Genomic DNA, 144,179 nt, shown 5'->3' on the forward strand with positions numbered 1-144,179 from the left:
AAATGTCCCTTCTTTGGGACTCAGAGATCCCACACTCTCCTGTGTTTCTCTCTCTCTGTCTAGCCATTCGGGTTACATCTGGGTGCCCTTGCCTAGCTCTGTCCTGGACTATTTTCCATTTTCATCCCATATTATCTATTTCCATGGCATCAGCTCTCCCTATAAGCTGATAAATCTCTAATCTGTACAAATAGGCCAGATCTCAGTAAACTGGTGGTGTTCAGATTGCTTTAACTTTAACCTACAATAAGAATTTTGAATATTTTCATCAGACAGTTTGCAATGTAACACTGAAATCACATTTTCACAATGTAACCTTTACATTGTGACTCAGAACACTTATAGTTAAAGATAGAAATGATAGAGATAGTAATAAAGAAAGAGAAATTATATTAGTTAGGATACAAGTTTTACTGCTCGAACAAAGATATCTCAAAATGCAAAGGCTTTTAAATAAGAGAAAGTGTCTTTCTCTTACATGAAAGTCCAAGCTAAAATGGCCTTTGGATGATTCAGGGATTCAGTCTATTCCTCCTTTTTTCTTTTTTTTTTTCAAACATCTTTGTTGGAGTATAGTTGATTTACAATGGTGTGTTAGTTGCTGCTGTATAACAAAGTGAATCAGCTCTACGGATACATACATCCCCATATCTCCTCCCTCTTCAGTCTATGTCTTGCTTGTTGTTCTGCCTCCCTTGACACATGGCTTCCATCTTATTACCTACAATGGAAGATCGGACAACCGCCCACATGTCCACATTCCAGCCAGTGGTAGGAAGCAAAGGGAGGCACAGAACCTAGCCTTTCCTGTTTAAATCATGAACTGAAAGTTGCATACATCACTTGCACTCACATGTCAATCACCAGAATTTAGCCGTATACCACGCCCAGCCTTAAAGGAGAAGGCTAGGAAATGAAAGTTTTCAGTGAGGCAGTTTGCGCCCAGAGAAAACTCAGGTGTTCTAGTAGTAAAGACAGAGTTGGAGAAGGGTAATAGGACACAACCAAAGTTTCTGCTGCATAACACTGAAACGAATATTTCCAAAATCAATAGTTTCACTTATTCTGTTTGGTACACTGTGTTTTCTATTTTATTGTGTTCTATTACATTTTTAAAACTCTTGGTCATGACTCACCGATCATGACATTACAACTCACTATAGATGGTGACCCAGAATTTGAAAAACATTGCTTTAAACCTGCTATGTCCAATCTGATAACCAGTAGCCACATGGGCTATTGAGCTTTTGAAATGTGGCTAGTCTAAATTAATATGTGTTGTAAGTGTAGAATTCACACCAGATTTCAAAGACTTAGTATGAAAAAAGAATTTAAAGTATCTTATTAACAATTTTTATATTGATTAAATGTTGAAATGATAATGTTTTGGCAATATTGAGGTAAGTAAATTATATTATTAAAGTTAATTTAATCTGTTTCTTTTTGTTTTTCAATGTGGCTACTGGAAAAATGTAAAATTACATAGGAGGCTCACCTTATATTTTTATTAGATCACACTGCCTTAAGCTCTAGATGCAAATGTTAAACTCCCTACAAATATTATTACTGGACTATCCCACAAGCGCTTTCTAAAACTAGACTATTTCTCTTCCCAACCCTCAGCCCTCTGTTCTCCTTCCCACCGTTTCCTGTGTTTCACTCGACCAGTTAAAGGCAATGTAAGTCACTCAGTGACCAACCAGGAAAACTGAAAAGCACGTTCTCCTTCACCCATTACATTCATGTATTCACTGTGTACTATAATTTTACCTCTTAAATATGATATAAATCTGTCAACCTCTATCCAATCTCATTATGAACACCCTAGCTCAAAATATCATCATTTCTCACCAATATAATTGTGCAACTCCTACCCTGCCTCCTGGATTACCTCCTTCCAATCAGTCTTCCAAATTTCAGTAAATGTGATCTTTCCAAGAAACAAATCTGGGGAAGTCACTTCACTGATTACTCCCCAAATACCCTAGTAGTACCAACAGGTTCCTTTTTTATTTGAAGCAAGCTTGCTTCACCACTTTTCTAAGTGTACAGGCATTTTCTTCATACCAAACACTTTTCATTTTACCAAACATTTCATGATGGTTTTTACCTCCTGTGCCTTTGTTTATGTCATTCCTTATGTGCTTAGAATGCACTTTTCATCTCCTACTTCCCTCTGGCTAACCACCACCTACACTCTAGAACTTGATTTACATTTTGCTTTACCTTAGACTTCCTTTCCAAGGCCAAGGTTTGCATTGTGTGTCCCTGTTCAGTGCTCCCAGAGCATCCTGAACTTCTCCAATAATCATGTCTGGCTACTGTATTTTTATTGCTTATTTGTCTGCTTTTACACCTGCAAGAATGTGCAATCTGTTTCTTCATATTAGATCATCCATCTCCATGATTTTGTATGATTCCTAGACCAACTAGGCTCAATAAACACGTACAAAACAAACAGTTGGATGAATGAATGGATGAATGGATGGGTGGATGGATGGACAGACGGATGGATGAATAAAATAGTTAACATGATTAAAGACTGAAGGGGAGTTGCACATGTAGAAGGCAGTAACAAAATGTGTTTGCACAGTAGATGGTAAAGGCAACTGGTATCTTTGTTAGGCACAGAAAGTCAAAGCTTTTCTGAGGTCCTGCTATTTCTCCTTTCATCTTTTCACTTCCTTAATACAGGAAAATATTTCTATCATCATTCTTCCACAACCTAGCTCTTTATCTGCAATCCAGGAAAAACCCCAAGCTCAAAAAGCTATTCTTTTAACCCAATGTCTTTTGCATAGAGGACTGCTGAATTCTGAAACTGCTTCAACATTTGAGGTACACATATCTGATGGAGGACTTGCAGGCAGACTGACTTGTAGTGAAATACCTATTTTGAGCCTGTCCTGTGTTGCTTAAATTATAGCTTCCCCTGCCAGCTATTCATGCAAGAGATGTGAGGAAAGCCATACAAGGCACTATGGGGAAGTGGGAAGGAGGGAGTAAGAGAGAGAAGGGGTTGAAAAGCCGATTAGCTGCTTTACGGTAAAACTCAGGGAAAGTGAACACTAATGGGAATGTGGATTTTATCCCTCCAGGAATCCTATTTAGCCCACCAGGAATTAACCTTGACTGTAATTAAGTCCCTGAGAGCAATGACCCTTTCAGAGAATGTTCAAAGACCTCTACTTTGTTTAGACACCTTGTGTGGGTGGAACTTCCTGTTTACACAGAGAACAGCATAAAGCCTAGTTGCTCTGAGGAATGTTTGGCACCAGACCAATTGCAGGGAGAAAGGCACAATACAGTCTGGTCTCCTCTGGTCCCTTCTCCCTGCAGCATGGGGGAGAAGAAGAACAAACTCCTCCATCCAAGTCTTACTCTCCTTCTTCTGGTCTTCCTGCCTACAGATGCCTCAGTCTCTGGAATACCGTGAGTTTCACATAGAGCATAAACTTGAAGAGTCCTTTCCTTTCCTCCTTATCATTCATTTGTCTTCCCTATGGAACTGTCACCTTCTTATCTTTAAGGTGTCTTCCAATTATGAGATTTTACAAATCTGGTTTATTCAGTCTTCACTTATTCTTAACCATTTTTCTCCAACTCTCTGGATCTCTGAATCTCTAAATTCTCTGGAGATATACAAAGACTTTCTAAAGGGCATTGGAAAGTGATTCTTTTAAAGGAATCAACTTTCAGATCCTCACATTCATATTGATCTGCTTGAGACCATGCTATTTATCCTTTCTTACCTCCCCTGTCTTAATTTCCTATCTTTCACTTTAAAAGAGAAAGACAAACCTCCCTCAATCAGATGTTACTGTGGAACCCTGTCCTGGAGTATAAAACTCTCTAGGGTGCCAAATAAAGGAGCAATTTGAAATACCGATGTTGATGTTGAGAAAGCAAAGGACTCTAACGACAGGAGAAAAAATCCTTTTGCAGATCTTGTGGCGACGAATTCTTTGTTTCAACAAAATTGAAGGAAGATCTAAGGGAAATACCAGCTGATAAACAATTAGAAGCAATTCTTGATAATAGGGCACTGGGTGATCTTTGGCATGTAATGCAGAAGGAGTTACAAGAACTGGTAAAAATGATATAATTGTTTCATCTGTCATTTATTTACTTTTAAGTGAACAATTTTTCATGGTACTTATATCTACACAAACGAAAAACAGCAACAGAGTTAATGTTAGACCTTATTTAATTCTTGCAATAAGGAATATCCATCCATGGATACATAAGAACAACTCATTATTTTCATTAAAGATGTACTTCAAAAGTATTTTGATTTTATATATAATAAATATGAATCATAATTTGTAATATATTTATTTTGTTTTGATCAGTTGTATACTAGTAAGACTTTTGAAAACAATTCAATCCAGAAGAAAATGTTTAACATTTACAGCTTTAAGGTCACATTAAATTTAAAAGAAGAGTTAAAGTTAAATTTATATACCCACATATAATATTTCATATATATGTGTATATATATATATATATATATGCACGTGTGTGTATATACATATGTATATACACACACATATATATATAAACAAAGAAGGAAGAGTGATCCATAAAATATTTTGAAGAATAGAAATGTTAGGACAAACTTCTGTGTGGTAAATGGCATGAAAGTTCAGAGGAAAAGGGGGAAAGATGCTAAATTTCTGATCATTACAAAAAGAACATTTTGGTGTATTTTTTAAATAGATCATACTGGATATCTTATCACTATGATATTTAAGATTCGATGGGAGATGTACAAAAAAGTAATGTAAGTTTTAATTTAAAATTTCATCAAAAATAATATATTTTACTATTGTTTAAACTCGTGATAAAAAAATAGATGTTTACTTGAATAATTGTAAGGAGGGCATAGTGTCTAAAAATAGGAATTCTGTGAGCAAAAATGTTTGAAAACTCAAGTGTCAATAAAATTATATATGAGAGTATTGAGAAAGTTTCTGTTCTGGTCATGAGGACCCCAAATTCAATCTCTAGAAGACCATTCTTGAGTAGGCCATTTTTGTCTACCCTGAGTTGAAAAGCAAATATTCAATATGCAAACATCCAGGGTTAGGTAACACTCTAAGATTTCATTAGTTGCTTAACACACTGAGATTTTAAACTAAGGACTCTCTTCAAGCCTCAGAGTGGAAAGCAAGAACTCGCCATTCCATTTTTACAGGCTTGTTATATATATATATATATATATATATATATATATATATATATATATATAAGTTCTGTAAGTGGATTGGTTTCTGTAGTGTTCCACATGAGAACTTGCTTGCTTTTTACAGCAACCCTAATGTAAAATAGATTTACAGCATAAATATATACAATTAGCATATTTGAATTCAGATGCTCACAGATTGATATTTGGGTTCCTTAAAGTGAGGTATACCTGCAAATGTCAACCTCTTAAAGGCTCACTTCAAGTAAAATGTTCACTGACATGGCACTGGCGATGGAAAGGGGAGTAATTCCCATGCATGCCCTCCAACGGCAGAGATCAATTTCATGCTTATCAACATGTCTTCTCTTGGCATAGAACTAACGATAGGAACAAGAATAACGGCGGACGATAGTGCTGCTGGTAATAATGCCTCGCCTCCTACATTCTCCTCTAACTGGATTCCCCCATCCCCAGGCACTACATGGTGCTGGTCCCCTCCCTGCTCCACACTGGGACCCCTGAGAAGGGTTGCCTCCTTCTGAGGCACCTGAATGAGACGGTGACCGTAAGCGCCTCCTTGGAGTCCCTCCGAGAGAACAGAAGCCTCTTTACTGATGTGGTGGCAAAGAAAGACTTATTCCACTGTGTCTCCTTCACTGTGAGTATGGCTGTTTGACTTAAAATACTTGTTTCTATCGGTTGGGAACATAGGCAACCAGAATTCAGTCAAGATAAGACTTTGAGAGGCTGGCATGGACTTCAGGAAGGAATCTAAATGTAGCGACTAAGTGTAGAAATTAAGCAGCAATGCATGAATTTCCGATATAAATAATGGTAGACCAATATTTATAGAGATATTAAAATCAACTTAATGATTAGAGAAAATTCCTATTAACCAGAAAAAAAAGAAAAGCAGTATGCACTAGACAAAGGGAAAATATGAGTTCTCTTGAAAATTAAAATGGAAAAAATACTAACAAAGAAAACTAGGCCAGTGTTTAACATAAGCCCCAGTACTGGGCTGACAGGAACACACCACCCCATACTCTTTCTAAGAGTGAACTTGTAGAAATTACCATGAGCGACTCTCCAATAGCTCTTCAGAGTTGCCCATATATAGAATCCTTACAGCGTACAGCCAATAATATGTTGCAGTTTCCTTTCTCATAGCCTTAAGAGATGCTTCTACCATGCTCTTTTACCACATAACATCAGTTTGGTAAAGTTCAGTGTATAAGTGAATCAAAACTGTATTAGCGAGCTCGGGCGGCGGGAGGACCGGCAGTGGCCAGGCAGCCCTGCTTCACCAAGGCTCTCGGCGAGCGCGGCTCTCGGCGAGCGCGGCTCGCAGGCCCCCCGCACGCGCCAGCCCCGCCGCCACCATGGCCAAGAGGAAGGTCAGCTCCGCCGACGGGGCGGCGAAGGAGGAGCCCAAGAGGAGGCTGGCAAGGCTGTCAGCGAAACCGGCTCCCGAAAAAGTGGAAACGAAGCCAAAAAAGCGGTAGGAAAGGATAAATCTTCAGACAAAAACGTGCAAACAAAAAGGAAAAGGGGAGCAAGGGAAAACAGGCCGAAGTGGCTAACCAAGAGACTAAAGAAGACTCACCTGCAGAAAACGGAGAAACTGAAAACGAGGAGAGCCCAGCCTCTGATGAAGCAGGAGAGAAAGAAGCCAAGTCTAATGAATATCACACACTTGGTCCTATCAGTGGTTCCTGTCTCCCTTCTTGTACAATACAGAGGAATATTTTTATCAACTATTTTGTAAATGCAAGTTTTTTAGTAGCTTTAGAAACATTTTTAAAAAGGAGGGAATCCTACCTAATCCCATTTTTTAAGTGTAAATGCTTTGTTTTAAGAGGTGAAATCATTTGCTGGTTGTTTATTTTTTGGTACAACCAGAAAATAGTGGGATGTTGAATGTGGCAGGCATTGTCTTGGGTGCCAGCTTAACATTCCATAGATGGGGCGATATTTTATATCCTATAATACAAAGCATACTAAATGGCAGTTTGGAGTCCGTTGTGCATTTAATGCCTTGAACACTTTAAATTACTTCTCTTCCCATGTTGTTTTTGGTAGAATTATTTCCTAAAGCAAACCACTCACCCCTTGATCTTGGCTCTCCTGGTCAGAATTTTGTGCACTCTGTAACATCTTTGGTTGCGGTAGTCCAGTTCTTCTAGTAACTTTGTTAATGTGCTGTGAACGATTGACAGTTTGGGTATGTAGTGTACATGATATTAAATTGTGAATTCGTGGGACTTACGATGTAACAGCATATCAATATTTGAAGGTATTGGTACTTGATAGCCTGTCAAGGAAAATTTGCCTCCAAATATTAAGCTGGAAGGTCACTGGAATAACCGTTCAGAAAAGAATCACAACTACATGATTTTTTAGATTTTTGGTATGTATGTTAAGAATTGTGTACAAATTGAAATGTCTGTGTACTGATTCTCAAAACAACCAATAAAACATCTCAATTATGAAAGAAAAAATAACTGTATTAGCTAATTTGCAGCAACCTGGATGGACCTGGGGATTATCATACTAAGTGAAGTAAGTCAGACAGAGAAAAACAAATATCATATGATATTGCTTATATCCAGAATCTAAAAACAAATGGATACAAATGAACTTATTTACAAAACAGAAACAGACTCACAGACTTGGAGACAAACATGGTTATCAGGGGAAGGGTGGGGAGGAGGATAGATTGAGTTTGGGATCAACACGTACACACGGCTGTCTTTAAAATAGATAACCAACAAGGACCTACTGTAGAGCACAGGGAACTCTGCTCAATATCCTGTAATAACCTCAATGGGAAAAGGATTTGAAAAAGAATAGATACATGTATGTGTATAACTGAATCACCTCGCTATACACCCGAAACTAACACAACATTGTTAATCAACTCTACTCCAACATAAAATAAAAAATTTTAAATGAATAAATAAATAAAGCAAAAACATTTTTTAAAAACCTGTATTGGCTGATCTATAAGGAGATGTGAGTATCATTTATGACCTCTCTCACTGATGTAATTTCCTCCATCCTGTGTTCTGTCTTCCCATTTGTAAATGACAGAAGTCATTCTGTCTGTGAATTCCTGTCCATGCCGAATTTCCCTGATGAGAATGAGAGAGTGAAATTAAGTAAAAGGGACAAGATTCCCAGGGAGAAGTGGGACAGGGACTGGAGGAAGAAACTTGGCAGATGAACGGGTTCTCAGGATCTCTCCTATATTTCAGATCCCAAGATCTCCATCCAATGAGGAGGTAATGTTCCTCACTATCCAAGTGAAAGGACCAACGCAAGAATTCAAGAAGCGGACCACAGTGTTGGTTAAAAATGAAGAGAGTCTGGTCTTTGTCCAGACAGACAAACCCATCTACAAACCAGAGCAGACAGGTACAAAAAGGCCTATGGTCAGGACAACTTCAAAAACGAAAGATCTTCCTCCCCTGTGTATTCCCCAGTCAAAGGAATCCTGGTTCCCTTATAGTCTGTCTTACTAGCCTATAGGCCTGGCTTCAGGTTTCTGGGACTCATGAAAAATATTTCTGTTTCAGTGAAATTCCGTGTTGTCTTGTTGGATGAAAACTTTCACCCCCTGAATGAGTTGGTAAGTGTCCTAGTATCGATCTAGAATTATTATTATCTATATAAACAGGCTGAGAGTTTGTTTTTGGTGTTGGGGGAGAACCAGGGAGAGGAAGAATCTGGTACTGAAAGCAGTACTTTCTGGCAGTGCCATAGTGCAAGATCCTCATTTAAAACAGAATTCTGGGTCAAGAGAGTAGCTGGTTCTTTCTTGGTACTGATACTTGGTCAGTTGTCACACAAACTTACTCTTTAGAAAATTCTCAATTAGCCAAACTAGAAAGATACACTATATAATAAATAAACCATCAAAAAACTTAGGTTTAAATGACTTCTCAAAGATTCAAACTTTTTCTAAACACAAAACCTCTCCTATAAAGGAAGGAGAGTGTAATCAATGTTTGTTCCTCAAGACTAACACTCTCAATTTTAATGTAGACAAGAAACCAAAGTCTTAATTTTTCTCTCCTAGATCTAGTCCTCAATCACATTTTCTTATCTCAGAAAGAGGCAATTTTCAATGAAAAGCCAAGGACTCTGTTGACTCTAGCCCCTCCGCCCCCAACTTCCTTTTCCCCTCTTAAAAGTGTTCTCTTTCCCTTGCCATAGAGTTTGCAATTCCCTGCTGATTCTGGTCAAACCCATCTTTGCTAGGGGGTGAAGAAGGGAAAGGGATGGGAGGGAAAGAAGCAACTTTTCTCTTCTAGCTCCTCAGGCAAAGGATTAAGGCATATTCCTCCGTCTCACCCACATCCATTTCATCAGAAAATCATGTTAGTTTAAAATATATCCAGACTATGTTTTACCACATGAATTGCTACGACCTTGTCTTGACCAGTATCACCTCTAAACAAGACTATTACAATAGCCTTGAAATTGGTCTCCTGGTTTCCACTTACACTCCTCTATCTAAAATCAAACACCTAGCCCTTCACTCTATCAGCTTAACTCTGCTTTGTTTTTATTTCTTGACATTTACCACTACCTCAAATCTATCTATCTATATCTCAAATATATATATAAAATATATGTATCTCAAATATATATGTCAAACATATATATCTCAAATATATATCTACATATATCAAAAATATATATTTCATATATGACTGTGTTTCTTATGTATCCATCCCTATTAGAATGTAAGCTCCATGAAAGCAGATCTGCTGTTCTTTTGTGCACTGCTCTGTTCATAGCACCTAGAATGATACACAGCACATGTTAGGCACTTAATAAATATTAGTTTTAAAAATGAATAAGCGTTGATAGTAGAGGAGCTATTCCCAGTGGTCCTTATTCTTAGAACTACCTAAGAATTTTGTGACCCACCTTAATATTTGGATCTGAACGTGGTTACTTATAATTCCATTAGTGTTGATTTCTCAATCTGTAAAATAGCACAGCAAAGGAATGTTCTTCACTGGGATACTATAAGCATTTAAGTCATATCAGTAAATACCATTCCTAATGAATGGCACGTATGCATTTGTTGCTCACACCCAGTAAGTACTTAACACTACTTATTAATTGCTTGTAATGGATTAATCAAAAGTTCTGTAAAACTTAATCTGGAACTTTTCTGTGTTTTACTACAGATAAAGTTATTCTGCATAAGGCTGTCTTGCTTATAAATCAGAACTGCAAATATCTAAGAACAATTCTAAACTCCTTTCTCTCTCTTTTGTCTTTCAGATTCCACTAGTATATATTGAGGTAAGCAACGTGAAACATTCCATAATTAGACACAAATAATAAACTTAGGGAAAATGTTCTTATTTGAGAGATTCTTACAATATTTCAGAAACTTGTCATTAAGGGAGAAGCCTTCAAACTCATGTAACACTAGATGGTTCCAAGTCATCTCCCTTCCCCACCCCTCCCCACCTCTTTGTGGATAACATAGGAGTCCCCATAGATTTCCTTTATTGTCTCTCACGCTCTGGGCTCTTTTGTAAATTACAATTACTGTGTCCACAGGACCCCAAAGGAAATCGCATCATGCAATGGCAGAACCTCAAGGTAGAGAGTGGCCTCAAGCAGTTGACCTTTCCCCTCTCATCAGAGCCCTTTCAGGGCTCCTATAAGGTGGTGGTACAGAAGGAATCAGGTGAAATGGCAGAGCACCCCTTCACCGTGGAGGAATTTGGTATGGATTATGCAAAACCATGGAACAGTTTTTTCATATTTAAACTTCTAGGGCCTAGAATTTGAGTTTCTTTGGAATTACTTTCTATTTCCCACGGGTGAGATTAGGCTTGGAGTGGAACCAATTACTTCTAATCCAATGAGGACCATCAATGATTCGTGAATAGGATGTCATATAGCATTTTTTGTAGCAATTTTTAATCTTCAAAAGAAATGTAAAACATTCTCAGTCCAGTGGAGCCTCCCATAATTCATTAAGGTTACATTGATCCATCATAGTCCTTCAACCAGGGTCTCCATTTGAGAGAAAGGTGGATATATTGGAGAAGAGGGCTACCTTTTCAGGGCCCTAAAATATGATTAGAGAATTGTTATGAGAACCTGGAAATACCAATTCCCCAGAAGTTGAAAAACAATCACCAACTTCCTTTATCTCCAATCAACAGTGCTTCCTAAGTTTGAAGTGCAAGTAAGAGTGCCAAGGATAATCACCATCTTGGAAGAAGAGATGAATGTGTCAGTGTGTGGCCTGTGAGTTTATACTTTTAAAAAATCTTTGGCGAGAGGAATTATTTAAAGGAGACTCACCCTTTGGGATATTTTGACTAGCTTGTCTAGAAGCAGTGAAGCACAAATACCTTAAATACATGGGAGCGTCCCCATCTCTAGAACTTTCCTCTCCTGTTGCTTTTCTATTTCCCTTCTTATTTTCCTTCATGTCCTTTCCAACATTATTATAACTATCATGGGGCAGACAACTGTCCCTAGAGCTAAGCTATGCTAATAGGATTGATTCTGAAAGTAATAAAGCTACTCGCGCATGCACGTACACGTGTACACACACAAATGAGATAGTGTTGAAGGGTAGTGACTTTCCCTTTACCAGGTTGTAAAGTAAATTCAATCATTTACTTGACCTTGGATACATAGTGGAAAAACAGCTCAGATTCAGAATTTGTAGAGATAGGTGTATTACAGAAATGTCGTCTAACTCATCTGTCTACCTAAGGCATGTCACATACTTCTCTGAACTGCCATTTTCACTGATGAGAGTAGACATGATCTCACAGTCAGTCTTTTCCAACCTTGAAAATTCATGTTTCTAGGATCTTATTGCTCCCATCTCCAGCAGCCCAGCAGTAGCAGTACAGAAAGAACAGGCAGAGTGAAGAAACCAGTCCTAAAGACCTTCAGCTGGGTCCCTGCCCCAGCACTATCTCAGAGTAAGGTCACCAAGCTCCTGATCCCACAGAGCTGGTGAACCAGTACTCCTGCACATATAGATATAGAGGGTATTTTGAAAAGGGAAGGAAACAAATACCCTCAAAACCACAGCAATTATCAATGATACATTTATGGCACAATCCCATTTTTGTAAAAAGTAAACAAGTAAAAGTCTACATGAACAGAGATGGCTACATATAGGAAGAGGATGATGGAAGGAGAGATACCATCATATTAACAGTTTATATTCCTAGGTAGAATTGAAAGCGTTTATTTCTTGTCTTTGTTTTGTTTTGTTGTTATTGTTTTTTCTCTTAAGATCTGGTGTAGCTTTGACAAAAGAAAAATATTTTTTAAAAGATGAAACTGAAAGTTAGAGATTAAGAAAAAAAAAAAAAGACATGGTAAAAGAAGACTGAAGTAAATTCCAGCATGTTGCACTGGAAATTTCTAAAAGAGAAGGTTCGTTACTTAGTTTACTTGCCCTCAACACTGTATAAGCCCTGCAGAAATTAGAGGGAAGTACAGAGTCTAAAAATATACTATAGCTAAAGGGAAAATATAAACAGGTAGAAAATGGGGGTGTTCAATGTCTGATTTGATCCATTTGGCAATGTTGTTATGACAGATACACATATGGGAAGCCTGTCCCAGGACGTGTGACTATAAACATGTGCAGAAAGTACAGTAACCCTTCTAACTGCTTTGGTGGAGAATCACATGCTGTCTGTGAGAAGTTCAGTCAGCAGGTATGTGGGAAACTACTCCTAGGGATTAACAGCCCAGGCATTGTTGATGAGCAGTGAGTTACAACATGGTGGTAACTCAGGAAGAGACCAATCTGTAAGAGAATTCTATGCTAGCCATAGTCGTTTTTTAAAAATCAGTGACTTAGCAAAATAGGAATTATTTCTTGTAATTGTCCATTGTGGGTATTCTTGGTGCACCAAGCACCCAGAATGATTGAAGTTGAACCATCTCCAGTACCTGGTACCTAAAGCCGCCTTGAGTATCCATCCAATTATGTAAAGGAAGGAGAAAAAAGCATACAAATCTTAACCACCTTGGCTGGGAAAGGTGTCAGTTTTTCTCTCTTTCTATGAGCAAGAGCTTGTCACATGGCCCCACCTAGACGCCAGGGAGCTGGGAAACACAGTGCCCAGATGGGCAGCCACTTCCCAGCCACAGCTGTAAACTATGGAAGGGAAGCCAGGCTTCGGTGAAGAGTTAGCTGCCTGCTACAGTAAGATTACCCCCCAAGTTTTAAGGCATTTCTTCACCTCATTCACTCTGGGGAATATCAGATACTAAGGAATACACCTGTCAGTTATAAGCCAGAAACTGTTGTGAGATGTCATTATAATTAATCCCTAGAGAATATTTATTGTGTTCTCATCATACAAAATTCCTAGGTTATGTTGCCTCAAAAAAAAAAAAAAAAGTCACCAGATTAACTGACCACTGATTTGTCCAGTCTTATGTTTTTGTATTTTATTTCGTCCCCTCCTAGCTAAACAGCCAGGGCTGCTTCTCTCAGCAAGTAAAGACCAAGATCTTCCAAATGAAGAGACAAGAGTTTGAAATGAAAATTGAAGTGGAGGCCAAGATTCAAGAAGAAGGAACAGGTGTGTATACCGCATGGGTATGGGAAGAAGAACAATGGACATGGATTTAGTTCCTTTGCCAAACAGTGAACTGAAAGGGAGGAAGGAGTATAAGTTCAGTGAGAGCATCTTCCAAAAGTGAACTTATTTTTTCCTTCTTTTTCAGAGGTGGAATTAACTGGAAAAGGGACCACTGAAATAACAAGAACCATAACCAAACTCTCATTTGTGAAAGTAGACTCAGACGCTAGACGAGGGATTCCCTTCTTTGGGCAGGTGAGGTATTTTTCAGTTCACAAATCAAACTGTACTCTCACCTAATACGTACAACATATTCTGCTAAAACTATACCTGGTTAATATTATCTGTTGATTAATATAATCCAAGGTATAAAACCACATAAAATAGATTTGTTCCTCTGTAAATTTGTACATCAAATCTATAAAACCATCTAAAGCACTATCAAAATTAGAAGGTTTTGGGAACAGCACTGAGTGATGTCACTCAATCTCTTTCCCATGGTTTACCAGGCAGTCTCAGATTTTTATAATATTTTTTCACAAAGCGTCTTGAAATTCCTGATAGCCAATCACATTATCCTTCTAACATTAACTTTGTATGGAAATGGGTGGGTAGGTGGCTTTCATTTTTATTTTGAAATATAAAAGATTCTACTGTACCTAGTGTTTCTTTCATGGATATTATATATATATTACTTTTTCAAGTATATTTTATTTTATTCAAGTATACTTATTCAAATATATTTGTTTTATTTTAGCAAGTATATTTTAAAAACAGTACACAGAGGGGTAAAATACTGCTATTTAAAGTATACCCAAGGTTTCCCTGGTGGCACAGTGGTTGGGAGTTCACCTGCCGATGCAGGGGACATGGGTTCGTGCCCCGGTCCGGGAAGATCCCACATACCACGGAGCGGCTGGGCCCGTGAGCCATGGCCGCTGAGCCTGCGCGTCCGGAGCCCGTGCTCCGCAACGGGGGAGGCCACAACAGTGAGAGGCCCGCGTACCACAAAAAAAAATAAATAATAAAGTATACCCAGATTTTAAAGATATAAATTTTTTCTCTCAGATCTACAAAAGATTCTGCTACTGTTATTTTTCTGCTTACTGTTATAAGCAGATGTGCTAATGGAGCTTTCAGACTCCAGAAGTCTGAGATGAGAGTTGTATGTACCTCCATGCGTAATTACTGTGCATCCTGTTTTTAATGGAAATATTATAAGATGTCAGCTGTGGAGAGTGCAAAAGACAGAGGGACCAGGCTCCACAAAAGAGTAGTGGAATAAATTTTAGAATGTCTTGATTATGTTATGACAGCAAACATGTTCAGAAACTTTGGTCACTTCCTAAAATGAAAGTTCACTTCTTTAAATTTCTCAGAAGTATATTGTACTTTTTTGAGATTTTATTCCTGCTAAATAACTATTCTATTACCATAAGACTCTCACCAAAAGTGAAAGAATCAGAATTTTGTACCTATCCTGGTATACAGCTGACATTTCATTAGCAAACTCAGATCTCGTTAATCAATTACAAACACTAATCCAAGTCTGCTGGTTGTGCTTCCTTCTACCAAAAGTAGTTTATACTGAGAAAAAAAATCACCATCTTTAAAATCTGAACTGAGCTACTAATCTTCTGGGTCCAGTATTAGCAGTAATTTGACTTTAGGCCCTTATTTAATATTCTATGCTTCTTTTCAATTTTACATTTTTCAGATGGGAAGTACCTCATAAAATCTACCTACCTTCCAAAAGTTTGCAAATCTAGGTCAAGAAGCAGATATCATATATAAAACTAGAGGAGTACACAGGATAATATATTAGCAATTGCTAATATTAAACCTCAGAACACTAATCTGTAGAAAGGGAATGGTCTGCCATAAAATAAGTATTTGAGGCTCAATTAAATTTGACTAATGGGTTAAAAATTTTCATTATGGCTCTTGTGGTCTGTGACTTTCCAAAAGTTATATATAATACATAAAGTTTTCAAAATATCCACAGAATACATTTCTCAGGTCACCTCTATTATCTCCATCATTCTCTACCCTTTTACACTATTTTTCGTCTTAGGACTGATTACCACTAAATAAGTATATATTACGCATTTATTTAGCAGCTATCTCTTTTACTGGACCGTATGCTCTATGATAGAAGGAACTTTGTTTTGTTCACTGCTGTGGCCTCAATGCCTCGAACCATGCCTGACGTATTTGGACACAATAAATATTTGTAATAAAATGAATGTTTGGTGTCTATTGGATATTAGCCACGTAACTGATCTGCAGCTTTTAATCTTCAGGTGCGCCTAGCGGATGGAAAAGGTGTCCCTATACCAAATAAACTCATCTTCATCACAGCAGAGGAAGCCCACTATGACTCCAACGCCACCACTGATGAGCACGGCCTGGTGCAGTTCTCCATCAACACCACCAGCATCACGGGCACCTCCCTCACTGTCAGGGTAAGTTTGGAGGGAAGTTACCAATGATGTGAAGAAGTCTCGGAAGAAAGGTTGCAACCGAAAAGTGATGGCATTTCCAAGTTGTGTTTAGTCTTAGGGGAAAAAAATGCGAAACTAAAAACCAATTCAAGGTCAATTTTGAAAAAGTGTGTTAAAAGGAGGCAGTATAGTGTTGTGGCTAAAGTGGGGGCTCCACGTGTGCACTCGCGTGTAGCGACATGAATCGTGCAAACGCTGTGGGAAGCAGCGTGGCAGTCCCCCCAAATGAGAACTACCATATGATCCAGTATTCTAACTGCTGAGTAAACCTTCAAAAGAACTGAAAACAGAATCTCAAAGGGATACTTGCACAGCCCTGTTCATAGCGGCACTATTCACAGTAGCCAAGAGGTGGAAGCAACCCAAATATCCATCAACAGATGAACAGATAAACAGAATGTGGTATGTATGTACAATGGAATAGGATTCAGCCTTAAAAAGGAAAGCTGTCACAGGCTACAGTGTGGACGAACCTTGAAGACATTATGCTAAGTGAAATATCCAGTCACAAAAAACAAGTCATGTATGACTCCACTTGCATGAGGTATCTAAAGCACTCAAAGTCATAGAAATAGAAAGTAGAATGGTGGTTGCCAGGGGTTGGGAAGAAGGAGAAATGAGGAGTTGCTATTTAATGGGGACAGTGTTTTAGTTTTGCAAGATGAAAGAATTCTGGAGATGGGCTGCATATTACTTAACACTACCAAACTGTACATTGTAAAATGGTTAAGATGGTAATTTATGTTGTGTTTTTTACCACAGTTTTTTTAAGTGTAGGTTCCAGAATCAGATAAATTAGATTAAAATCCTGGCTCAACTCTACATTAAGAGCAAATAACTAAGAGTTGAGTATAGACTTCAACTACTTCACTAACTCAACTCTTGAACCAATGCTATTTACAGAAAGTGTTCTCAGACCCCTAAGGTTGCAATATTACATTTATTCATAATACCCATTTGAAACCCATCATAAATGAGGCACCTACTCTCTGATATGCAATTCTTCCATTTCTGAGGATTAGTCTCCTCAGTGAGGTTTCATAGCTCCAATGTCTCTGTCTGAATAGGTAAAGTAGCCAAAGAAATGTAAGCCAAGCTAATCAGAGCAAAGGATGCCTCCTTTTATGCTCTTCACAATGTAAAAATCAATACCAACTCAAGGAGCCTCAGCCCTGTAAAGGCCTGCAATACCGATAAACAAAATAAGGGACCCTCCTCTCTCACTTTTGAGTGTGGAGCACAAGATTTCTAGGTACTAGTTAAGGTAGGATACTAAACGAATGCAATTCTGGAGCACACTGATTCTCTATGACATATAATCTATAAGATAATATTGTTTTTCTAATTCATTAGGTCAGACACAAGGATCATAGTACCTGCTATGGCTACCAGTGGCTGTCAGAAGAGTATGAAGAAGCTTATCACACTGCTAATCTCGTATTCTCCCAAAGCAAGAGCTTTGTCCACCTTGAGCCCTTGCCTCGTGAACTGCCCTGCGGCCAAGCTCAGACAGTCCAAGCACATTATATACTGAATGGACAGGTCCTGCAGGAGCTGAAGGAGCTCGTGTTCTATTACCTGGTGAGAAGGAAGGCCACTACTCTGAATCATCTGTAAGCTCCTGTGTGGGCAATTTAGGCATCACTACTTTGACCTCTTATCCATGTTCCTTTTGAAAGTCTGACTTCTCTCAGGGCTAATTATTGCCAGCAGGGGCTCAATAAAACAAGCATATCACATAGAGAGCAAGACTTGGGGTCAGATCTCTGTCCGGCAAATTAAATCCCTTTTCATTTCTTTTGCAGGTAATGGCAAAGGGAGACATTGTCCGATCTGGGACTCACGTACTGCCCGTGCACCAGGGAGACAGTGAGTATTTCCGTAATTCCCCATTTCTGCCATACTCGGTCACCTGCAACCTTACGCTGCAGAAATACCAGGAATAGCTTCAAATAAAGAGAGAGAATTTTCATCTGACCCCAATAAAGAAGTTGAAAGGGGAAAGCAATAATGTTTCTTTCTTTTTTTAAACCCTTTATCAAATATTTATTTTCTTTTCTTTCAGGTTATTCTGTTCAGATTATTTAAAGTGTTTAGTTGTTTCATAATTTATGCTTATTCCAAATTTTCAAACCATAAATAGTCATGGACCTTCTCAAAATGACATTTCAAAATTGTTTCAGACAATGGAGAGAAGGTAAAACTTTGGAGTGTCTTCTATATGTTAGGTCTTGTGCTGAGTCATTTATATCTTTACATCATATTTCCCTTTTGAAGATAGCTATGATTTTATGAAGAGGTAAATTGGACTCTCCCCAGGAACAAATGTGGAACAATATAATCCTCTGAAGGTTTCACCTATCCTAAGGGAGTCTAAAAGTTCCCTTAAGAAAATTATCAGTGAACTACTCTTTTGTTGCTACTCTATAACAACATAGAAGCACTATAGTAGAGAAGTTCGATGCAACTTCTAACAGTTCTATGTAGGCACCAAAAAATAAGTTGCAAAGGAGCTCAGTACTCCTCTTAAGAAGGAAGAATAGAATATCTGGTTCATAGAAAGTTAAAGAGGATATAGGGGTAAATACAATGTGTTAAACTCTTACTATTACATCTCTCAACTTCAAGTACTATTTCCCTTCTCTAGTGTAAAATCTAGATCAAATGGTAGCCAAATGGATGTCTCCACATCCTTAGATAGCATCAGAACTTTGTATAGATGAACTCAAGCTTAAAGCTGGGAAGAAATCATTATGCGATTTTGAGAGAAGAGGGGGGCTATGATAAGGTTGTTTTTTTTTTTTTTAAGCCAGGATTCTTAGAGATAGTCATCCATTTATTACATCTACTATTTCTTATATCTGTTACATCTACTAATAGAGTCATCAACCAGACCAGGCTCCTAAAATGACATTGTACAGCAGAAAAGTGTTATTTCAGCCCTGAGCTGTCTAACCCATGACCACATCCTTTCATTCTCTCTGTGCTCCAGTGGAAGGCCATTTTCCCCTGTCAGTCCCTGTGGAGTCAGACATTGCTCCCGTCGCTAGGTTGCTCATCTATGCCATTTTACCTGATGGGGAAGTGGTTGGCGACTCTGCAAAATATGAGGTCGAAAACTGTCTGGCCAACAAGGTGGGTGTTTTATATCATAAATTTTTCAACATTTAAAACTAGAAGTTACTATCACTATCAATTGTTTTCTACATGCAAGCACTGGGGCCAAAAGGGTTAAATGAATTCACCAGAGGTTTTCAGCAAGGTAATGGCAGATCACACTAAGAAGCCATGTCAAGAGAAAAATAAATATCATATATTAACACATATATGTGAAATCTAGAAAAATGGTACAGATAAACCTATTTGGGAATAGAGGGCAGGAACAGGGACACAGACATAGAGAACAAACATGTGGACAAGGAGCGGGGAAGGGAGGGTGGGATGAACTGGGAGATTGGGATTGACATATAAACACTACCGTGTGTAAAACAGATAGCTGGTGAGAACCTGCTGTATAGCACAGGGAGCTCAGCTCGGTGCTCTGTGGTGACCTAGATGGGTGGGATGGGTGGGGGGGGGAGTGGGAGGGAAGTTCAAGAGGGAGGAGATATATGTATACATATGGCTAATTCACTTCGTTGTACAGCAGAAACTAACACAACATTATAAAGCAACTATACCCCAATTTAAGAAAAAACAAAGAAGCTATCCATGTCACTTGACTCCTAGTGCAAAATTCTCATGCATTGTCTCTTACCATATGATACAGTTCAGAGCACCTTGTTCCCTTCTCTTACGATGAAATGTTGGGAAACATGTAACCAAGCTTATAAGACTACAAAAGGGCCAAAAGAAAAATACAAGAGCATCTAGAACTATGTATCAAAGGTAAAAAATGGCATCTCCAATTTAATAACTTATAAAAGCAGATATCATTATAATAGCTCAACTGATGAGAATCAGAGTGACAAAATAGGGAACCAAAGGCCTCAAGGCTTACATGGTGCCAAACATCAATGAAGTCAAACAAAGCGATTATGCATTGAATTTGCGGAGCACCCAGGAAATGCTGGTGAATGCATGGGTAAATCAGGGAATTTGCTTTTCTGTCTTTCTCCCCAATTCCACAGGTGGGTTTGAACTTCAGCCCAGCACAGAGTCTCCCAGCCTCCCACGCCCGCCTGAAAGTCACCGCTTCCCCTCGGTCCCTCTGCGCCCTCCGCGCCGTGGACCAAAGTGTGCTGCTCATGAGTCCCGAGGCCGAGCTCTCTGTGGCCACGGTGAGTTCCGTCAGCCCCAGGGGTCAGGAAGGGCCACATCAGGGACTCAGAGCAAGAAAAAACCCTGAGTGGGATAGCATCTATTAAAGTTATATTTATCTAGGAGTTAATAGTTTTGAGCTCTTTCATGTGCACTTTTTTTTGGTGAGGAAGATATTACATATGAATATCAATGTATAAATCATGCACCATCCAAAATCCCTGAAATCCTAGAGCTTTATGAAACCAATAGTAGGAGTTTTCAAACTAGTTTTAATATTTCAAAAAGTCTAACAAATGGTACATATACCTGCACTTAGACTGCACAGGCTAAGTGAAATATCAAACTTCTTTTAATAAGAATTGTATCAGTTGAAACATTGCATGCCCAAGATGAACACAATTTCTGAAGGAAGATCTGTATTGTCTCTGATTAATAAAAATTAGGAAAAATTAATTACCATGTGATAAATGACATTAATTAATGAAACCTTTTGAAATACTGGGTTAATAGGAAAAATAGCAAAAGGGTATGCTTAGTATAACAACGGGAAACTACTTAATGTGTCCTAATAGTAGTTTGCCCATTACTTCAAATTTTCTATGAGGGCAATTGGAATAACCTCTTACTGAAGTTTTTTTTCACTACCAAAATTTTATAAAGGGAAAGTTACGTTTTTACTTCCCTACAAGAGAAACTTATAAGAAAAGATCTCTTACTTTCTGGTTCTTCCAATAGTATGTAATTTAAAATATTAGAATACTTCTAAGGGAGATATTAAGTGCATAATGGAAACAAGGGAATATGTGGAATGCTAACATTAATGTTTTATGTTTGTATAACATAATTTTATAGTTCTCAAAGTTGTTTTCAATTATAACAATCCTAGTGGATAGATAAGGCAGAAAATTCTATTAGTTTGTTAATAATAAAGCAGAAGCTTTCATGTATCTAGTAGTAGACCTGGGTTAGAACAAGGGTTCCTCTCAATCTTTGATAATGTTTCACTAATGAAACGCTTGCACCTAGTAGCATAAGTCACTCATTCAACACATATTTATTTAGTGCCTACTGTGTTCTGGGTGTGTCCTAAATTCTGGGGATCTCATAGTGAACTACTAGAAAGAAAAAAATCCATGCACTCATGGAACTTAATAGGTGAGACAGACAATAATTATGTGATACGCTTTGGAGAAAAATAAAGCAGAGGGAGGAGAAGGAGAATGTTAAGAAGGAGCTGCCTTTGAGAAAGTGCTTCATTTCATTGTGCTACTCACTTTGCTAATCTATTCTTATCAAACAGTTTTGAACTCCTATAAATATAAAACACCTACAGAATTTTTATGTTTGTCTTATTCTTCCCGTTGAGGTGAATTTGAAAGTATCATTTTCAGTATTCTACAGTTAAAGTTTTATGTATTTTATAAAGATATGGAGCATTTAGTTCCCATGAGTAATACTAAGAAAATACTGTCCTGACCTATACAGAGGATACATGCTTATCCATGCGCCTGTTTAAAACATGTTGTCCATTTACTTTGTTAAACACTGAGTCAGTTGCTAACCACCAGATAGAGACGAAACTATTACCTAATTCTGCCATCCTGAAGCGTTGCACAACGTCTCAAATATAGCAAACCTCAATTTCTCTTAATTTTTATTTCATTCCAGCAGAGTCTAGGGTTTGCCTCTGAATCGCGTAACAAAAGATTAGGATCCTGAGTACTTAGATAGGAATGTTTTAATTGTTTTTTTCCCTAAAATTGTTAAACGTTTTCAAAATCGTCTTCTCTGTAAATTATCTAGGCAATGGAGCCACTCAAAGAAAGTCTGGTAGTGATTATTCTTTTCTTTTCTCCCTGCACTTAAGAAAAATAAGCCACAAGTAAGTTTGTCCTTTTGTCCTTTGCATTTGTACAGGTTTATAATCTGCTACCAGTAAAGGACCTCAACGGTTTCCCTGACCGTTTAAATCAACAGAAGGAAGACAATGAAGACTGCATCAGTCACCGTAATGTCTATATCAATGGGATCATGTATTCCCCAGTATCAAATACAAATGAAAAAGATATGTATAGCTTCCTAAAGGTAAGTCCATTATATTGCTGATGGTCAGTTCTTAAGGTTCACAAAATATTATATATGGAAAAAAATATTTATTTTAATGCTTCCATATTATAGTTGAGGGTAATGGGACATAGAGAGGTCAAGTGACTTCTCCAAGGTCACTAATAGTAGCAGATCTACTAATAACAACAGAGCCAGGACTGGAACTTTTGGGATTATTAAGCAAGTTTTTTTTTCTTCATTCATTTCATTCATTTATAAATATTACACATGTAAAATAATTACTGTTGAAAAAGGTTTAAAAACAGAATGAAATTATCTCTATAAGTATATCAATTTCCTTTCTACTCATGTGAACATTAAAAGTTTACTATTAGGGAGGGCATATCTGTATGTGTATGGCTGATTCATTTTGTTGTGCAGTGGAGGCTAACACAACATTGTAAAGCAACCATACTCCAATTAAAGTTTTTTAAAAATGGTCAAATATCAGTAATTTCATATGCTTCTACCTGATTAGAATCATTAGACAGCTGAAAAACTGTAATATTTACACGTCAAGTGAAACAATGCAAGCCTTTGTATTCCAAAGAAAAAAGTCTTTGCAGGAGAGAATGACCTCAGCTACTCTGAAATGTGCTTAAACCACACATACTCAGCACCAGGGCTTATGGCGCTAGCTTCCCATGTTTAAGGATGCCAGTGGTGAGGCTCAAAAGTTGGATTCTGACTGAGCTTCCTCAGTGCACAGTAAAGACGGGTGTTAGAGCGGGTGTTAGAGTAACAGTTATAGGTAACGCTGGGGTGACAAGAGACAGGGACGCTGTTTGAAAGAAACAACTTCCAAATCCAAAAACACAAAAAGATTAATATTAAGCTAGTTGGACTGTTTGTTAAATTCAATGAACAGAAGTATGTGTATATACATATTTTATGATATTTGTGTACTGATTAGGTGATGATTTCCTTTACAGGATATGGGCTTAAAGGTATTCACCAACTCAAAAATTCATAAACCCAAAATATGTCCACAGCCTCAACAATATAAAATACAGTCATCTCAAAGACTGTTATCTTCTCCAGGTAAGAAATTAAGAAAAATTAATTGCCTAATATATTGAACCAAATAAAATAATTCTTTAAAAAAGATAAACTGTGATGAAATTAATTAAAAAGGACTTGTGATTTCAGACATGGAGAACAGACCTGTGGTTGCCAAGGGGGAGGGAAGAGTGGGGGAGGGATGGACTGAGAGTTTGGGGTTGGTAGATGCACACTATTACATTTAAAATGCATAAACAACAAGGTCCTACTGTAGAGCACAGGAAACTATATCCAATCTCCTGAGATAAACCATAATGGAAAAGAATATAAAAAAGAATGTATATATGTGTATAACTGAGTCACTTTGCTGTACAGCAGAAATTAACACAACATTGTAAATCAACTGTACTTCAATTAAAAAAAAAAGAACTTGTGATTTAGATATATTAAGGTTCTTGCTCAAGGTCACATAGTGATACAAATCAAAAAATTCTGTTTGTGTCCAGCTCCCACGTACGCAGCTGGAAAGAACACAAGGCAGGCTGTAAAAAGCCTTATAAGACAGGTGCAGATATGAAGAATAAAAGAAAGGATTGATTCTGATTGAGGAATCAAGAAGTCATTCATACAGAATTTGCTTCTAGTAAATGGAGCTGTGTGAGTTTTAAAAGGGAAGGGAAAGTTTCTAGGCATAGGATAATGTAAACAGAAACAGAAATTCACAAATTGGGACTATATTCTCACCAGTCAAGAAAAGAAGCTCTTTAACTTCCCCAAAACATCAGCTAATATCCATATTGAAATCACACTCATTTGTCAATGATATGGGCTACTTCTTTGATGAATCATATAGTAATCAATCATTTATTTATTTATGGTCTGATACTGTCAAATCATGGTTGAATATAGGTTGAGTACAAACAAAAGAGTTTGTCAAAAATCAAGGTAAACATTCAGTGAGAATCAAATGGCTATACGGAATTTAAATAAAGATCATTGTATATTTTTATTAGTATTTATAAATTATATCCTTTAATCCTTTATCAATAAGATTTGTAGTAAATTTATGTATGAACAAGTGTATAGATGGACAAGATTTGTCCCAGTGACAAATCTTGTCTCTTGTGTCTTATCTTCTGACACGTTTGGGAATAAAGGGTCACATTAGGGAATAAAGAGCTTTTTAAATTCTTGATTCTCTCACTCCTACAAACGGTTTCTCAAAGCCACTGTCAAAATGTCTGGGTACGATTTTTCTTTGCTCTCGCAGAGGTGCAGAAGCTGCAGGGCCTCCTTTCTGCCTCTAGGTTTCTTTCACAGGCAATCCAAGACTCATTCTGCCTCTAGGTCTCACTGTTCTCTGATTGTGATTCTCTTCCCCCAGCTCACTCCTAGCTTACTGTAATGCTTCAGAATTCATCTAAAAATACCACCTCCTCCAAGAAGATTTCCCTTAATACCCAAGTGTCCTCTCCTGGTTCCTATCTATTTCATCACCCTATTTCTTTTGTAGCACTTACTACAATCTCTCATAAGCCTTATCTTTATATTTATTGTTTCTGTCTCCTCCGCAGTCGTAGCTGAAATGGGAAGAAGTCATGAACTTATGCATATAATACATATTTCAGAGCCTCCCACAGAGACTGTGCGAAAGTACTTCCCTGAGACATGGATCTGGGATTTGGTGGCAGTAGAGTAAGTAACTTCTTTCGTATATAAGATGCAACAATATAGATTCCTCACAATTTTCAATTTTTAGCTAGTTTTTCAATATCCAAGTATATCTTTTGGACACATTGCTGTGTTCAGGTGAGGTTTAGTATAATACTTCTGTTATGAAGTCTCACTAATATAATTTAGTATCAGAAATTTTGCACAAATGTCATTCTAAGATTTCCAGGAAATGAGCACAAGGACTAAATATAACCAAGCACTGCACAGATTAACACCTATAAGAGATCCTTCATTGCTCGGCAGTCCTGAGTTAAGCACAGGCTCAGTCAAGCCAGCTCTACACAGTAGTAGTAGAATTTAAAATTATAAACCTTCCCTCAGTGGAACAGTGTTTTAGAGAAAAAAATTTAATAACAATCTAAAACTACATATTTATCACTATATTGTCTATAACAGATTATACTACAACTACATGTCTAAGGAGAGACTGATATAGACTAGAATTGAAAACAGATTTGGAAAAAGGGACTTATACATTCCCATTTCAAGCCTTGATTATACTCTCCATTATTGGTATTTCTACTAAGTGCATTCAAGTCATGACAATAGAATCATTTATATAGGGGTACTCTTCCTAGAAAGGATTTACAGGTATACCTCAGAAATATGACAGGTTCCGTTCCAGACACTCCAATAAAGCGAATATCACAATAAAGTGAGTCACATGAATTTTTTGGTTTCCCAGGGCATATAAAAGTTATGTTTACACTATACCGTAGTCTATTAAGTGTATAATAGCATTATGTCTTTAAAAATGTATATACTTTAATCAAAAATACTTTATTGCTATGAAATGCTAACCTTCATCTAAGCCTTCAGCAAGTCGTAATTTTGTGCTGGTGGGAGGTCTTGACTTGATGTTCATGGCTGCTCACTGATCAGGATGGCGGCTGCTGAAGGTTGGGATGGGGCTGTTCCTTAAAACAAGACGGCAATGAAGTGCGCCACGTCAATTGACTCTTCCTTTCACAAACAATTTCTCTGTAACATGCAATGGTGTTTGATAGCATTTTACCCACAGTAGAACTTCTTTCAGAATTGGAGGCAATCCTCTCAAACTCTGCCACTGCTTTGGCAACTAAGTTTTGTAATATTCCAAATCCTTTGTTGTCATTTCAACAACCTTCACAGCATCTTCCACAGGAGTAGCTTCCATCTCAAGAAACCACTTTCTTTGCTCATCCATAAGAAGCAACTCCTTATCCATTCAAGTTTTAACAGGAGATTGCAGCAATTCAGTCACATCTTCAGGCTCTATTTCTAATTCTGGTTCTCTTGCTGTTTCCACCACATCTGCGGTTACTTCCTCCACTGAAGTCTTAACCCCTCAAAGTCATCCATGAGGGCTGGAATCTACTTCTTTCAAACTCCTGTTAATGTTAATATTCTGACCTCTTCCTATGAATCAAGAATGTTCTTAATGGCATCTAGAATGGTGAATCCTTTCCAGAAGGTTTTCAATTGACTTTGCCCAGATCCATCAGAGGAATGACCATATATGGCACCTATAGCCTTACAAAATGTATTTCTTAAAGAATAAGACTTGAAAGTCAAGATTACTTCTTGATCCATGGGCTTCAGAATGGCTCTTGTGTTAGCAGGCATGAAGACAACATCAATCTCATTGTGCATCTCCATCAGAGCTCTTGGGAGACCAGGTGCATTGTCAATGAGCAGCAGTATTTTGAAAGGAATCTTTTTTCCTAAGCAGTAGTTCTCGACAATGGGCTTACAATATTCAGTAAACCATGTTGTAAACAGATGTGCTGTCATACAGCCTTTGTTGTTCCATTTATAGAGCACAGGCAGAGTAGATTTAGCATAATTCCGAAGGGCCCCAAGATTTTCGGAATGATAAATGAGCACTGGCTTCAACTTCAAGTTACCAGCTGCATTAGCCCCTAACTAGATAGTCTGCCTGTCCTTTGAAGCTTTAAAGGCAGACATTAACTCCTCCTCTCCAGCTATGAAAGTCCTAGATGGCATCTTCTTCCAATATAAGGCTGTTTCATCTACATTTAGCATCTGTTATTTAGTGTAGTCACCTTCACTAATTATCTTCTGGATAATTTGCTGCAGCTTCTACATCAGCACTTACTGCTTCACCTTGAGCTTTTACGTCACAGAGATGGCTTCTTTCCTTAAGCCTTATGAATCATTCTCTGCTAGCTTCAAACTCTTCTTCTGCAGCTTCCTCACCTCTCTCACCCTGCACAGAACTGAAGAGAGTTATGGCCTTGCTCTGGATTAGGCTTTGGCTTCAGGGGATATTGTGGCTGGTTTGATCTTCTATCCAGACCATTCACATTTTCTCCATATCGGCAATGAGGCTGTTATGCTATCTTATCATTCAAGTGTTTACTCAAGTATCACTTTTAATTTCCTTCAAGAACTTTCCTTTGCATTCATAACTTGGCTAACTGGTGCAAGAGGCCTAGCTTCCAGCCTATCTCAGCTTTCAACATGCCTTTACCACAAAGCTTAATAATTTATAGCTTTTGATTTAAAGTGAGAAGTGTGCAATTCTTCCTCTCACTTGAATGCTTAGAGGCCATCATAGGGTTGTTAACTGGCCTAATTTCAATATTGTTGTGTCTCAGGGACTAGGGAAGCTCAAGAAGAGGAAGAGGAACAGGGGAATGGCTGGTCGGTGGAGCAGTCAGAACACACACAACATTTATCTATTAAGTTTGCCATCTTATATGGGTGCAGTTCATGGCACCCCAAAACAATTACAATAGTAACATCAAAGATTGCTGATCACAGATCATCGTAACAAATATAATAATAATTTAAAAGTCTGAAGTATTGAGAGAATTACCAAAATGTGACACAGAGAGATAAGGCGAGCAAATGTTGTTCGAAAAATGACACCAATAGGCTTGCTTGACGCAGTGTTGCCACAAACCTTTAATTTGTTTAAAAAAGAAAACACAGTATCTGTAAAGCACGATAAAGCAAAGTGCAAGAAAATGAGGCGTGCCTGTATTTAACTGCTTACTTTTTGTTCTGCACATTGCCACCTCCCCAGCTCCTCAGGTGTGGCTGAAGTAGGAGTAATAGTCCCTGATACCATCACTGAGTGGAAGGCAGGGGCCTTCTGCTTGTCCAGTGACACTGGACTTGGTCTCTCTCCGACTGCCTCTCTCCGAGCCTTCCAGCCCTTCTTTGTGGATCTCACGATGCCCTACTCTGTGATCCGCGGAGAAGCCTTCACACTCAAGGCCACTGTGTTAAACTACCTTCCCAAATGCATCCGGGTAAGGACTTCTCTTTATTAACTTGAACACAAGGTAACAGTCGAGTAAATTAAAAACTGCATTCCTGGGAATACTGACAAACTCCTGTGTATAAGATGGGCTCACCAGGAGATAATACTGTCAGAGGTACTCCTATGTCATATGACTATGGTTGCTGATATCTCCAAATACCAAATGACAACTTAAAACAAGGTTCTGACCCTTATCATAACCCTTTAAAGTTAGGAAGTTTGTGTAACATGAAGATTTATGACATGAACAACAAAAACCAGTATGCTGATTCTCATGTCTTATACTCTCCAAGGTTTCAACCTCTACATTCCCATAGATTTAACTTTTCTTATATGATTAACTGTATTAAACTTAACTTTTAAAGTTATTTATGTGCATCTTACCATAATTGTTTATAAATCTTGTCTACTCTGCTGGGAGAGCTGAGGGTATGGTCAAGATCCTAAGCCAAAGGAGTAGAGCTTCCACAGGCAACAAACATACACCATCATGACTTTTCCTCTCCTCTGCTCCTACCACGGGAAAGAGCAGATTATCCCCAAATACTAATGTTTAGATGTCAGATCCACTTCTAAGATGCTCAGTCTTCATTTATATTATCTTCAATATTAGGCAACCTGAAATCTACCCAATCCCTCAATGTGCTTTGTTTCAAGCCATTCTTCCTTTGGCCCCCTTTCCCTCTGGTCTATTTGTCTTTTTGTCTCATGCGTGGTTTCAGGTCAGCGTGCACCTAGAAGCCTCTCCTGCATTCCTAGCTGTCCCAGGAGAGAAGGAACAAGAGACTCAATGCATCTGTGGGAATGGCCGGCAAACCGTGTCCTGGGCAGTAACCCCAAAGTCATTAGGTGAGAGACAGCCTCCTAGAGGCAGTTCTCTACTCAACGACTGTGTGTGTCTGTCTATGGGATCCTCATATCCAGGCAAAGACGCCCCCACCCCCCACCAAATGGTAGAAGTTTTTTCTTTGTCTTTCATTGTAGGATGTCTAGAAGGATATACCCGCTTCCCTCACCTCCGGCTCCACCTTGGATTCCCAGTATCATTAGCCTCTAGTCTATGCTGCTTCCATTCCTGCTCCTATATTTTTATAAAACAAAAAAATAAGGTCACAAAGCATTAAACATTTATAAATCTTGGGGTTTGGAGGCATGGAGGAAGAGAGAGATGGTGCTCATCTCTACTGGCCCCTTTTTCCAGGGAATGTGAATTTCACAGTGAGTGCAAAGGCACTGGAGTCTCAAGAGCTGTGTGGGACCGAGGTGGCTGTGGTCCCTGAACATGGAAGGAAAGACACAGTCATCAAGCCCCTGTTGGTGGAAGTAAGTAAGCCTGCCCATTTGATAAGTCACAGTGAGTCAAGAGAAACAATGGTGAATCCAGCTGGGGTTCCAACTTTTAGGTAAGAAGGGCTAAAAAATAGATATATGAAAAAAGAAATATATATATATAGTCATGGGATATTTCACAATATGATTCTCTCTGTGTGTGCTTCTCTGTCTCTCTCTCTTGATTTTACTTTGTAACTTTCTCCTCCCTTTCTCATCTATCAACCTGTCTCCTTCATATTACTTATACTTATAGAATTTGCTTCTATAATACGTTTGAAAATCAGTTCCAATCCTTCTCTTCATCAAGAAACCTGTAGTTCCCCTATTAATACACATGTCCTGAAAGTCAGTCCATTCTCACTTCTAATTTTTCTTTCTTTCCACCTAAAGCCTGAAGGACTAGAGAAGGAAGCAACGTTCAACTCCCTGCTTTGTCCATCAGGTAAGACTCAGTCATCATAATTAAAACAACATTGACTAGAATATAATATTTGAAGTTCAAAGTATTTTATATATACCATTCCTACACTTTCCCTATGAGGTAAGCAAGACCCGAAGAACCATCAACCCATTTTGTAACTGAGGAAACTGGTTTTTAAGAGGCCAAGTAATTTGATCAGCTGAATATCCATATCCCAGGAATTCTGAGTCTTTATTTCTTAAGCACCTGTGCAAACATCAAATTGTCCTTCTGACCAGTGTATGATGTGGTTATAGGTAGAAAGTGGGTAGATTCAAAATGAATACTGCCAAAGGGGATATTTCCTTGGATATTTAGTAATACCACACATGGGTAGCTGAATTCAAGCCCCTTCAACACTGAGTTTTGCATAGCTAACCGCACTGGATAATGAGACTATGCTATTTCCAGAAGAAAAGGTTGCCATAGCCTTTACCATTTGTCATGTCAATATTTGTTTGGTGCCAATCCTATACCTAGTATCCTATCAGTCATTGGGAAGGGACTAAAGAAGCTTACACTAAAAGATACAGCGTTATCTTTGTGGAGAATTTCCTAAACAGAAACATTTATAGAAATTTAGTACACTAAGAAATTTATCAACACAATGTGTTCTCATCTCAAACCAATGTCTAATCAACATCATGTGTTCCTTACCTTTCTGTACCTACTAATTTCTGTTTATTACCTTTGTTGTCATATCAATACTTAAAATATATAACATGTATTCTAAAAACATAATTGTCTTATTATTTAGCCTTATTTCTACATTTAAGTGAATTTAGTCCTTACTACCAAATCCATATATGTCATGTTTTCTTACAAAGCTTTTTTTGAAGAGAAGTTTTTGACATACAAATAATACATACATAATTAATATAACTATGTATGTATTTAACACATAATTATATTATGTATTTACATGATTAAACTTAATTACATAACTATCGGTAATTAGTATAATTGATAATACATACATAATTAATGTATACAACTTAATGAGTTTGGAGATAAGTATACACCTGTGAAACTGTCACCATGATCTATACCATAAGCCTATGCATCACTTCCAAAAGTTTCCTCCCACTCTGTTATTATTATATTTTTATAATATAAGATCTATCCTATTAGCAAATGTTTAGGTTTACAATACAGTATTGTTAACTGTAGGCACTACGCTTTACAATAGACCTCTTGAATTTATTCATCTTGCATAACTGATAGTTTGTACCCTTTGACAAAAGTTTTATTATTAATCTTATGAAGATAGGATGCAGTATAATGATAAATACATTTTTCTTTTCTCATCTTCATGTAATTCACTAATATTAAAGTGCCAGCAAATGTATGCTTATCAGCAGCAATTAATTTATTTTCACTGAGTCAAATACTGCTCATCTTCACCCCTAGCCCCATGTCTAGAGGTTCCATTAAAAATACTGTCTTCATATCTGGTGAAATTTGATGGAAGTAAAGACCGAGCATTATGGTAGAATTCAGGAACTTTCTGAAGATTTTTCCTTTGCTTATATATACATAGTGGGTTTTTTGCATACAACTGTTGTGTAAGGAGACTGGGGATGGACATGAAATATATCACCTTGTGATAACGATCTTGTGTGAGCCATAGGATTACAACAGAATCACAGCATCACAGGTACTTGTCAGTTTGTAGCCTTCTTGTGGAATGCAACTCCACATACAAGGAGGTTGGGGAAGGAAAGTTCTAGAAATCTCAGAATCCCATTCATATATGTTGAAGGTATTTTTTAAAACTGGAATATTAAAAGAGGGACAACTTTTCAGAAGAAGTTTAGGTACAAGGCATAGTTCTGGCTTCTGGGTCTTGGAACTCTTCAGGAAGATATACAGCAGAAATCATCTTCATTGTGGCTGATTTGTTTCTTTCTCTAGGTGCCGAGGTGTCTGAAAAATTATCTCTGAAGCTGCCACCAAATGTGGTAGAAGAGTCTGCCCGAGCCTCCTTCTCAGTTTTGGGTGAGTCTCCAGCCCTAGGGGACTACTGTACTATATTAGACAATGTCCACTATATTTTTTCCATAAATACTTTCTCAGAATAACAGCTATACTTTTAACTTCTTTCTTCTTTGGACTTATTTATTGCTTCCAATCATACTTCTGTTCCTTGAAGACACCCTTCCTAAAATTCCTCATTTCTTTACCTTAGTTAATTATTCATTTCTTCTTAATGATTCTGATAGATTATAATCTATAAGCTTTATGACTTCCCATCTCTCCCATTTCCTAGGAGACATATTAGGCTCTGCCATGCAAAATACACAAAATCTCCTCCAAATGCCCTATGGCTGTGGAGAACAAAATATGGTCCTCTTTGCTCCTAACATCTACGTTCTGGATTATCTAAATAAAATACAGCAGCTGACTGCAGAGATCAAGTCCAAGGCCATTCGCTACCTCAACACTGGTGAGTCACTGAATAAGGGAGTGAAAATTTCACAGTGCAATTTTAACAATAGGTTGGAATCCCCAATAGGCTTGAGTTACTTATCAATTCTATGATATGTAAATTTATCATACTACGATGGTTACAATAATAAGAATACTATGACAGTTGACTTTATGGTACCTAGCCAGTGTCCAACCTCCAATAAAATGTTTAGGACTCAAACCATCTAACATATTGCAGCAAAATCTAGGAACTATCACAAGATGCCAAGGCATTTTGTTTATTTCTCTGGCTACAGAATGTACAACCCGTCATGTTGCTTCATTAACCTTCCATTCCAGGTTACCAGAGACAGCTGCTCTACAGGCACTATGACGGCTCTTACAGCACCTTTGGGGAGCAACATGGCAACAATGAGGGTAACACCTGGTAAGGGAAAGACAGTTTTTTGAGCTCCTATTTTTGTGTCAGGTCTTTTACACATATTATCAAAATTATATTCCCAGGAACCCTATCAGATATGTATTATTAAGCCTATAGTTGGCTATACTAGATAAATATACCAAAACTAGCAAGGTAACAAGCAAAAAAGCTGAGATTCAAACACACGTATGTTAGATTTGTCCCCAGAATTCATCCTGTTCATAATACACCAAGGTATTCTTTCTGAAATAGCTATTTTTTTTTCTAAAATAGCCCCCATAACCATGATTTTTTAAATGAGATAGCCAGCAAACATATCATATAACTTCTAGATAAACCATGTTCACTTCAGTTTATGTTTTTAGATCATATTCATCTTAATCACTAATAAATTCAATAATAGGAGGAAAGAAATGAGATGGAGCCAGTGATATGAAACACCGTTTTAAAATCCTTAAGGCAAAGCAATGTCAGAAGTTACTGCATGTAAGAGCTGTGTATGAGAAGATTCTGCCATCTACAGAAGAAAATCGCTAAAGAAAAGATTTAAAGCCTTACTCAAATAAAATAAAAAAATAAGTACCATTAGTATAGTTGACCCTTGAAACACATGGGGGTTAGGGGCACTGACCTTCAGCAGTAGAAAATTCACATATCATTTTACAGTCGGCCCTCGGTATCCCCAGTTGTGCATCCACGGATTCAACCAACTGGGGATCATGTAGTATTGTAGTACATATTTAGTAAAAAAAGAAATCCATGTGTAAGTGAACCCATGCAGTTCAGACCATGTCGTTCAAGGGTCAGCTGTACGAGAGCTAGCAGAGTCATCAGGTAAAGGCAATGGGAGCTCTAAGTAAAGAATTCCTGTTAGATGACTCACGTCAGTGTGAGAAGTGTCCTATGAAGCCTGTTGCTGTGATGTGGTTATAAAACCACCGTAACAACGTAAATGTGATCATCACTTCCTTCCCTTCAGGCTCACAGCCTTTGTACTGAAGAGTTTTGCCCAGGCTCGAACCTATATCTTCATTGATGAAGCACATATTACCGAAGCTCTCACCTGGCTTGCTCAAAAGCAGAGGGACAGTGGCTGTTTCAGGAGTTCTGGGTCACTGCTCAACAATGCCATTAAGGTGAAGTGTTCTCGGAGCTAGTGTTGATTTGTCCATTACACTGTCCTCAAGGATGAGGAGAGGAAGTGATAACATAAGAATTCCTTAAGGAAGGTATCAGAAGAAAATAAAACCTGGATAGCACCAGGAAAGAGGGGCTGGAACTCAGAGTGATTGTGATACTTTGCTTCATGGGGATGTATATGGGTAAGGACAAATTCCATGACAGCAGAATACAAGGAGCTGATTAAGAGCATTCTCAAAAGTTGAGCTGATTAAGAGCATTCTCAAAAGTTATTGGGAGTTTCTAAATTACTGATTCATTTTCAGTACTGGTAATTGATCTGTTCATATTTTCTATTTCTTCCTGGTTCAGTCTCGGGAGATTATACCTTTCTAAGAATTTGTCCATTTCTAGATTGTCCATTTTATTGGCCTATAGTTGCTGGTAGTAGTCTCTTATGACCCTTTGTATTTCTGTGGTGTCAGTTGTAACTTCTTTTTTCATTTCTGATTTTATTGATTTGAGCCCTCTCCCTTTTTTTTCTTGATGAGTCTGGCTAAAGGTTTATCAATTTTGTTTATCTTTTCAAAGAACCAGCTTTTAGTTTCACTGATCTTTTCTACTTTTTTAAGTTTCTATTTTATTTATTTCTTCTCTGATCTTTATGATTTCTTTCCTTCCTAAACCTTATGCTTTAGGCATAAGGTTAGGTTGTTTATTTTAGATTTTTCTGGTTTCCCGAGGTAAGCTTGTATCGCTATAAATGTCCCTCAAATTATTCAAATCTGTCTCTCTCTCATATTTACAGGGTGGAGTGGATGATGAAGTGACCCTCTCTGCCTATATCACCATTGCCCTTCTGGAGATTCCTCTCCCTGTCACTGTAGGTGCCCTTGCTGAAGCCTCGTTCTAGATGCAATGAAACTGCTGACCTGATGTCTGAAACAACACCCCATTAAAAACCAGTTGTCAGCATTCCTTCTATGCAATGTCAATGCTTCCCAGATCAATAGAGAATTTAGTCAGTCCATTAAGAAAGATTTACACTTCCCCAGTGACGACCCTAGTCTATTTTTCCCCTAGCAACCCCACTACCACCATCACCACACATGCAGAATGAATTCTAAAGATATGGCCTATATTCCTGCCTTATGAATGTGAGACTAACAGCTTAAAAAAAAATACTATTCTCTCTATCCGTAAGAATGAGGCTAGAAAGACAAATGCTTTCCAACAACTTCCTGACCTCTGTGCTGTGGTCTGTGTTTACCCGGGAGCACTAGCCCCCCTATTCACACAGCTCGCTCCCTTCTCGCTCTGCCTTCCTAGCACTCTGTCGTGCGCAATGCCCTGTTCTGCCTGGAGTCAGCCTGGAAGTCAGCCAAGGAAGGATCCCGAGGCAGCCACGTCTACACCAAGGCACTGTTGGCCTATGCCTTTGCCCTGGCAGGTAACCAGGAAAAGAGGAGAGAAGTCCTCAAGTCACTTGATGAGGAAGCCGTAAAGGAAGGTGAGAGCACACCTGGGATCTTTCTCCCATCCCACAGTCTCTGGATCAAGGATTCCATATCAAAAATACTCCATGACTACCTCTCAGGACCCCCTTCCCCTCTCTTCTTTTGTCTATGTCATTATGGACTCAGGGCTTTCTTACTCAAGTCACACATCCAAAGATAAGAGGCAATGTACTGTATATATACAAAAAGGCATAAAGAATAATAAGCAAACACCTTTAATACTTCCCTTCCAGCTTAAGAAACAAAATATTACCAATGCTGGAAAAATCCCTTGTGTACCATTCCTACCTGCAAAAGTAATTGTTATCCTGAATTTGTCATTACAAACTCCATGGATTTATCTTTTTACTGCAGATGTATCCCTAAATAATATTCAGAATGTTTACATTTTTCCTCTTTAGATAAGAAGTATCATCCTTCTGAGTATTTCTGCTTGATCCTTGTCTGTCAGTCTGCCTTTTGCTTTTTAAGTTCAACATTAGGCAGGCTGATAGGAGTCTCCTGTATGGGTATGTTCATTTTCACTGCTGCATGATACATTACAATATATTAAAAAGGCCATAACTTATTTAGAGAGTCTCTCCTCATGGATCTTTTCTTGTTTCTTATTTACTTCTATTGCAAACCATGCTGCAATGAATACTCATATACCCATCTCCTTGAGGGGGTGTGTGAGTTTCTCTAACTTGTACTTAGAAAGCGTAACTGCTGATTAGCGGGCTAAACACATCTTCCCCTTTGCTGGATATCATCAGATTACTCTCCAAAGAGCTGTTTCCTTCCCACAGCAGTGTAAATCCGTTCCCGTTATTTCACACCCTGTCAGCCTTTGCTTTTTTAAGGATTACTCTACTTTTTTTTAATCTAATGAGTGTACACTCCATTTTCTCATGTGATCTGTGATCCTCATAAGAAACCTCTGAGGACAGGCTTTACAGAAAGTTGAACAAGCCCTAGATAGGGTCTGGATAACATCAGATGTTGGAAATTACCACAACCAGAGAACTTGCTCTGCCATTTCTCTCTTCCACCAAAGCAACCACCGCAACCATTTGAAAATCTAGATGGCACAGCTTCTGACTCCTTAGCCCAGATGAAACAAGCCTCGTTCAGCTGTCTGTAGGCAGGAAGTCGCCAGATAAGATTTAAGAGATTATCACTGGAAGGCAACCCGCACTTCAGCACTGGCCCTTGTCCTTTTACCTGAAGTTAAATATGAACATGTGGTCACTTGCAAATCTTTTTCTCACCTCCAGATAATTCTGTCCACTGGACACGACCTCAGAAACCCAAGGCACGAGTGGAGCATTTGTACCAACCCCGGGCTCCCTCTGCTGAAGTGGAGATGACAGCCTATGTGCTCCTCGCTTACCTCACTGCCCAGCCTGCCCTGACCTCGGAGGACCTAACCCCTGCCACGCTCATCGTGAAGTGGATCTCAAAGCAGCAGAACTCCCAGGGGGGCTTCTCCTCCACCCAGGTCTGTGGTTAGCGAGAGCCTTTTACTTTACCTTCAGGTAGAAAAATGTTTGAACAAGATGCAAACACATACAAGAAGAAAAGAAATGAAGATAAGAATAACTTGAAATGGGAAGAATGTTATTAGTATTCAAGGACGGTGAGAAATAAGAAAAAATGAGAGTCAAAGAGGGCTGAGGGGGCTTCCCTGGTGGCGCAGTGGTTGAGTCCACCTGCCGATGCAGGGGACATGGGTTCGTGCCCCGGTCTGGGAAGGTCCCACACGCCGTGGAGAGGCTGGGCCCGTGAGCCATGGCCACTGAGCCTGCGCATCTGGAGCCTGTGCTCCACAACGGGAGAGGCCACAACAGTGAGAGGCCCGCGTACCGCAAAAAAAAAAAAAAAAAAAAAAGAGGGCTGAAAAGAAAATGCCAATTCTGCCCCACCCCCATCCCATATTTTTATTACAGGCTCCTATTTCCAGTAACAACTCTACATCCCTAAAGCAATAGTGGGGCACCAGGACCCTACACACAATGGCCACAGCAGAATGAATTTAAAAATCCACCATTCTTCTGGAAGTTCTAAGAGTCCTTTCAAGTTGTTCCCAGAAACACTATTCAGAAACCAATCACCTCTCCTTGCAAAGCTCTCCATTTCTAGGTCCACTTTGACTGGTTTCTTTTAAGGCTGACACATTTCATGCTTCCACTATCCACCTCTTAATATACAAACATTTGTTCATTGGGAGCATAAAGAACTATCTTTATTCATCCAACCTCCTGAGCCTAACTATATAATCTTATATCTAAAAAGTTCATCAATATAGACAAGAGCAGGGAGTTTCATCTCCAGAGAATTCAGAGGTTAGTGTATGCACCCTAAAAGAGAAGCAGAATGTGACAGAAAGACATTCCATCCTTTTCCCACTGTATTTAATCTCTTATTTTTCCATATAAATGGAGAAAATAATTTTGTTAAAAGTTATCATTCATTTCTTAGAAAATTATTATTTGAAGGATGCCAGGTTCAATGTGGATGAGAATTGAGAATATGACCTGCCCGCTGGAGGGGGATCCAAACTTCTGATGAAAAAGAGAGAACCAAATAAAAATGTCAACAAATCCAGAATATAATTATTCATGTTTTATTTCCTCTGGAGAAACTGAAGCATGACCCTGATCATGGCTGCAAAGGACCCTGGGTTTTCTCAGGGCACTGACCTCAGCAGCAGAGCAGAGTGTAGCTTGGGGTGGGAGCCAAACTAAACTTTGGTTGGGTGGTGACAGATATGACCACAGTTATCAAGAAAGACATCTTAGGCAAATAGCTAATGCTAATAAATAATTCCCATTCATATATATTCTCCACACTGCATACCTCACATATATTTATAGAGAGAAAAGAATTGATTTTCTGAGAAATAAATTTCTAAAGCATATAGTACAAGGCAGATATGTGAAGGTTATGGTTCTGTCATCTATCTAAGGATTACAATCAATCTTGAAATGAGAACCTCAATATTTAAGCAGTGAGGGAAACAGGAAATAGGAAATCAAAGCCCCTTTTGTGGCAGCTAACATGGGCCTTTGGGTCTTCAAAGGGTTAGCATGCCTAAGTGGGTTCCCTCACCTGTCTCTTCCAGGACACTGTGGTGGCTCTCCATGCTTTGTCCAAATATGGAGCAGCCACTTTCACCAGGACTGGGAAGGCTACACAGGTGACCATCCAATCTTCAGGGACATTTTCCACAAAATTCCGAGTGGACAACAGCAACCTCCTGTTACTACAGCAGGTTTCATTGCCAGAGGTGCCCGGAGAGTACAGTATGACAACGACAGGAGAAGGATGTGTTTACCTCCAGGTGAGATTCCAGGGGCAGGTGGGGACAAAAGGTCCAGAGTAACATTGTCACTGAGAAGGCCTAACACAGAAAATGATGGGGCAAATCAAAGAAAGAGTTGAGGAAGTTGGGAGGAATCCTGGGCAAGGGAAAAATCACAGATTTTTGTCTGTTCCACAGACATCTTTGAAATACAATATTCTCCCGAGAAAGGAAGAGTTCCCATTTGCTTTGGAGGTACAGACTCTGCCCCAAACTTGTGATGGACCCAGAGCTCATACCAGCTTCCAAATCTCACTGAGAGTCAGGTAAGATCTCTGACTGCATCACGCAGTTCTGGGTATAACAACCAATCTTCTTACTGGAACTCCGCATTAAGCAGAGCAGGGTGACAGTGAATGTTTGTTCTACCTTTATTGAAAAAGCAACGTGTTCTCGTGTTGACACAGAATTTCTCAGTGATGGGGCTTACATTGTACATCCCCCAACTCCAGGATCTATTAGTGTCTAGTCTCATTATTTACAGCTTATTAATTCCCCTCAATAATAAATAAAGAACCTCTAACCTGAATTCCTGACTTTATTCTAATGTAATTATTCATCCTGATTTCATTCTATTGTAATGAAATCCTATATTATTCTTGCTTTATCTGGGACAGAGGTGGTGACTTCCTGAAAAGCGCGAATAGAAGGAAGTAGTGACTCTCTAGTTAGAATTCTTACTGGTAATAATTAAATCTCAGATTATACATAAAATAATCAATTTTGGGGAAAATACATACATAAGCAGCCATATTCAAATACCTACAGGGCTATTTGTATCTGTCCTCAAGAATATTATAACCTGGTTGGGGATACTATTCAGGAAAAAAGGCAAAGTATATGTAACAAATAACTGGGACAGATTAGCAGTCTCATGCCCAGCTAAGCATCACTTACAGAGCTTTCTTCAAATGCAGATCCTCAGAGTTCACACCCATGAAATTCTGATTCATCAGGTCTAGAGTATAGGCCTGGTCTCTGTGGCTTTAACAGGCTGCCCTGAAGATTCTAATGCACAGCCTGTTTTTTAGGCTACTTGGTAGGAAATTTAGGAAGACTTCTGGTACTTTTCAGGGCTGTTGAGTGCTTACTGTGGACATAGAAAAAAAATTTAATAACACAGAAAATCCTAATTCTTTTCTTCCCTGGATCTTTAGTTACACTGGAAGACGTCCAGCCTCCAACATGGTGATTGCTGACGTGAAAATGGTATCTGGCTTCATTCCCTTGAAACCAACAGTGAAAATGGTAGGTTTACTATAAGCCCAGGAGACCCTATTTTATTTAATATTTTATGTATCTCTAGACTAAGACAACATTAATATAAAAATACTATTAAATTAACTTCTATCAAAGACATTACTGTCTCCAAAAGGAGAAATATAATTTAGCACGTTTATATGGGGGTTTGTTTGTTTGTTTGTTTTCTCATTTAACTTTGTTTAAATGGGTCTCAAAATTTTATGATGGATTTTTGGTCAAGTTTCCATTAAGGTATTAATAAAAATACTAATTTTAAAAACTAATAACTCAAAACTGCCGCCCACAGAAAAACAAATGATCCATAAAACATTCTCCTTTTCTTCTAGTTTTACGATACATTGTTATCATTAACCAGTCTTTCACTACTAAGTTCAATGGTCAACCCAGACGGTTTTGAGACTGGGCTTCCACCATTGATTAAACTGGGGTAGCAGGTATTAGGGATCATATTCATTTAGCCTTCTGAACTATCTGGGCAGACCTGGTGACCTTGCCAGCTCCAGCAGGCTTCCTGTCCACCGCTTTAGGGACACCCGCAGCAACAGTCTATCTCTTGTCATCAACAGCACTTTGCTAGGAGCCACATCTACTAGGAAAAAATTGTCAGCAGGCTACTGCTTTAATGGAGCTTAGAATCTTCAGAAGATAAAGCATACACACATGAACTAGTGAAAAAAATATGAGAAAGATTGATTGACATAAACCAGAACTATTACAGAAGTACAGAGGAAACTGAGATTGCTACAAGTTATAATAAGCAAAAAAAGTAAAAACACAAAAACCTCCTTCATGAAGGAATGGAATGTGAATAGAACCTTGAAATATGGGTAATTTCCAAGTTTAGGACATTTAGTCCCCTTTTCTTCAAATAAATCAATTTACACATAGGTCCTGTGTCGTATTAAAGTTAAACCCTGCATCCCAATTATCTTTCATTTTTAATTCTACCACAGTATTGCCTTTGCTTACAAAAAGCATTTGAAGAAATTTTACCCTCAGGCTTAATTTGGTAATAAACATTCTTCTTTTCTCTGGTTCCCCAGGGTTTTCTTCTGTTTATTAACATTTGTGATGTCTTAATTTTCTTCAGCTTGAAACATCTGACCACGTGAGTCGAACAGAAGTCAGCAACAACCATGTTTTGATTTACCTGGATAAGGTGAGAGCCCTGCCATCCTATCCCAAAAAAATATGGAAAATGAGCTACCTGGGAAGTGAATGAAGGCATTTTGGAGACATCACCTCCATGCTAAAAATTTGAGAATTCTAACATTAGGTCCAGTGAATATTCTCCTCTCCTTCTCTATTTATATTTCATCTGGGACTATGGGAAGAAATGACTTGTTATAATATTGGGATATGAATATTTCTAGGACCCCATAAGCAAGAAATTCTCCACAAAAGGTGCTCATTGTGTGCACAAGTTATTCTGAAGACACATATAAGGAAGTAACCATTATTAGTCAATTATTGTATCAACAGCACATCCAAAAGACAAAAGGGGGATATGCTATCAATCTCAGCAAGGACTTAGACCATAAAACAACAAGACCAGTGCACCAATAAACTAATCTGATTTTATAGTTGTATGTTGTTACATAGTTTATTCATTCCTACATTGACGGATATTATAGTTTACAAATTTTATGAAACATAGGCTGCAGTGATCCACCTTTTATATTCCTTTTTGAGTCGACACAAGTATTTCTACAAGATAGAGTAGTGAAGCTGTACTGAATCTCTGATACTTAAACATAAACACAGCTATTCAAACAATAAAAAGCCTGCATCATTCACCCCCTATGAACAGAGCTATGCACTCACATTGATGGGAGTATAAGAATAGTTTTAGTTATTTAAGAAACAATTTGGGGAAGTTTTCACCTACTCTGAGAGCTTTTGGCCCAAGTTAAGTACCCTGTTAGTTGACAAAAAGTTTTTCCCCAAAATAGATGAATACTTAAATTCACTCAAAGAAGACAGAGGAAAGCTCCCTGGAGAGTCATTTAATTCCCTTTTGCTTTATAGGTGACAAATCAGACCCTGAGCTTGTCCTTCACGGTTCTTCAAGACATCCCAGTAAGGGATCTGAAACCAGCCATAGTGAACGTCTATGATTATTATGAGACAGGTGAGTGAAAGCAAAGTTCACACAGAAATTAAATACCTGATCACAGAAATTTAGATTTGAGAGATGTGTTGGGGCAATTCATTACACTAATCACTCTCATCACTTCATTTTGTCTCTATCAAGTCTGATATAAATATATTATTACTAACACAAAGCACCTGTAAGATATTTAGTTCCCTTTTGTTCAGATAAAATCAACTGTAGGACGATATGGAATTTAAATCAGTGTAACATCTGTACTCTTACCCTTCAGGAGTTTAGGGTAAAGGAAAGCATAACGTAAAGTATCTGAAAATATAAGACAGAAAGCAGCACATGAGATGAATGCTGCTGGGGTTTCTGATGCAATTCTTCCCGCGGTGAAGATGCTTTCGCTGGCCTGTGCACGGGTGCTCGCTCTCCCTCTCACTCCTCCTGCCTGTTTTTGTTTTCATTCAGATGAGTCTGCCGCTGCTGAGTACAGTGCTCCTTGCAGCAAAGGTGAGCAATTCATACTCTTTCCAGATGGAGCCAGAACCCCTTCGGCTTGTCCCTCAAATCTCCTCCACAAAATTCTAGCTAAATGTTTCTCATAGACATCATACTGTTCACGGTGCAACTTATTGTAGAAGAATACATTTATTGGGAAAGGGCCCCTGATAGTCATACCTCAGACAGTTCACAGAATTGCATATTAGATAATTTTAAGTAACGGATCTCATTTCCCACTATACTAATTGGATTTCCTCAGGAACCATGCTACCCAGATCTAAAGGAAGGAATATTCACTGTTCTGGAAACCCATGTCCATCTTAATTTTCTATTCTTTCCACTATCACAGACACTGGAAATGCTTAAAGACCACATCAATGAAAACTGCTTTGCTAGAGTCCCTGTTCCGCAGACTCAGGTCTCCATGGAAGAAAAGAGTTTTTATATCTCTGAAGGCTTGTTGAATAAACCTTTTTCTCTGGCCAGCCCATATTACTGTTTACTCATTTATTCAATAAACACTTATTACACTTCCATGTGATTCCCAATAGACTCCTGAGATAAAAATTCACAGCAATCAAGGGCTAAAGGATTTCAAAAAATGAAAAACATTACAGAGGTGGTGGTCACAGTAGGCTTCATTTAGAGGTTGCAGGGAAAAGAAGAAAGTATTGGATTATGTACTAGGAGCATGTAAAGTGAGTTTGGTTATAGGATTACCCTAATAAAAAGCTGAAGAGTGGATTTATGAGAGAATAAAAGGCTGACTTGACAAGGAAAGACTTTCTACATTAAAGGGAAATATGAAATAGAAAGTTGGATATGCCCAACATTGGGAGGCAGCATAATTAATTGGGACTTGATTTGAATTGGAAGTTACGTGACCTCAGAACCAAATCTGCCATTGACCAATACAAGTGATCAGTCAGTTAACCTTGGGTTTCAGATTCAAGAAAGGATGACAGATTGAAAATGCTGAAGAGGTGATTCAAGTAGAAGTGAGTTTTCCTAGAAGAAAGAATATATAGGATTCAGAGCCCAAATAGGACTGTTACATCTTTTTTCTGCAACTTTGAGCCAGAACCAAAGGATGGATACAAACTCAAGAAGGTATTCAGAGGCATTAAGTATTAAAATCATCCATTATATGGATGGAGGGGCAGAGAAGGTCCCTGAAAAGTCCTAGAGTCCTAGTCTTCATCTGGTTGAGTCTGACAGAAGCCTGGATGCTATAAACTAAGAGCTCTAAAGGACTTGAAGTTCAAGCACCCTTAGCTCTGTCTCCAGGCTAGGCAAAAGTGAAAGATAAATGTTATCACCTTTGTGCTAGATTCTACTCTAAGTACCTCATAGGTATTAATATATCAACTCTATGAAATAGGTATTCTTATAACAAATGAGGAGAGTGAGGCACAGAGAGGTGTAACGTGTCCTAAGCTACTCAGCTAGTAAAGGGCTGAACCAGAATTCAATACCAAGAAGTCTGGTTTCCAAGTCCACACTCATAACCTCAAACCATGCTGTCTCTCCAGCCCACTTCAGACAAGAAAGCCAAGAAAAAAACATATTTCAGAGCTGAATAAAGGTTATAATTAGTATCAATTAAGCATCCATCCGGGGCATGAAATATTTAAAAAATTAGGAGTATGACAAAAGGAAATAAATTAACAGGATTAAAATAAATTCTATCAGTTAGTTCTAGTCCTTTTTTCTTTGTTCATTGCAAATCATGACTGCAAATGTACTTGAAGAGTACACTTGTTGCAAATCAATCATTGTGTCTCCTTGGACCAAGAAGATTCATTCCAGAAACACTTACTGATTACTTCCTGTGTGTCAGGCACTATATTCCATGCTATGATACAGAATTCAATAAAATGGGATTCCTTCCTTAGAGAAATTATACTGCAGAGTAAACGAAAAAGATACATATTTGGCTTATTATAATACTACATGATAAGAACTGCAAACTATTTATTACCAAGATGGACTCCAGGCACAGTGACCTTCTCAAGTTTTGACGTACCACATCCAAGTTCTGATATTCTTGTAATTATCAAGCACTCTCTACGAATTCATTTATAATTTGCTTCATTTTTCTTTCATTTCTATTGTAAGATTTTGGACACTATTTTTGTGACCAGGAAGACCTGGACCCGTGCATCCTCTTGAGCCATGAATTTTCACATTGTGTTCTTTACCCTGGGGAAAGGTCTAATTATAATTGAAAATGGATTTGCAACCAGCCTACTGGTATAGGTAGAATTTTAAAGAGTGACATATCTTGACTACATCGAATTTTGTGAATTGAGATTTACTCTTTCTGTAAAAGGATGTGGAGACATGACAGTAAGTGAGATAGAGATGTTCAGGGGTCAGTTTATATAGAGTTTTATATTTTATTTTTAAAAATAATAAGGTCCGGGCTTCCCTGGTGGCACAGTGGTTGAGAGTCCGCCTGCCGATGCAGGGGACATGGGTTCGTGCCCCGTCCGGGAAGATCCCACATGCTGCGGAGCGGCTGGGCCTGTGAGCCATGGCCGCTGAGCCTGCGCGTCCGGAGCCTGTGCTCGGCAACGGGAGAGGCCACAAGAGTGAGAGGCCAGCGTACCGCAAAAAAAAAAAAAAAAAAAAAAATAGATCTTCCCGGACCGGGGCACGAACCCGTGTCCCCTGAATCGGCAGGCGGACTCTCAACCACTGTGCCACCAGGGAAGCCTTATATGCTCGCATTTTCTCACATTTGCCTCATCACCAAACTCATCCTTCCCCACCTTGAGTGACTTGGTCAGAGGCAACCCTGTGCCTCAGGGAAACTGGGTGGTTATGGCAGAAATTCAAAGAGAAAGAAATAGAATACTTGATCCACCTTGCAAGAATAAATGACTTTTATGTTTATTTAAACCCCACTGATAAATCAAAAGTTAATCCTGGAAGATTAGAGTATGACAGTTTACTGTATGAAAGAGGTCACAAGAATTCAGAATATGTTAGGAAACATCTAAATGATGGCAAAATATGTGGCTGGAAACAGAATGAGGAAGCACTCTATGTATCATTAAAGAAATATCCCCAGGGCTATACTGTTAAGAGAAAACAGTAGAGCTAAGAACAGGGTACATATTATGGACTCATATTATAATAAAAGGGTGGGAGAGGAAATAGCATGTCGTTTTTTTTTTTTTTTGCACTTAAATAAACTAAGACTAGAATGATACCCACCAGAAAAAAAAAAAAAAAGCTACTAAAAAGGTATTTACCTTCCTACAGAAACAGTATAAAGTAAGTGGAAGTTTTCAAGGATGGGAAGGAGACCACTTAGAGAATACCATTTAAAATTATTTGACTACTGAACTGTTTGAACATATTTACTATTCTGAAAAGTAAACTAAAATCCAGTGAATAAGAAGCTTAAGTCTAAGAAGAAATATTGAATTCAGTACCTGCCAATCTATACAAGGAGAAAGAATACTTACTCTATAAAGTACAATTAAATATATCTTACCTCATAATCTTCACTGGGTCTTAAATCCCAAATACTCTTCGTATCTTGTTTTGTGAAAAGTATTTTCTTGCTCTTGCTTCCCTTTTTCCTCCTTGTATTTGATTTCTCCTCATCCTTTCCCCAAATGTTTATCCATTTCTCCTCAGCCTTTGTCTACTTAAGAAGACAAGAAACAAGTTCTTTAAAATTGAATAGCACACGTTCACCCTGATCCATCAAATAGTCTTACAGTAAAACCTAACACCTTTACTCCAGTCAGTTCCAATTATCTTATTAGGTTATTTGTGGTAGTAGTTCATTAGTTTCTAGTCATTTGGTTTTCAAAGTTTAGTGTGCATCAGAATTACCTAGAAGACTTGTTAAAACATGTCAAAGCACTTGAATAGATATTTCTCCAAAGAAGTTATACAAATGGCATATAAGTACATGAAAGATGCTCAATGCTATTAGTCATTAGGGAAACACAAATCAAACCCATAATGAGATACCACTTCATACCTAAAAAATGGCCATAATTGTTTTAAAAATTAACGAGTGTTGCCTAGGATGTAGAAAATTGTAACCCTTGTTCCCACAGCTGGTGGGAATGTAAAATGGTGCAGCCACTGTGAAAAAGTTTGGTGGTACCTCAAAAAGTTAAACATAAAATTATCATATGATTCAACAATTCTGGTCCTAAGGACACACCTCCAAATAATTGGAAAAGGGAACTCAACCAGTTGCTGGTACACCATTGTTCATTGCAGCATTAGTCACAATAAGGTGGTAATCAAATGTCCATCAACAGGTGAATGGATAAATAAAATGTGGTATATACCTACAGTGCAAAATTATTTGGTTACGAAAAAAGATAAAGTTCTGACATTTCTACAACATGGATGAAATTTGAAAACATTATGCTAAGTGAAATAAGCCAGAAACAAAAGGACAAATATTGTATGATTCCACTTACATGAAATATCTAGAATAGAAAAATTCATAGAAACAGAAAGTAGATTAGAGGAGACCAGAGACTGGGGGCAGGTGGAAGATTGGGGAGCTATTGTTTAGCAGGTACAGAGCTGCTCTTAAGAGTGACAGAAAAGTTTTGGAGATAAATAGTGGTGATGGTTATACAACATTGCATATATGATTAAAGCCACTGAACTGTGCATTTAAATGATGGTTGAAATGGCAACTTTTCTATTCTATATATTTTACCATAATAAAAACGCAAAAATAAAAAATCCAGTGCTAGGCACATCAGAGTGAAAATTTCGAAAACAAAGACAGAGAACATATATTAGAATGAACAGACCACTCAAAAGCAATAATTGAAGCCAGAAAATAGTGAAATAATATACTCAAAATATTGAGAGAAAATAACTTCAAATCTAAAAATATATACCCAGATAAATCATCACTTACAAACAAGGGTCAAAAAAATTTTTTTTAGATGAACAAAAGACAGACTGGGAGAAGATATTTTTAATTCAAATAAACAATAAAGTATTAGTGTCTAACAGAGAACAGACTTGTTTAGGGGGAGGGGGTCGGGGAAGGGATGGAGTGGGAGTTTGGGGTTAGCAGATGTAAGCTATTATATATAGAATGAATAACCAACAAGGTCCTACTGTATAGCACATGGAACTATATTCAATATCCTATGATAAACCATAATGGAAAAAAATACTAAAAAAGAATGTACATATATATAACTGAATCACTTTGCTTTTTACAACATTGTAAATCAACTATACCTCAACAAAAGAAGTATTACTGTCTACACTATATCTTTTAAAGGCTATAAATCATCATGAGTAAGACAAATCAATAGAAAAATGGACAAAGGACATGAAACAGCAGTTCACAACTAAAGGAAATATAAGTGGTTGGTAAACACAGGAGTTACCTAGCCTCATCAGTAATCAGAAACATGCAAATTAAAACATTATACACATCACATCAGGAAAAATTTTAAAGCTTGGTAATATTAAATTTGGCAAGGTTGGGACTTCCCTGGTGACCCGGTGGGTAAGACTCCACGCTCCCAATGCAGGGGGCCCAGGTTCGATCCCTGGTTGGGGAAATAGATCCCACATGCTGCAAATAAGAGTCCGCATGCCCCAACTAAGAAGTCCGAATACTGCAGCTAAGAAGGCTGCATGCCACAACTAAGAGTCCATATGCCGCAACGAAGATCCCGTGTGTCGCAAATAAGACTCAGCACAGCCAAAATAAAGAATAAATAAATAAATACTTGTTTTGTAATTTGGCAAGGTTGCAGAAAGGGATTATATACATCGAAGGGCAATTTGTTAGTATTCTAAAATATGCATACACTGGTAACAATTCCACTTCTGAGCATCTGCCATAAAGAAATATTCCATGTGTAAATAAGGAGACTACACAAGAATGTTCATTACAGTACTGTTACTAAGAAAAACTAGAAACCACAGTTTGAGTATTAAAATGGCTAAATAAAATGTAGTATTGTGCCCTGTAATACTACAGAGCAGATAAAATGAATTAACTGGCTCTGAATTAGAACATTCAGAAACTCTTCTTCCATTAGATAAAATTCTTAATCCTTTACACATAAATGGCAATTTTTACCCAGCTGGATCAAGGAAGGAGAGAATCACAGCAAAATCAATGGAAAGTTTATATAATCCCTTAGGCAAAAAAAAAAAAAAAAAATTGATTTTCACTTGAAATGTTCAATGAGTAAATTTGCTTAATTTACCTTAAAACTCAGAAGAAACAATTTAAAAAAAATAGTAAAGCCTGGATTTGAATTCCAGTTTTTTTGTTTTTCTGTTTTCTTTAATCCCTCTACAATGGCTCTATGCTTGTGGACTGTCTTAAAAGATGTCCTTCATGTATCCTTAAAAAAAATGCAGGGTGGCAGAGAAAGAACTTTAGCAGGGTAATAAATGAGCCATTATTTTCACTGGACAATGAGCTTCAGTCCTTTTTGGTATAACATTAAAGATACAAGATTTTAATTTCCAGAAGTTGACACTCTTACCGATGTACTTTATTTTTCAGGTCATTTTTAGAAATGAATGAAATTACCTTAATTATCAAGTTCAGCTAAAAAAATTAATGAATTATAATTTTACGGATAACAATAGTTTAAAAAGTGTTTATTATGTTTTTCACTTTGTGTATTCTGATTAGTTTCTAATTTAAAACTAGTAAGGGCTTCCCTTGTGGCGCAGTGGTTGAGAGTCCGCCTGCCGATGCAGGGGACACGGGTTCATGTCCCGGTCTGGGAAGATCCCACATGCCGTGGAGCGGCTGGGCCCATGAGCCATGGCCGCTGAGCCTGCGCGTCCGGAGCCTGTGCTCGGCAACGGGAGAGGCCACAACAGTGAGAGGCCCGCGTACCGCAAAAAAAAAAAAGAAAAGAAAAGAAAACGCAGTGTTTATGGGAGCGATTAAAAATGAGGCTTGACAGATCAGTTGAGACTGATTTATCAAAGGTGTTCAAAGAAGTCTATGTTTTATCCTATAAGTAATAGGAAGCCAATGGAATCTTTTAAAAACAGGATAGTGGCATGATCATATTTGATTTAAGATGGTAACAAGAAGCAGAAAGGGGCTAGAGTGGTAGGGACAGGTGGTAAGGAGACAATTACAGTAGCCCTTATTTCTCAGGAAAAATGTGTGTGGAAAATGGGCTGTGAATATATTCTACTTCTTAAAACTGATTCTTTCATTTTTAACACTTAGAGAAAGCCAGAATGCTTCGCATTAATATAACAAGTTCTAGACCAAAATGAAAGTCTACAAAGAAATTTTAATACGTGGGCCTACTGTAAATAGGTTCAGCTTCCTATGCAGTTTTTTTCCGAGTCCATTAAAAGCCATAATTGACACTAATGGCAAGTTAGGATCAACAATTAATGTGATTAATTATGCATCTTAGTTTGAACTAAGAGGAGGAATGGGGGACTACTAAGATAAGGTTAGACATAAACTAAAAGGATTTTAAAGGACAAATACTGATACATAAGAGACACATATAGCATATACTAGATTCACGCCTCAGATTCTGAGTATTATAGTGAAAGACCATCTCGGATGTTCTGCCAATTTTTTTTTTTTTTTTTAATGTGCTTCCCTTATGCTTGTCCCTAATCTGATACCTTAGCAGAAGTTCTTAGATGCCCTCTTTTCATGTACAGTAATGAAAGATAGCCACAGGGTGGCAGCAAAGGTTAAAAAATATGAGTACTGCTGCTTTATTAACTGTAAAAAAAACTTTGTAAAAAAAAGTTAGGCAAAGAGAAAAAAGGAGAGGAATAAAATAATCATGGAAACATAGTGAGAAGACAACAAAATAAGGTAACTAGCACACAAATTGTCCTTACTGGTCCACAGAATTGCATTCTGGGAATAGTGATTTTGTGTGTGTATGGCGGCGGGGAGGGGAGGGAGGTTGGTTGGTTTTCTTAGAATCAGTATATTCTACATGAAATATTACATTTCTTTGTCTTCTGTGAATGAAATGTGACTCTAAACCCCAGCCCCATTAGACTACAGGAAATTTATCTCAAATATTCTGGGATTCTTCCTACGTGGTGATCTAATACAAGGTCAAGGTATTGCATCCCACCCCACGGCAGTCATCTGTCTTTAGTTTACATGACTGTGGCCTCCCTGTTGTTCAAAGGGATAGGAATATTTGACAAAGAACAAGTGGCTGGGCCTGGGATCCAGCCTTCCAGGTGCTCCATGCAAACCTTCTCTGTTAATTCCCCCAAGGAAATTACTGACCTCTCTGCCCAGCCTGGAAGAATTGTTTTGGTCTGGGGAAATGTTTTAAGCATTTAGTCATTCTAGTTAGAAACCTTAGTCTCTTAATTGGCTTTCTTCCTTCTTAAATTGTTATTCCCGTTTATTCTTTTAAAATCAAAAGACAGGAAACCCTGCCCCAAACCTCCCTTGAGGTTCAATTCTTTCAAATTTTCTACAATCACATAATCTGTGAACAAAGACACTTTTATTTCTTCCTTACTAATCTGTACAGCTTTTATTTCCTTCTCTTGTCTTGTTGCATTAGCTAGAACTTTTGGGACAATGTTGAAGAGAAGTGGTTAGAGGGGACATCTCTCTCTTGTTCCAAATTTTAGGGGAAAGCATCTAGTCTCTCAGCATTAATATAATTAGATGTGGGGTTTGGGTGATTTTATTTTATCAAATTGGGGAAGTTCCCCTGAATTTGTAGTTTGGTGAGAATTTTTATCATAAATGGGTGTTGAGTTTTGTCAAACACTTTTTCTGTATGTATTGTTATGAGCATATGATTGTTCTTCTTTAGCCTGTTAATGAGGTGGATTACATTCAGCGATTTTCAAATGTTGACCTAGCCTTGCATACCTAGAATAAATTTCACTTTTCATGATGTAGAGAATTATCTTTACACATTGTTGGATACAATTTTCTAATATTTTGTTGAGAACTTTTGCATTTTTGTTCATGAGAGAGTCTGTAGTTTTCCTTCCCTGTAATGTCTTTCCCTGGTTATGGTGTTAGGAAGTCTTCCCTCTACCTCTATTTTCTGGAAGAGATTGTAGAGAATTGGTATTATTTCTTCTTTAAATGTTTGGTAGAATTCACCAGTGAAACCATTTGGGCCTGGTGTTTCTGTTTCAAAAGATTGTTAATTATTGATTCAAGTTATTTAATAGATATAGACCTATTCAAATTATCAATCTTCTGGGAGAACTGGCCCCTTTGGCATTATGGAATGCCCCTCTTTATCCTTGACTGTTTTCCTTGCTCTGAAATGTACTTTATCTGAAATTAATATAGCTGCTTCAGGCTTTTAAAAAATTAATGTTAGCATGGCATATCTTTACTTTTAATCTATCTGTGTCTTCATACTTAAAGTGGGTTTGTTGTAGACAACATATAGTTGGGTCTTGTTTTTTTTTTTATCCTCTGTAGTAGCATCTGTCTTTTAGTTTATGTATTTAGACCATTCACATTTAAGTTGATTTTTCATATAGTTAATCTCTAAAATATTTAAACTGTTTTCTATTTATTGCCCTTGTTATTTACCTTTAATCATCCACTCTTTTTTTGCCTTCTCCGATTTCAAGTGAGCATTTTTTATGATTACATTTTCCCTCATCTCTTAGCAGATCAATTATTCCTTTCTCTTTTTCTTCTCCTTCTGGTATTCCCATTACCTGTATGTTACACCTTTTGTAACTGTCCCACAGTTCTTAGATATTCTGTTCTATTTTCTTTTTTTTGAAGTACCGTTGATTTACTATTCTATTTTTTTTAATCTTTTTTTCTTTGACCTTCAGTTTGGGAAATTTTCAATTCTGTTGACAAATGTTTTGAATATCCTGATACATGCCAGTTTATTGACCTTTTTGATAATTTCTCTCAAATATACAGCTAGGATTGAAATTGTTGGGTGAAATAATATATACAAACTTAATTTCAGAATTCAGCAAGAAAGTATTCTAAGGTATGGGAGGGAGGCACAGAACAGAAAAGGTAGCTGCAACCAATCTATACTCCCTCCAATAGTACATAAAGGATTCCCATTTCCATTATATTCTTGCCAACATTTAACCAACTTTCTAACTTTTGCACTATTTTTAAATAAAAAGTCTTATTTCTTGATTGCTTTAATTTTTACTTCTCTGATTACTAGAGAGGTGGAGCATCTCTTCATATGAGCCGTTAACATTTCTTCTTCTCCAAAGTACTTATTTGTGTAATTTGCATATGTTTCTATTTTTGTATTTCATCAATTCTGAACTGCATATTCTTCACACCTTAACATCCCTGAAACTGGGATACATCCGACAGTGGATAACATCTATTTTATTTATCTGTTGCTGCATAACAAACCACCCCAAAATTCAATAAGTTAAAAAACAACAGGGCTTCCCTAGTGGCGCAGTGGTTGAGAGTCCGCCTGCCGATGCACGGGACACGGGTTCGTGCCCCGGTCCAGGAAGATCCCACTTGCCACGGAGCGGCTGGGCCCATGAGCCACGGCCGCTGGGCCTGCGCGTCCGGAGCCTGTGCTCCACAAGGGGAGGGGCCACAACAGTCAGAGGCCCGCGTATAGCAAAAAAAAAAAAAAATTTTATTACATTTCACAGTTTCATGGATTGACTGCCTTATCCAGGTGATTCTTCTGATGGTCTTGCCAGGGGTCTCTCATGAAATTGCAGGCTGATAGCAGTTGGGACTGCAATCATCTGAAGGCTCCACTGGGATTCTTAGACAGCTTGGCCTCTCCCCCTCTCCATGTAGCCTCAGGGCTTCTCCTTGAGCTTCTCCAACAGGGTACCTGGACTTATTACATGGCATTTCAGTGCTCCCAAGAGTAAGAGTTCCAAGAAACAAAGGCAGAAGCTGAAATATTACTTATGAACTAGCCCAGAAGTCATGTAGAATCACTTCTATCACATTTGATTGATCAAAAGCATCACAAGGCCAGCTTATGTTCAAGAGAAAGTGAAACAGACTCCGTGTCTTGAGGGAGAAGATGCAAGATCACATTACAAAAGAGCACGTAGTTGGAGGTATCGTTGTAGCCACTTTTGGAAACACAATTTGTTAAATCTGCCATTTGACTACAAAATCACATCTCTCCCCCACATACAAAATACACTTAGCCTCTCCCCAGAAAATCTCATCCTATTATGGATGCTCTAGGATCTCACCATCTAAATCAGGTGTGAATGGGGTTTGGGGGTGAAGTTCCTTAGGTCGTACTCCTCAAGTATAGTTCCTGAAGAAATCTGTTTTTTTGTGTTGTTCTGGCCTCACCACACGACTTGTGGGATCTTAGTTCCCCAACTAGGGATCAAACCTGGGCCCTGGCAGTGAAAGCACCGGAGTCCTAACCACTGGACGGCCAGGGAATTCCCTAGTTCCTGAAGAAATCTGAACTTACAAGATATCTGCCCTACATGAAAACTCAGTAAATGATAGTGAGACAAAGAAAGGATAAGTGCAACAAATATTCAATCTAGAATGAAGAGTAGGGAAAATGTGCTCTACTTCTTGATGTGGCAAGGACACAGTGCAAAAGAGCTTGTGGCTCACTATTTTGTACACTTCAAATATGTGTAGTCTATGGTACATCATTTATACCCCAATAAAGGCATTTGTTTCTTTGTTTTTAAAGAGCATGTTTGATGGAAGACATGCAGCCACCTTTGGAAACACAGTCTGCCATGGTATTTTACACAGTAGCTGTCAGGCGGTCGTCATTCCTTGTTCATGTATGAACTTGGTTGTTTTCCCATTGACCTTCCCATTAAATGACTTTAATCTCTCAATGGTTTAGTTAATGAGTCATTTGAAAAAGGAACTGGAATTCTGATTGTTGTTTGAAACGCTCCCTTGACATCTTCTAGTAAGGTCAAAACAGTGTTAGCATGAAGACCTACTGAATGGTTGTCAGCTTGGCAAACAATCTCAGAGACAATAGTGAGGCCCTCTTTGAGGAAATGCTGCATTACCAGCAGCGCATGATGACACAGAACACAATATTGTATATAAGAACATGGAGTATAAAAGTGATTCAGAAGAAATGCACTCTAAATGAAAATAAGTTTTAGGAACACTGAATGCCAGATGTAGGTATGGGAGGGAGGCACAGAACAGAAAAGGTAGCTGACATTGCAAATATGTCATTGCTATGCATCAGCCAAATAGTGAAAGAGCTCCTGATTTCCAGCCAAGTGTTTTCTACAGAACACTAAGGAAAGATTTTCTGATTTGGATAACCCAACACAAAAGGCACTTAAACAGAAAAGTGGATAGCATGGCTTTTGTCTTTCAAAATGGGGTAGGGGGTTAAATTACATTTTATTCCTTAAGGACAGAAAAGGCCTGGGGACCTAGCACTGTATCTGTGGCTCTGATGATTCTGTGCCATATACTGGAATTATGTATATGTGACTATGAACTATTCCAAAATGATAACAAGATTAGCACTTAATTCTACCCTACTTCTCCTTTCTCTCCTACTTTTCAGAAAGCTTCGTTTTCTATAATCAAATGTCATCTTTTTATTAAAAATATGATGTGTTTTGTTTTATCCTCTTCTGTTCTTTTCTTCACTACTGATACTTTTTACTGATACTTCCACTTTCCTTGCTACTTAATGTAATCATGTTTTTTTGTTCTTATTCACTCATTGTCATTCTAGGACTAGTGTCTCTAACTGGCAGTGACCTGAACACAGTGTACAAGCAATCTTGTTAATCAAATGATCCTAGACTTCTATTTTGAAAATGTACAGTGACAAAGGGAATGATTTGCCACAAATGAACTCTTCGTATCTGAGTAAAGTCAACGCAAGAATTTTTCTAGAATCAAGGTAATAAGAAAATGTTCCTTCCTCTAGGGATTGGATATAACAGATTCTACCCATGATTGGCCATTTAAAAACAAAACAAACAAACAAACAAAAACCTGGAATAATGGTCTTTAACTCAGTACCCTCTGAAATGGCCTTGAACTGAATGCTTTAGCAACTCTTAGATCACTGCAATCATCAACTTTGACCACAAGAGGGCAATTAAAATCACAAGAGATTATCAGACATGTTTTTAAAGTGGATGACTTGGGGAAAGAGAAGGAACGAAGGACAAGGTACTGTGATAGGAGAAAATGAATTTTGAATTTTTAAAAAAAACCCTAAATTTACACATGTGCAAAAACCAAATAAGACCATTCTGTCAATCCTCAACTTCTGTATATACAAATTGATACCTGAAAACTTTAATACAGTCTAAAACAAAATGTCGATCTTATAACCAATTCAAAATTTCTGCCTACGTTCCTCTCAGTTCTTAATATTTATTTATTTATTAATTCTGGCTGCACCGGGTCTTAGTTGTGAGACCCGGTTGTGCAGGATCTTCGTTGCGGCATGTTTAGTTGTGGCATGCAGGATTCTTAGTTGCAGCATGCATGTGGGATCTTGTTGCCCTACCAGGGATGGAACCCAGGCCCCCTGCATTGGGAGTGTGGAGTCTTACCCACTGGACCATGAGGGAAGTCCCCCGTCTCAGGTCTGATTCTTGTTTCCACAGACCAACAGTGGGGAAGTGAGGCATCCCTCTATCCTCAGGAGATGGGGATTGGAAGAAAGAGGCAAAGTCTCTCTTTCTGGTACTCTGTTATCTGGCCTCGCTTTGTGTGAAGGATACCTGTGATGGTCGTTTGATGTGTCATCTCAGCCAGGCAACAGTCTCTAGTCATTCAAACACTAGTCTAGATGTTGCTGTGAAGCTATTTTTTAGATGTAAGTAAAGTCTATAACAAGTTGACTGTAAACAAGGGAGATTATCATAATCTGGGTGGGATGGGTTCAATCCGTTGAAAGGCCTTAAGAGCAGAGGTGAAGCTTGCCTGAAAAGAAGAAATTCCACCTGTGGACAGCAGTGCCAGCCCCTGCTGGAGAGCTCTAGTCTGCCCTTCCTGACAGCCTGCCCTTTGAGCTTTGGACTTGCCTAGTTGGCTCCACAGTGGCATGAACCAATTCCATGCAATAAATTTTTAAAAATATATCCCCTACTGGTTCTGCTTCTCTTGTTGAACCCAGACGGATACGATACCCAGATACTAGTTATCTCTTGTGGGACACTTCTGTGGGTTTCAGGAGATCCCACCCAGATAAATACGCCCTTGAGGAATTTCTGCACTGCATCATTTCCTGATACAGGTGATATGCTCTCTGGAAGGCCTCTTAACTTTACCTTAACTCTCAACTTATGGTGAAACATTCCACAGGACCTCTTTCTTCTGGGGTCCCCTTGAGAATAAAGCCCTTTGTAGACAACTCAAACCCCATTACCTTCTTCTGCTTCCTCCTATACCCACTGAACAAATGGTGAAATTGCGATGTGCATCCACTGCATCTACACCTCCCTACCCTGGCATTAGGGGCAATTTCAGCTAGCTTCCCACCACCAGACCTCTCCAAGCAACATTCGGACAGAAGTTTCTCTGCCGTCCACAACAGGGTACTTAGGTCAAATTCTTCCAAGCACTCTTGTTCTCCAGTCAGCCCCGGATCTACAAGTTTCCATAGCTGAGCAACACAGAATGGGGAGTAAGACTGTGTCCACCTGCAGCAAACAGGGGCCCTCCAGTTCCTCCCCCACTTGGCCTGGGCAGAAGGAGGGGAAACAGGCCAGCAATCTCATCATCTACAAATACCTTCAAAGAATTCGCCTCTGTAATTAGTCTTGAACTTTTCATTATATGGGCTGTTGGTAACTGTCCCCAGATGAGTTTGGAAAGTCCTATGGGGTGTGTCTGAAGACTCTCTTTGGAACATAGGTTTAGATTTCAACCAAAATTTTGAGACCACAGAAAAGAAGTCTCTCTCATCACGGAGGAAGTTTTTGCACTCTCACAAAAATTGATTATTCATAGGTGAGCTCCTATCCGGAATTTTATATCTTTAAAGAATATTCCCAGGCTGCTCTAGTCTCTCAACAACATTTTCCACTAGTAGCTCTGTTCTGAGTCTAGGGATATTTGATGGGTCCCCGAGTCTGTCAGTGAATGCTATACACTACAGACTCTTAAAGTCTCCTGGATGAGCCTTCATAAATGTAATCACTGTGCTCATTTCAGTGTTTCACTAGCAAACGCACCAATTTTCTATCCTTTTTGACACAAAAATGCTAATTCCAGTTAGTTCCTGGTGCTTCTATAATTATGCTCTTCACTAGAGGTCAGTTGTCTTATACTTTCCCTTAACTAATTTAATCTTAGAACAGAGAATGAAGGATTTCAAATGATATAAAGAGAAAAATTACAAACTAGGACAAAATATTTTCAGCCTGTATCACACACAGATGGCTCATTTATTTAGTATATAAAAAACTTTTTCCTCACTAATTATTTAAGAAAAGATCTATCACCCAATTTCTTTTTAAAAAAGGATAAAGGCTATAAACTGTCAGTTCACAGAAAAGGAAATACAAATGGCTCATAAGCATGTGAAAAGATGCTCACTATAATTCTTAATAAGAGGAATACAAATTAAAACCGCACTAAGTGGGACTTCCCTGGTGGCACAGTGGTTAAGAATCTGCCTGCCAGCGCAGGGGACATGGGTTTGATCCCTGGTCCAGGAAGATTCCACATGCCGTGGAGCAACTAAGCCCGTGTGCCACAACTACTGAGCCTGCACTCTTAGCCCACAAGCCACAACAACTGAAGCCTGCACAGCTAGAGCCTTGCTCCGCAACAAGAGGAGCCACCGCAATGAAAAATGAGAAGCCCTCACGCAGCAACAAAGACCCTACGCAGCCAAAAATAAATTAATTTTTAAAAACACAATGAGAAACCGTTTTTCATCTCTTTAATTATTTGCAAATATCAAAACATTTCATGAAAGACTGCATTGGTGAAGATGTAGAGGAAAATGAAACTATCATTGCTGGTTGGGAGTGTAAATCTGCAGATTTATGTAGAGCAATTTGGCCTGTCTACAAACACTCAAAAAGCACAAAATTACATCTGTAGAAATATAGTCATTGTAGCATTGTTTGTAAAGGCAAAAGAGAGGAAATGATCTAAACTTCCATTAATAGGAGACTAGCTAAATAAATTGCTAAATCCATAGAATAGAATTCAGAATAAGGCAGTACTAATGAGTATTAACATAGAAAGAGTCAAGATATACTGTTAATTGGGGATGGGGAGTTAAGTTCAGAACAGTGTGTATACTATGCTACAACTTGTGTGTATTTGTGTGTGTGTATGCACACTCGTGTACATAAATGCTTATGAATAGGTTATATCTGGTAAAGAACATAAGAAGTCGACAGTATTTTTCTCCAGGGAAAGGAACTGGTGAGCTGGTAATCAGAGGTGGAACAGAGATCCTTTTTTCATGGCTATATATCCCTTGTAACTTTTGAATTTTATACTGTGAGCATGTACATCTTCAAAACATGGTAAATAATAATTTGAAAGAAGTAACACATAAAGAAGAGAATCACAAACTGTGACAAGAGCTTTGAAGAAACTAAACAAGTGGATGTTGCAGAGAGTTAGGAGACTGGCTATTTTGGATAGAAAAATCATACAGTATGGCTCAATGTAGTCTCAGAGAAATTAAGCATTTTGCCTAAAGTCACACAGCAATTATTAGAAAAAGGATTTGAGTAAAAGTTGGTCTTATTGACTCCAGCATCAGTGATCTTCCTACTATGTTCCCACTGCTCTCAAGAGGGGACAGGCATTTTCTAAGGAAAAATATATGGCCAAAGAACCAGTGTAACTAACAATTTTCAGGAAAGCATTTGAGCATTCTATACCTGTCACAGCCAGCAGCATTTAGATGCAAATAGTTGGTTACAAGTCATGCAGGGCCTTGCAAGTCATGAACATTACTTAAGCAAAAAATAGGAAGAACTAAGGGGAAGAACCCCGCTAGCTCTTTACTGGGGATCTACAGAGCACATTCTAGCCAATATGTGGAGAGACATCACATATATAACAGTTTGGGACATGACTGTAGCTAAGACAAGCCAAAATCTAAGAGCAGTCCCAGCATCCATGACAAAACTTGGAATGTGTGCAGTGAGGTCACTGACCCTATGTCCATGTGACCAAGGATGTGGCCCTTTTCAAGACAGGCAGGACCTGTTCTGAGGGGACAAAGAAAGAAAATGCAACTTTTGCGAATAGATTTAAAAGCGGGGGAGAAAGGAGAAGGTGCATTAAGCAGTAATCCAAAGCACAAATGGAGCAGCACAATTACAGTCTAAGCCTCCATCCCCAGAGCAACAGAACCAAACTAGTCCTCCGCCTGGGATGAGCTCAGAGAAGCCCCAGCAAACAGCCTAACACACTGTCAAGGCCAAGCTACCTCACCAACGTAAGAGCTTGACAGTGGGGTTAGAGGGTGCAGACTGGTTTCGTTTTGTCTTGATTACTACTGTTTTCTAGTTGCACAGTTAAAAGATAAAAACGTTCTCATTTTAAAAGGTTTGTTCTCCAGAAGAAAAAAGAAAGCAAAAAGGAGGTTATTTATTTAATCATTTTGATATTGATAGATATTTGAATTGTTTCTTTGTACATAAATTTTTGTGCATTTGTACAAACAATTTTTTAGAATCTATTGTTAGCAGTGTAACACGTCTACACGCTGACCAGGCCAAAAGCAGGAAGAGTAACGTGGTATGAGATACCATTAGTGTCTAGTCTGAGTCTATGGGAAAGGCTCATGCCTGTCCTGGGTACTTGCCCACGCCCTTGTCCCCATCCTGATCTGGGTCCCACACAGTTTGACCATCCTCTCACTGCCCCTGTCCGTAAACCCTATCTGGTGTGCTCACTATAACCCTTGGACATCGAAAACAGATTACCCTGTATTATAATCCTTTATGCAGAATATTCCCACGCTTCTTTGACTTAACTACAACCCTGTTTAAACTGTTTTTTTAAAAAATCATGTCCTCTCATGATGAGTCTGCTAAATTTCCCACAGAGTTGGAAGGGGAGTACAAGTGGCGAGAAGAGGAAAGTCTGCATTTTGCTGTTGTTGTGTGATTGTTCCCTTTGCTGAGTCCAGACCATTATTTCTTAATCATATAAAAATGCCTCCTTGAATAGATAGTGGCAGATGGTTGCACAACATCGTGAACATAATTAGTGCCACTGAATTGTACAGCTAAAAATAGTTAAAATGGTAAATTTTATGTTTTAAATATTTTACTACAATTTTTAATTTTTTTAATATTTTATTTGGCTGCGTCAGGTCTTAGTTGTGGCACGTGGGATCTTTCGGTGCAGTGCGTGGGCTTAGTTGCCCCATGGCATGTGGAATCTTCGTTCTGCAACCAGGGATCAAAACCCACGTCCCCTGCACTGGAAGGCGGATTCTTAATCATTGGCCCACCAGGGAAGTCCCTACTACAGTTTTTAAAAACGGCTCCTTTAAGGCACATGCCATATGCCCACCTAATACTCAACTCCTTGTCACCAGCGTTCTCAAACCTGTTCCCTCCCTCACAATGATCCAGGACTTAGGCCCAGAACTCAGTCATCCTCTCAGTTCCAAGTTAGACCTCTACTCAGAACAACAAAAAAAATGTATTCATGATTAAAATGTAAAACAAAATAATAATAATTATATAAATGTATTAGAAAAAATTTTGGAAAAATGTATGTATAATCCCAGGTAGGAGATTCTGGATGGAAAACCAGAATCCACAATGAGGGAAAAATAAGAGGCTTGACTTTATTAAAACTTAAAATGCATCAATAGAAAGAAAAAGATCTCTATAATGTTTAAAAACACAAATAACAAATAGAAGGAAAATAATCGCAAGACATATGACTGACAAAAGGTTATCCCTAATATACAAAGAGTGCCTACAGATTGATAAGAAAAAGACAAAAAAAAAAGAATGATAGCATAAATGGCCAAGGGATATAAACAGGTAATTCAGAGGAAATACAAATAACAGATTAATATAAGAAGATTCCCAAAGACACTAGCAGTTAGGAAAACACAAACTAAAACAGGGATATACCACTCCTACACCACTCCCCCAGCCCACACATTCACACTAATGATAATAACGAGCCAGAATTTAAGACATTGAGAATATGTGGAGCTGAGAAGGGTGGAGGACCAGTAACTCATCCATTGCTAATGGGAGTAAAATTGCTTCAGTCTTTTTGTAAACTGGTAATATCTATAAAAATTTAAACTTGCTATACACTTGGGCCCATGATTCATGTCACCTTTATGAATCTATTGTAGAGAAATAGGATGTATGTACAAAAATGTTCACTGTACTACTTATTTCTTCTTCTATACTATTACTCCCAAATCTTTTCCCATCCGTATGTTCCTTACTTTGGGGTCCCTATTCTTTAAGTTTCTTGTCTACTTCTGGCGACTTCTATTTTCTGACACATTTTTTCTCCCCTGAAACCACCCTGTAAAATCCCCACCCTTCATCATTCCTACCATTTGACTTCTCTGTTATTACAACTAGTCTGACATGGGCTGTTGCCAATAATCATGTAACAATGCAGACTGAAATCCCTGAAAATGTGTGGCCCCTTGCTTCACCAGAGTGCTTGGTGCAGACCGGCAAATGCTGTGTCTCTAAGCGGATGTCTGTCTGTCTTTTCCCTTTGTGATTATTCTAAAATGCAGCCTTCCGCAGATCCCAGACTTCTCACTACCTCCCTCATTCTTAGCTTTAGGACCTTGTCTTTTATCTCACTGAGAAGATGGAATTCACCAGACAAGAACAGTCTACATTTTCTTCCCTACCCTTACACAAACCCTGTCAACATCCTCACCCATCCTCCCCACTTCCCTGAGAAAAGGGGGCACCCTTTCCACCCACGGTCATTTCTTCCAGTTGTGCGTTGGGTCTCATATTCATCGACTGCCTCAAGGATTTGTCTTGCATGTGTTTTTAGTCTCTCCCATTCAACTGAAATTTTCACCTCAAGCTGTAAACGTGCGCTCGTGGGCTACTCTCTCCTATCCATATGTAAAAATATATTGGCCTTACATATAACCCTTTCTTTAGATAACATCGGCTTCCTTCCTGCCATCACAAAACTTCTTAAAATAGACTTCTAAACTCATTGTTTCCACTTCCTTACCTTCTACTTATTAGTCAGTTCACTGAAATTTCACATCTTTCACCAGCATACCAACGAAGCATGTGAACAATGACCTCCACACTGTCAATTTCATTGAAGAGTCTCCTCTCATTATGTTACCTTACATCTCTTTACCATTTTATACTTTGAATGCTCCCTCCACCTTGAAAATCACTCCTTCCTTAGCTTTTATCACATTTCTTTCACACTCTCTCCTGTATGCCAGCACAGGAGTTTTCTCCCCTCCCCTTCATTTCCTTCCCCATCTCAGTACTAATAGTGAAATAAAGACCTTATTATCATCGAAGTTTTGCTATGAGAGAAGACCATTACTAGCAAGGAAAAGATTTGCCTTACAGATGTTCTAACGTGAAGAAGATGAAAGACCTTCTCCTAAGTAAAAACTCATCACCTTTCCAGGATACAGCTGGGAGTGAAAAGTCATCATGATCTCGAGGATCCTGTGGTTCACTTCACCTTTGCTTGATGAGGGTATAGAGAAATAGGCCCTTTAATTCATACATTGCTGGAGACTTTAAACTGGTGGTCCCATTTGAAAGTACCCATTGACCCAGCAATTCCCTCTGATATATTCATACATGTACAAAATAACATACAAACAGGATATTTATCTAAAATCTACAGGAAAAACCACAGGACCTAGAACAGCTAAAAGAATTTTGAAAACGAAATTGGGCAACTATATGACCCCATTTCAAGACTTAGTATAAAGCTACATTAGAGTAGAAGGGAAACAAATAAATAAATGGCACTGAAGAGAAAATGCAGAAATTGACCTACATGTATGTGATAATTGATTTTCAACAAAAGTATCAAGGGAATTCAATGAAAAACGGGGTAGTTATGTCAATAAATGGTGCTAGAATAATTAGACATTTTTAAGAATAATAAAAAAAATGACCTCAACTCACACCTTATACCATACATAAAGGTAAGATCAAAATAGATCACATACCTAAATGCAAAACCTAAAACTACACAATTTCTAGAAAAAAACATAAAGGCAATCTTTGTGACCTTGGACTAGGCAAAGAGTTCTTAGACAACACACAAAAAATACAAATTAGAATACAAACACCGATAAACTTGACTTCATAAAAATTTTCAACTTCTGTTCTTTGAAAAACACTGTTAAGATAATGAAAAGGCAAGCCACAGACAGAAAAAAAAATTTGCAAAGTATATATCTGATAAGAACTTGTATTCAGAATATATAAAGAACTCTGACAACTCAATAACAAGAAAACAAATAAATTGGCAAAATATTTGAAGAGATACTTTACCAAAGAAAAATGTATGGATGATAAATAAGCACATGAAAAATGTTCAACATAATTAACACTTAAGGTAATGGTAATTAAAACCACAATGAGATACTACTAAGTACCTATTAGACTAGCTAAAATTATAAAGACTACAGTCTGTTAAAAAGGCACAGTACTGTTCTTGGCCCAGAGAGTCAGTGCAAAACAAAACAAAGATAAGTAAATGGACAGACCTATGTTTTCAACAATTATTTTTTAAAAGCTTTGTAAATCTAATCACTAGTCCAGAAAAACATGTATTTCTTCAGCTTCACTGGCACTGCTCCAAATTCATCTAGAAAAGCTACTTAAGTAAAGGACTGAGTGTACCTGAGTGTGTGAACATTTTGTTCCTTTGCCAGAAGAAAGAGAAAGATACAAAAGGACAGTAGGAAAATCCAGTCATCAGAAAGGAGAGAACCAAAGGAAAAGACAACTGTTCCTGGCAAGATGAAGTTGTTTTCTTTACATCGTTTCTCTTCACCTTTGAGGAGGTTCAAATGACCTGGCCCACAATCTTGCACAGCATGCCCTTGCTTCAAGTCAGTCACCTGGCCTCCTGGGGAGAAAACTCACTTCACTACTGACTCAAATGCCAGTGCAATCGCTGGCAAAATTCTGTGTTCCAAATTCAAACAGTAATAGAATTTACAACATTTTGAGCTAGGATCACAAAGCTTAAATTGAGAAACCAGCCTGGTGGACGCTTGGGTAATATCCTTTGTGTTTGTAGAAGTCTGACTAGCAACTACTGTCAATTTCTGAAAGCATGTCCACCCTGGAAAAATAAATACCTGCCAAAATGCCCAAAAAAACCCGATTGACTATACCAAGTATGGTTGAGAATGTGAAGGAAATGGAACTCTCATACCTGTTGGAATAGAAAACGGTACAACCACTTTGGAAAAGAGCTTGGCAGTTTCTTAAAAAGTTGAACATATATCTACCAGATGATCCCGCCATTCCACCTCTAAGTATTCTTACTCAAGAGAAAAGAAAACCTATCTCCATACAAAGATTTGTATCTAAATGTGCATAACAGCTTTATTTTTAGTAGCCAAACACTGGAAATATCCATCAACATGTGAATGGATAAATAAATATGTCACATCCATATAATAGAATATCAGCAATAAATAGGAGTAACTATTGACACACATGACAACATGGATAAATCTCAAAATAATTATGCTGAGTGAAAGAAGCCAGAAAAAAAAAAAGAGTACATACTTAATGACTCTGTAAAACTCTATGTACTGTAAAACTCTAGAATACAATCTAATCCCTAATGACAGAAAGTAGGTCAGGGTTTAACTGGGGTGGGGGACAGGAAGGAAATAGAGGGAGGAATTACAAAAAGCATGAGGATTATATAGTGATATATTCACTATCTTGATTGTGGTGACAGTTTTATGGGCATATCCATTATGTCAAAATTTAACAAATTTTACTCTTTAAATAAATTCAGTTTATTGTGTGTCAATTGTACCTCCATAAAACTGTGGGGTTTTTTTTGGGGGGGTGGGCAGTAACAAAAGAAGCTGTCATAGTAAGCTAGGTGAACAACCACTATGGCTTGGACTAGTGTTAAAAGTGGAGATGGAGAGAAGTGATGAGATTTAGAATACACTTTGGTGGTAGAGATAAGAAAATGTGTTGAGGCACTAGTAAATGGAAAGAGAAAGGTATCAGAAAGCTCCGCAGTTTGGAATCTAAACAACTGAATGGATGGTAGGGCTGTTTCCTGAGATGGGGAAGACTTGGGAATAGGGACATGTAAGAGGACATTCATCCCCTCATTGTTTGTGACAGTGAGGGGACAAACTAGGTGTCTGTATTAAGGGAATGGGTACATAAAATGGAGACTGTACAGCAGCTAAAAGGATGAATTACGAGTACATAGCACAACGTGGATAGATCTCAAAAACATAATGCTGGTGGAAAAAGTAAAGCAGTGATATACAGAAAAAACAATTAAATATGAAACGAAGACTAAAACTACATATTTTTTAAGGATACAAATAAGCTCAAGGAATGTATCAAACATCAAAGTATATTCCTGTGGAGGAAAGAGGAATGGAAGCGGGGATACAGGAAGAAGGAGGTGAACAGAACTTGGAGGGGCATATATGAACTGATAGGGATGGTTTGATGAATTCTAATCCCTGTACCTAAGGTCCAAAAATTATTTAATAAAGTACAATAATATAGCAAAAAACCAAAATGGACAAGAGTCCAGGTTGACTAGGAAACAAGCTATTTCTAATGTAACATCCTTAAGGCGGACAAACAGTGAGGAACTAGCCCCAGCTCTGATGACAGGTGGCAAAAAGCCTTACAAGAGGACTGAACCCTAGACACAGAGGAAAGCTGTCCACATCCCATCTGTTCAGGGGAGAATTTAAGTGAATGCTGTACTCCTGTGCTTCTCTTTGAGTAAGTAAATGCACTGTGCACCCGGTAGTTGCCAAGCCAAGGCCCAAATGGAATCGGAATCATGACATCCTTAACCAAGTGGGAGTCACTACCGTTATATCCATAACCAAGAGATACCCCTCGGCCCCAGAACCAAAGGTAAGAGATTATAAGGAGATAGAAATTTGTTTCCACTACTTCCTTCTATGAACATTACACAGCTGTCCCTCAGTATCCTCATGGCATGGGTTTCAGGACTAGTGCTGTACACAGTGTGTCTCTAGTGCCGAATAAAGGGTGTCGTTCCCACACATATATGTATATAGTGTTGACTATATCTAGATTCAACTGGTCCTCTGCCTTCTTAGAGCCAGCTGTTGAATGCTCACATGAGTAGGGTTAAGGGAGGATTCAGATACACCGTGTTTTTTGCTCAGTTTCCCCTAATTAACTCGTGGGCTAATAGAAACAACTAGAATAAGAATTTTTAAATTCCTATTTTTTTATTTATCCATTCAAGTATTGAATATTCACTGATACAAGCAAACACTATTTTAGGTGTTTGGGATACAAGGGTGGATAAGATACAGTCCATGTCCTAAAAATACTACAAAAGGGAAAGACAAGTAAACATCACAATCCAGTGTCATCAACAGTACAGAATTATGGTTTCCTTCATCACTCCCTCCTATATCTTTAAACAACACCTTCCCTCCTTATCTATTCTCAACCTTACTAAGGAGAAATAATAAAGTTTTTCTCATTTTTGAGGCACTTGTGCCAAAAATAATTGGGGGATCAACCTCATAAACTGCTTCTGTACATTTTCCTCTGTAAAAATGCCTTACCAGATTGACCACTGTTGTGAAATTCATGTGCAAATCGCATCCAAAACATGGGAAAGACAGTCACATGTTGGCTTATTCAATCACACCTATGCATTCTCAGAAAAACTAAACTCAGTCAAGGCCAGCTCTTTAAGGAAGTGTGAAGAGCTGAGAATCAAAGCACCACCCTGCTCTCCTTCACCTTCCACAACTTATTTTCTCACCATTTGCATCATTCTTTAGAATAAAGCTTTACCTGCAAAGGACCACTGTTAGGATAAAAATATATTAGCAGCGAGGAGTAGCATGTCAACCCACTGGCACACATAAAAACCCTCTAGTACATTGGCAATAGTACATATTTGCACAGATTTCATCAGCCGAGCTCAGATATAACGTAGAAAAAGTACATTTTTGACAGAGATGATGGGGTTGAAGGAGGCAATCTTAGTCACTAGAGTGCGAAATACTAAAAGCACACCTCATCTATTTCACAAATTTGCCTACATCCAGTCTTTAAGTGGTTAATATCTAAATACTCTCAGAAAGTCCAGCAAGAAACCATCAATCCCAGGGAAGCAGGATTAATCTCACATCTAATGTATAGCCTAGAAGGGTAGCACTCACTAAATATGTACCCATGACTAACCTGACACCCAGAGACCAGCTCCCTCTTTTTAGGGAGCCACATGACAGACTGACCATTCATCAATGTTTGACCTTCTTACAGACCCACGGTAAAGCAACTTCACAGCTAGAGGCTTGGAGACCACTTTTGCTCCCGTGGTCTCCCAGAGCTATTTTTGTTAGTAGATAGCTGTCTAATTGTTGTTCTTTGTAGCATCAGAGGCTGGAGTCTCCTACTCTGCCATCATTGATGTCACTCCTCTGAATCTGTACTGATTTATAAATAAATGACTGAATAAATAAATGGGGGAGAAGTTAAAATTTTCCTTACACAGATTCCAGATAATATATGGAGATACTCCTGCCTCATGTTTGCAATTTAATCCTCCTCCCCTTGAGTGTTGGCAATACTTAGCAACTCACTTCCAAAGAATAATGTATTGATGGGGAAAACAGTAATTTTACAGTGGAGAAACCTGGCAAACACAACCTCACCCATGAACAGGGTTAAGTGTGTGAACAACCAGTGATAAGTCTTGTTGATATCATGCACCCCCGACATGATGCAATGAGAAAGGCACCTAATCACTAAAGTATATTTCACCAAAACCCATAACCTCAGTCTAAACATGAAAAATAATCAGATAACTCCAAATTGAGACCTGTAAATATCTGACCAGTACCCTTCAAATTCATCAAGGTCATAAAAAGTAAGAAAATACTGAGGAACTATTACAGACCAGAGAAGACTAAGAAAATTTGAAAACTAAATGCACGGTGGTATCCTGGGTTACATCCTGGAACAGGAAAAAGAAAATTAATGGAAAACTGGTGAAATTCAAGAAAACCTGGAGTTATTTAATAATGTAGCAGTGTTTATTTCTTGGCTTTGACAAATGTACCGTGATTATATAAGATGTTGACATTAGGGACTTCCCTGGTGGCACAGTGATTAAGAATCCGCCTGCCAGCGCAGGGGACACGGGTTCGAGCCCTGGTCCGGGAAGATCCCACATGCCGCGGAGCAGCTAAGCCCATGTGCCACAACTACTGAGCCTGTGCTCTAGAGCCCGTGAGCCACAACTACTGAGCCCACGTGCCACAACTACTGAAGGCTACACGCCTAGAGCCTGTGCTCTGCAACAAGAGAAGCCACTGCAATGAGAAGCCCATGCACTGCAACAAAGAGTAGGCCCCTCTCACTGCAACTAGAGGAAGCCCATACACAGCAACTAAGACCCACCGCATGCAAAAAATTAAATAAATTTTAAAAAATAAATAAGATATTGACATTAGGGGGAGTGGGGTGAAGGGTATAAAGGAATGCCTTGTACTATCTTTGAACTTTGAAGAGCCTCAGCAGAGAAGTAGAAACTATAAAAAAGAACAAAGTGAATATTCTAAAACAGAAAATAAATCCATAATTTTTAACTTAAAAAATTTTTTAAAGAATGTGACTAACAGCAAATTGGAAAGAACAGAAGAAGTCAGTGAATGTGAAGATATATTGCTGGGAATTATCTAATATGAAGAAGAGAAGAAAAAGTGAACAGAGCTTCAGTGACCTGTAGGACAATATCAAGTAGTATAATATAAGTGCTACATTTATGAAGTCCCAGAAATACAGGAGAAATATAATACAGCAGCAAAAGAATTTGAAGAATTAATGGTCAAATAATTCCCAAATTTAGTGTAAAACTTGCAGCTATGAGAAAATGAACCCCAATCAGGATAAATATAAGGAATATCACACCTAAAGAACATCATGGCAAAACTGCTGAAAACCAAAGATAAAGAGAAAATACTGCAAGCAGCCAGAGAAAAATAACACATTAACAGAGGGGAACAATGACATGAATGATAGCTGAATTCTCATCAGAAACCTGAAAGGAGAAAGACAATGGAATGCCATTTTTAGAAAGGTAAAAGAATAACACTGTTGGTGCAGCCACCATAGGAAACAGTATGGAGGTTCCTCAAAGAATTAAAAATACAACTACCGGGCTTCCCTGGTGGCTCAGTGGCTAAGAGTCTGCCTGTTAATACAGGGGACACAGGATCGAGCCCTGGTCCGGGAAGATCCCACATGCCACAGAGCAACTAAGCTCGGGTGTCACAACTACTGAGCCTGTGCTCTAGAACCCGGGAGCTGCAACTACTGAAGCCTGCGCACCTAGAGCCCGTGCTCCACAACAACAGAAGCCACCAAAATGAGAAGCCCGTGCACCACAACGAAGAGTAGCCCCCGCTCGCAGCAACTAGAGAAAACCCATGCACGGCAACAAAGACCCAACGCAGCCAAAAATTAATTAATTAATTTTAAAAAATAGAGAAGACTTTAAAATAAATGAATAAATAAAAATATAACTACCATACTATCCAGCAATTCCACTTCTGGGCATGTATCTGAAGGAAATAAAGTCACAATCTCAAAGAGGTATCTGTGCCTCCATGTTTATTGCAGCATTATTTACAATAGCCAAGACATGGAAATAGCCTAAGTGTCCACTGATTAATGAATGGATACAGTAAATGTGAGACAGATATATATATATATATATATTTCAGCCATAAAAGAGAAGCAAATCCTGCCATTTGTGACAATATTGGTAGACCCTGAACTCATAGAAACAGAAAGTAGAACGGTGGTTGCCGGGGACCAGGGCACGGAGGAAATGGAAAAACGCTGGTCAAATGGTACAAACTTCCAGTTATAAGATGAATAAATTCTAGAGATTTAGTGTACAGCATAGTGGCTATACCTAACAGTACTGTACTGTATACTTGAAATTTGCTGAGAGTAAATCTTAAATGTTATCACTACCAAAAAAAAGGTAAGTATGTGAGCTGATGGCTGTGGTAAATAACCTTACTGTGGTAATCATTTCACAATATATAAATGTATCAAATAATCAGGCTGTACACCTTAAATTTACACAATGTTATACGCCAACTGTATCTCAATAAAGCTGGAGTAGGGGTCAGGAGGAGAATAATACTCCCAATCCAGAATTCTATATCCAGTAAAAACATCCAGCAAAATGAAGAGAAAAAAAAAACCATTTTCTTAGTAAAGAAAACAGATAATTTGTCATGAGCAGTCCGGCACTACTAGAAATACTAAAGAAACTTCTTCATACTGAAAATGTCACAAGATGAAAATTTAAATCTACAAGACTGAAGACAAGAAGAAGTGGTAAATATTTACATACATATAAAAGATGGTGGTTTGTTTCCTCCTCTTAATTTCTTTAAAAGAAAGAAAAAAAAGCAAAATAGATAAGACAAATTGTACACAAATAGCAAAGGGAAAGACCTAAAGCCAACCATATCAATAATTGAATTCATCATAAATAGACTAAACAGAGAATTCCCTGGCAGTCCGGTGGTTAGAACTCAGCGCTCTCACCGCTGGGGCGCCAGGTTTGATCCCTGGTCAGGGAACAAGGATCCTGCAAGCTGCAGCGCCCAGCCAAAAAATAATAATAATAAAAGTAAATAAATAAAGTGCATAGTGGGACTTCCCTGGTGGTCCAATGGTTAACACTCCTCGCTCCCAATGCAGGGGGCTCACGTTCAATCCCTAGTCAGGGAACTAGATCCCGTGTGCCACAACTAAAGATTCCGCATGCCGCAACTAAAAGATTCTGCATGTCACAACTAAAAGATTCCACATGCTGCAACAAAGATCCCACATGCTGCAACAAAGATCCTGCAAGCAGCAACGAAGATCCCGCGTGCCACAACTAAGACCCAGTGCAACCAAATAAATAAGTAAATAAATAAATATTAAAACAAACAAAATGCATAGTGAACTACTCTTTCAAATAAATGAATAAATAGACTAAATACATCAAATAAATGACAATGAGACTGTAACACTAAATGAAATAGCAAGAACCAACTATATGTTCTATATAACACACACAGTTTAAATATAATGACACAGGCATTTTTCACAGAACTAGAACAAAAAATTTCGCAATTTGTATGGAAACACAAAAGACCCCGAATAGCCAAAGCAATCTTGAGAACGAAAAAAGGAGCTGGAGGAATCAGGCTCCCTGACTTCAGACTATATTACAAAGCAACAGTAATCAAGACAGTATGGTACTGGCACAAAAACAGAAAGATAGATCAGTGGAACAGGATAGAAAGCCCAGAGATAAACCCACGCACATATGGACACCTTATCTTTGATAAAGGAGGCAGGAATGTACAGTGGAGAAAGGACAGCCTCTTCAATAAATGGTGCTGGGAAAACTGGACAGGTACATGTAAAAGTATGAGATTAGATCACTCCCTAACACCATACACAAAAATAAGCTCAAAATGGATTAAAGACCTAAATGTAAGGCCAGAAACTATCAAACTCTTAGAGGAAAACATAGGAAGAACACTCTATGACATAAATCACAGCAAGATCCTTTCTGACCCACCTCCTAGAGTAATGGAAATAAAAACAAAAATAAACAAATGGGACCTAATGAAACTTAAAAGCTTTTGCACAGCAAAGGAAACCATAACCAAGACCAAAAGACAACCCTCAGAATGGGAGAAAACATTTGCAAATGAAGCAACTGACAAAGGATTAATCTCCAAAATTTACAAGCAGCTCATGCAGCTCAATAACAAAAAAACAAACAACCCCATCCAAAAATGGGCAGAAGACCTAAATAGACATTTCTCCAAAGAAGATATACAGAATGCCAACAAACACATGAAAGAATGCTCAACATCATTAATCATTAGAGAAATGCAAATCAAAACTACAATGAGATATCATCTCACACCAGTCAGAATGGCCATCATCAAAAAATCTAGAAACAATAAATGCTGGAGAGGGTGTGGAGAAAAGGGGACACTCTTGCACTGCTGGTGGGAATGTGAAATGGTTCAGCCACTATGGAGAACAGTATGGAGGTTCCTTAAAAAACTACAAATAGAATTACCAAATGACCCAGCAATCCCACTACTGGGCATATACCCTGAGAAAACCAAAATTCAAAAAGAGTCATGTACCAAAATGTTCATTGCAGCTCTATTTACAATAGCCCGGAGATGGAAAGAACCTAAGCGCCCATCATCGGATGAATGGATAAAGAAGATGTGGCACATATACACAATGGAATATTACTCAGCCTTAAAAAGAAATGAAATTGAGCTATTTGTAATGAGATGGATAGACCTAGAGTCTGTCATACAGAGTGAAGTAAGTCAGAAAGAAAAAGACAAATACCGTATGCTAACACATATATATGGAATTTAAGGGGAAAAAATGTCATGAAGAACCTAGGGGTAAGACAGGAATAAAGACGCAGACCTACTGGAGAACGGACTTGAGGATATGGGGAGGGGGAAGGGTGAGTTTTGATAGGGCGAGAGAGAGTCATGGACATATACACACTAACAAACGTAGTAAGGTAGATAGCTGGGGGGAAGCAGCCGCAAGGCACAGGGATATTAGCTCGGTGCTTTGTGACAGCCTGGAAGGGTGGGATGGGGAGAGTGGGAGGGAGGGAGACGCAAGAGGGAAGACATATGGGAACATATGTATATGTATAGCTGATTCACTTTGTTATAAAGCAGAAACTAACACACCATTGTAAAGCAATTATACCCCAATAAAGATGTTTAAAAAATAAATAAATAAATAAATAAATATAATGACACAAAGAGGTTTAAGGAATATATTGGAAAAGATATACCATGCAACAGTAAACAAGAAACCTGGAGTGATATATTAGTTTCTTATTGTTGCTGTAATAAATTACCACAAACACTGCGGCTTAAAATGATGTATATTTATTCTCTCACAGTTCTGTGTGTCAGAAGTGTAAAATGAATCCATTTCCTTGATTTTTCCTGCTTCTAGAAGCTACCCAAATTCCTTAGCTTATGGCCCCTTTCTCCATCTTCAAAGGGCATCACCCCAATCTCTGTTTCCACTGCCTCATCTCCTTTTTCTGATTTTAACACTACTACCTCCCTCTTATAAGTATCACTGTGATTACATTGGACCCATCTGGATAATCCAACATAATCTCTCTTGCAAGATTATTAATTTAATATCTACAAAGTTTCTTTTGCCATATAGGGTAACAGAGTCTAGGGATTAAGACGTGGACATCTTTTGGGGGATGGGAGAGGGGGACATTATTCAGCCTACCACAATTGGTTATATTACAAGACAAAACTGACAAGTATGAAGAAGTACATTTCATAATTATATGAATCACAGCATTAAGCATACACAACTATAAATGAGCATGCACCTAATAATACTGAATAAAACTTCCAAACATAGGAAGCAAAACTGACTGAATTAAAGGGAGAGATAAACAAATCCATAATCACATTTGTAGATGTAAACATCTCTTTCTCAGTTACTGATAAAATAATTAGACAAAAAAAATCAGTTAAAAATATAAAAGATGTAAACAATATTATCAACCACCTTGACCTAACTGAAATTTACCAAACAAAATAATATCAAACAACTACAAAATACCCATGACTTTCAAGTGTAAATGGAATGTTCATCAAGTAAATTATATATTGAGTAATAATGTTTTAATAAATTTCAATATATTGAAATACTACAGATATGTTCTATGACCACAGTGGAATCAATTACAAAAAGTCTAGAAAATTCTTAAATATTTAGACATTAAAACATCCCTAAATATTTGGAAATTATAATCATCAGGGAAATACATATCAAAACTACAATGATATATCACCTCACATTTGTTAGAATGGCTAATATCAAAAAGACAAGAAATGAGAAGTGTTGGAGAGAATGTCGAGAAAAGGAACTCTTGTGCACTGTCGGTGGGAACAAAAATTGGAGCAACCACTATGGAAAACAGTATGGAGGCACCTCAAAAATTAAAAATTGAACTACCATGTGATCCAGCAATTCCACTTCTAGATATTTATCCAAAAAAGACAAAATCACTATCTTGAAAAAAATATCTGTACCCCCCTGTTTATTGCAGCTTTATTCATAATAGCCAACACATGGAAACAACCTAAGTGTCCACTGATAGATGAATGGATAAAGAAAATGTGACTTTATATATATAATGGAATATCATTCAGCCATTAAAAAAGGAAACCTGCCATTTGTGACAACATGGATGAAACTTGAGAGCATTATGCTAAGTAAAACAAGTCAGACAAAGACAGACAAATACTGTATGATCTCACTTACATGTGGTATCTAAAGAAAAAAGAAACCCGAACTCATAGATATAGAGAACAGGTTGGTGATTGCCAGAGGTGGGGAGTAGAGATGGGGGAAACGAGTGAAGGTAGTCAAAAGGTACAGTCTACCAGTTACAAGGAAGTCATGCAGATGTAATATACATCATGGTGACTATAGTTAACAATATTGTATTATACACTTACAAATTGTTAAGAGAGTAAATTGTAAAAGTTCTCATTACAAGAAAAAAAAATTGTAATTGTGTGGTAATGAATGTTAAGTAAACTTATTGTGGTAATCATTTCAAATTGTATACATGTATCAAATCATATACTGTGTACCCAAACCTAATACAATTGTAATATGTCAATTATATCTCAAAAAAATAAATATAAAAAATTAAAATGTTAGAGAGAAGTGTTAAAAATCTACTATTTTTAACCTGAGACATTTCCATTGACATAATAATAAAAATAATTTAAAAGGGGGAAAAAAAGAAAATTAAGTTCTCTTAGAAGAATTAAGATGACTTTTTGTACATCTAAAAAAAATACACACATTTCTAAATAATACATGGGTAAAAATTAGAAAATATATCAAACTAAATTATTATAAAAACACAATAGAAAAATTTGTAGAACACAGCTAAAACAGAGGCTTGGAGGGAATGTTATAGCTTTAAATGAATACAAAAGTAGAAAGATTTTAGATAAACACTCAAGTTTAAGAAGATAGAAAAAGAAGAGCAAATTAAAACCAAAGTAAGCAGATCAGAATTTTTAAATCTGAAATCAATAAAATTTTTAAAAACCAAGCAATAGAAAAATTAACAAAGCCAAAATTTGGTTCTTTGATAAGATTACTGATTGATAAACTTTCAACAAGACTGATCAAGAAACAGAGAGGGCTCAAATTATGAATATCAAGAATAAAGAGAGTATACCTCTATAGATTTTAAAGACATTAAAAGGATAATAAAGGAATATTATATCTATATACCAATAAATTTAACAATGTAGATAAAATGGAAAAATTCCTTGCAAAACACAATTTACCAAACTGACACAAGAAGAAATGTTTGAATAACTCTTTTCACTCAAAAAATTGAATTTGTTAGTACACACCTTCCCATTAAGAAAGCTTCTGGGGCTTCCCTGGTGGCGCAGTGGTCGAGAGCCCACCTGCCGATGCTGGGGACACAGGTTCGTGCTCTGGTCCGGGAAGATCCCACATGCCGCGGAGCGGCTGGGACCGTGGGCCATGGGCCTGCGCGTCTGGAGCCTGTGCTCTGCAATGGGAGAGGCCACAGCAGAGAGAGGCCCGCGTACCGCAAAAAAAAAAAAAAAAAAAGCTTCTGTTTACCAAGGGGGAAGCGGGGAGTATAAATTGGGATATTGAGATTGACATATACACACTACTATATATAAAATAGATAACTAAAAAGAACCTACTGTATAGCACAGGGAACTCTATTCAATACTCTGTAATGACCTATATGGAATAGAATCTAAAAAAAAGAGTGGATATATGTATAACTGACCCACTCTGCTGTACAACAGAAACTAACACAACAGTGTAAATCAACTTTACTCCAATAAAAAAATTAATTTAAAAATAATATAAAAATTTAATTTTAAAAAAAGAAAGCTTCTATTTTGTAGTCACTTTGCTGTACAGCAGAGACTGACACAACATTGTAAATCAACTATACTTCAATTAAAAAAAAAGAAAGAAAAAGAAAGCTTCATGTTCAGATGACTTCAAATAGCATATTACATCAAACTTTAAGGAATAAATAACACAATCCCTTCAGAAAACAGAAAATGAAAGTACACCCTCCAACTTATTTTAGGAGGCCATCATGACCCTGAGAAAAAATTACAAGTATGTAAATTACAGACCCCAACCCTCATAAATATAGGCATCAAAATCTTTAAAAAAAAAAAAAACTATCAGCAAATCAAATCCAGAAGAACATAAAAGAGGTAATTCATCATGACAAAGTGTGGTTTATTCCAAGAACAAAGCAAGAATGTCTAATTTTACCATTTCTATTCAACACTGTACAGAAAGAACTAGACAAGGATAATAAATAAAAGATCAAAAGATAGTAGAATTTACCAGTGAAGCCATCTGGGCCTAAAGTTTTCTTTATGGGAAGCTTTTAACTATAAATTCAATTTCTTTAATGGATAGTGAGATATTCAAGTTATGTATTTTTTCTTGAGTTAACCTCAGTAGTTTGTGTCTTTCAATAAATCTGTTCTTTTCATCTAAGTCAGGGGTGAGCAAACATTTTCTGTAAAAGGCCACATAGTAAATATCTCAGGCTTTCCTGGCAATATGGTCTTCTCACAACTACTCAACTCAGCCATTATAGTACAAAAGCAGACACGGATAAATATAAACAAGTATGTGTGTCTGTGTTCCAGTAAAACTTTATTCACAAAAGAGGTGGCAAGTGAATTAATGTCAATTAGTCAAGTTAGTTGATGGTGTTGTTCAAGTCCCCTATATCACTGCAGATTTTCTGACTATGTTAATTATGAGAAGAGGATATTGAAATCTCCAACTATAATTGTCAATTTGTCTTTTTCTCTCAAATTCTCTCAGATTTTGCTTCACGTATTTTAAAGCTGTTATTAGCTACAAACACATGTCCTCTTGATGATCTAATTCTTTTATCCTTATGAAATGCCCCTCTTTATCCATGGGAATATTCCTTGTTCTAAAATCTACTTTGTCTAATTAATATAGGCATTCTAGCTTTTTTTGGATTAGTGTTTGCATGGTATAATTATTTCCATCCTTTTATTTTTTGTTTATTTTCCCAGAGAGCATATACTTGGGTCTTACTTTTTTCTTTTATCTAATCTGATAATCTCTGCCTTTTAATTGGAGTATTAAGGCCATTTTAGATCATGTGATTATCATTATAGGTAGCCTTATATCTACTATCTTGCTATTTATGTGTTTGATTTATTCTTTATTCATTTTTTCCTAGTTTCCTGATCTTTTTTATAAAATTGAATGTCTTTTATGATTCCATTTTATCTCCCTTATTGGTATATCAGTTATACCTTTCTCTTTCCTTGTTTCCTCTTTTCCTTCTTCCTTCATTCCTTCTTTCCTTTTTTAATTTTTTTGGCTGCTCCACGTGGCTTGCAGGATCTCAGTTCCCTGACCAGGGACTGAACTTGGGCCATGGCAGTGAAAGCCCAGAATCCTAACCACTAGGCCACCAGGGAACTCCCTTTTCTTTTTTTTCTCTTTTCTTTTTCTTTTTTTTGGATGCTCTAGAGTCTCCATTATATCTTTAATCACATTCTTCCTCCAAATAATATTATACCACTTCATGTATATCAAATGCACCTTACAATAGTATACTTTCTCTCCCTCTTCCTGGCCATTGTCAAACATTTTACTTCTACCTATGTTATAAATTCCACAATAGATTGTTAATATTTTTCTTTAATCAGGCATTAATCTTTTAAAGGTATCTTTTAAAATTAGAACAAAAGTGTTTTATAGTTATATTTATCATTGCTAAACTTCTTCATTTCCTTACATAATTCTAAATTCCCATGTGGTATAATTTTCCTTCTGGAAGAAGAACTTCCTTTAATATGTATTTTAGTGGTCTGTTTGCAATGAATTCCTCATCTTTTGTTCATCTGAAAAAAATTTTAATTTGCCTGCATTTTTAATTTATTTATTTTTATTTTTGGCTGCGTTGGGTCGTCATTGCTGCACGTGGGCTTTCTCTAGTTGCAGTGAGCAGGGGCTACTCTTCATTGCAGTGCATGGGCTTCTCACTATGGTGGCTTCTCTTGTTACAGAGCACTGGCTCTAGGCACGCAGGCTTCAGTAGTTGTGGCACACGGGCTCAGTAGTTGTGGCTCACGGGCTCTAGAGCACAGGCTCAGTAGTTGTGGAGCACAGGCCTAGTTGCTCCGCGGCATGTGGGATCTTCCCGGACCAAGGCTTGAACCTGTGTCCCCTGCATTGGCAGGCAGATTCTTAACCACTGTGCCATCAGCGAAGCCCCTGCCTTCATTTTTTTAAAGGTATTTTTGTATGTTGACAGGGTTCTCCTCCCCCACAAAAGTTCTTTACAGGTGTCTAATTTTGTCTGACTTGCATAGTTTCTGATGTGAACTATGCCACTGTGTTTTTTCCCCTCTGGCTGCTTTTAGGATGTCCTATTTATCACTGCTTTTCAAGAGCTTGATAATAATGTGTCTTCATGTTTCTTCTGCTTGATATTCATTGATTATCTCTGATTTGTGAATTTATAGTTTTCATCAAATTCTGAAAAATTTTGGCCAATATATTTTCTGTCCTCTTTCTGAAGCTTTAATTTTAAATATATTTGATTGCTTGATATTGTACCATAAGTAACTGAAGTTCTGGGTTTTTTGGGGGTTTTTTAGAGGGGGAGGGTCTTTTTTCCTCATGTGTTTATTTTGGATATTTTCTAATGATATGTCTTCAAGTTAATTAACTTTCCTGGGACTTCCCTGGTGGTCCAGTGGTTAAGAATCTGCCTTCCAATGCAGGGGACACGGGTTCAATCCCTCATCGGGGAACTAAGACCCCACATGTCACGGGGCAACTAAGCCCATGTGCCAAAACTTTAGAGCCCACACGCTGCAACTACAGAGTCCACGCACTCTGGAGCCCACTCGCCACAACTAGAGAGAAGCCCGTGTGCCACAACGAAAGATTCCGTAAGATCCAGAGAAGATCCTGCATGCCGCAACTAAGACCCGATGCAGCAAAAATAAATAAATAATTTTTAAAAAAAATTTAACTTTTCCTTCTGTAGTTTCTAGTCTACTGTTGATTCCATTCAGTATATTTTCATTGCATCATTTCAGATATTGTATTTCTCATCTGTGGAAGCATAATTTGGTTTATTTTTAAAATATCTTGCCTTTTTCTCTTTATAATGTTCAATGTTCATCTTATCTACTGAACATATGAAGTGTATTTATAATAGCTATTCTAACATCCTTTCTGCAAATTCTTTCATCTTTGTCATTTCTGGTTCAGTTTCTAATGACTGATTTTTCTCCTGGTTATGGGTTATATTTGCCTCCTTTGCGTGCCTGATAATCTTTTGCTGGATTCCAGACATTGTGAATTTTATGCTGTTGGTGCCAAATTGTCTTGAGCTCTTTTCAAAATTGTTGGCTTTTGTTATTGGACACAGTTACTTGGTACCAGTTTGATCCTTTTGAGGCTTGCTTTTTGACAAGAATTAGTAAGCAGAGGCAACTGTAAGCAGGGATAAGCAGGGGCTCACCTTATTTTCCTTCTCTCAGGAATCACTGTCCTGTACTGCCTGTTGTCCAGTATCTGAAAACCACTGTTTAATATATTTTCGTTTTCCAGTTGTTTCAGATGAGAAAATAAATCCAGTCCCAGTTACACCATGATGGCCAGAAGTTCAAAAGAAAGAAGCAACTGCCAAAATCAGTAAATTTAGCAAGGTTACAGGATATAGGTCAAAATACAAAACACAACTGTATTTTTATACACTACTAGCAAACATTCGTAAAAAAAAAACTTTCACAATATTTTCAGTTATAAAAGCATCAAAATGTGAGTACTTGGGAATAAATGTAACAAATGACATGTAAGACCTCTACGCTGAAAACAATAAAACACAGCTGAAAGAAATTAGATAAGACCTAAATAAATAGTGTATCCTATCCATGGACTGTAAAATTCAACATTGTTAAAATGTCAATTTTCCTCAAATTTACCTTTAGATTCACATTAATCCCAATTATAATTCCAGCAAGATTTTTTAAACAGAAATTGACAGGTTGATTCTAAACATATTTATGGAAATGCCAAAACAATCTTGAAAACACAGGAAGACTTACACTAACTTACTTCAAGACTTATAAAGCTAGAAGAATCAAGACAGTGTGTTGTTGGCGTAATAATGAACAAAGAGATCAATGGAACAAATTAAGTCCAGAAACAGAATCACATGTATATAGTCAACTGATTTTCAACAAAGTTCCAAAGCAACTTAAGGGAGAAAGAAAAGTGAACAAACATTACTGGAAGACCTATACATCCATGTGGGAAAAAAACTGACCTCGACCCTACCTCAACAATACAAAAAAATTAATTCAAAATTGATCACAGGGACTTCCCTGGTGGCGCAGAGGTTAAGACTCTGTGCTCCCAATGCAGGGGGGCCCAGGTTTGATCCCTGGTCAGGGAACTAGATCCCACATGCATGCTGCAACTAACAGTTCACATGCCACAACTAAGGAGCCCGCGAGCCACAACTAAGGAGCCCAGCTGCTACGACTAAGACCCAGCGCAACCAAATAAATAAACATAATAAATATTTTTTAAAAACTTTAAAAAACTGATTACAGATACAAACATAAAAGCTAAAACTATAAAGCTTCTTGGAAGAAAACATAGATACAACCTAAATACCCATCAAGAGAATAGATCAACAAGTTGTGAAATATTCATACAATATAGTACTATCTGGCCAAAAAAAGAGAAAAACCCTGCTACTGATATATGTAACAACAGAACCTCACAGACATTTTATTGAGTGAAAGAAACCAAACATAGTATATGATTCATTTTTTTTTATGATTCAATTTTATATGAAATTCTGGAAAAGACAAAATTAATCTATGGTAAAAATTTCAGAGCAATAGTTGCCTCTAGGTCTAGGAGAATGACTGGAAAAGGGCATGAGGAAATTTTCTTGGGTGATGAAAATCTGCTAAGTCTTGATTAGAGGGGGGTTCCAGTTATGATGCATTTGTCAAGATTCACTGAATTCTATACTTAAAAGTTGTGGGACTTCCCTGGTGGTGCAGTGGTCAAGAATCTGCCTGCCAATGCAGGGGACACGGGTTCGAACCCTGGTCCAGGAAGATCCCACATGCCACAGAGCAACTAAGCCTGTGCACCACAACTACTGAGCCTGCGCTCTAGAGCCCATGAGCCACAAATACTGAGCCCATGTGCCACAACTACTGAGGCCTGCGTGCCTGGAGCCCGTGCTCCACAACAAGAGAAGCCACGGCAATAAGAAACTCGCGCACCGCAGGGAAGAGTAGCCCCCATTCGCCACAACTAGAGAAGGCCCGCGTGCAGCAACAAAGACCCAACACAGCCATAAATAAATAAATAATTTTTAAAAAGCGTTGTGAATTTCATGATTTATACATTTTACCTCAATAACAAAAAAAAAACCTTTAAACAAACATTGAACTCTAATTAGTAGGCTTGGTTTACCAGTTATAAAGTTACTTCTTGTGTTTTCTCATGCGTGAACAAACATATAAATATGTTGAATATAATGGGAGCTGATTTCCCACTCTTGGAAAGATATATAGATTTCCTAACTGTCTGCTGAGAGGGACCAAAGCAAGGACACACAAGTAGCAATAAACACACACTGTAATCAGATCTTGGTTTCTCAATACCCCTCTCCACTAAAAGGAACCAGGCCGCCTTCGAGATATGATTGATTCTAGGGTAAGAAAAGTTCAAGATCCACATGGAACATCTATGTGCCCAAAAGTAAAGGACTGCTCAAAAAATGATGGGGACAAGTCCAAAGGACAAAGAAGCCACCATAAAGAGACTCCCACTGACAGTTCAACAGTGACCCAGTGACCCACAGCCTCCAGCAATTTTCCTCTCACCTCATCAGTGGGCTGCATGTTCCTGTGGCAGGAACCACATCCTTTCTTCAGAGGTCTGAACCTCTCCCCTGTGGGTGGAAAAGTAGCACTTCGTTTAAGTTTCTAAGTTGCTTCCTTGTTAACCCATCTTCAGCCCTCAAGGGCTGCATTTTGTAGTTCCTACTTCTGTAAGATTTGTGTGTAACTTACAGTCCTCTCTTACCCCTTTTAGTAATTATTTTTTACTAAAAAACAACTCTTTATACTAAATTTTTCCTTAAAATGACTCATGTGGTATCTGTCTTCTGATTGGATGCTGAGTGACACAGGATCATTATTTCCCTCTTAGTCCTATCAAGAAATGCATACCTAAATCAGGAGGCAACATCAGACCAAACCAAAATGAGAGACATTCTACAAAATAAGTGACCTGTACTTTTCCAAATTTCAAGGTCAAATAAGATAAAGAAAAATGACAACTAATTGCAGTGTGTGACTCTGGCTTTGCTTCTGTGGTTGGGAAAGGGTAAAAAAGTGCTATAGTTCCTAATTTTGATAATTATACTGTGGTAATGTAAGAATGTCTTTATTATTAGGAAATACACAATGATGTACTTAGTGGTAATGGGGAACTTACCCTCAGATTGTTCAAAATAAAAGTGTCTGTGTCTGTGTGTGTGTGTGTGTGTGTGTGTGTGTGTGTGTGTAGGGAGGATGTGGGGGGGAGAGACCAATAAAGCAAATGGGGCAACATGTAAATACTTGGCAAATCTAGGTAGAGTGTATACAAGAGTTCTTTGTACTCTTCTTGCATCTTTTCAAAAATGTTTAATTTATTGATATATTAAAATTGAAAATTACCAAAAACAAATTTAGCCCTTGAAATATGTTAAATATGATCATTTTTTAAAGGCGGGCATCAATAAAAGTTCAAAATTGAAATCCGGTTCAAGATGGCAAATAGAATACATGCATAATGGGTCTGAGAAACTACCAAACAAATATCAAAAGATTGCTAAGCTGATCAGAAAACGTGAGCAGGTAGAGTGTATTTGACAGCGAAACCACAGCAAAACCTGTAACAAAATACTCACACAGGACAAAGCTCTTGAGAGGTGAAAAAAGGCATTCCCAACAGAGCTCCCACCTGAGAGTCGACAAAAGAGCAGGTCTGGGACAATTTTCAAAGCCATGAATTGAAGCAAGCATCAGAATACCTAGCTCTTTCACGCACCCTTCCCTTTTCTGCACATACTAAAGAGGAGGCAGCCTCAACATTTGATTTTAGGAACCTCCTAGAAGCGCTTTCTTAATATTTTTATTGGAGTATAGTTGATTTACAATGTGTTAGCTTCTGCTGTACAGCAAAGTGAGTCAGTTATAGACACACGTATATCCGCTCTTTTTTTAGATTCTTTTCCCATATAGGTCATTCCAGAGTATTGAATAGAGTTCCCCGTGCCATTCAGATTCTTATTAGTTATCTAATCTATATATAGTAGTGTGTATGTGTCAATAGACAAATTACTTTTATTATTAGAAAGCAACTCATCTTTCAATTTTCGTATTTTTTACTTAAGACACATCCAAACCCAAAAGTAAAGGTATATACCACCTAGCCTGAATTGAATGTACCAGTTAATAAACAAATACAGTTTCCTATAGTCAGTATAACGCAGTGTCGACAGCATGAACTCTGGACTGTATACACAACCTATATAACTAACTTATCCCTAAATGATGGAGCCGGAATACTGACTCCATAACTTAGTAGCTGTGGGGCCCAGAGTAAGTTAAAAAAAAAAAAAAGTCACTTAGCCTCCGTCGCTTTTAATTTACTCATCTGTAAAATGGGGATAAGATACTTCCTCAGTAAGCTGGTCGTGAAGGTGAAGTGAACTGATACTCGTTTAAAACACGTACAACAGTGCCGGGTTTCTCACAGTGTCAGCTTCTATTATTATTCGATTCGAAACGCTGTTCTAGCTCTGGTGAACACAAAGAGGAATCAAAATCCAGTCGCCATCCGAGGAGACGTTGGGAGGCACACGCAAATGCAACGAGGAAGCAAAGCAGAAAGAAACCAGATTAAAGCCAGGTGCGAGCAGCCAGCGGGCACTGGGAGGACGGAACGGTTCCAGCTGAAAAGGTTGAGTCCAGGAGTCACAGGAGCCTCTGAACCGAGTTCTATGAACGGGTAGGACTTCCACACACGGCTAAGACGCCACACGTGAGAGACACCGCAAAGGATCTTAGCAAAGGCGCAAAGACCAAAAATTGACTTGTCTCGGTCAGCAGAAGTGGCTGCAGAGTGTTTATCACACAAAATGCCGGAGGGATGATAAGGCTAACTGTAATAGTAACCCCTGCCGCACCTCACGGTGCTAAACCGGAGACAGGACGTAAAGAACAAAAGTGACGGTAAGAAAGCCAGGAGGACCACGACCCAGTCGCTCTCCACTATCCTCCAGGGACAACGCGACTCGGGGCCAGCACACAGCGAACCAGCGTCCCCCTCAGGCGGCAGACGTTCTGAAGCAGCAACCAGCACGAGAACTACAGCTCCCGCCGCGGCCTGGGGATCTGGCCCCGCCCCGCAGTTCCACTTCCGCCGCCCTCCGGTCCGACCTACCAGGGAGCGAGCCTGGCGCCTGACCGCGCGTGACCCCCGCGTGACCCCGCGTGACAGGGGCCCGAGCCGAGAGGCCAGGAGGTGGGAGTCTGGGACCTCAGTCAGGAGAAAGGCGACCCGCAAAGGTGGAACTAAACTTGCAAATCTCGATAGGTTTTGATGCCGCGAGGGCGGAGCCTAAGGCCCACGGTCCTGGCCAATCAGCGTCCGGGATGATCTGAGAGGCCGGGAAGGGGAAAGCAGCGAAAAGGTTCTACCGTGAGATGCCGCGGGGTCTAGTGGGAGGAGCAGTTGCCCAGCGGCCGCCCGGCACTTCCTGTTTCCGGTTCCCGGAGTGGAGCCCAGCGAGGCGCTCGTTGGGTCGCTGGCTCTGCCGCGAGCTCTGGAACCGGGGTCTGCGGCCGGCCCCTCGCTGGTGCTGTCTCCCAGCCGCGAGCAGGTACTCGGCCGGGGATTCTGAGCTGTGGCTGCTCCCTTTGCCTGTGACACGTGAGTGTGAGGGGCGTGGAGGAGTGGGCTGGAGAGCGCTCACCTCTCGTGGCTGTGACGGGGGCCGGGATTGCTGAGTCTCCCTTGGCCCGGGTTCTAGCCCAAAAATCCAGCTAAGGAGCCCGAGGGTAGAAAGGCGGAGGCGTAAGGTTGGGGAGTTACAGAGTCGCCAAGGGAGTGAGGGAGAAAGGATCTCCAAGACCAGAGTTTGGAAGGCAGGGAAAGGAAGGTCGCTAAGTCTGGAGTCTGTTCGAGGTGTTACTGGATACCCGTAGACGGGATTTTGGCCCGCATCGTAGAGGGAGGTCAGGTGGCATCATTTGTAGAGGGTATGGCCCTAAGCATTTGCAAAGTCGGGAGACTAGACGGGACGCGAATGTCTGGAAGCCTGGAAGAAGTTTGAGGGAGATGAGTGTATGGTACGAAGAGTCGCCAATAGAGGGATTTGCGTTCCTTTTTGGAGAGAGCTTCCGCCCTTGGGCTAGAGCTGCTTTCTTAAGTCTTTTCAACCTTGGGCGGTTCAGCTAGTTAGGGCTGCTCTTCTGAAAGTGTGGGCTGCTGGAGACAGGAGATAAGGGCCGTCGCCATCAGAAATGAGCCAGAGAGAGGAAAGTAGAAATTCCACCGAAAAACAGAAAATGGTCATGGCTAGTCTGGGGGAAGTGAGTGGTACAGAGGCCTAGTGATGTAAAGTGTTTCCCAATTCCTGGCTTAGTCATTGGTCATCCCATTGGAGGAGAATTTTTTAGCCTTAACTGTATGGATCTATCGTTGTAGAACAAGAAAATTGAAAGGGATTTTTCAAAATCTTTAAGTCCTGCCGCTTGTTTCCAAAGTATCTAGGACAAACTCTTGCATCTTGAGAATCTAATTGTAGCACAATTAGATGTAAAAAGGGACTACCCAGCCCTTGGATTTCATACTCTTAGGAATACATTTTTGCACTCCTTTATTTATCAGAAAATAGCTTTATACCATGACTCATTCAAGTTGCCTTACTAATAACTTCATACATGTTTAATACTTGTATAACCTAAGGCAAGTAACTTAAGCTCTGTAGGAATCAGTTTCCTCATCTGTAAAATGGGAGAAATTATATCTACTTTTCTGGGTTGTGAAGATTGATGAACATAATCTAGATAAAGCGCTTAGAGCATATGCCACTGAGTCAAAGAGAAGCAGCTCAAACGTAGCCAACCCTTAAGCAGGAAAGAGAAGAATATATCTCTTTTTATCTCCTATCTTTTTGAACCAATAATTAAATGAAAGCTAGTTCAACTCAACTAATGCTGGCTGCAGGGTGTTCAGCCCTTCATCCTTTCGCAGTTTTGTGAGAGTCTTTGTTCTAATTTGGGAAAAGAAATCAACTGTTAACAGATAAGGAACTAACTTTGAAGCCAAAGAACACAGTCTTGTGTGTGAGCATCCCCCCAGAAAATGGTCCTGGATGAAAGAATATTGAAAGCACAGAAAGTTGAAATTTCAAATTGGGTCCTGCAAGAATATAAAGAAAATGTCATGCTTAATCAATCTACTAAAAGGAGCCTCTTATTTTAGTGAGCTGGTCAAGTTGTGTGGATCAGTAAGTGAATTTAGAGAAGGTAGGAGTTTGAGGTCTGGGTTCTTTATTCTGCCTCCTATTTAGTGAACCATGTGAGGAGTCACTTCCCCTTCTTGCTTTGTCAAAATGAAAGCAAGACTTTGACTGCCTACTCTGATCCCCAGAAAACTTAATGTGAAAGGAATGGTTAAGTGTAGACCATGAGCTCAGAGCTGCACTATCTGGTTCATGCCACTAGCTGTGTCTAGTTTTCTCCTCTGTAAAATAAGGACAGTCGTATTTACTGCATAGGGTTTTTGTAAGGCTTAACTGGTTAATGTATGTTAAATGCCTAGCAAAAGGCAAGCACTCTATTAAGTGTTTCCTGTTGATGCTTTGTATGTGTTTATGGGAGCCTCAGACTTTGTGGCTGGCTCTACTTATTCTATGGAAACACCTTATTAATGTTACTACAATGAATTGATGTTTGGAGTACACCAAGTCGGGGAGATGACTTCCCAAGTATTGGTTGCCCTAGTGGAATGTGGGAAACGGAATGTCAAATGTGGGACTTCCCTGGTGGCGCAGTGGTTAAGAGTCCGCCTGCCAGGGCTTCCCTGGTGGCGCAGTGGTTGAGAGTCCACCTGCCGATGCAGGGGACACAGGTTCGTGCCCCGGTCCGGGAAGATGCCACATGCCGCGGAGCGGCTGGGCCCGTGAGCCATGGCCGCTGAGCCTGCGCGTCCGGAGCCTGTGCTCCACAACGGGAGAGGCCACAACAGTGAGAGGCCCGCGTACCACAAAAAAAAAAAAAAAAAAAGAAGAGTCCGCCTGCCAATGCAGGGGACACGTGTTCGATCCCTGGTCCGGGAAGATCCCACGTGCCGCAGAGCAACTAAGCCCGTGCACCACAACTACTGAAGTCCACGCACCTAGAGCCCATGCTCCACAACAAGAGAAGCCACCGCAATGAGAAGCCCACACACTGCAACAAAGAGTAGCCCCCGCTCACCGCAACTAGAGAAAGCCCGCGCTCAGTAATGAAGACCCAACACAGCCAAAAATAAATAAATAAAATAAATTTTAAAAAAAGAATGTCAAATGTAAGTTCATTTAGCTCTTTATCATGGTGCCTCAGAGGCAGTTGGCCACTTCAGGATGAAGTTGAACATCTCTTTCCCAGCCAATGGCTGCCAGAAACTCATTGAAGTGGACGAACAAAAACTTCATACCTTTTGTAAGAAGCATATGGCCACAGAAGTTGCTGCTAATGCTCTGGGTGAAGAATGGAAGGGTTATGTGGTCTGAATTGGTGGGAACAACAAACAAGGTTTTCCCCATGAAGCAGGTGTCTGGACCCATGGTAGAGTCTACCCGCTACTGAGTAAGGGGCATTCCTGTTACAGACCAAGGAGGACTGGAGAAAGAAAGCACGGATCTGTACGGGGTTGCATTGTGGATGCCAATCTGAGTGTTCTCAACTTGGTCATAGTGGAAAAAGGGGAGAAGCATATTCCTGGACTCACAACTTCGCCTCGTCAGCTGGGGCCCAAAAGAGCTAGCAGAATCCACAAACTTTTCAGTCTCTCTCTATGTCCGCCAGTATATTGTGAGAGAAAACCCCTAAACAAAGAAGGTAAGAAACCTAGGACCAAAGCACACAAGACTCAGCGTCTTGTTACTCCACGTGTTCTGCAACACAAACGTCAGCATATTGCTCTGAAGAAACAGCATACTAAGAAAATAAGGAAGAGGCTGCAGAATATGCTAAACTCTTGGCCAAGAGAATGAAGGAGGCCAAAGAAAAACAACAGGAACAGATTGCCAAGAGACGGAGGCTGTCCTCTGAGAGCTTCTACCTCTGAGTCCAGTCAAAAACGAGGTGTTCTAAGAGTAACAAATAAATGAGATCAGACATCCAAAAAAAAAAAAAAACGTTAGTTTATTTAGGAGAGTGGAGAAAATTTATTCAGGTACCTATTAGTACCCATTAAATTCTGCCTGTTTTAAGTTTTATATGCTAAAAATGCAGTGGAGTCAGTGGACCAGCATGACAAAGAATTAGAGGACTTTAAAAGAGTATTCAAACCAAAGTCCAGACTTGTAGTATGGAAGCATTTTATCATAAGTGAGAAAAGTTTGGAAGAATTGAATCTTTGTATCAGAAAAATTGGTGATACTGTTATAAAATTAACAAGTAGTGATGGCCTAAGGGATCATTAATGGATACCAAAGTGATTTCTTTTGAAAGGGTAAATCAGTGGATCCTGGGTATAAAGATGGAGTTAGAGAAAAGAAAATGAGTTTGGGAAACAGCCACACGCTGCCATTCCTAAAGCAGTACAAGCATCAGATGAATTGGATTTGCTAAATTGTAAAGTGACATGATGAATTCCTAGAGTTATCAGCAATTGGAAGCTAGAAACTCTTGAGGTTCATGACTTGTAGAGCCTGAGGTGGGTTTTGGAATACTTATTCAAACCACTCATTTGGACCTAGTGAATTTTGTTCTTCCTATCATTTAAATGATTGAATGATTTTTCAGAGGTGAGACATCAGAACAGGTAGATGTCGAGTTTTAGGTGCTGTGGCAGTGTTTCTCTCTGTTCATCATTCTTATGGTGAATATGAACAAAGACTGTTAGATGCTCCTGAATGTTAAAATGAGGACTTAGGTCCCAAAGTATTCAAGTCTTTTTCTCTATTTTACATCTTTCTTAATAACTTCCAACTAGCCCTTATCAAGTGTCAATTGTAATTCGAGTATTATCTTATGGAGGGCCACTGGTTTAAGCAGTATTTATGAACCAGTATTGAACTCTAAATAATGAGACATCTTAATCTAATTTCTTGCCAAATGGTAAAGAGGCGAGGATGTCTCCACCAGGCTGTCATAATTTAATTCTTTTTGTTCTTTCCTTTCCCTCTTCTCAGCCCCATAGTTTGTTCTGAAGGACTTACCTATGAATTAGACTGAAAGTGATTGATATATAGAGAGAGTTTCCCGACACAGGTGATAGATATATATGTGCATGTGTGTATATACATATATATGTATATCTGTATATGGGTTTCCTAACACAGGTGCTCTTGGCACAGAGATATTAAAAGGTAATATTTGTTGCATATGCCAAAGAATCTTATAGTTTCTGCATAATCAAAATACTGTTCATTGGTCACACTTAAGTATTCTCTAGGCCATTGATTGGTTCTTCTGACAGTTTCTAGGACCAAAAATGTGTTTTTCTCCCAATACAGCTTAGAAATCTAGATATTTTTTTGTGCACACCTTGCACACCTGCACACCTTGCAGAAATCGCAACAACAATCTATAGACACTAACTCTTCACCAAGGCCAATGCTGTCCTCTTTGTTGAATGTACATGAAAGGGACACGAGAAGGACAGGAGGTGACCAGTGGTGTCAAGCAAGGGAGTCAGCTAGGAAGAAGCTTTTGAAATAAGTTTTAAAAAGAAAAAGAGAAACCTGGAGGCTTAAGGTTCCAATTCTGAATATTAAATAATGGGGAAAACAGAACTTGAAATGGAGACAAGAAAATAAAGCCCAACATCATAATAATGAAGAAAACTGGCTAGTGTAAAATAATAGGTGGTGGGTGGAAGATTAAAAGGTTAAAAAAATACCATTCATTTATGACACATTCATATGCTTTATTTCTTTCCCTTCTCTCCCAGTCCTCTCCCTCTTTCCCTAACACACGCACTCCCTCTCCCAAAAGGATGTTCCCCCTCTACAGCTCCTGGAGGACTGGCCTGCTGCTGCTGCTGGCCGTGGCAGTAAGAGAATCCTGGCAGACCGAAGAAAAAACATGCGACCTGGTAGGAGAAAAGGATAAAGAGTCAGAGAAAGAGTTGGCTCTACTGAAGAGGCTGACGCCGCTGTTTAACAAAAGGTAAATGAGAAGAATCTTAAAGGGCTTGAGGAGCTAACTTTATTAAAGAATCTCTTCCTCCTCTTACTGATTTTATTTTAGTATTTTATTTAGTAGTATTTAGTACTGATTTTATTTCTCCCCCCAAACATAGGGGGGATACATGTATCATAACCTCCTCTGAGAGACGGTTCTAATCTGAACTTTAGCAATATTGGTCTTATTTGGCCGTGCTGTCTTGCTTTCCTTCATGATATAGAGCACATGCACAGCCCAGCGTTCGCAGCCATGCGCAGGTACCTTATGCAGAAGGGTAGCGGTTTCCAAGACTGGATCCAAGAAACCAGCTCATGGGAACTAAAAAGCATTATTTGATGCCTCGATATTTAGAAATATCAGAATAACATATTTAGGCCTGCTGCGTCATCGTGTCAGGAATCTTCTGGTATATAAATCTGAAGATAATCTTTAAGGAAGGAGGGTGTATCTCATGAACATAGACCCTTACTCAAGGGGAAGTAGTAGCTAATGTTTTAGCATAGTGTAGAGCAATTATTCTAGAAATATCTAGAATACTAGCTGTCTTAGATGCAGTATTTTAATCAGTCATCATCAACAGGGTGTTCTGTCTGGGTCATGGATATCTCATGATGCAACAGATATTATTCACTAGGACGTTTAGCCGTGACATCAGATAAATAAGTTGAGTGCACCACTGTTGTTGTTATTAAAAAGGAAACTGCTCTTCCTAAGGCTGACAGCTGTAACTGTCCTCTTCCTTCTCCTCACTTCTCCTCACAGCTTTGAGAGCACCGTGGGCCAGGGCCAAGACATGTATATCTACATGTTCCGGGTGTGCCGAGAAGCTGGCAACCACACCTCTGGGGCAGGCCTGGTGCAGATCAACAAAAGTAATGGGAAGGAGACAGTAGTAGGGAGACTCAACAGGACTCAGATCTTCAATGGAAGTAAGATTCTCCCTGTTGATCAGTTAATTGAATCCCTCTGATAATCCTGTATGTCTCAGCCCTTCCCAGGCTCTTCAGTGTACCGTACGGTATGTGTGGTTCAGCTCACCTGAGATACCTGCAAACCACAGGATACCTAGTTCCACAGCTCCTCCACAGCCAAGGCTCAGGACATTTATGTGTTTGTTTTAAAGTGAGATCAAGCTTTTTTGCAAACCAGTCAGTCTACAAAAATTTCCCCACCATCTTGAGTTATGTTGATAATATTTCTCAAAAATCATAAAATCATATTGCTGGGAAGGACTATGTGAGCAGCTGTGGTCTATTTTCCTCCCTTAAGCAGATAAATAAAATTTTCACTGCCCATTGTTGCTCCTATAAATAACATAATAAAAAACAACGTCAAGAGTTTGGGGCTAGAGGTCAGAAGACTGGATTTTTGATCCAGCTTATATTTATTTGTCCTGTGACTTTGAAAAATCATTTTACCTTTTTGATTTTGTTTTCTCATATGCAAAATTGGAAGCACAGTCCTTACCTGATTCACCTCGTGATTATTGATCAAATGATACTTTGCAAAAGAAATTTGAACACAGTAAATACTAAAGAAGGAAAAATGCCCCTCAGTCTTCAAAATCATCCACTTTGAATTTATCTGTGGTGACTTTATGATCTTAGGCTTTCCCTTGCCACCAAGTAATTGGATGGAACCTCTCCTTTTGATGTTAGCAGGTATTCGGAAAATGTGAGTCATGATTAAGGTATGGATCATAATTGTATTTGCACTGTCAATTGCCTTAGTTTTTGTGGAAAATTAAGGTTATTCTTGTATGACTGTCTGATTCTTAGTCGTCTTAATAAGGGAACACATAGCTGTTATAAAGGAGCAAGGTTTAACTGCTGTTTCTGGTATACAGAGCTCATCCTGAAAGGGTTATTTTAATTATAGCCAATTTCATTGAACTCACTTCCACTCTACCACAGTGCCCAGGTCTGCCTCTGCTTTCCCGCACCCCAAAGCTCCGTTTTCCTTGTCCCTCCTCAGGTAACTGGATCATGCTGATCTATAAAGGGGGTGATGAATATGACAGTCACTGTGGCAAGGAGCAGCGTCGGGCAGTGGTGATGATCTCCTGCAATCGACACACCCTAGCGGTGAGGCACCCTGGGGCCTACGAGCCTAGAGGAAATGAAAGGACTGGCCTGAGGTGGGAGAGACTGTCCAGAGGGAACAAGATAATTGGGACCAAGGAGATAAAACGAGAAGTTCAGCTTTTCCCTGAGCCATAGGCACCCGTGTTCCATCATACGTGGAAGAGGAGGTTTTGAACCAGGAGAAAGCAAATGTTTGGGGGGTTTTGTGGGTTTGTGCTTTTTTCAGACAGGTGTCAAGACACAACATAAATGTTGTGTTCTGTCCTCTTGTCATCAGGACAATTTTAACCCTGTGTTTGAGGAGCGAGGCAAAGTCCAAGACTGTTTCTACCTCTTTGAGATAGACAGCAGCCTGGCCTGTTCCCCAGAGATCTCCCACCTCAGCGTGGGTTCTATCTTACTTGTCACGTGAGTACGTTTTCCTTTATCAGTCCAAACCTTTTTTTTTTTTTTTTTTAACTCCACAATCACTTGGAGGTCTGTAGGTACAAATAGTGTGTGTGCATGTATATGTTATACTATAATTTGTAAAAATCCTCTTTAAACTCTGTGCAAGTATTCAAAAATGACTTAATGTTTTGGACCCAGTAAATATTTGCATTTGGATATAGGATTTTTTCCCTACTGGAGGGCTGGACAGTTTTTAATATGCTGCCATTAGATTATTCGAACTTTTAAAGAAATGGAGTTGTGTATCTAATGGTGACTGTTCTCAGCCCTAAGTCAGAGTCACAAACTCTGTCTTACTTTATTCTGATCATTTTGGTTTTCTCAGACTGACACTCTAATTGGTTTTCTAAGGACCTACCAAGCCCCCTTGTTCATTCAACTGACTACCTTTTTTTTCCTTTCATTTTTATGGAACACAGCTTAGGAAATAGGTAACAATGAATATAGAGATTATCTTTAGTTATCTGAGTCTTACTGTTTCTTGGTTTTTGAGTATAGATGTCTTTCTCTCTCAACAGGTTTGCATCGCTGATCGCCGTCTATATCATCGGGGGGTTCCTGTACCAGCGACTGGTGGTGGGAGCCAAAGGAATGGAGCAGTTTCCCCACTTGGCCTTCTGGCAGGATCTTGGCAACCTGGTAGCAGTAAGTAACAGGGCAGCTGGCTGAGTCCGTGGCCTACAGACAAGGTTGAATGACCAGCCATCCTGGTTTGCCCAGACTGAGGGGTTTCCCGAGACACAGGACATTGGGTGCTAAAACCACAAAAGTCCCAGCAAACCAAGACAGTTGGTTGCCCTAGTACAGATAAGCAACACAGCATCTTAGTGTCTGGCCTTGCTAAGGCCTGGCTGGAAGAGCAGTCCTTTTCCTGAGATTTGGGAGCCTGATACAGCTCTTAAGGGGCCTAGGTGAGGAAAGGGTGAGGCCAAGTTAGAACCTGTCTATTCTTCCCCACATTCAATTCAAGCTGATCCTTGGAGCTTTGGGGTTTTCTCTTCATTATCCCTGGAGAAAACCAGTTCCTGCCACATTCTTGGACCATAACACCTGAAAGCTGCTGATTTCAAACGATCGTTTCCTTCCTTTCCTTTCCCCCTACAGGATGGTTGTGACTTTGTGTGCCGATCTAAACCCCGAAACGTGCCTGCTGCGTATCGTGGTGTGGGGGATGACCAGCTGGGGGAGGAGTCGGAAGAAAGGGATGATCATTTATTACCGATGTGATTGCACTTTAAATGTCCGGCTTCTTCAGCCCCCAAACCAAAGCATCCTCAGCCAGGTTTCTTAAGCAGCCTCCGCTCCAGTCTCTCATCTCACCCTTAATATTGCTCTTGCCTTCCGGTTTGCTTTTGGTTTGCATCCACTTGTCAGTAGTAGAAATGCCTTCCCTTTGTTCCCTATTTGTTTTCCCTCCTGAGAGGTACGGTTGTAGGACAGATATAATATAACAGGGCCAATGACAGCAGAGGCTGTTGCACTGTCCCTTGGTATCAGAAAGTACAAGTAGGGGAGTTATCATGAGCAAAAGGGTATGGCAGGCTCCCTGACCCTTCCTTTTTTAAACACATTTTCACAAGTTTTTGAGACACTGGATTTCTTTAATTTAAAAAAAAAAAAAAAAAAAAAAAGCAAAGAAACATTATTTATACAAGGTTTGATTGCTTTCATGCTGTTGCTCTGTACCCTACAGTATAGTCTCCATGAGAATCTGGATGTAATTTCTTGCTGCTTGGAACTATTTTGCAGTGATTACTTGGTTGTAGTCCAAGTACTGCCATTTGTTTTGAGCCTGGTGATGTCGTAGACTTAATCCTCCCACCTCTGGAATTAGGATGGGAAAATTTGAAATTTCCCAATTAGAGGATTACAAGGTACCATACATCATTTGCTGGCATTGGAGTGACTTTATAGCTGGAGCTAGGACCTGGACTGTAGTCTAAAGTTATTGGTCCATCTGCAGCCAAAATGCCTAATCCAGAAGTCCAGTCCATTGGAAAGGGACATTGAAATTGACCTCCTGTGCCGCCGGGGTTCCAGAAAAGGGAAGTCTGTTTACCTTGGTAGTGGGATCTCCTTGATGGCTTTCTTCTCCCACTTGCAGTCAAAGCTGGCGAAACTTTTCTTACTCCTAAAACATTCCCTGTATCAGTATTTCTAAACATGTTGCACTTTTCCTTCATAGGCATGTCATTTTGACTTTTTTTTTTTTTTTTTTTTTTTTTGCCCCCAGTCTTCTGGAAAGGGAATGGAGGCAGAAGTGGGACATCCAGGGCTCTGCCACCTTCCGCCCTGGCTGCGGCGGCTGCAGCACTTGTCCCTTTTTCTGGCTCAGGGACGTGTCTTCTTGCCCACGACATTACTTCTGTGGGGAGACGGTCTTAATCTTCTGATGCTTCCACCTTTCTGTTCAGGCCGTGTGCCCAGAAACCTGGCCTGATCTTTGTGTGATAGTGAGCCTGGGCCACTGAAGAGTAACATGGCTCCACTGGACACAGAAGGATGGAATCAATAGGCAGGGGCCTTTTTTTAGCCTTTAGAGAAGGAAATGAAATGATTTCATCTTTGGACTTTTAAATACTATTGGAATGATTTTTTTTCTTCTTTCTAAACAGGGAAAATAATGTTATAAAAGCATCTTTTTTGTTATTTGTTTGCATCCCTCCCCCACAATCTGGTGTTTTAAAAATGCAAAAAATATATGTATACATTTTTTTGTACAAAAACACTTAAAAGATTAAAAAAAAACACATTGGCCTAGTCATTTGTGTGAAAGAAGAGGGTAGATACACTGGAATGATGGAGTAACAGACAACTGAGACCAATTTTCATCCTTTTACTGAGGAGGAAAAAAATATTTAATATTTTTGTTGTATAAGGTATAGCGCCTAAGGCAGGTACTTCTATTCCTGACCTCAGTCCCACGCGCTCCTGCTTTATAAAGCTATAGGACAGAGCAGAGTTGGAATGGAAAAGAAAGGTGGGGTAGGAGACAACAGATAAACTGGAAAGGAGCAGGGGGATGCGGAAAGAAAGACAACAGCCACATGTGTGCCCAAAACTTTTAGTCCCTGCAGCAAATCAGAATGATGCCAACCCAGTCTCTACCCTGGCTGGTGACCCTGCCGTGGATGCAGGAGAAAATATCCAATACTAAGAGAGTGACAACAAAACTCTGGGCCACAGCTACAGTCACACGATCCAGAGGGAAGAGGGAGTGCCAGATTTTGCTACTTGTGTCACACAAGCTAGAAAACCCTAGCTCCCCCACTGCTGAGGCACACCTACATTCCACCCATTTCCTCGCCTCACCATACTGTACATTCCTCCTCCAGGAGAATTCTGACCCTGGCTAGACACTCCGCTCTGGGATAAGGCCGAGCAGTCCTAGTTCTCTAGACTGCCTCTTTTATAAAGATTGGATTAGGGTAGGTGAGAATCGTAAAGATTTAAAAAATAAAGTAGAACCCAGAGAAATGTCAAAGCTGCCACCATGTAGCACCAGCGACCAGTTCTTGCACTTGTCTTCCCTGTCTCAGTAATCCCCTCTACAGAAGACATACATAATTGGAACAGCTCTGTCTTCCCTGTGAAGTCTCTGCTGGCACCAGGTTATAACCTGGACAGTGGGGAGTGTCTGCCTTAGGCTGGTTTGTGCAAGAGGGCCACCTTAGGTCTCCTTGAGGACGTTTATCTTGGCGCAGATCTTGAGGGCAGGGCCCAGCTTGATGTTCATGGCACTCATAAGATGTTCCTCTTTAAGTAATAAAAGGGCCTGTCCATCAATCTCCTGGGAACGAAACTCCTCTGCAATCTCTTGGCAGCCTAGAAGGAAATGATGGGAATATGTATGAGAAACTACACGGTAGCACCAAAGTACTTGTCCTAAATTCAGTAATACAGTGGCCTGACATGGCAAGCTTTGGAAGCAAAATGAAATCAGAGCAACTGGCTATTTATAAAAACAACAAGAGCCAAGACGTGGACTTCCCTGGTGGCGCAGTGGTTAAGAATCCTCCTGCCAATGCAGGGGACATGGGTTCGATCCCTGGTCCGGGAAGATCCCACATGCCGCAAAGCAACTAAGCCCGTGTGCCACAACTACTGAGCCTGTGCTCTAGAGCCCGCAAGCCACAACCGCTGAGCCCATATGCTGCAACCGCTGAGGCCCACGCACCTAGAGCCCGTGCTCCACAACGAGAAGCCCGTGCACCGCAGCGAGGAGCGGCCCCTGCTTGCCACCAACTAGAGAAAACCCACGCACAGCAATGAAGACCCAATGCAGCCGAAGTATTAACTCTTTTTTTTTTTTAAAAAAGAGCCAAGATAAAACACCTAAGTTGTTCAACCAGAGAGATACCTTCATTCAGATAACCTGAGGGGGGCAAAGGGAGGGAGCAATATATATATATGTTTTGACACTGGCAAGAAAATCAAAGTTAAGAGCCGTCTTGACATCTTTAAGGGCCCAGAATTCAGACAAAATACCAAGAAGGGTAGGATGGTTTTCCTGCTGGAGAAAGCCATCCCTTTGTCAAGAATAGCTTATCTGCCAATGCAGGGGACACGGGTTCGAGCCCTGGTCCGGGAAGATCCCACATGTCACGGAGCAACTAAGCCTGTGCGCCACAACTACTGAGCCTGTGCTCTAGTGCCCGTGTGCCACAACTACTGAAGCCCGCGTGCCACAACTACTCAGCCCGTGTGCCACAACTACTCAGCCCGCGCACCTAGAGCAGCCCATGCTCCACAACAAGAGAAGCCGCTGCAATGAGAAGCCCGTGCACCGCAGTGAGGAGCGGCCCCTGCTCGCCACAACTAGAGAAAGCCCACACACAGCAACGAAGACCCAACACAGCCAAAAATTATAAATTAAATAAATAAATTTATTTAAAAAAAAAAAAAGAATAGCTTATAAATAATCCTGCCTTGAAGAGAGCAGGGCAACAATGGCCCATTATTTCCTAATCCCCTTCTCCGCTGAGAAAAGTCTTTTATCCACGGTGGGTATCCCAATTAATCACACATAAAAAAATACTTTAAAAATTATTGGTTAAGAATCATAGATGAAAATCAACTGTTGCAAGATTACTGACATAGCAGAGGACAGTCAACCCAGGAAAACTGGGAAACCAGGCTGTGGACAAAACTGGAATAAATACCAAGAGTAGAGCCTTCGTCATATCATACTTAAGCCTCTACTGCTTAAGTCCGTTACATTTCCAGTTACAAAAGCCCCTGGGGGATGACCTAAAGAAAACTGTAGGAAAATGAAGCAATATAGGTGACCTGGGTCCTGGTGGACAGGCCCGCGATACCTTGTAGAGAAGCAATAAACTCATACACCTCCTCTACGCTCCAACGGCTAGGATTACTGGACAGGAACACAGGGTTGATGCCATGTAATTCTGGTGTAGGCGGAGCTGTATTGGGGTTCCCCAGGTCACGTTCTCCATGCCCTGCTCGCACGGATAAAGGCCCAGGAGATGTTGGAGAGAGTGCTTCATCGTAACTGGAATTATCTGAACCCCGGCTAGAGTCCTCTTGACCCTACAGAAAAAAACGCAAAACAGGTCACAAGTAACAGTGTCATGAGGTTTCCCTCTCCTTTCCCCAGCCACCCTGGGTTTGGATTACTATCGAGCACAGAGGAAAAACTAATCTTAGCACAAGTGAAATAATCTGTACTTCACGTGCAAATGCCCGAAGTCACCAGTCCGCTCTCGAGTGCCTCTCAAGTATGAACTGTATCCCTCTCTCGGTTCTCCCCTTCTACCAACGACTGCCCTAGATTTTCCCTCCTCAAACACGGCATAAGGATTAACAGACAGGCAACCAGTAAGGTGAGAAGAGACACAGAGGTCAGGATCTCTTGGAATTTGGAGTAAGGCAATCAACGCAAAACCAGAGTTCTGGTCTCATACTCATTTTAGCTGGGCAAAGGAACTGCCCCGTGGGCAAGAGGAAGGAAAAAGGCCCATTTCTGAGGTAGTGCGCCCCGCACCGGCAGCTCACCCGGTGACGCTTGCCCTGGATCTTGGCACGGGCGATGTCGGAGGAGCTGCGGCGGGGTCCGCGCCGGCGAACGCGGGCATAGTTGGCTTCTTGAAACTCTTTCATTTTTTTCCTCTTCAGCCGGAATTGGTGGCTACAGCTCACATTATACCTACAGGTTGGGGCACGTACAGGAGGTCATGAGTGCTACCAGAGAAGACCGCCTTGCTCCCCTGCACTAAATGTGAACTGGGATTTTAAGGGCCGATTTGGGGAAGGGAATGAAAGCAGAGGAGACATTAACTATGAGCCTTGAGCAGATCCTAGGGAAGGGGTGTAAGGTTAGATGGAGGGGGGTGAGGCGGGGTGCCTACAGTACCTCTTTGCGCAAGTCATGGAGCAGAATCTCTTGGAGCCGCGAAACTGCTCTGCAGGGGCGTACTTCCCACAGTACTCGCACTTCAGGAGGTTCGCCTTCTTATCGAGCTCTGAAAACAAGGCAGCGCAGGAGGGCTGCATCGGTTTCTGCTGCCACTCAGGCCCCCGTCAGGCCCAACGCTGGACTCTAATTACTCGCAGGGTTCCCCCCAAAGACCTACTCAACCTAACTGAGAATCTCCCTAAAACAAAGTTCAAGATCCAGAGCCGTAAAGAACTGTCCCTCAAGAACATCACAGTCTTCCTAACCTTAAGCCAGACGATTTCCACTTTAAATGACTAGTTTTATCCTGACTCATAATCTCAGATTTCAGACAAGACTGCATTTCTGAACAGGAGAGAGGAAAAGATTACTTAATGCCTGGAAAGACATAAGACCTCTCTCCCACAGAAGTTTCCAAAAGCAGGGGGGGGAAATGTGAACAGGACTCCTTAACATGTAGTACAGAATCTAGAATAAGGAGAACTGGAAATTAAGATATAGCCTGTATTATTATTTTTTTTTTGGCCGCACCCTGCAACATGCAGGATCTTAGTTCCCCAACCAGGGATCAAACCCGTGCCCCCTGCAGTGGAAGTGTGGAGTCCTAACCACTGAACCGCCAGGGAATTCCCAGAAATAGCCTATTTTAGATCGTCTTTTGAAAAATATATCCTTATAGTAAATAATTCAACAGATTACTCTAGCTTGATAAAATTCCCCTTAATTCTATCCTATGGAACAACTTTTATGTGAGTCTACGTATTCTGTTATATGATGTGGCTTCTGGTTTCTCAGCGTGGATGGACTTCACGTAATTCCCACTTTAAACAGATAATTCCTATTTTACACTAAGTCCTCAAACACATCTCCATCAGCCTCCTTCCCCAGATGGGTCTCTAAATAAATACTTACCAGCAGATGGGCTGTCCCCACCTAAGGGGCCACCCGACTGATTCTCATTCAGCCCTGTCACGAGGCCAGTCTGCAGTGGCTTCTCAGACTCTTTCAGTAACTGAGAACAACCCACCTGTCCCAGAAAAAGGTTAGTTAAGTTAGCCTAATTCCTTTCTGCTTCCCTATAGCTTTCCCCACCATTTTTCACCACCATGTCTCTGCCCAGATTTCTGAGTTAATGACCAAGTCCGATGCAGAGAAAACCACTTTCAATATAGCAATCAAGAGCCTCTAACTGGCTTTTTTCAGATAAGCCACTGGAGAACAGGTTCCTACCTGGGCTCCCTATTTTGTCCTTTTCCTTCCTAAATTGTAGGGAACATACTAGGAGTCAAGATACTTGTGTTCTAAGTCCTGGTTCTGCAACTCATGGTATCCAGAAAAGTCTCTTAACTTCTCTACCACAATTTTCTTCACTATAAAACAACCTAATTTGTCTAACTAAACATGACAGCTTTAGAGGTCACTTTCTTCCTTTTCTTCTCCTCTTCCCAACATTTTCACTTTCTAGTCTACATATTCTTTCTTCTCTTCACTTCCTTCTTTACAACTAACCGTACAAACAACAGAATTGAACCATTCGCTAATAATTAAATAGTTCTGGGCCTTTTGATTTCGTGGAGTTTGAAACGACAACCATCAGACCAAGCCCCGCCTTCTGGCCCTGCCCTCACCGGAAAAGGTTCTGCTCCTTCCTGGATAACGAAGCCTTCGATGATGTGGGTGAGAATCTGGGGCTTCACAATGGCCTGTGGGGGCTTGGAGTCACCCATCTGTCTGGACACCATGGCCAGCGTGGGAGGCGGTGCTGACGGGGCAGGAGCCAAGGCTACTACATCACTGCTCGGGGTACCAGCATTCACACTGGTCACTGGTTCAGCTTTGTCTGGAAAATAAACACAAGACTGAGGGGCAGGTAGGGGATGACCTAGCTGATCCATCTATGAGCCAGGTCAGCCTGATCTTCCACAGTAATACGTGTTCCCTTTTGATCATTAACCCTGGATTCCCTGTGTTTGGATCTACTCCACCAAGCCTACTGAGGCAGAGTGATCTTTCAGCTCACTCAGAACTTTGCTCTAATTTCTATGTACTCCAGCAGCACTGCAGAAGCCAGTTACTCACCTCCAAGACCGCCCTTCTCCTCCATGGCCTTCGGGCTCTCTACTACCGGAGACGCCTTCGCAGGAAGCATTGAACTCAACGTGGAGATATCGTCTCTCTCCTCCTCTGACTCAGCCTTGCGTTTGACGGGCAATGTCTGGGGTTTGCCCTATAAAGTGAAGAACAGGAAAGAAAAGATTTATGAGTGAAGGGTAACAAGAAAACACAATTATTCCCATACTGTCAAGAGAAAATCTTCTTAGTTCTAGATTCCCCAATTTGTATACTTCCCACAGTACAGTAAAATTTCTGGTCATTCCCAAGAAGTGTAACTTCTACATCAAGACAAAAAATACAACATTTTCTCCAGGTCCTCACGTAGACCTGGAGACCCTGGGTTCATCAACAGCCCAACCACGAACTGTTGTTTTTCTAAAAATCAATTTTGGTGGTTAAGGCTATATCTTGATATAACTTAGTACAGATCCAAAAACACAGAATTTCAGTGGCAAATTTAGGAGTATGAACTTCAGATATTATCTACACTAATGTCTCCCTCTTACAAAAGGAAGAAGTAAGTGCCAGGATCTTAACCTTCCATGAACATGTCTCTCTCTTACAAAAGAAGCAGTGATCCATACCAGTATCTTAACCTTCCTAACTCCTTATTCCCCTCCTAAACTAAACTCAGGTCCTCTCAAGGATGATAGTGCCCTCCAAGCCATCAGGCATCACTCACCGGCAGGTGCACAGACTGCATGTAGAAGGCGGCAGGGACCTGGGCCACAACAGGCGAGGAGGCGGTAGCCGCCCCCTTCACCACATGTGCCGTCCCCTGCACAGGAGCCAGGGTCATCCCCGAAGCCAACGCGGGTGGGCCCTCCTGCAGCGCACCAGGGGCCTGGGATGAAGGCGGCGAGGAGGCCACGTGGGCCTGGCCAGGCTGCACTGTGCCTGCCATCCCCCGGGAAGCAGGTACGGCGGCTGCCAGCTGGGCCAGCCCCAAAGCCTGGGCCTGGGCTGTACCTGGCTGCCGGGTGCCCACGACTTGCACGGGGATGTGGGGCGGAGGTTGCTGGGTGGCTGACATCTTGGCAGCCCCCAGCTGAGGAGGCTTGACAGGGGCCACAGGTGGCTTGGACTGGATGGGGACGGGGGGCTTGGGGGCTGGGTCAGGAGGGAGCGACAAGGGCGAAGACTGCAGCATGGGCTGGACAACCAGAGTCTGGGCTGGCTGCTGGGACTGCGAAGGCGGGGCCTGCTGGGCGGCGGGGCCCTGCGGGGGCGGGGGCGCAGGGAGGGGCGTGGCCTGCTGCTGCTGCTGCTGCTGCTGCTGGGCCAGCTGGAGGTGGGTGGCCGTGTGCAGCAGCTGCGCCTGGCGGTGCGGGAACTGCTGCTGGTGGTGGATGGCGATCTGCTGCTGGATCACCACCTGCTTCTGCTGCAGGTGGATCTGCTGCTGCTGCTGGATCAGCGAGTGGGGCTGGATCTGCGTGTAGGTGGCTGCGGGGACAGCCCCGAAGCGACAAAGAGGGAGGGGGCAGAAAGTCAGCAGCAGCCCCAGGAATGGGAAGCCAGAGCACCCTTCCGAGGCGGACCCAGACGGCGAATGGAAGGCGAGCCTGGAGGGGCCCGGGCGGCTGCTGGGCTCTCACTCCTTCCTAGTCTGACGTTACCAACTACCCCAGTCTTAAAGGTTTCCGGGAGAGACCACTCTTGCTCGAGCAGTTAACAGTCCTCGGTAACTTCTTGCGTTTATCTGACTTTTACTTTTTTGCTCCACTTAAATCCTGTTACTTTGCACTCAGCAAGGACAACGGCGGGCCCATCCTCTCCACGATTAGACTCAAGCTCCTCAAGCACTGAGGCCATGTTTCGTTCATTTTTACATCCCTAGAACCCAGCCCAGGGCCTGACACGTGAGAAACACTTAGCAGTCACCGAAATGATAAACGTCCACAGAGGTAAAGATACCAACATCTTCCCGTGAATGCCTCGGTCTCCAACATTTATCAGTTTGGGTCACCGCCTATGAGAAGATGTCTTACGAGTCAGCAGCTGCGAGCTCGGACTTTACCCAGTTTCCTCCACCGTAAACTAGAGTTGGGATCTCCCCGCTCCATACTCTACCAGAGTGTCCAGAGGATATATGTGAAATGAAAGCACTTCGGTAACAGAAGTGCTACAGTGTGTAAATACTAGGTATTAAACTGATAATTAACTGTTACATTTTGTGAATACATTATTCAAATATAGCAACAACTAAAGAACTAGAAACAAGGAAGGCAAAAATAAACATCACCAAGTAAGGTGCACACATCTAACTCCATACACAGCCTGAAATCAAGAACTATTTGGCGTTATTATTTATTCTTTTTTATCCTTATCATTGATACAGATGATCACAAGTTGACTGTATTAAACCATGGCTCTATTTGCTCATCCTAAGTGCTCTAAGGCACCTATACAGTCTCTGCTCTACACTGGGCCAACTAACCAACATTAAACGCATCCCTTATGCTAAACTGTAAGCTCCGTGAGCAGAGGAGTCCGTTTTTCAAAGATGCGTCCCAGCACCTCCTAGAACATAGTAGGCAATTCAAAAAGAACCAAGTGAATGAATGGGTCGAGTGAGTAAACTGAAGAACTCAGGACCTAAGAAAGAGAGGACAAGGCAACTTGTAAACTGACTGCTGCCTGGTGGAAACAGACAAGATCCATCTCTGTTACCTGTCGTCCTGTCTCCCTGGACTAATATGATCAAGGTTGATGTGATTCTCTTTCCTTCCACTAGTCCGGGACCAAGACAAGCAGGAAAAATGGCAAAGATATGTACTCTGACGATTTTAAACAAGTCCCGAGAGAACAATGACATTATGAGAGGTGACAGCTTACCTGAGCTAATAAGGGTCTGGCTGGGAGCAGGTGTGGCTGTCCGTGTCAGGTTCATGCCCACGCTCTGCTGACCAGTCCCATCTGCTTCTGCCTTCTTGGTCGCTGCACTTTCTGCTTCTGTCTGGCTGCCCTGACTCACAGTCACTGCCTGGGCTGCAGGCAAGGGCTGCACCACTCCTGTGCCCTTCCTGGGACAGCTCCCACCACCACCCATTCCTGAGGAAGGCAACTGACCCAAGCCCCCAGGTGTCTGGCCACCTGGACCCATGGACCCTGGGATGCTATTCCCACTGCCTCCACCAGCTTGACTAAGGTTGAGGGACTGGCCTGAGGCCCCAGAGGAAGCCTGAGCCACAGCGAGGGCCTGGCTAGAGGCCTGGGAGAGGCTGGAGACAGGGGAGGCTCCAGGAGGAATGGCCTTCTGAGCAGAGCCTTGCATTTGGGGTCCTTGGGCTGAGGCCTGTTGGTTCCTGACTGCCAAGTTCTGCACCTGAAAGATAAGAAGCAAAAGACAGACTGAGAAAAGGGGAACAGGGGGCACTCAGGGCAAAGATTTCTGTGACTGATTCCGAAGCAGTGACGACAGCTACAGATATTCCACAGCCCCCCTCAACTTGTACCCCGTCCTGTACAAACGTACACAGTGAAGGCCTTCCCAGGGAGGGACTCAAGTCATATTTGATTTTTCAGGCTCCTTCACTCACTATCAAATCCATCATCTAGTTTGGTTATTTTATTCCTTCAAAATGTCTCCGATTTTCCCTTTCCTCTCCATTCATTCATTCAACATCTACAAAACACCTACTATGCTTCAGGTACCACACTGGATACTGGGAATGCAGAGATGAAAGACACGAGCCCCTGCTTTTAATGAGTACTTTCTACTAAAAAAGACAAGAAAACCAAATTACACTATGCACAGATAGGCACACAGTACTACACGAGCACAGAGAGGAGATTAACTCAGACTAGGGAGATTAGCGAAGACGTCCTAAAACAGGTGATGTCTGAGCTGAGAACCAACAGGTAATAGTGAAGGCAGGGGTTCGAAGACATAGGTGACAACACTGCAAGGCCACTGAGCCAATAAAGAGCACAGCATTTCTGGAAATTATAAATACTTCATTATGTTTGGGGTGAACTAGAAGAAATGGCAAGAAATGAAGCTAGGAAGGTAGGCTGAGGCTAGAAAGAGGACAGATCTCGAAGGGCCTGGTGTGTTAAAGAGAGCCTGAACTTTACTTTGGAAACAAAGTTTCTCCATCTTCTTTGTTGTTATATTCCCAGCACCTAGCACAGTGCCTGACAGATAGTAAGTGCTCCAAGGTATGAACTGAGAGAAGGAATGATGAGCACTTAAAGCCACTGAAGACTATGCATCAGAATCATGGTGATCAAATCTATAGTCGAAACTATTCTTTTAAACACTGCTGATGAAGGTACAAATCAGTACAACCACTCTGGAAAACAGTTTGGCATCATATCCTAAAGGTGACTATTCACACACACTCTAATAACCCAGGAACCCCATAAGAGAAATGCTCGCCGTATACAGTGGGTGGCTTGTGTTAAGAATGGTCACAGCAGCACTAGTCATGATAATAAAAGCCTGGAAACCAACTGAATGGCCATAATCAGAAGAGAAGATGAATTAAGATGTGTAGTATATTTACACGATGGAATATTACATAGAAATCAAAATGAATAAAGTACAATGACATACAACAATACAGATGGATTTTGACAATAAGCTATCAAGAAATCATTCCCAAAGAGACTGCACACAAGTACCTTATAAATTTAAATATAAATTAGACATATATGTGTGTGTGTGTGTGTGTATATATATATATATGTATAAATGATATGGTATCTGGAATTCACTTCTAAATAATCCACAGGTGAAGGGAAGGGGGTCTGGAGAGATTGGCCACATGTTTATAAATGCTGACGCTGGATGGTTAAGTACATGGAGATTCATATTTCTTTATATTTTTGTTTATGTCTGAAATGTTCCATAATAAAAGTACATTTTGGAAATATACGTAAAGGCAATAAAACTATATAAAAAGGGACACAGGGAAGGATGAACCTAGGAATCATGGGTAAGGGGAGGCAGTGGATGGAACTGGGGATGGCTTATTACATGATTAAAACTTACTGAGTAAATATTTTTAAAAAGTGGACCATTGATGAGAGGAGGCCATAAGCCAAGGATTATGATTTATCAAATTCTGTACACCAGAGGTACAATTAAAAATAATGTTAGTAACAACATATATCTCCTTATTAAAAAACTTATTCTGTTAGTAATGTGGGAGAGGATTAGAAGTAGATATGGCTGAAGTCAAGAGACCAATTAGGAAACTAGTACAGTAATTCAGGCGAAAAACAAAAAGAACCCGAATTCAGACAACAGTAATAAAGAAGAAGAGGCAATAGCTTTTGAGAGAGATTTACAAGAATCATCAGGATTGGGTGCTGGGGCACTTATATACTTCTTACCTTTTCTAACCGGCTTCCTTTCCATAATGGCTATTTAAAACTTTCCTCCTCTCCTTGTACCTCAGAACCACTTCCTCTTTCCCCTGTCACTGTTCACTCCAGCAGAGACAATAAAACCACTAGATGTGCGCGATGCTTCAGCAGTTCCACCAAACCTGCCCCTGCACCTGCCCCCGTCACTTACCACCCCCTCTCCCTCTCCTTCCTCCTCTCCAAGGGCCGTCCTTCTCCAGGCTGAGGGTCCCATCCCCTCCTCCTGCTTCAACCTCTCCTCTACTGGCTCCCTGCCATCACCAAGCGGAACCCCATTCCCAAGCCCAGCTTCACCCGCCTCTCCTGTTCCTGCTAATCTCTTAATAATTGTTTACAACCACCGCACCGACTCCCACCACCCAGTCATTCCTCAAGTCACACCGCTCCTCTGGCTTCAGCCTCCGACTCCCCCGGAAGGGCTCTCCACCCACAGACCTAAGTCCAGCTCTCCCGCCCTCTCCACTGAACTGGACAGAGGACCCCCTCCACTTTCATAACATTCGGCTCCCTTGTCTTCGTGACCCTGCACAATCCAGATCGTGTCTCTGTCACTCTTGCCTCTTCCCCTCTGCCAGCCCACCACCCTCTACTCCAACTGGAGCTGCTCTATTTTCTAAGGGCTCGTTCTAAACCTCGGGGCTCCAGCTTGAAGGCTTTTCTCTTCTCAATCCGTACCAGCTCCCCAAGCGGTTTCCGGTGCTTGACTTCTCTTATCATCTCCACGCACACTACTCCTGTCTGTTCATCTCCAACTCAGTCAGACTCCTCCGAGCTGAGCACTGTGTACATCAGACTGCTGACCCGAGACCTCCTCGTGGGCGGCTCACAAGCACTGCTAGGTCGGCACATCCTCAAGTGAACTTCACCCTGCGTCCACTTCCCCGGCATTCTTCATCGCATTCACAGCGCTCCTGGCCCCTCAGGCCGTGTCAGATCCCAGCTCTGGCACCTACCCCCACTCCCCCATCTACTGGGTCAGGCCTCCCTTTCCAATGATCTTCGAAGTTTTTTCTCCAATCTACTCATTTCTGTCCATCTACATTGCTACCACCTAATCCAAACGTCTTCCCCCTAAACTCTTACAACACTGTTTTCCTCCCTATATTCACACTCACACCATTTCCATTTATCCTCCAGAGGAGCCAACATAGTCCTTAAACTAAAAGAAAAATTTTTTTAAACCCTCAAGTCTCCAAGTCACTGCCATTTCCCACTGGCCTTCACATAGAGCCCCCAATCCTACACAGTCCCCAAGGCCCTGCAAGATTAGTTTCTCCCACCTCCCCAGCGCCATCTCCACCCCGCAGCGCCAGGCTCCAGGAACACGGGTCTTCTTTTAGTGCCTCAAATATACAAAGTCCCTTCCCTCCTCAGGTCTCTGGACATGGGGGGGACCCTGCCTTCACTCTCATTTCATGTCTTGCCCTGACTAACTTCTACAGGCCCCCATTTAACTGCCATCTACTCGGGAACGCCTTCTTGACTTCTACTCCCATCCCAAAGCTAAATTAAGTCCCTTTCTATGTTTTCAGAGCACTCTGTACTTTTTTTTTTTAAATAAATTTATTTATTTTTGGCTGTGTTGGGTCTTCGTTGCTGCGTGCAGGCTTTCTCTAGCTGCGGCGAGAGGGGGCTACTCTTCGTTGTGGTACGAGGGCTTCTCATTGCGGTGGCTTCTCTTGTTGTGGAGCACGGGCTCTAGGCGTGTGGACTTCAGTAGTTGTGGTGCACGGGCTTAGCTGCTCTGCGGCATGTGGGATCTTCCCGGACCAGGGATCGAACCTGTGTCCCCTGCATTGGCAGGTGGATTCTTAACCACTGCACCACCAGGGAAGTCCCAGCACACTGTACTTTCTAATGAAGCAATCACTAAACTATTCAGGTGATTATCTGTTCAATGTGCTTTGATGATGTGTCATCTCCATCAGTCCAGTGATCATGACCTTGGACATTCAAGGCCAAGGAACGTCTGATATCTGATCGTAACGAGGGCTAAACTCTTAAAACACTCACTATGCTGTGTCCAGGCACTCTTCAAACGCTTACACACATCAACTCCCTTGGTCCTCACAACACACTCTGAGGTAAGTATTTTATAACAGCTAATTTAATAGATGAAGAAATTGTGGCTAAAAATGTTAGGCCATTTGCAGGGGTCACACTAAGTCATGCAGTTGGAATCTGACCCAAACATCAGATTCCCACTTTCAACCACTGCTCTGTCCCTCCACACACTGACACACAAATATCTGATGAATAAATAGATGGATAAATGAAAGAATTGCAATGGAAGCAGGCTCCACCTCATCCTCTGATCCAGTGATACGGCTGTGATACGGCTGATCCAGTGATACGGCTATCACTGTAGTCTAAACCAAAGGCCTTACCTTGTAACTAAATGACCTCAACAGTTTCTTAGCAGGTTCCCTCATTTCTCTTTCTTCTCCAGGCACGTGTTCCTAAATGATTCTTTCTCAAGGAGTTTCCTGACCCTGTCAATCTGCCTTTCAAGCCAGCAGTGCCACTGCTACCTGTGAAGTTACCTGGCTTTCAGACTTCTCCCTAACAACGACCTTTCCAGCCACAGGCCTGCCGTCTCCACTTTATTCACTCATCCCCAAATCATCTTCACGTACGTGAGATAGGCCTTTACACATACTGTTCTCTCTCCAGTGTTCTTCTTACTCCAAATCAAATCCTACCCGTCCTTTAAGAATCTGTTCATGTCCCTAAAAGTCACTGAAAAGAAATGCAGGCGACTCTTCCCTAAGCTCCTGCATCACTCAAAGTTGGTACTGTTTACTTTTGCACTGCTTTCTGCTCTAAGCTCTTTGAAGACTTGACTCATTTTTCAATCCCCCAGTTTCTAGTATATACCTGAGCACATCAAAAGAGAGAGCGCAATATTTACTTGCTGACTGATGAACTAAAAGAATGAAACGAGTACTATGAGATCCCAGTTTGTAACCCACCCGTAAGAAGCTAAAACATTCAGGCTCTCTATATATGTATACACACACACACACACACACACACACACACACACACACACACACACATATTGGAGATAAGGCATGGGAAGCACTGGTGAGGAAGACTTTACTGCGAACACAGTGAGCGGAAACAGACAGCTGAAGGTTGAGAGCTACAGTGACTCATAAAGACAAGGAATCAAGTGTTTTGCCAGTAACTCAGCCAGGTCAGCTTCACGTGTGTCTAACTAGAATTCCCTCAACCATCCCTTATCTTACAGAGACAGTACTGCAAGAAGAGAGAACTAAGACTTCCTGAATGAAACTGAGCCATGGAGGGCTAAAAGAAGGGTAAGGACATATGTCCGGTATTAAGAATAAGGCTTCCCACATCCACAGGGCTGTTTTCAGTCAAGTCTACTTCCTTTCCTAACTCAAAGAACTAAAAAGGTGTAAAGTATTCAAGTTCTACAAAAATTTTTTTTAAAAAGGATTCTGAAAAGTGGTAATGGGGTGGAAGGGTGGGCCCTGGTCCGAGGCCATTCCCCTCACCCTCCCCAGCGTCAGTCCACAGGTCAAGTGGTCGCCACTGACCTGATCGGCATCTGCGTGAACTCCCGGAGGCTGAGCAGATGGCGCCTCCTGCTGGACCGCGGCCACCGCCCCGTTGGGCATCAGGATGAGCTGGGAGGCTAGAGGCACATTCCGGCCCAGGGTCCGGTTTACCTGCAACAGGTTTCCCAGCTGTGGCTGGCAAGGAGGAGGAAGAGGACGAGCAGAGGGAAGAGAGCAAGAGGAAAAGAAGAGAGACAGAAGAGACGGAAGGGAGGGACCACAAGACAAAATAAACAGAAGATACGAGACAGCTAAGCCCTGCCCCTTTCCACACCAACCCAGGAGACCCTTATTTTCCACGTGCGATGAAGCATCTGAAGAAAACCTAGAACGTGTATAAAACTATACACTGATAACAAAGAATCAAACGTCAAAGAAGTTGAGACAATGAGGATTGTGGACCAAGTGTCTATATATAGTAAGCAGACAGGCCAAGACATAACACTTACGATTCGTGTACTCGAGTCATAGGTTTAAAGATTAGACTATTATCTGACGCAAATTTCTCAGATACTAAGGCGAACATCTTCTAACTTAGGATCTCAGTAATCTGCAGGCTACCTGTAAACACTAAGCATCACTTCTAGAGGTTAAGTAAGGCAGGGGAAGCAGATCAGCTTGTCTTAAAACATCTGGGTAACCATGATTAAATAAAACAGCTTTCACTCTGGGCATTCCCTGGTGGTCAGTGGTCAGGACCCGGCGCTTTCACTACTGCGGGCCCGGGTTCAATCCCTAGTCGAGGAGCTAACATCCCATAAGCTGCGTGGTGTGGCCAAAAAAATAAAACATAGCTTTCACTCAATAAGACACAGGACTTTTATGGCCCTGGGGCAACAGCGACCGCGGCTTTGGCTTACCCGTAGATACATCTGGGCCTGGGACTGGTTGAGGGGTGGGGAGGTGGTGTTCCCCAGTAGCACAGATTGGGTCAAAGTGGTAGCACTGGGAGAGCTCACACTCTGGGATCGGCTGATGAGTTGGGCGGCTGACGTGGTGGCCAGATTGATCTGTGTGGTACAGAAAGGAACCAGGACTCAGGACTGGGGAGAGGTAAAAGGAAATATACACGACTGACAAATTCAGTGACGCGGCCCAGAACAGAGTATCTCACTTTCATAGAGTCAGGAGGAAATGCATAATACCTTGCTATCCATTACTGTCATCCGGCTACTGGAGGGTATCACCAAACCGGTCCCTAACCACCAGCGTAACAGTTGAGAAGGCAAAGGAACGAAACGGAACCGACCTTACTTCTCATTCAAGGCTTTGCTACCGCCTTGCTACCGCTACGCAGGATTTTCCTCCTCCTTTCTTAGATCTCCTCGTTAAGACTCCTATACAGATCCAAGCTGGTTACTTTCCATTTTACTAATATTCTCTACATAAGGGCAGTAAATACCATTGACGGCTCAATAAACACTCTCAAACCAGCAGCACAAAGTAGTTTAACCCAGGGGCAAAGACCCAGAGGGGAAAGCCCCTCAGAGGGGAGGGGCAGTACTCACGGAGGCCTGGGTGGTGGTGGTCTGCTGCTGGGCGGGGCTGGTGTTTGGGGAGCTGGCCTGCCGACTGGCAGCAATCGTGGCCTGTTAGTGGGGAAAGAAGACAAGAAAGAGCAGAGACAATGAAGGAAAAGGCTCTGAATCTGCCAGTAATAGATCACAGGCACAAAATATAATAGAGATCTCAGGTAAGAACTGAGAGCCTCTACTATGGAGCAAGGACCAGTGTCTTCACAATCCCAATTACCCTCATGTTGTCACATATGCTAACCCAGTACTCCCACATGACCCAGCCGGGGCAGGCGGGCAACCCACTCTCTTCCTCCCACTTTCTTTTAGCTGCAAGAAACTTTGGTCAGGTGACGTCATGAGTCACTGCTAAGTCCAGCCCAGTGCTGCCCAATCAATACAAATATAATACAAGCCACGTATATAATCTAGTAGGAACACTTCTCGAAAAGTGAAGAGAAACAGGAGAAGTAAACTTTAATAATTTACTTTATTCAAGCTGACCTATCTCATTTCAACATGTAACCAACATAAACAAACTACTGAAATTTTTTTTTCACACTAAGTCTCTGAAATCCAAAATCTTTTCGCACACCTCCGTTTGCACTAGCCGTATTTTAAGCGCTCAATAGCTACCTGTGGCTAACGGCTACCATACTGGACGGTACAGGTCTAGCACAAAGCCATGCTACCCCTAAAAGGTAGTTTCCCCACAGTTCTTACTGAGAGCCCAGACACTAAGGTCCCTTCATCCTCCTGCAGGAGGACAGGAGGCAGAGGAGACTGTTTCCAGCCTGGCCCAGCGGAGGAGGCAGCGTGCCCCGACCCACCTGTAGTGCCTGCTCCCTCCCTCCTGGGCCAGCTAGCTGCTGACCTCTCACCTGCTGGACGGCAGCCAGGCTGTGCAGCTGGGCATTGCTGAGCTGCTGCTGGAGCATGAACTGGTGGAAATACTGAGCCGCGTTGGGCTGACGCTGCAGTGCCTGCAGAGCCTAGGAAGAAAGAGCGGGGATCAATCCACTTAGAATGAATCACTCCTGGGACTTGCCTGGCGGTCCAGTGGTTAAGACTCCGTGCTCCCAATGCAGGGGCACGGGTTCGATCCCTCGTCGGGGAACGAACATCCCGCAAGCCGCACGGCGTGGCCAGGAAAAAAAGAAGAATCACTCCTAACTCCTATTCTATGGAAATCACTGTGATCCTCTGAAAGGGACATATGGGAAGGAGGGAAACAAAGGAAGATGGGTATCTGGTTAAATTGTCAACATCTGATTTGTCCATTTTTATATCAGAACCAGTAAGTCCTTAAAAAGTAGACAAGCAGTTAATTCTGCTGTGCTCTATTCTTGAAAAGTAAAGCAGTGTAACTCACATGAACTCTTATTTCCCAAAAGGAATCTGTTAATATACGATATAACAAAGAATTAGGACTAAACTGGTTTGAAAATAAATGGGATGTTCATTAATGTAAAGAGAAGAAGAAAATAAAAGACCATATTCTAGGGATACAATAAAGGTGACAGAATCCTAAGGGGTTGAATACGATGAAAAATAGAGTAAGTGGTCACTTATGAAAGACTGTATCAGGTAAAATTTTCAAGTAACTGGCATTTTCAAACACCTACAGCATAATACTCATGGGTGTTTATCAAGATGATACTGGTAATTCAGTTTTAACATTAACTTCAGGATATAACTGTATTCTTTTTAATAATTAGGACCAGTCTTAGGATGTGCATAGTTATTCTAGTAGCTAAAATATTTTAAGTAAAAGTTCTTAACTTCCATTACTCAGGATGATTTTCAAGACAGACCAAAAATTAAAAACCTGACAATCCATAAAGAGAAATGGTTAGTTAGAATCTAGCAACATGAACTGAATGGCATAAAAACCTTAAAGACTGAATCTCATTCTGCCTCCTTGCTCAAACTGTTGTGAACTCCTAAGATTCTCAGAACTAACTGGAAGGGACCTTAACTAACTAACTGGAAGGGACCTTAGGTGTCACCTAATCCAACTCCCCGCGTTTGCTGGAAAGGAACCAAGGGCAATTATCTTCCTGCATCCTTGCCCGCCCCAAGCCAATGCTCACAGATCACAGCCCCTCAGAGCTGAGCCTCACCTGCACTGCTTGCCGTTCGTAAAGTGACATCTGAGCTATCTGGGGCCGAGAGCTGCCCCCAGAGCCGGAGCTCCCATTGGTGGAGTTGGAGCTCTGCTCACTCTCAGTCTCCATGATGGAGGTCCAGGGAGCCCGAGGCTGGCGCTCCGACTCGAGACCTAGATGGAAGCAGCAAAGGATTCAAATTTACACCTGATCTCAAACTACTATTTCATGTCATTATTAAGTTATCTAAGAACCTTCCTCTTCTTCCATAAACCATGATTTCTCCGGATTAATAACTACCAAATCTTCAATATGCTCTTATAACCATAACGTCCCCACACCATCTTTTAAAGCTAAGCAGTGTCTCGAAATAAACAACTTTTACCTATTCCCTCATGCCCTTAAATATAAAATGGCCAGAATGTAAGGCGGTTCCTCGTAATAGTAAGGCCACCTTATATCCCCATAACACTTTTAAATAGGTTAAAGTCGTCCCATTTAAAATGTACTGTTATCTCATCTCTCTCCGCATGTGCAACACCATTATCAGCATCACCTTATTAACAATGGTCACCATTTACTGAGAAGCCACTAGGTGCCTCCTCTCACTGGGCTAGGCTCTTCACCTCCATCATCTCTCAGTGCTCTACAGTAAATATAATTATCCCCACTTCACAATTGTGGAAATGAGGTTTTCTGAAGTTAAAGTTGTCCTAGTTAAGTATCAAACCTTTACACTAGGACATGCTTCTTCAAACCAAAAACAATCTATGATTAAGGCAGTGTCACTCACTTTGAGTACTCACTGTCATCATTTTATGGAGGAGGGGCTTAAGATACAGATATCAATACATTGAATGCATCATAGAAAGGCATAAAACTAGGAGACAGAAGAACTAGCCTACAGCCCGTATCGCCCGAAGAGCTGCCTGGTTCCCACTCAGGCTACTTGTAACACCTTGGACGTGTCACTCTCCCTTCTTATAACCTCAGTTTCCCTGTTTGCAAGGAAGGCTTCACAAATAAGTATAATACATCATTTTAACAAATGACTTACAGGTATTAAACATAGTAAAGACAACAATGAAAATCTTCAAGAAAATAAAATTCAACTTTTGAGTCCACTAAAGTAGTCAGAATTTACCCTCTGGGGTCTACACTAAAATTTGCAAAAAGACATGAAAACATTGCTAAGAACCAAGCAAAGAGACAGATGAGAAGTAGGAAGAAACAAGCCTTCGAAGCAGCACTAAATGACAATAAGGTTTTTTTGTTCATTCTTTTTTTTCCCCTTTTCTGTTAAACCTAAATACTATATTGTCTACTTTTGAGGCGTGGAGCCGCTATAAATGTCGGATCAGCACAGCACAATTTGGTTTTGGAATGTAAACATCAAACCAGAATTTCTGCTAAGGGGTGTCGACAGTTTTATTAGGGTGGATCTATTTTAATGACTGCATTCAAAACAAACAAAGTAAACAAAATCAAAACGCTTGGGCTTGGAAATAAAGTTGGGGAGATTTTTTATGATTCCACTCCCAGTATCATCTGATTGCATCGTTATCCCCCAAGAATTCAGTTGTACAGGAATAGCAAATGTTACTGCAAACATGGATATAACCCAAGAAGTACACAGAAGAAATCACACTGGCTTCAAGTCTAGTCTATCTTCTCCCCACATCTTTTGCCAAAATATTAAAGCACTAAACAGATACAGACCCATGAATCCTCATTATCAGCATGTGAAGAAAAAAAGTGGGTAAGGGTTAGAGGCAGCACGGCACAGCTGTATAGATCACCGGACTTAGTTCACTGGACTCAGAGACAGGAGGAGACCCTGGAGGGGACATTAATTCCCTTCATGGGTGAAAATGCTAATAAAACGTACGATCCCTCATCTCCCCCCCAAATGGAAGTCTTATTAATTTTTCAGAGTGAGAAACAGAAAAGAGGTGAAAAGGGACCAGCTTAAAGTTTTTAATAAAATCAGGAGAAACTGTCATCAAAACCAGGATTCCTGGATCCCAGGCACATAAATCTATTCATTAGTGATCAGTGTTGGGACTGTAAAATTAAATACAGAAAGTGAAGATAACAAAAAGTTTGGGAAGCACAGTGAATTTAAATTTTCAGAATTTAACTGGAAGAGAAAGAGAAGCTGACCCATAGAGGTCCCCAAAGTAACTAAACCACGGTCATCCTGAAAGGCAGCATTTGGGCGTGTGTGGTTGGGTTGGAGCAGACCTTTGGCAAGGAGCTGGAAGAGGATATTGAAGTGGACCTGGTACTCGGCCTACCGAGCCAAGAGTTGGAGGAAATCAATTTCCCCAAGCACGAAACTGTCTCGTAGGAAGGATGGGGCATAGGAAGGGGGGCGGGAGGAGGGGGGTGGTTCGGGGAAGGCTGTGCCAAAGAAATGGAAGCCATGTGAAGAAGAGGGAGAGGAGACGCCCCAGGGGTCCTTGCTGTACCTAGAACCTGGATGAGAACGACGTTCGCAAGAGGGATCAATCACACCGCGGGACGGGGGTCGACTGAGCGGTGCCAGCAGTGAACCGACCCAAGTGAACCGACCCAAGTGAGCGGAGAAATGTGCTTACTGAGAGCGGGGAGACAGACAGAAGTCGAGGAACTGGAGGCTGAGGAACCCAGCGGACCAGAAAAAGCAGGGAGATAACTAGACAGCATGCTTGGATAGGAAAGCCAAAGTCAGAGACGGGAAAATGAATGAGAGAATGAGCGGTCAGAAGCAACTAGGGTGACGGACGGACAGCAGTGAGCACAGCGAAATGAACAGAAGAGCGGGAGGCTGGACAGGCAGAGGGAAGGACCGCAGAGCGAGCGCCAGAGGTAGGCAGGGAAAGACGCCGGGGGAGGTACCTGGGGCGTTCCACAGCCCGAGGTGGCGGAAGAAACATCCCCGCGCAGCCAAGCCCCCGGAGGTCCTGCCCCTGCCCGGCCCGCGGCCGCCCGCTTACCTCCGCGCCTGGCTCTGCACCCGAGCGCTCTCGGGGGGGCGTCCACCTCACGTGCCGGGGTCCCCCGGCGCCGGGCTGGGCGGGGGGCTCGCTCGGCCTCCGCGGCGGGCTCCCCTCGCCTCCTCCCCTTCCTGGAGGGGCGGGGGCGCCGAGAGCGGGGTGGGAGGCGCCCGGCGCGGCCGCGGCTCCCCGCCCCTCCCGCCGCTCCGGGTGCGGGCCGGCCGCGGCTCCGCCAGGCCTTCGGGGCTCGCTCGGGGCCTGTCACTTCCTGCCGGGCCGAGAGGGTGGGGGCTGCAGGCCGGGGGCTGCGGGCCGGGCTGGAGGAGGGGGCTGGCGGGGAGGTGCTTCCGGGGCAGCCGGACCCCTCCCCTGTCCCTCCCCCTCCCCTCGGCGCCCTCCCCCCTCCCTCCCGCGAGTCCCTCGTTTCCTGCCGGCGCCCGTTGCCATGACGACACTGCTGCCAGGCCTCCGCGCTTAGGCCCCGGGGTTTTTGGTGTTTTTTTTCCCCTCTCTCGCTCTTTCTCCTCTTTTTTCCCCTTCTTTCTCTCCGAGTTCTGCTCGCCGGTGGGAGGGACGAAACGGAGAAAGTGCTGGCCTCTAGCGGGGAACTCACCTCTCACAGAGAGGTAGAGGGAGATGGGAGAAGGGAGGGAAGTGACGTGGAAAAGGGGAAAAAAGAAGGTATTTTTCTGGAGCTTCTGGGAATAAGGGATAGAAAGAAAGGATCAAAGAGACCAACAGGCTGAGCGGGAGGAAACCAAGCAACGACCCTAGAGAAACGGCAGACGGGGAAAGGAAATAAAGCCGAGGAAAGTAAAGGACAGAAAAAGATTGAGGAAAAGGAGAGAGAATGTTGATTGTTTCATTCCTCATCCCTCACCTCCACTCGGAGAAGGCGGGAAAGCTGTACAGAAACAGTAAACCCGTTAGGAGTTGACATTCCTTTAAAAGCAACAGCCCAATATAACTTGCTTTGAATAACACATTTCAGTCTGTTATTTCAGGGATTTGGGGTGTGTGTGTGTGTGTGTGTGTGTTCTTAGATTTAAATATGTATGTAAAAGAGGACGACAGAAACAAGGGAGAAGGCTAGGGGTATAAAGAGAATAGAACAATGGGGCTGTGTTTGGGAAGGCTAAACATTTGGTGAAGCTGTGGCCTTTGTCATTTTTTATCAGTTTTTAATTCTCTTAGTCTTTGAACATTCGGCAAATATTTCTAGAGCACCTACTATGTGCAGCCCCGGTTCTGAAGGCTTAGATTACATCAGTGCACAGAAAAAAGATAACTGCCCTCATTAGCCTTTACGGATGGGGCGAGGGACTGCCTTGTGGATAAATAAGGTTGTTGCTTTTTCTGATATTATCGTGGTTGAATAACTATTCTTACCTCAAGTCTTTTCCTAACTTCTGTTCTAACCAGTTATTTTCTCTGTCAACCTGCTCTTCATTCTCTCCTTTAAAAATCAAGGCATGATTTATTTTTAGAAAGAAAACAGAAGTATTCTCTTTGTTTATATATTAGATCTATTTAGATTTTCATTGAGAGAGGTGTGTTTGGGCACCGGGCCCTTAATTTGTGGTAGCCAGATTTATGGCAGAGAAAAATGTCAGCCAAGCTTCTAGGAACCAGTCAAACAAGTATGTGAAGAAAGAAACAGGAGGGCAGCCAAAGGACTGGAAAAGCAAAGACATGAGGTGTGGGGAGGTGAAAAGGTACGTTGCCAGGATGGATGACAGCTTTGGCTGAGGATGAATTGAAAAGATTCTGGCAGAGAGAAGTCATGGTAAAAACTAGGTAAAGCATTAGTCATTTAATTCAAACCTAGATTTTTGGCATGCCAAAGAAGTTTAAAGCTCTCTTTCGGAGGCTTAGAATGGATGTAGTGAGCCTAAGCTGACTTCCTGGCACCAGTGAAAAAGTTCTATCTATAGACAATTTTTAGATTATATGACATTCAGGTCAAGGAACATTATTCATGTTTCTATGGGAGAATTATCACTGTGAAGTGTTTAAAGAAGGCCTGTAATATATCCCAAGGAGAAGGAATCCAGATGCCAGAGGGTATGCACTCATCTTTCCAATAGCCTATGGGATTTCGTACCTGGAGGGTACATGGCCATTTCAGCACCATTAGAAGTGGAACAGAATCACTACTATTGCATATAATTTCATTCCATCTCTAAAGACTTTTTTTCCCCCCTGGGTCATGGACCCCTACATCTACTAAAAGTTATACATTTAGATGATGTTAGGGGATAAGGTAGTGATGATGTGTAATTTTGTTGAATTTCTGATATAAATCTAGTCTACAAATACTCTGTCACAAAGCATGCTGTATTGATTATGGGCCATTATTTTAATTTTCTATGTTAAAGGCTTGTATCCCTCACTTCACAGTAATTCTTTTCAAGTTCATTTCTCCCTCCAAGGCAGACCAGACTTCCAGGGTCATAAGTCTAACCAATTTTCCAAAGACAAATTCAGCTTAAAAAAGAAATTTATTAACAGCAAAGTGAAGTATTAGGAAAACCTCCACCCAGAAGGAAATCCTTGTCAAAGACTCTATCAGCTTGGGAAATACTGAAAAGCTTATCTAAACCTAAATAGAGCAGAACAATTTGTGATTCCTAGAAAATCTTCAACTGACTTTTCTTTCTTTCTTTCTTTCTTTCTTTCTTTTTGTTGTTTTTTTTTAAATTTGTGCTAACCTTTCTCATTTTCATTTAATGATTATGCTGGAATTAGCCTTTTCTTTTTCAAACCAAGTTGTCTTCTGAATAGAAGCCAAATAATTTCTTTACTCTGCATAACACTGAAAAGCCATTAGCCTAAATAGGTGAAAAGGAAATGCATTCTGTCTGGTGTGTAGAAATGGAAGCCCTCCCCCTGCAAACTTATCTGAATAAAGAAAGATCAGGACTTGAAGGAAATCAACTGTTTGGCAGCAACTAAAACAAATAGAAAGTAATATAATTTTGCACATCAACTGAACATTGAATAAGCATTCTTCAAGCTTCTCTTCTAAGCCCAGCAATGTGCAATGAATTGTGAAGGAAGAGAGGTGTTACTGTCATGTATTTACAAATAACCAAGTAAGTAAGCATGTGTGATCTCATTTTTATGCAAATGTGGATGGGAGGAAGTAGGGGAAAAAAATCAAACTTTACTTTAACCAATTGTGGATGTGAACCTCCATACACATCCCACCCCTATCCCACCACAATTCTGTATGCCACTTCTAGGTCTAGTTGGGAGAAAATGAAGATTAAGAAAATTCATAGACGCTAATATTTTTAAAGCAAAAAAAACCTTTAAAATTATGCAAGCCCCTCAATTTTAAGTGGAAAAAATTGAAGGCTGAAAGATGAATATAGAAGAGGGGCATTTCATAATCCCTGGCAAATAGAAGATATCCAATAAATATTGATTAACTGAATTAATTTTCTAGGTGCTTGCCCTTCTCTCAACTGAAAAAAAATATGTGGAATTAAAAGATATAAGAATACCTCTCACACAGTGAGAAGACACTGTCTTAGGAACCAGGAAGATGGGTCTTACCAGACACTGAGTATGTCGGCATCTTGATCTTGGACTTCCAGCCTTCAGAACCTTGAGAAATAAACGTTTGTTGTTAAGCAGAAAAGAAAAAGAATTCCTCTCACTTCTCATCACTAATACCCATAGTGGTGTTCAGGACACACTACCCCCAAAATATAGCATCTTGGCATAATTGAGTATCTTAAGCTGAAGGAATTTGAGAAAATGACAGAAGCAGGAAAGTCAGTCTGATCTCCTTCTTTCCTCTCTCTTCTTCCTTAAAACAGATCATAAAACCCTCATGTGAGAGGTGCCCTGGGAGGGAAGGAGAATCCTTATCCCTGAAGACAAAAGGACACAAAGAAGAATCCTCACAGACAGGCCTTGCTAAATCTCGCCCAGTCGCTACAATCACCTCGTACTCTTTAACCTACGTTATCCCTCCATGCCTGTCGCAGCTTCATCAAACCCGGCCTAAAAATATACCGGTCTGTTTCTTTGAGTCTTCATCTCTTTATGAAGTCTCCCATTTCACATCAGAATTATACTAAATAAATCTTTTGAAATAAATTTCTAGGCCCAAGATGGAACTACTCCTGCCCTCTCCATAACCTTTTCTGGTAGCTATTGTTAATCCTTAATTTACAGTTTATCCTTAATTTGAAGCTAGGAAGTTCAGGTAAATCGCTCAAAGTTCATGGGAGTTGTAAGTAACTGAGTCAGAATTTAAATTCAGGTCTGTCTGACTCCAAAGCTCAACTACATCACGTCTTTCAGTGTGAAAAATAGAAGAGTGCAAAAGATCTATTTAAAATGCCTAGCACACACATAAACACTCGAACAAAGATGTTTGGCGTTTGCCATCATAAATACCCTTAATGGAAGGCCCACCTGCCTTTGTTAACAAGGGAAATAACTCTGGCGATCAGTCTACATGGATACTGGGGAGATGTCAAAGCAAAAAATAAAGAAGAGAGACGTATATATCACTTTCCTAAATTCTCTGTTTTCTCCTTTATCGGCTTATAAACTATGATAAGCAGGTAATGGCCCCAAAAGATGTCCTCGTCCATGAAGCCTATGACTGTGTTATGGTATGACAAAGGGGAATTAAAGCTGCAGATGGTATAATGCTGTGTGAAAGGAAAATCAAAATGGGGTTGCTTAAAAAAAAAAAAAAAAAAAAAAAAAATGGGGTTGCTGTTGCTAAGAGAGCTCTCTAAAATGGAACTGGGAGGTCATTAAAGATGTGTGACTTATGCACATCTCCTCCTGGATGGAATTTGACCTTTTGACCTGATGAGGTCATCCAAAACACCTGCTAGAAACTCAAGATACTTATGGGACCCTCACCCTAAAACAACTCATGATTCCTAAAGGACAGTGATTTTCTGACTTGTATCAGAGCCAATCACAATTCTCACCAGGCAACTTTTAACAATCTCATGACTTTTTGTCTTTAAAAACCCCTGACTCTTTCTCCTCCTTGGAACATCCTTTCGGGACTACCAGAATAACCTGTGTCTCCTGAATTGCAATTCTTAAGATCCCAAATAAACTTTTATTTGCAGCCTCCTACATTATTTTATTGGTTGACAGTTGCTAATCACCTGACCTTAACATAGGAAGATTATCCAAGATTATCTGGATGAGCCCAATGTAATTATAAGAGCCCTTTAAAGTGTTAATGGAGAGGCAGAAGAGACAGGTTGAGAGATGTGATGGGAGAAGGATGCATCCTGCCATTGCTGGCTTTGAAGGTGAAAGGGGACCATATTCTGAGCAATGCAGGAAGCCTCTAGAAGCTGGAAACAAACCAACAAACAAGGAAATGGATTCTTCACTAGTGCGTCTGCAAAAGCCTCCTGATAGCACCTTGGTTTTCACCCAGTGAGATGCATGTCAGACTTCTGATCTACAGAACTGTAAGATAATAAATTTGTGTTGTTTTCAACCACTAAGCTTGTGGCACATTGTTACAGCAGCAATAGAAAGTGAACACAGAAGCTAACCGGTATTTCAAAAAACAGAAGCTAATCTTACACCTTTTCTGCTGCCGAAAGTCCAGCCAGCTGCCAACTTCTTTACTCCTTTGTTTGCTAACAACTGGAGAAGTTATTGTATCACATGCTTGGGCTAATCAAGGAGAAAGTGCTCAGGAATCATTTTGAGTGGCAGCTTTTCAGTTCTGTGAAAACGCCATTCAAGTGTAATTTTCAAAAAGGTAGAATCATAACTCTCATACAAAAATAAAATGAACATGTGTCAAAGATTTCATGTAACTTGTTAATTAATGAAAGAACCGGTGAGGTACTAAAATCAGTTAAAAGTGCGTTCGAGAAGCTGGATGTTTAGAGGCAATTTAATAAATGTATTTTAGAGAAGATTGCTGAGTTGAATAGAATATTGGTTAATGTCATATTCAACCATGAACCATAACCTTAATAAGGATATCTTTTCCACTACTGGACAGGAACTATTTGCAGGTTTGAGTTAACCTCTGCCTCTTCAGGGTTGTAAAATAACTCAGTCAATAGGAAATCAATGCAAGGCCCAAGCCCAGCACTAAACTGAAAGAACACCTAGGAACCTCTTCCCTCTATTTCTAATTTTCGGATCATCTTTTTGACAACTATAAATCCAAGTAAAGAAACTGTCAGAGTTGGCAAAGTCAGGGAGAACAGATCTCCCCATCCAAGCTCCCTGCCTGAGTTTTCCTGACTGCATTCTCGAGACATAGATGGCAGACCACCAGCAATTGCAGCAAACCTGTTCTTCCCTCAGACTTCCTCAGCTTAGAAGATGGCTATCCCAGATGTCAAGACGAAGACGTGTTGGAATCATCCTTAACTCTTTTCTGTAGTTTATACCCTACATCTAAGTCCTCCATATATCAAGTATTCAACAAAAAATAGTTTGAGGACCTACTATAACAGTCACTTTTTTCTCTCATGCATGTCCATCAGTCGACAAAACAGGCAAGAATTCTTACCTTCATGGAGATTGCATTCTAGTGGGGGAGAAGAACAGTAAACAAAATCTAAAATCTATGGAATGTTAATGATGGCAAGTGCAATAGAGGAAAATTTTTAAATGGAAAAGTGTTGGGGGAATTCGGGTATAGGGCTAGAATTTAAATACGGTTGTCAGGGAAGACCTCACAGAGAAGACGGTACTTAAGAGAGATGAAGGGAAGAGAGGCAGCCATGTGTATATTTGCTCCAGGCAGAGGGATCATGTGCCAGTGTGTTAGAGGAACCATGCAGTTCAGGGAACGATACTCCAAAATACGACATCTTGGCATATTGAATATTTTAAGCTGAGGGCGGAAACGAGAAGGTCAGCAGAAAACAAGAAGGAAACAGCAGAAACAAGAAGGTCAGAGTGAACTTCTCCCTGCCCTTCTCCCTTGAAACAGGTTATAAACCCTCATTTGAGAAGCACTCTCCCTATACTGTACCTGGAGGAAAGGAACATCCTTACCTCTGAAGCCAGGGATGCCAAGAAGGGGCCGAACAAACAGGTCTGAGTTCCTCCCAGTTTTCGACATTTCCCTCATACCCTTTGACCTGTCGGATTTCTCCTAGACTGTCCACTCTTCATCAAACCTAGCATAAAAATATGTGGGTTTGGGCTTCCCTGGTGGCTCAGTGGTTGAGAGTGCGCCTGCCGATGCAGGGGACACGGGTTCGAGCCCCGGCCCGGGAAGATCCCACATGCCGTGGAGCAGCTGGGCCTGTGAGCCATGGCCGCTGAGCCTGCGCGTCCGGAGCCTGTGCTCCGCAGCGGGAGGGGCCACAACAGTGAGAGGCCCGCGTACTGCAAAAAAAAAAAAAAAAAAAATGTGCGGCTAACCATTTCTACAGGTTTTCATTTCCGTATGAAGGCTCCCTAGTCACATCAAAATTGTATTAAATAAACGTGTATGCTTTTCTTCTGTTAATCTGTCAGTTTAAATTTCAGACCCAGCCAGGAACCTCAAAAGGATCAAGGAAACTTTTCCCTCCCCTACAGGAAGAGCAAGCGCAGTGTGTCTGGACCAGAGTGAGACAGGAAGAGAGGAGAGGGAGATGAGGTCAGAGGTGTAAAGTGTGGGAGTGCCAGGGGAGGACTGGAGGAGGGAGGGAGGAAGCAAATCATGATTGTAAAACCTGACATCAGCTTTTACTCCGGCTGAGAAATGTTGGGAGGATTTGAGTAGAGGAGTAATAGGATCTGATTTACATTTTTTAACAGGATTGCTCTGGCTGCCGTGATAAGAACAGGCATGAGAGACAGGGATGGCGACCAGTCAGGAAGCATCTGCAGTAGAGTGGAGTGATAACAGTGAAAGAGGTGAGAAGTGGTCAGGTACTGGATATATTTTGAAGCTAGGGCCAATAGGATGTACTGACGTAATGGATGTGGGAGGTGAGAAAAAGAAAGAAAACAAAGGTACCTCCAAGGATTGGGGCCTAAGAATAGACCTTAGAGGTTATTCTATAAGGGGCTGCGTAGAGCTGCCATATTCTTCTTTAACAATTGCATAGTATTCCCTTGTGTAACTATGTTGAATGGGCCTCTTTGTTATATAATATAGATACATTGGTAAACATTTTTGTTATTTGTAATATTTTACAGCCACAATATTCTCAAACATGTATCAATACACATAGATGCAAGCGTAACTGTAAAATGAATTCCTTAAAGTGTAATTGTTAGGTCAAAATATGTGCATGTTTTATATTTCAGTAACTATTGCAAAATTGCTGTCCATAGAGGTTGTACTCTTATATTTTGTTAAGTGGGTAAATTAATGCTGGAAGCCAGAATTAGAGATAATCCTGGGTCTCCTTATAGAGATGAGTCAGGGCAAGGATGGCATGTGGAAATGTCATCTCATTCATGGTACAGTAGAAAAACGATTTAAAAACCTCAGTTTTAGATGACTTCTTATCTAAGCCTTGTAATTTTATAGTTGTCTTTTTCTATCTTTTTAACTTTTTTCTCTTTCTCTCTGCCTTTCTAACCCTCCATGCACACTCCCACCAATCCACTTACCTCCACACACACACAGAAAACATGTCTCCTGTAGACACTTGTTAACTAAAGTTAAGCTATACCTCCCACAAAAGGATGATGTGTTATCAATAGGATACACACTTTTTTTTTTTTTTTAGAGTACACACTTTTGGTAGTTTTTTCTTTTTTGGCCACAACACACGGCTTGTGAGATCTTAGCTCCCCGACCAGGGATCAAACCTGGGCCCCTGGCCGTGGAAGCACCGAATCCTAACCACTGGACCGCTGGGGAATTCCTTGATAGTTTTTTTTTTTCCCCCAATATTTATTTGTTTATTTGGCTGCTCCCGATCTCCGCTGTGGCATGTGGCATCTAGTTCCCTGACCAGGGATCGAAGCTGGCCCCCCTGCATTAGGAGCACGGAGTCTTAGCCACTGGACCGCCAGAGAAGTCCCTCCTTGATAGTTTTGTTTATAGTAATACATTTATGCTGAGCCTTTTGTTTTTCTTGAACCAACATGATACATTTACAAGATGCTGGTTAGGGTTAGAAGTATATCATTTGACCATGAATGAGTTTTCTGCCCATAAACCTGCACATAAATCAAAACTGCTAAATGAAAAGGCAAGCCCACATGGATTCTGGCATCAACAGTATTAGCGGGAAATTGGAGAGTATTGCTTCCAGGAGCTATCTAGGTATGCTCAGCTTTAGTAATTCTAAATACTACATAAAAATAAATACTTTACAACAGATTCAACCATTTGCCCAATAAGTTCAAAGTTGACATAGAGATGAAGAGAAGTTTAGATTTTTGAAGCCACTAACTGTAATAGCACATGAATGGTCAGTATGTCTCATCTTTGTACTGAGAACAGTATGTAACGATGACCCAAGTAGAGAAAGCAACAACATTGATCCTAGGCAGGGTATGGCTTCTGTAGCCTAATGGCTTGGTGGTCCTGCTAAAGGTGATTATTTTACTGTCTGAGTGTCATATAGGTAGTCTGATTTCTTAATTTTGAATATGTAGGGGAGAAAAAACTTCTCTCTACCCTCTTAAGTTCTGTAACTGGAACCTGTAAATTAGGCTGACAAAGACAGATTAACAGGAGAAAATGTTTATTTCATATGCACATGACAGGAAGGGCTCACAGAAAAGAACTGAAAAATCCCAAAAAGCAGTTAGGTCTGGTAGCTTATATACCATTTTAACAAAGGACAATAGATTTGTAGAGAAATAAGACAAAGAAAAAAAGATTTGGGCTTCTAGGGGCGGTAAATTGTAAGAACATATATATATTGAGGAAACCAATGGAAAATAAGAGTTACTTTATTTATTTATTGGTTTGGCCCTGCCACCAATAAATTTGCAAGATCTTAGTTCTCCAACCAGGGATTGAACCCGGTCCCTCTGCAGTGAAAGTGCAGAGTCCTAACTACTGGACCACCAGGGAACTCCCAATAAGGGTTACTTTAGTAAGATTTGTTTGTGTAGACCCATCTTGATGCCGTCTTTCTCTTATTTTCTCTAGTGATTGAGAGTTGTTCTGTTCTTCCTGGCATGGGAGGGGAAGTAGGATGCCTTCACAAAGGGACATTTATGCCCTGATTTTAGACATAAGGAGAATGTGGAGAGCTTTTCTTACATCTGTGGTTTCTCAATTGCCTTCAGCTGAAAACAATCCTTATATCAAAGTGGCATATTTTGTAGTGACATATTCTTTTTTTTTTTTTTTTTGGCCGTGCCATGCGGCTTGCGGGATCTTAGTTCCCTGACCAGGGATTGAACCTGGACCACAACGGTGAAAACACTGAGTCCTAACCACTGAACCACCAGGGAATTCCCTGTAGTGGCATATGTTAATAACTTTCAGATGCATCCCTTATAAAACCTGAATCCATATACCTGAATCTATAATTCTTTGCACAAATATAACACCCTTTAGAGAATTAATAAATATTTCTTGTGATTTAATTATTTTACTCTGTTCAAGGTATTTTGCTAGGCATTATGGATGTACTAAGATGAACAAGAATATTCATTCATTTCAAGCAACTTAATAATTAGGAAACAAAGTCAGGTATATATATTAAGTCTGTGGTTAAGGGCATGAATTGGGAGATTGGGATTGACATGTATACACTACTATGTATAAAATAGATAACTAATGAGACCCTACTGTAGAGCACAGGGAACTCTACTCAGTGCTCTGTGGTGACCTAAATGAGAAGAAATCCAAATAAGAGGGGATATATGTATACGTATAGCTGATTCACTTTGCTGTACAGTAGAAACCAACACAACATTGTAAAGCAACTATATTCCAATAAAAACTTAAAAAAAAAAAAAAAGAGCATGAACTTTGAGACCTGGGTTTGGATCCTGACTCTGCTGCTTACTTATTCTGCCATTTACATGGTCCTGGGCCTGTAACACAACCTCTGTAAGTCTCATTTTCCTTATCTGTAAAATGAGGGATCTACCTACCTGTCAGGAGTGTTGTGAAAATTAAGTGAGTAATACATAGAATCCATTTATCCCATTGATTGTCCTTGGTAAGTATTAAAAACTATTGATTGTTATTATTTTTATTATTAATTATCAACTGGAGTGTAAGGCAGATTGTGACTAGGACTGTGTAAAAAGATTATACATACTCAAAGATACAAAGGTCGCATCTGGTCTCCAAAGGAGTTGCCCTTCCTACAAAAAAGAGAAAAATAATATTTGGAGTAGTGTTTGGTCAGAATATGAAGGAATCAGAGGGAACATCTTTAAGAATCTTCTCTCTTGATCAAACTGGCCAAATGACAACCTCAACAGTCATTTATATTAACCAACTATGCCAGATGATTTTTACTTTTTATCCCTTTAATCTTCACATTGATCCTGAGAGATCATCATTACAGGGTTATAAAAAAAAATTAATCATCAGAAACCACAAATGAATAGAGTTGGGAGACCAGAAGGGGGAGATCTCACACCCCACAGCCATAGCAGAGCCCAATAGGAAGAAGAAAGACTCCTCTTTGTTCCTGGCAAGGACTTGGCCGATGAAAACCCATGGACTCTGTTTACTATAGCCCTCCCAACTTTCTTTTCCTCTCTATAAAGGTGTTCTCCTTCCTTTGCTGTGCAGGGACTTGCACTTGACTCGCCATGGTTGAAGACCCCAAATTGCAGTTCTGGGCTGATCCAGAATATATCCATCTTTGGTGGAGAAATATCTGAGAGTCTATTTGTTTCAGGTCAACAGTGTCTTGTCTAGATCTGGGGGTTATTAATGAGCCTGCACTCAAACTCTGTCCCTGGTCTGGCTTCCTGGAAGTCCTTAGAGAGAGCCAGATCCAGAAAAACCACTGCAAATAAGTAGCACATTATCCATTTTTCTGGTCTCCTTCTCCCTCAGTAACCACGGCCCAAATCATGTCAGTGGTTTCTTGGATTATAAACCTCTAAGGTTGCTTGTGTCAAAAGGTGAACTGTAGGGTGAACTCATGAAATCTCCCCTAATTTCTACTCTTTAACTGTAAATGAGTATAATATCTCCTTTGTGTCCCCATGATATTTTAAGTATAAAATAAAATAATCAGTTGGAAAAGGCTGTAAAACAAAAGCTACAAGTGCTAGGAGAGGAAACTGAAATTTATTGGAAGCTTCATTTGAAAGTTAACCCAGTTCCCTAGAAGTAGGACACTTTTCAGGAGAAAATAATCAATATGTATGTGACCCAAATCATGTTTTCAACACTGTACTGGGCAATGTAAGAGATACAGAGGAACTATAAAACATTGTCCCTATTCTCAAAAAGCTTGGAGTATGGTAGGGTAGAAGAAAACTACTCATGTACATTGCAGCAGCCAACCAACACACACAAATTTTTCTTTACTGAATGTAACTGAAACCGTATGATACATTATCGCTGGGCAGTGAATGGAGGAAAAGAAGGAAACTAATATTGGGCTAAGTGATTTCACATGTGATGTCTTAGTGGCTCCTCTCAAGCATTCATTGAATTAATGACTGTTTTCTCCATTTTTATAGACGAGGTTACCAAAACTGATATACTAAATGACTTGTTCGTGGTAACATAAACATTAGCGAGAACAGGGGCTAAGGCTCTCATGTTGAATTCTAAATCTCTTATGTTTTTACCATATTGAGGCAGCCTTAAAATTTGTCACAAATGTTCCAGATCATTCTCCTTTTAGGCAAATGATAGGATTGTACTTCCCCACCCCCTGGAAGTTAGGTATGCCGTGTGACTTGCTCTGGTCAGTGAAATGTGGGTGGATATGATATGCATCCCTTCTGGGCAGAAGCCTCAAGAGCCAGTGCACACAACTAACCTTATTCTCTCCTTTCCTCTGCTACAGCATATAGCAATAATTCAATACAGCAGCTGTTCAGTCACCTTGGGTCCTAGAATAAAGACAGCATGGAGCGGAAGCCCTGTCCACCCTTCCATGGACATGTAGAATGAGGAATGAAGCTTTTACTTTAATCACTCATCTTTGAGGTTACTTTACAACTTAACCTAACCAATGCTGGCTCATTAGTTCTAGGAGTAAGGTGCTTTCTCATTAAATTCCTAAAATATGTAACTGTGGCTTAAGGACAAGTCAGCAGGTGATGAGGAAACTTGCTGGAGACTGAAAGTCTGGGAAAATATGATATTATTTTGTCTATAATAACATAAAGTCAGATAATGAGTTTGATGATATTATAGCTCTAGAAGAAGTTGGAAAATAGAATATCAGTAGTGTGTATTGGTTATTGCATTTGACAGCATTTGAATAGATACTGCAAGAAATGGCCATAGCAAAGAACTGGCCATTTTTCAATCAGGAGTGAAAGGGGAAAGAGTGCAGAAAAATGGAGTCTTATGGGATTGGGAGAGACAGCTGTGTGGAAAAGCTTTTGAATAATGAAGGCCAATTAGACCTTATGGTAGTCCCATTAGTTGCCAAAACCTCAGGCCTACAGTACACACAATTAAATTAAGAGGTAAGTCCTTTTTTTTTTTTGGCCACACTGTGTGGCATACACGATCTCAGTTCCCTGACCAGGGATCGAACCTGTGCCCCCTGCATTGGTAGCATGGAGTCTTAACCACTGGACCACCAGAGAAGTCTCAAGAGGTAAGTCTTGAAAGAAAGAAATACAGATGTGGCTGCTGACAAGAATAAAAAGGTAAGAGACTGACTAAATTTTGAAACCATGACCCTGGATTAAGAAATCTGTGAGTAAATCTACTATACCCCAATAAAAAATTAAAATTAAATTAAAAAAAAGAAAAATCTGTGAATATTTGAGACTGAATAATTACTCCTGGACTCAGACTTCTTCAGGTGATGTAAAACCTGCTCAGTGGTCCCATGCCCTCTTCAGATGAGGGCAAGGAGGAAATTAGCAAAGAAAGAGCTCCCAGAGGGTGGAACCATAGCCACAGAGAACATGAACTGCTGAGTCCTTCCCGGGGAACAGAATTGAGACCTAACTAAGGAAATTCCTTATCCCTAGGGTAAGAGACCCTCTGAACATTTGTCTGGAATTTCTCCAGAAAAACAATTTTTCTGGTTTAAAAAAAAAAAAGGATCCTAGTTATCTTATCCTTTATTTGAAATCATCTCCACCTCCCACACACTGCAGAACTCTAATTGTTGGGGAGACACATCAGATTTTCTGTGAGATTATAACCTGTTTGGTTTCCACAGCCCTCAGGTCTCCCGTGCTGCTCGTCTCGGGTATCACAAAGAATTCCGTACTTTGAGTCTGTTTCCTCATTTTTCAGTTGAAGAGATCATACTAGGTGATTTCTAAAGACACTTTCCATTCTAAAAAGGTATGTCTATCTTCTGCCAATTGTGGGCAGTTTTTGAACTTTATCCAAGATTCAGAAAATAATCTTCATTGTATCTCCTAAAAACTAAAAACTAGTACAGAGCTGTCTCTCCCTAGGACCACTAACATGAGAGGCCTGTGCTGATGACGGACCTCATCACAGGATAGAGTCTTATGTATTCAGGATGATGACTTTGAACTGGAAAATTCTTTGTGTACGTTCCTATTCAAAGTGTTTAGAAAGGAGATCACAAGATGCATAGAACAAACGGCTGGACACAGAAAACAAGAAAACGGAGAAAGATAACCTCCGTTTCCAGAGAAGGCATAAGCTACTTCCTCTGTCTGGAACATCCCTCCCACTTGTCACCCCTTTAGCTATATCTTTCCTGCTTATCCTTCAGTTTGTAGCACAAGAATCACTTCTGGGAATCTTACTTCGGCCCCAAGATTAGGTTGAGCTCCCATAATTCCCATCTTTTGTTATATTTATTCCACTCATAACTATATGTTCAGTGTTTACTTACCTCACTAGGCTCTAGGTGAAGGCCTCTCCAATCGCATTCATATTTCAGTGCTGTGGAGTAAGTATTTCTCTCCCCTGCCACACAGTCCTGTAATGTGCTTTGTGATGGAAAAGAGGAAACCAAGAATGAGAGAAAATGTGCCCCACTGGTTTTGCCAAAACCATTGTCTGTTAGATAAATTGCTGAAGGGGAAAAAACTAGAGGGTAAAAGATGACATTTCTTAAATTTGTACATGTATGGTTTGAATATGCACAGAATATTTCTGAAAACATATCCAAGAAACTGAAAACCAGACTTCCCTGGCGGTCCGGTGGTTAAGACACTACACTTCCACTGCAGGGGGCACAGGTTCGATCCCTGGTCAGGGAACTAAGATCCCGCATGCCATGCTCTGTGGCCAAAACAAACAAACAAAAAACAAAACAAAAATAAACAAACCAAAAGAAAGAAACTGAGAACCATTTACACCCACAAAATTTGCTTCCATAAAACTTGACTTTACCATTCTACTATCTTCATTAACATGACTTCAGTATTCCAGGAACCTCTTGCCCAGAAAATAAAAGTTGCAAATAATCATATTGTTCATTTCAGAAACATCCAGAAAAACCATTTTAAACTGATCAGCTTTTCCATAGTCAATTATCAAATGATTGTTTATTCTTGAAGACTTTTTGAAACCCTCACCTTGCTGGGTCCACAATCCTAAAACAAGATCCTTACCCAATCTTAATCAAACACCACACTGATAGACCGCCCCCCCACCCCCCGCCCAGACCCCAGAGCCTCATCAATCTCCTGACTTAACCTTCCCCTCCCAGACGCTACTAAGATGCCTTCAAGGCAACATGCTCTATTACCACAGTTTGAATTAACCCAGCTTTGCCTTATCAGTCGGTGTTTGGGCGATATTTTCAGGGAGCTGGCATTAGACAAAACTAATAGCAGTTACTCCTGAGGAGGGAACTGAGAGAAGAGATGTGGAAGGTGTCTTTTTGTGCCCTCAAGTTTCTACATCAGAATGTCTTATCTATTCCAAAGTAAATGATTTCTTTAAAAACGAAAGAAACAAAACTGAAAATTGAAACACTTAGAAAATGCAGAAGACACCATTGTATATGCTCCTCTCTGACCAGAAGGTGACACTTCCTTGCCTAGGTCGGTGCAGGCTACACCCTTACTCAGGGTGGGCCAAGGGATGACAGAAGAGCCCAGGTACATGGCAGAGGCCCCAAATGGGACTGGAATTTTAGAAACCTGGAAAGAAGGGTCCAGGATATCTACTCACAGTAATAGCTAATATTTATTGAATATTTTCTAAATGCCAAATAGTATTTTTAAAACAGTTTTCCTAAGGTAAAACTTGTGTATAATTAACTGCCCACATTTCAAGTGTGCAATCTGATGAATTTTGACAGATTTATGCAACCATGAACTATCAGCACAATCAAGATCTTGAACATATTCATCACCCCCAAAGCTTTTCCTCAAGCTAATTTGTAATTCATTCCTCTAGATAAGTTTTTAAGTACTCTGAGGTATGTACTATTACTCCCATTTTACAGAGGAGGAAACTGAGCTGTAGATAAATTACTTGCCAGGTGTCATTCAGCTAACAAGCTGTTATTTAAACACAAGAAAGAGCTCTACTCACCACCAGTCCCTACCATCAGGAAGCTTGCACAAGCCTCTTAGATAGCCTTATCCACCAGAGGGCAGACAGCAGAAACAAGAAGAACTACAATCCTGCAGCCTGTGGAACAAAAACCACATTCACAGAAAGACAGACAAAATGAAAAGGAAGAGGACTATGTACCAGATGAAGGAACAAGATAAAACCCCAGAAAAACAACTAAATGAAGTGGAGATAGGCAAGCTTCCAGAAAAAGAATTCAAAGTAATGGTAGTAAAGATGGTCCAGGACCTTGGAAAAAGAATGGAGGTAAAGATCAAGAAGATGCAAGAAATGTTTAACAAAGACCTAGAAGAATTAAAGAACAAACACCTAGAAGAATTAAAGAACAAACAAACAGAGGTGAACAATACAATAACTGAAATGAAAAATACATTAGAAGGAATCAATAGCAGAATAATTGAGGCAGAAGAACTGATAAGTGACCTGGAAGCCAGAATGGGGGAATTCATTGACACAGAACAGAATAAAGAAAAAGAATGAAAAGAAATGAAGACAGCCTAAGAGACCTCTGGGACAACATTAAATGCACCAACATTCGCATTATAGGAGTCCCAGAAGGAGAAGAGAGACAGAAAGGACCTGAGAAAATATTTGAAGAGATTATAGTCAAAAACTTCCCTAACATGGGAAAGGAAATAGCCACCCAACTCCAGGAAGTGCAGAGAGTCCCAGGCAGGATAAGCCCAAGGAGAAACATGCTAAGACACATAGTAATCAAATTGACAAAAATTAAAGGCAAAGAAAAATTATTAAAAGCAACAAGGGAGAAACAACAAATAACATACGAGGGAACTCCCATAAGGTTAAGCTGATTTCTCAGCAGAAACTCTACAAGCCAGAAGGGAGTGGCATGATATATTTAAAGTGATGAAAGGGAAGAACCTACAACCAAGATTACTCTACCTAGCAGGGATCTCATTCAGATTCAATGGAGAAGTCAAAAGCTTTACAGACAAGCAAAAGCTAAGAGAATTCAGCACCACCAAACCAGCTCTACAACAAATGCTAAAGGAACTTCTCTAAGTAGGAAACACAAGAGAAGAAAGGGACCGACAAAAACAAGCCGAAAACAATTAGGAAAATGGTAAAAGGAACATACATATCAATAATTACCTTAAATGTGAATGGATTAAATGCTCCAACCAAAAGACACAGGCTCACTGAATGGATATGAAAACAACACCCATATATATGCTGTCTACAAGAGACCCACTTCAGACCTAGGGACACATACAGACTGAAAGTGAGGGGATGGAAAAAGGTTTTCCATGCAAGTGTAAATCAAAAGAAAGCTGGAGTAGCAATACTCATATCAGATAAAATAGACTTTAAAATAAAGAATGTTACAAGAGACAAGGAAGGACAGTACAGGATGATAAAGGGATCAATCCAAGAAGAAGATATAACAATTATAAATATATATGCACCCAACACAGGAGCACCTCAATACATAAGGCAAATGTGAAAAGAGAAAATCGACAGTAACACAATAATAGTGGGGGACTTTAACACCTCACTTACACCAATGGACAGATCATCCAGACAGAAAATTAATAAGAAAACACAAGCTTTAAATGGCACGGTAGACCAGATAGATTTAATTGATATTTATAGGACATTCCATCCGAAAACAGCAGATTACACTTTTTTCTCAAGTGCCCATGGAACATTCTCCAGGATAAATCACATCTTGGGTCACAAATCAAGCCTCAGTAAATTTAAGAAAACTGAAATCATATCAAGCACCTTTTCTGACCACAACACTGTAAGATTAGAAATCAAATACAGGAAAAAAAAGTAAAAAACACATACACATGGAGGCTAAACAATACGTTACTAAATAACCAAGAGATCACTGAAGAAATCAAAGAGGAAATCAAAAAATACCTAGAGACAAATGACAATGAAAACACGACAATACAAAACCTATGGGATGCAGCAAAAGCAGTTCCAAGAAGTTTATAGCAATACAATCCTACCTCAAGAAACAAGAAAAATCTCAAATAAACAATCTAACCTTACACCTATAGGAACTAGAGAAAGAAGGACAAACAAAACCCAAAGTTAGCAGAAGGAAAGAAATCATAAAGATCAGAGCAGAAATAAATGAAATAGAAACAAAGAAAACAACAGCAAAGATCAATAAAACTAAAAGCTGGTTTTTTGAGAAGATAAAATAGATAAACCTTTAGCCAGACTCATCAAGAAAATGAGGGAGAGGACTCAAATCAGTAAAATTAGAAATGAAAAAGGAGAAGTTACAATGGACACCACAGAAATACAAAGCATCAGGGAGGGTGGGAGGGAGGGAGACGCAAGAGGGAGGAGATATGGGAACATATGTATATGTATAACTGATTCACTTTGTTATAAAGCAGAAACTAACACACCATTGTAAAGCAATTATACTCCAATAAAGATGTAAAAAAAAAATACAAAACATCAGAAGAAACTACTACAAGCAACCCTATGCCAATAAAATGGACAACCTGGAAGAAATGGATAAAATCTTAGAATGGTGTAACCTTCCAAGACTAAACCAGGAAGAAACAGAAAATATGAGCAGACCAATCACAAGTAATGAACTTGAAACTGTGATTAAAAATCTTCCAACAAACAAAAGCCCAGGACCAGATGGCTTCACAGGTGAATTCTGTCAAACATTTAGAGAAGAGGTAATGCCCACCCTTCTTTCTCAAACTCTTCCAAAAAATTGCAGAGGAAGGAATACTCCCAAACTCATTCTACGAGGCCACCATCATCCTGATACCAAAACCAGACAAAGATACAACAAAAAAGGAAAATTACAGACCAATATCATTGATGAATATAGATGCAAAAATCCTCAACAAAATACTAGCAAACAGCATCCAACAGCACATTAAAAGGATCATACACCATGATCAAGTGGGATTTATCCCAGGAATGTAAGGATTCTTCAATATATGCAAATCAATCAATGTGATACACCATATTAACAAAATGAAGAATAAAAACCATATGATCATTTCAATAGATGCAGAAAAAGCTTCTGACAAAATTCAACACCCATTTATGATAAAAAACTCTCCAGAAAGTGGGCATAGAGGGAACCTACCTCAACATAATAAAAGCCATATACGACAAACTCACAGCAAGCATCATTCTCAATGGTGAAGAACTGAAAGTATTTCCTCTAAGATCAGGAACAAGACAAGGATGTCCACTCTCACCACTATTTTTTTTTGAAGTTTATTTTATTTATTTTTTTATACAGCAGGTTCTTATTAGTCATCAATTTCATACACATTAGTGTATACATGTCAATCCCAATCGCCCAATTCATCACACACACACACACCCACTGCTATCCCCCCTTGGTGTCCATACATTTGTTCTCTACATCTGTGTCTCAATTTCTGCCCTGCAAACCACTTCATCTGTACCATTTTTCTAGGTTCCACATACATGCGTTAATATACGATATTTGTTTTTCTCTTTCTGACTTACTTCACTCTGTACGACAGTCTCTAGATCCATCCACGTCTCAACAAATGACCCAATTTCGTTCCTTTTTATGGCTGAGTAATATTCTATTGTATATATGTACCACATCTTCTTTATCCATTCATCTGTTGATGGGCATTTAGGTTGCTTCCATGACCTGGCTATTGTAAATAGTGCTGCAATGAACATTGGGGGCACTCTCACCACTATTATTCAACATAGTTTTGGAAGTCCTAGCCATGGCAATCAGAGAAAAAAGAAATAAAAGGAATACAAATTGGAAAAAAAGAAGTAAAACTGTCACTGTTTGCAGATGACATGATACTATACATAGAGAATCCTAAACATACCACCAGAAAACTACTAGAGCTAATCAATGAATTTGGTAAATTTGCAGCACACAGAATACATGCACAGAAATCTCTTACATTCCTATACACTAACAAAGAAAGATCAGAAAGAGAAATTAAGGAAACAATCTCATTCACCATTGCAACAAAAAGAATAAAATACCTAGGAATAAACCTACCTAAGGAGGTAAATGACCTGTACTCAGAAAACTATAGGACACTGATGAAAGAAATCAAAGATGACACAAAGAGATAGAGAAATATACCATGTTCTTGGATTGGAAGAATCAATATTGCGAAAATGATTATACTACCTAAAGCAATCTACAGATTCAATGCAATCCCTATCAAATTACCAATGGCATTTTTTACAGAAGTAGACCAAAAAATCTTAAAAATTTGTATGGAGACACAAAAGACTCCGAATAGCCAAAACAATCTTGAGGGAAAAAAACAGAGCTGGAGGAATCAGGCTCCCTGACTTCAGACTATACTACAAAGCTACAGTAATCAAGACAATATGGTACTGGCACAAAAACAGAAATATAGATCAATGGAACAGGATAGAAAGCCCAGAGATAAACCTATGTACCTATGGTCAACGAATCTATGACAAAGAAGGCGAGGATATTCAGTGGAGAAAAAACAGTCCCTTCAATAAGTGGTGCTGGGAAGACTGGACAGCTACATGTAAAAGAATGAAATTAGAACACTCCCTAACACAATACACAAAAATAAACTCAAAATGGATTAAAGACCTAAATGTAAGACTGAACAGTATAAAACTCTTAGAGGAAAACATAGGAAGAATACTCCTTGACATAAGCCACAGCAAGATCTTTTTTGACCCACCTCCTAGAGTAATGGAAATAAAAACAAAAATAAACAAATGGGACCTAATGAAACTTAAAAGCTTTTTTTTTTCTTTTTTTTTTTTCGAAACTTAAAAGCTTTTGCACGGCAAAGGAAACTATAAACAAAATGAAAAGACAACCCTCAGAATGGGAGGAAATATTTGCAAACAAATCAATGACAAAGGATTAATCTCAAAAATATATAAACAGCTCATGCAGCTCAATTTTAAGAAAATAAACATCCCAATCCAAAAATGGGTAGAAGACCTATATAGACATTTCTCCAAAAAAGACATACAAATGGCCAAGAGGCACATGAAAAGCTGCTCAACATCACTAATTATTAGAGAAATGCAAATCAAAACTACAATGAGGTATCACCTCACACTGGTTAGAATGGGCATCATCAGAAAATCTACAAAAAACAAATGCTGGAGAAGGTATGGAGAAAAGGGGACCCTCTTGCACTGTTGTTGGGAGTGTATATTGATACAGCCACTGTGGAGAACAGTATGGAGGCTCCTTAAAAAACTAAAAATAGAATTACCATCTGCCCCAGCAGTCCCACTACTGGGCTTATACCCAGAGAAAACCATAATTCAAAAAGACACATTCACCCCAATGTTCATTGCAGCACTATTTACAACAGCCAGATCATGGAAGCAAACTAAATGCCCATTGACAGACGAATGGATAAAGAAGATGCGGTACATATATATACAATGGAATATTACTCAGCCATAAAAAGGAACAAAACGGAGTCATTTGTAGAGACGTGGATGGACCTAGAGACTGTCACACAGAGTGAAGTAAGTCAGAAAGAGAAAAACAAATATCGTATATTAACAGATATATGTGGAATCTAGAAAAATGGTGAAGATGGACCAGTTTGCAAGACAGAAATAGAGACACAGATGTAGAGAACAAACATGAACACCAAGCAGGGAAAGCAACGCAGTGGGGGGAGAGATAAACTATGAGATTGGGATTGACATGTATACACTAATTTGTATAAAATAGATAACTAAATAGGAACCTGCTGTATGAAAAATAAAATTTAAAAAAAAACACAGGGAAAAAGTGAAAAAAAAAAAAAGAGACACAAAAAATAAACAGGCAGATTCGACACCAAATATACATTAAACCAGTAATTTTCAAGCTGTAGTACTTGTGTCTTTGGGAGTGTATGGAAACTTTCCAAAAGGTACGAGGGCTGAAATTACCAGATCTTCAACTTCCACATGGGTTCTCCATCTGAACACTTCACTGAAAATGGGCGATGTTAGTGGAAGCTTCGGGATCACTCCTCTGTCTTCTCTCCTTTTCACTTTACAAGAGGTATAAGACTCATTCATTCCGTGGTGCATTGTTCTGGAGGTTAAAAAACAAAACAAAACAAAACAAAAAAAACAACTCCTGGCCACCAAAAAACACTTTGAAATATCATCACTTTGTGTAGGTAAATTACATTACTGCAAAATTATTTTTCAAGTCAAGATTTATAACTCAACCAAATTTAAGGAGTACCTAATCAAGCTGAGCTCGGATAGATCATTAAGAATCATTTTTGATGAAAGAGTGTTATACGGTTTTTGGCATATAACTTGAAAGAGTTCAGAAAATTCAGTGACATTGCAAAAGTTAAATGCCTTCCATTCCTAGTTACTTGTTTATATAAGTGAGATTTCTCAAAGAATGCATCTATAGAAATTTAAAACAGAAGTAAAATTAACCCTAATTTCTATCTCATTCTAGAAATAAGTAATAATCATCTACAGATATATACATTAATTGAAAAAAATCCCAAACTATATCTATTCCACTAGGAATTGCTTTTCCAACATTATTTTACATTTTATGTTTAATATTTATTTCCCAAAATATGTAATATACGGTTAACTTTTTATTTTTTAAAGTTATGCTGATCTGTTGCATCTTTTCATAGTTGTAATGTTAACTCAATCCACAAGAATTCTTGAATATCTTTGCACTTTATAAAATAAAAACCCTTTGATATTTCAAGTTATATATGTATTTTGGGGGTAGAAAATTTGATAACACAATCAATAAAACTTTTAAGCATAAAAATATATTAGGAAAAAGTTTATGAGGAAGATGGATGGAAGTATTAATTAAAGAGGAAAAAGGAACAATGTAAAAATTCTGACTGTTGAACTTATTTGTGTAACTTTTTAATGGATAGTTGGTATGAAGTATAGATTACATCACATTTCTTAAGTGATGCAACAGTTTTATTCTTTTAAAAAAATTTATTGAAATATAGTTGATTTACAATGTTATATTAGTTCCAGGTGTACAGCACAGTGAATCAGTTATATATATATATACGAATATATACATTCTTTTTCAGATTGTTTTCCCTTACAGGTTATTACAAAATATTGAGTATAGTTCCCTGTGCTGTACAGTAGGTCCTTGTTGGTTATCTATTATATATATAGTAGTGTGTATGTGTTAATCCCAAACTCCTAATTTATCCCTCCCCCTCAACAGTTTTATCCTGGCCAATATTATAATATCCAGAAATCATATCTTTTCAAGTATTTAAATTTAAGATGAAAATTCTAGATGTTGACTGAATATATTCAAAGGAGTATGTGCTTTTAAAAATTTCTTTTAGGACATATGCAATGAGAAATATTTGAAGTTTATGTTTCCTTCCAAATTTTCTTCATGGAAAACAAAATTAGTGGTCCTGATTGGTTGATCCAAAATCTCTCTGGCGATGTGTTATGGACTGTATTCTGTTCCTCCAAAATTCATCTGTTGAAGCTCTAACCCCCAGTGTGATTGTATCTGGAGTTGTGGCCTTTGCAGAGGTAATTAAGGTTAAATAGGGTCATAATGGTGGGGCCCTAATTCATTATGACTGTTGTCCTTATAACAGGAGGAAGAGACGCCAGGGAGGCACCCAGACAAGGCAGGACTGTGTGAGGACACAGTGAGACAGCCCACTGCAAAACAAGAGGAGACTCCTCAGAAGAAACCAAACCTGCAAGACCTTGATCCTGGATGTCTACCCTCCAGAACCACGAGAAATAAATTTCTGTTGTATAGTCCACCCACTCTGTAGTATTTTGTCATGGCAGTCCTAGCAAACTAATATAGGATGCTTGAAGTATAGAGTATATAGTAGAGACCACAGCCCTGAGAGAGAGCCCCATTATTTATGACCACAGAAGATATTTTTAATATCAAACTACAGGATAGAGTTCTGAATTAGCAAACATCTCTGTCAAAGTCATATTTTAACCTCATGATTTTAATCTCATGATTTGAGCGTCATCAACTCTATTTCAAAGGGACAGCAGAATCACCACAATTCATTCTCTACCCACAGCTTTAACCTCTCTGTTAAAGGAAAATGAGAATGCATTTTTTTTCCATTTACAAAATGTGACACGGTTCTTGCCCCAAAACTAATAAACAGATACACAGAGATAAATTTGCATATAACTTCATGTTACTTTTTCCTAATACTATTTGCAAAACCCAAATTCCTTTCATAATTATCGTGAATTTTATGCCTCAAAACTCAGTTTGAGGATCAGCTTAGAAAAGTATTGGCTTGGGCTTCCCTGGTGGCGCAGTGGTTGAGAGTCCGCCTGCCGATGCAGGGGACACGTGTTCGTGCCCTGGACCGGGAAGATCCCACATGCCACGGAGCGGCTGGGCCCGTGAGCCATGGCCGCTGAGCCTGCGCGTCCGGAGCCTGTGCTCCGCAATGGGAGAGGCCACAACAGTGAGAGGCCCGCGTACCGCGGAAAAAAAAGAAAAGTATGGGCTTACACGGTGGTAGTTCAGTGGAACTGAGAAGGAGCTCTTCAGTATTATCGAGGAGAGGAAGTTCATGAAATCGAGGAATCCTTCAACATTACCAAGAAAGGGGTCTGGGGTAGAGAAGGAAAGAGAGCATCTTGATGAAAATTCTCCTCTCCCTAATGTCTTTTTTTCCACTCTTTAATGTATTTCCTTATTTATCCTTTATGCTTTTCATCCCTCTTTTTTTTTTTTTTTGTACTTCTCTTTTTTCTTGTATTTCCTTTATCCCACCTACTTTTCCTTTCTCACCTATTCCATCAGGGAACTTAAGAGAAGACAAAGAAGTATCAGTATCAAAGTAGCAGAATATATGAAGATAGACCAACAATGGCTGTTTTTTGATAGAAGGCAGTACTGTTACACACATAGACTGACGTTATTCTTATCCATGATTTATTGCACTAGCTGCCGAAGGCTCTTATAGTCTAAGT

General features: G+C 40.1%; 3 protein-coding genes and 2 pseudogenes across 20 annotated transcripts; 4 read left to right on the plus strand and 1 right to left on the minus strand.

Moving 5' to 3' along the window:
• Positions 1 to 3,021: 3,021 nt before the first annotated feature.
• On the plus strand, positions 3,022 to 86,036 carry A2M (alpha-2-macroglobulin). Its single transcript, XM_065888220.1, has 37 exons — positions 3,022 to 3,432; positions 5,663 to 5,846; positions 8,446 to 8,605; positions 8,767 to 8,819; positions 10,490 to 10,510; positions 10,775 to 10,943; positions 11,389 to 11,473; positions 12,795 to 12,915; positions 13,677 to 13,791; positions 13,937 to 14,046; positions 16,095 to 16,256; positions 17,649 to 17,876; positions 18,101 to 18,164; positions 19,288 to 19,430; positions 20,426 to 20,575; positions 22,476 to 22,643; positions 23,597 to 23,705; positions 25,241 to 25,361; positions 28,432 to 28,660; positions 29,394 to 29,520; positions 29,873 to 29,994; positions 30,394 to 30,445; positions 32,378 to 32,461; positions 32,733 to 32,909; positions 33,233 to 33,320; positions 34,294 to 34,450; positions 35,242 to 35,316; positions 35,763 to 35,943; positions 37,207 to 37,430; positions 39,054 to 39,272; positions 39,432 to 39,559; positions 40,451 to 40,541; positions 41,647 to 41,715; positions 42,585 to 42,687; positions 43,126 to 43,167; positions 85,368 to 85,578; positions 85,853 to 86,036. The coding sequence occupies exons 1-37, from the start codon at positions 3,341 to 3,343 to the stop codon at positions 86,034 to 86,036; spliced, it is 4,818 nt and encodes a 1,605-aa protein (XP_065744292.1). The 5' UTR covers positions 3,022 to 3,340.
• Positions 6,571 to 7,591, plus strand: LOC136130680 (non-histone chromosomal protein HMG-14 pseudogene; annotated as a pseudogene).
• Positions 86,037 to 86,042: 6 nt separating the features above from the next.
• M6PR (mannose-6-phosphate receptor, cation dependent) lies at positions 86,043 to 96,114 on the plus strand. 3 transcript variants are annotated; one of them, XM_065886793.1, is made up of 7 exons: positions 86,043 to 86,502; positions 91,782 to 91,955; positions 92,736 to 92,902; positions 93,948 to 94,057; positions 94,335 to 94,465; positions 95,026 to 95,152; positions 95,612 to 96,114. In XM_065886793.1, exons 2-7 carry the CDS (start codon positions 91,783 to 91,785, stop codon positions 95,732 to 95,734), a joined length of 831 nt encoding a protein of 276 aa, XP_065742865.1. In that variant the 5' UTR covers positions 86,043 to 86,502; position 91,782; the 3' UTR covers positions 95,735 to 96,114. The 3 variants fall into 3 exon arrangements, with proteins under 3 accessions (XP_065742865.1, XP_065742866.1, XP_065742867.1); XM_065886794.1 differs by lacking the exons at positions 86,043 to 86,502; positions 94,335 to 94,465; positions 95,026 to 95,152 and having other exon boundaries at positions 91,783 to 91,955; positions 95,612 to 95,734; XM_065886795.1 differs by lacking the exons at positions 86,043 to 86,502; positions 91,782 to 91,955; positions 92,736 to 92,902 and having other exon boundaries at positions 93,956 to 94,054; positions 95,612 to 95,734.
• Positions 89,201 to 89,950, plus strand: LOC136131464 (small ribosomal subunit protein eS6-like; annotated as a pseudogene).
• A 1,214-nt stretch (positions 96,115 to 97,328) lies between the features above and the next one.
• PHC1 (polyhomeotic homolog 1) lies at positions 97,329 to 118,823 on the minus strand. 16 transcript variants are annotated; one of them, XM_065888372.1, is made up of 16 exons: positions 118,593 to 118,823; positions 117,338 to 117,350; positions 115,638 to 115,795; positions 114,396 to 114,506; positions 113,509 to 113,589; positions 112,861 to 113,010; positions 111,980 to 112,135; positions 105,876 to 106,365; positions 103,720 to 104,483; positions 103,002 to 103,149; positions 102,551 to 102,762; positions 101,835 to 101,949; positions 100,881 to 100,989; positions 100,523 to 100,673; positions 99,826 to 100,057; positions 97,329 to 98,332 (listed from the first exon to the last, which is right to left on the minus strand). In XM_065888372.1, the coding sequence occupies exons 3-16, from the start codon at positions 115,749 to 115,751 to the stop codon at positions 98,178 to 98,180; spliced, it is 2,988 nt and encodes a 995-aa protein (XP_065744444.1). In that variant the 5' UTR covers positions 115,752 to 115,795; positions 117,338 to 117,350; positions 118,593 to 118,823; the 3' UTR covers positions 97,329 to 98,177. The 16 variants fall into 16 exon arrangements, with proteins under 16 accessions (XP_065744444.1, XP_065744437.1, XP_065744447.1 ...); XM_065888365.1 differs by lacking the exon at positions 117,338 to 117,350 and having other exon boundaries at positions 118,601 to 118,703; XM_065888375.1 differs by lacking the exons at positions 117,338 to 117,350; positions 118,593 to 118,823 and having other exon boundaries at positions 98,178 to 98,332; positions 103,720 to 103,815; positions 104,251 to 104,483; positions 115,638 to 115,751.
• Between the last annotated feature and the right edge of the window lie 25,356 nt (positions 118,824 to 144,179).

This window comes from Phocoena phocoena, chromosome 11 (assembly GCF_963924675.1).
Source record: "Phocoena phocoena chromosome 11, mPhoPho1.1, whole genome shotgun sequence".
Lineage (NCBI taxonomy): Eukaryota > Metazoa > Chordata > Mammalia > Artiodactyla > Phocoenidae > Phocoena > Phocoena phocoena.

What these genes read in the sequence shown, in the direction of transcription:
- A2M (XM_065888220.1), top strand. Translation starts at nt 3,341, where the DNA reads ATGGGGGAGAAGAAGAACAAACTCCTCCATCCAAGTCTTACTCTCCTT. An exon ending in CTCCCTGCTTTGTCCATCAG is followed by an intron (nt 30,446 to 32,377) that starts GTAAGACTCAGT and finishes TTCTTTCTCTAG; the next exon opens with GTGCCGAGGTGTCTGAAAAA. An exon ending in AGCCTCCTTCTCAGTTTTGG is followed by an intron (nt 32,462 to 32,732) that starts GTGAGTCTCCAG and finishes CCCATTTCCTAG; the next exon opens with GAGACATATTAGGCTCTGCC.
- M6PR (XM_065886793.1), top strand. Translation starts at nt 91,783, where the DNA reads ATGTTCCCCCTCTACAGCTCCTGGAGGACTGGCCTGCTGCTGCTGCTG. An exon ending in ACGCCGCTGTTTAACAAAAG is followed by an intron (nt 91,956 to 92,735) that starts GTAAATGAGAAG and finishes TTCTCCTCACAG; the next exon opens with CTTTGAGAGCACCGTGGGCC. An exon ending in GCAATCGACACACCCTAGCG is followed by an intron (nt 94,058 to 94,334) that starts GTGAGGCACCCT and finishes TCTTGTCATCAG; the next exon opens with GACAATTTTAACCCTGTGTT.
- PHC1 (XM_065888372.1), bottom strand. Translation starts at nt 115,751, where the DNA reads ATGGAGACTGAGAGTGAGCAGAGCTCCAACTCCACCAATGGGAGCTCC. An exon ending in ACGAACGGCAAGCAGTGCAG is followed by an intron (nt 114,507 to 115,637) that starts GTGAGGCTCAGC and finishes CTTTCTTCCTAG; the next exon opens with GCTCTGCAGGCACTGCAGCG. An exon ending in AGGCCCAGATGTATCTACGG is followed by an intron (nt 112,136 to 112,860) that starts GTAAGCCAAAGC and finishes CCTCCTTGCCAG; the next exon opens with CCACAGCTGGGAAACCTGTT.